The 121176-nt window shown below is 47.5% G+C and overlaps 2 protein-coding genes across 3 annotated transcripts; one reads left to right on the top strand and one right to left on the bottom strand.

Annotated features, from left to right (window-relative positions):
- Window positions 1–36793: 36793 nt before the first annotated feature.
- On the top strand, window positions 36794–94035 carry Acsbg1 (acyl-CoA synthetase bubblegum family member 1). Its single transcript, XM_032911556.1, is given in 16 exon segments — window positions 36794–37042; window positions 54220–54320; window positions 67437–67657; window positions 68083–68171; window positions 68415–68535; window positions 72941–73021; window positions 73110–73259; window positions 74607–74684; window positions 74686–74746; window positions 74749–74783; window positions 79149–79330; window positions 81421–81651; window positions 83298–83515; window positions 88490–88629; window positions 89043–89289; window positions 93465–94035. Coding segments are annotated over 16 exon segments (2286 nt in total). The 5' UTR covers window positions 36794–36797; the 3' UTR covers window positions 93551–94035.
- A 210-nt stretch (window positions 94036–94245) lies between these two features.
- On the bottom strand, window positions 94246–113609 carry Idh3a (isocitrate dehydrogenase (NAD(+)) 3 catalytic subunit alpha). Of its 2 annotated transcripts, none has more exons than XM_032911557.1 (11): window positions 113511–113609; window positions 108682–108744; window positions 105910–105993; window positions 103820–103934; window positions 102732–102919; window positions 101958–102091; window positions 100241–100343; window positions 100078–100142; window positions 99077–99161; window positions 97572–97724; window positions 94246–95618 (listed from the first exon to the last, which is right to left on the bottom strand). In XM_032911557.1, the coding sequence occupies exons 1-11, from the start codon at window positions 113583–113585 to the stop codon at window positions 95535–95537; spliced, it is 1149 nt and encodes a 382-aa protein (XP_032767448.1). In that variant the 5' UTR covers window positions 113586–113609; the 3' UTR covers window positions 94246–95534. The 2 variants fall into 2 exon arrangements, with proteins under 2 accessions (XP_032767448.1, XP_032767449.1); XM_032911558.1 differs by having other exon boundaries at window positions 108706–108744; window positions 113511–113586.
- Between the last annotated feature and the right edge of the window lie 7567 nt (window positions 113610–121176).

Genomic DNA, 121176 nt, shown 5'->3' with positions numbered 1-121176 from the left:
CAGGCGGTCCAATCTTCTACTTCTCTAGGCTGCTTTCAACGGCTGCCACGATTAAGACTACTGAAAAAATGTGGGCGTGGACTGGCTGCTGCAGCGCTATCAGAATACTGCAGACCCTTCTGGCCTATTTAGGCAACAGTTTATCCAGGAGAGGAAGCCACCCTGCCTAGCTCCCTGGGGTTCCCTGACGTGGGTTTTGATCGGGTGGCTAAAGCTCCTCTTTTATGTGTGCAATAGGGATACAAACGACTTAATACCCATGAGAAATTAAACCAAGCCACTAGCTTCTTTTCCGGGGAACATGGTCATTCACTTCTGGATCTTGTTCCTCCTGGTAGAGCAATCACTTTGGGGCAGATTCAGAACTGGAGGTCCCATATCTTCTCACCTACATGAACCTTTGCCCCTGGGCTTATTTCTCCAATACTGGGACATGCTCAAGTGCCCGTCGTTCTCACAGGACATCTGTAAGGATCAAAGAGGATGACAGCTAGAAAGCCTCCTGACAACCTGGCTCGCTCATGGGGATCACTTAGAAACATTTTTTTCTTTCCTTTTTTTTTCTTTTTTGTTACTGATGTTGTAAGACCTTGCAACATAGCTTTGACTGCCCTTAAATTCAGGATCCTCCTGTCCCAGGCTCCCAAATGCTGGGGTTAAAAACATGAAGCATGACACACAGCTCACCTAAAACTCCAGGCTACATCCCAGTTACGGCTGAGCTTCCAGAGAGAGAAAGTGCAGGCACCCTGTCAAGTGGGCCTAGTGTTGGCGCTAGAACTGAGGACACAGTGCAGCTTCACAGTTTTACCCAGATTCAGTTCTGGCCCAGTGGCATTGGTAGGAGAGGCATGGGTGAAAGGTGGCTTAGGTGTGGTTAGAACCTAGAAACAGAGTTCTCAGTTTATAGCTGACTGGCCTCAAACCTGTGTTCTTAACCTTCCAAATGTTGGGGTTACAGGTGTGCACTGCTGTGTGCTACCCAGCATATTATTTCTGACTGATGGGTTTTCTTTCTTTGGGCAAGGTTTCATTCTATATTCTTGACTGTCCTAGAACTCACTATGTAGCCTTCCACCTCACAGAGATGCACTTGTCTTGGACTCCCAAGTGCTATGGTTAAAGGCTTGGATTTTTTTTTTTTAATCTTTACATCTTAGCTAAACACAGATACAAAATTGCCTTTTACCAACCTCTCTACTGTTTCCTCTGAGCATTTTCCAGCCTAGATCTGTAAAGACTGTGTCTCTAAGATGACCTCCACCTCCCTTAAAATCCCTGCCTGAAAAATCCAAGGTTGCCCAAGGACTGACTGTCCTAGCCCACATCTGAGATTAGGGCCTTGGCTCCAAGTCCCCTTTAGAAGGTGGAATCTTGACTGATCACTGCCGGCGCTCTGTGCACACAGTAGCCAGTCTTGTTTACACCAACCACTCTTAAATTTTCTTACTTCCCGATGACCCTGTAGAAGTCCTTCTTGTCCCTCTCCCTGTACCCTCATCCTTTCTGTAGAAGTCTAGGTCCTTTTCCACACATAGAAGTTGAAATCTGTTCATTCAGACTCTTGGCAAAATTTATTACTGACCAAAATCTGTCCTCAACACTTCTATAAGTGCTAGCTTGGGTTTCTCTTGTTTTTGTTTGTCTTTTGAGACGTGGTGCCAAGAATGACATCGAACACTCTGACCCTTCTGCCTTCCCATCTATCTTTGACAAAGACTTTTGATGACCTGATTTTTGTTCTCTAGAATTTTACTTATGAGGATTTGAGGCTGCATGCACATCAGTTATGTGTTTGTCTACATGGTTGCCATCCCTCCCCCAAATCTGTATTGCAGATGACATTGGTTTTCCGGTCTCGATGAACAATGTTGTTTCCTTAGAGTCAATAAACATGCATAGTACTGGCTTGTAAGTGTAAAGGGAGCCTGGTGGTACTTAAATGAGTGCATCTGGGGAGTGTGGAGCCATTCCACTACTATCTTTTCCAGATGGGGAAACTTTTAAGTGACTGGTACAACCAGAAGGCACAGTATGGACCTTGTTCCCACTCCTGGGACTAGATCCTTTTTGACTGGGGCAGAATGAAAATCAAAGCAAGTGTGGTAGCAGCTTTTGCCCAGGGAATCTAGCCTGGGTTCTCCATAGAGTCTTCTCACAAGGAAGAGCCACATCTGATTGGGAAGGGGGACAGGAAGGACTTCATAGAGGAGGGTCAAAGGTCAGACACCAAGGAGCTGGAAGTACCTTGAGTGGAGGTGGGAGGAGAGGAGTTGTGTTAGACAAAGGCAAGAGAGCCTGGCGAGCTCGCAGAAAGACTGGGGATCACAGCAGATCCCTGGATACCTGGGAGAGTACATTGCTTCTCAGCTGATGGGATCTGGGAGCAAGGGTTACATTCTGGGAGGAGCAGTGACTATGGGAGCTGGGTGTGCCCCCTCACAGAGAGGGCTGAGCCGGACAGACAGGTTTGAGTGGTTGGCCCAGAGAAAGTGTGGAGTGAGGAAGAGAGGGCCAAGGAGAGACTTTGGGGAGCAGTTGCCTGGAGGAGATGAAAAGAGCAAGAACAGCCATTGGCCATTGATGAAGCAGAGACCACCGCTCCCCAAGAAAATGGAAATTCACTGAAGCCACAAAGATCAGAGCAGCAAGAAGGGACAGAGAGGAACTAGCTAGTCCCCCAGAGCCCAGCACAGCAGCACTGATACTTGGCAGGGGAAGATTTGGAGCATTTCCAATGAAATTTGTTGGCTTACAAAACAGTTGCCGTTCAAACCTTTGTTTCATTATCACATGAAACTTCTGCTTGGAGAAGTCCTGCCTCTCACTGGCTGTGTGACTCTGGGCAAGTAATTACATCCCTCCCTGAGCCGTTGCATTCTGTCTTTACAAAATGAGAGGAGCACCCAGTTCAACCAAGCAGACAATTGCCTGTAATCCCAGCTACTCAAGTGGCCTAGAATCCTGCCTGCTACTCTGTACAGAGTATGACCAAGGCCAACCTGGACAACTTAGTGCATCCCTATCTCCAAAAGTGAGGAGAGGGCTTGGGCTGTAACCTGTGCAAGCACGAGGACCGGGGTTTGATTCCTAGCCCCCACATAAAAGCTGGGCATGGTGACAGCAGCCAGAAATCTAGCACAAGGAGGCAGAGACAGGAGGATCCCTGGGCTTGCGGGCCAGATAGTGTAATTAGCAAACTTCCAGCTTCAAATGATACATTGTCTCAAAGAATCAAATGGAGAGTGATTGTGGAAGACACTTTGTTAACCTCTGGCACACAAGTCCATCACCACCAATAACAAAAAGAGGGCTGAAGGTGTGGTAAAGTTTTTGGCTAGCATTCATGGTGTCCTGGGTTCAATCCTCAGCATTAACCTTGGATGGAGGGAAACAAAGAATGGGGGAGGAACTAGAAGAGGAAAAAGGAAGAAGGGAAATGGGAAGGAGAGGAAGACTAAGGGTGGAGGAAAGGATGTGGGGAAGGATGGGAGGAGCTGTTTTTAAAGCTGTGGGAAAGTAAATGAACGGAGAATGTATAAAGGGCTCAAGTGATTGCGACATCGTTTGTGTGTACTTTCTTTGTGATGTTGCCTGAGTCCTTGTGTTGCTCGCAGACTAGCAGCGCCTGAGAATCTGGGTGAGCCAGGGGCTCCACACCATAGAAAATTTAAAGAACTCACTGAACTCACGCACTCTCATTTTGCTTAAACAGACTTATGATGTTTCTGTGGATTATAGATCCTGTCTCTGAAAGCCCACTTCCTTTTGGAAGCTGACCTTCACCCAGAGTTGATGTCATCTTTATTTGGGGATACAGAACTATGAAAGTGATGACGTGACATCCCAAGCGTTTGGGACACCTTTTGTGTCCCAGTTACAGAAGGTGTAGGACACAGTGGGAAGCTGGCACCACCTCACCCTCACAGAGGGCAAGGACACATTGGAGGTGAAGCTTTAATATGTATGTGATGAGGGTAGGGAAGGAGGACTATTCACCTGCGTTCTGGGTAGTCAAGCGGTGTCCTGGCATTGGTAGATCCTGCAGGTCTGGGGAGGAAAGTGCCAGGGAAGACTGAAGGGCCTAGGTGAGAAGACTTGGCTTCAAAGAAACAGAAAGGGACCACTGTCTCTGGAACAGAGAAGACATGGAGATATGGACCTTTGTTTTGGGGTTGTACTTTTTGGAGAAAAGAGAAGCCCCTAAAAGTTTTTAAGGGTGAAATTGTTTCATATTTAGTCTATAAAATTTACTTTGTTGTTTTTGCTTTAGAAACACGGTTTCACTATGTAGCTCTGGCTGTCCTGGAACTCACTATGCAAACCAGGTTAGTTTTAAATTCAGAGATCTGCCTACCTCTGTCTCTTCAGTCCCGGGTTAGAGGTGTGTGCTACTATGCCACTTATGGTAGGCTTAAATATTTAACTTCGGCAAACTCACCCTGTTGTCATAAGCAACATCTTTGCACTCTTGTCCTAGTTCTAGTAATGTAGGATTATAAAACATTTCTTGAGTCATTGTATCTTTTAGTTTTAACCTGGAGACATTTTCTTTTGAAGCATAGCAAGATTCTCAATTGTCAGAGCAATGCTAAAGTCAAAATGACCATGAATTGTATGCATCAGACTTTGAACACTGTGATGGAATCACATAGGATTAAATGATAGTCATTATAGAAAAATTATAAATATTTTTCTTCCATTATGTACTCATGGTCTATTTTTTTAAAATGTCTTTATTAAGGAATAATTGACACATGGTGAATTGTACATAAAGTATACCACTCAGTACATTTGGATCTCCCTCTATTGAACCATCTCCTTAATTGAGATAGTGAACATATTCATAGCTTTCAAACTATACTCCTGAGTGCATATACACTTTCAGGATGGCCTGTCTAAGCTTGCAGCAGTCAGCTGCCGAGCTGGAGCCTCACCCTGTTTGGCTCACTGCAAAATAAACTCATCAGTACCTGGGGTGTGCGGTATTGACTCTGTCAGTTCCTAGTTGTGTAAACAAGTTACTTCATTGCTTCAGTTTTGTTTTGATCTTTAGAAAGTGCCTGCCTCACAGGGTTTTAAGGAATTCTGATATGTAATAAAAAGCCCTAGGTGGTGCTTGACCATAGTCAGTCAGTGTTGGCCATTGTTATGATACAGACTCTTGCCTGGATGTAAAAATCAATGGGAGGAAGGGGTAAGAGGTAGTTGAGTGGATAAAAGTGTTTGTTGGACAAGTGTAAGCACCTGAGTTCAAATCCCCAGGATCCGTGTAAGAACCGGAGGTGTGGTGGGGAGCATTTGTAATCCTAGCCCTTAGAAAATGAGAGGCAGACAGGAGTCTTGCTGGAAACTTAAAGGCTGGTGTAGGGAACATCAAAACAGCAGAGACCCCGCTTGGAGGTGGAAGGTAAGGCAGGGACATAGTCACTCGTGCCTTTACTCCCAGCACTCGAACTCTGGAGGCAGACACAGGTGGATTTCTGAGTCCAGGGCCAGCTTGCTCCACAGAGCAGGTTTCAGGACAGCCAGGGTTTTACAGAGAAACTCTGTCTTAAAACAAAGGTGGAAGGTAAGAACCAACACACAAGGTTGTCTGCTGATCCCCACACACGTGCTATGACAAGTGCACGCCCACGTTTACCACAGGAATGTGTGTGCATACACTTAAATGTACACTCACTTACACAAAGCCAAATAGGGCAAAGAAGTGTGGAATGTTCCCTCTCCAGGGCATGGAGCTAACTCATTCACTCACTTCCACTATACTTCTAGGATGCTAGATGTGTGTGTCTAGCCCTTTCCACAGCTGTGGTCAGTCCTACACCACCAGTGCTGGTTCGTGATTGGTAGAGCGCCCAGTAAGCTGCATACTTCTGTAGACCAGGAGTGTATAATTGCCACCATCCTCCAACCCCCAGGTTCAGCCCTCACCTCATCTCTCCTCTCTCGTTCTTTCCCTCGCCAAAGCTTGGGGTGTTCCGTGGACTCTCCCAGCCATGGTCTCTATTTTAAAGCAAGCCCTTTTCAGCCTCGGCCCCTTGGTCCCTATCCCCTCTATGTTCTCTACTCCTATTTCAGCTGAGTGTCAGCTATATTACATTTCCAGGAGCCCAGTAGCACAATCACCCCAAGCATGCAAGTTCTCTGAGCCATCTGTAGTGTCTACAGTCAAGTGCTGTCCTCAGCTCAGGGGGCTGGAAGGGCAGACCACTAAGAAGCAGAGAGACACATTTGCAGTCTTGCTAGCTAGAAGGTGGGGAACATTCTGAAATGTGCATTAGGGCCAGCAAGATGGCTCAGTGAGTAAAGGAGGCCTTCGGTCAGGCTTAAGGACCCGAGTTCAGTCCCCAGGACCAACACGATGGAAGGAGAAAACTGACACCTGCCAAGTTGTCCTCTGCCTCCCTACTTACACTGTGGCGTGTACCCTTCCTACACACACAAACACAAGCATGCAGAAATGCAGCGTGTGAAAAATGTGAGTCCAAGTAACTGGCTTTGAACTGTTTAGAAACTCTAATTGGAAAAACAAAGTGCTAAGCTAGAAAGGAGTTTGAGAGTCAGAAGGTCAGGCTCAAAGAAACAGAGCTGAGCATGACGCCACCCTTCCGTAATCCCAAGAACTCGGAGGCCAAGGCTGGAAGACTGGCTTAAGTTCGAGGCATCCTGAGCTATTCAACAAGTGAAAAGCCATCGCTGTTTAACCAGACACTGTCTCAAAATAACAAAAGTGTTCTGGTTTGTCATGGTTTGCCCTGGAGTTATCTGTATTTTGATGCTAATTCTGCTGCCCCAAGGACGGCTGCCAAGTCACTTACTCAGGACTCAGGTGACTTCATCAGAACCTTCTCCTTATTTAAATTTGTAAAATAAATTGACAACTGGTGGTTGGGCAGGGGAAGGGAAGGTGGAGCAGAGGAGGAGAAGAGGGAGTCAGAGGAGGAGGAGGAAGAGGGAACTGAAGGACAGGGCATAGAGAAACCACAAGTTATAAGGGGTTTCACAGCTGGGGAATAGGATAGTGGTAGATCTGCCCAACCTAGGCGTGAGCTTGTATTGATATTAATCGAGTTGTGTTTTCTTTGACGGGCTTATTAGGGTTGGAGAGGCTACTCCAACACTGGTTTGTCTCCATTGTCAGCTTGACTGAGTTGGGGATCACTCAGGAGACATATCTGCAGAGGAGTGTGAGTGTTCCCAGAGAGGTATAAGCAAAGAGGGCAGACTCACCCTGAGTATGACACCATCCGGTGAGCTGGAATCCTGGGCTGAATAGAAGGGGAGACAACCAGTTGAGCACCTGTGTTCATCTCCCTTGTGCTTCCTGACAGTGAACTCTGAGCCGCTTGCCTTACGTTCCTGTTGACATGCTTTCCCAGCCCAGGCTGGATTTGTGACTTCAAATCATGAGCCAAAGTAAACCCTTCCCCACTGAGGGTTTATCATAGCAATGACAAAAGGAACATACATTTCCCCTCCTCATCAGCTAACATATCCCTAGAGATTGTCAGGCTCTGAACAAGAAATTGAAAAGGCTCATAACTGTATTCTAGCAGTTCATCCTCACTACCAAGTAGAGACAAATTATGAGACACTGTGTACATGCAGTTTGTAATTATGTATATATTATATATAAAATGCGATATATACATATATTACCGGAAATATGTGTGAATATAGTGTGTATAGTTTTATATATAATTATATGTACAATTTATGCCTATATATTTATTTCTTGCCAGTGAGGAATAAGGAGAGACTGGGTCAGTGAGCCTCTGCCCCACCCACAGCAGGTCTCACAGAGGAAGCTATCAGAGCTAGCTTACACTAGGCAGTGGGCAGTTGTACCATGGGTCCAGCATCACCGGAGTGGCCGTGGTCATCTAATGGGGGCGGGGGAGGGGGACTATTTTTAACTTTTAAATCTCTTAGCATTTGATGACAGCATAATAGTAAAAGACACAAAACTCAGTGACTTCTTTTGCACATACATGTGTATGCCCGCTGGGCCACCTGGGTCAGATGTACCAGACATAGAACAATCCTGTCACCCTGTAAGTTTGCTCATTGAGTTTTGTCACTCGGTTTGTCTGCTCTTGACCTCCATTTAAATGCAATATTTCTTTCTCTTTGTCAGCTTTTGCTCACCATACACTTCTGATATTGTCCCCCCCCCCCATTGATATTAGGGATCAAACCTAGGGCTTCCTGTCTGCAGGGAAAGCACTCTACCTCTGAGCAATGGTCTCACTACAGTGCCCAGGCTGGTCTTCACGATTTAATCCTCCAGCCTCAGTCGCTGGAGTAGCTGAGATTACAGGCCTGAGTTTCCAGGTCCTCACTCTGGCAGTGAACTTAACGGTTCAGGGGCCGGGTACTTATTTAACTGTTATGGTGGCCGTGGCAGAGGCAGCGTGTACAGCAGCTGCAGCAGCAGTGGGGTGTTTTCCCTACCAACAGCCTAGCAAGCTGTTTGTCCATCCGCTGAGTGCCCTCTGGGAGTTGGGGTTGGAGAAACATTAGTTGCTTCATAAAAGCCCGAGAAACTCAGAGTCCTTTGGATTTTCGAAAAGTAGTGTGCCCAGGGTCTCCTGAGTCCTCTCTGAGCTGCCCTGCCCCAACTCCATCAGACTTATCAGCTGTCTCTGTGAAAAGATGCTTTTCCTATCCGGGACGCACCCACCCACAACCCGGCTGCTCAGGGTGTGAGGCCCAGAGCTGAGCTTGGCCCCCAGCTCAGCAAGGCTTCCCGGGCACCTGTCTAATGCTGACTGAAGGCCGGTCCCCAGAGCACTCGCTCCGGCCCTTCCCAGTTCTCAGAGCAGTCCTTTCCTCTATGATTCTTCCCCAAGTCCCTGCCTCCCCCACAGTGGCGCTGGACTCCTGAAACAAAGTGTCTGTGACCGGAAAGGAGGCATCTGCTCTCTGGAGGTCCTCCCACCTCAGAATAGGCAGTAGATGATGTCTTTGTTTAGTTTGGACTAAGATCAAAGTGTCCCTTACCCCTGGCGCAGCAGGGAAGCCACATAGCTCAGAGCCCTCACCGTGAAGATGGTTGGGCAGTTTTCCAGGTAAACAGCTCACCTGCCAGAAAGGTGGCCGCAGACTCGATCTCTGAGTTATTGATGAGAAGACGGAAGCTTGTCCAAGTACACACAGCTAAGATGGTACCCTGCCAGGCTTCTAACCCAGACAAAATGGTCCTTGTACCCACCATGTTCTTTCCAGTTCACCACACACCTGTCTCCATCACCAAGGGCCAGGAATGGAGCCAAATTGTCTTGTGACTCAGGGAAACAGTAAAACAGCCCCAGCTCCAACAGAGTCTCCCTTCTTCCTCTCCCATCCCCGCTTTCTTGCTTTCATCAAGTTAGCTGTCACTCCAGCATTTCACTGAACTTCTGCAAAAATCCCACAATCCATATGCAGCATAAATGGTTCTGGGTTTATTTCTTCTTAAAAAATATTTCCCAATCTGTAGGCTGCCGATTTGTCCTTTTGACTGCCCTTTGCCTTACAGAAGCTTTTCAGTTTCATGGGGTCCCATTTGTCAATTCTTGATCTTAGAGTCTAGCCGTTGGAGTTCTGTTTACAAAATGTCCCCCACCTCCATGAGTTCAAGGCTCTTTCCCGTTTTCACTTCTATTAAATTCAGTGTATCTGGTTTTATGTTGAGGTCCTTGATCCACTTGGACTTGAGCTTTGTTCAAGGTGACAACTATGAATCTATTTTTATTTTTCTACATTTAAACTGCCACTTAGACCAGCACCATTTATTGAAGATACTTTCTTTTTTCCATTGTATATATTTGGCTTTTGTGTCAAAGATCACGGTGTGGTTTTATTTCTGGGTCTTCAATTCTATTCCATTGATCAACCTATCTGTCTCTGTACCAATGCCATGCCGTTTTTTTATCACGATTGCTCTGTGTAGTATAGCTTGAGGTCAGGGATGGTGATTCCCCTAGAAATTCTTTTATTGTTAAGAATTGGTTTTGCGGGGGTTGGGGATTTAGCTCAGTGGTAGAGCGCTTGCCTAGGAAGCGCAAGGCCCTGGGTTCGGTCCCCAGCTCCGAAAAAAAGAACAAAAAAAAAAAAAAAAAAAGAATTGGTTTTGCTATCCTGGGTATTTTGTTTTTTCCATATGAAATTGAGAATTGCTCTTATCATGCCTTTGAAGAATTGTGTTGGAATTTTGATGGGGATTGCTTTTGGTAGGATGGCATTTTTACTATGTTAATTCTACCAATCCATGAGCATAAGAGATCTCTCCATTTTCTTAGGTCTTTTTTGATTTCTTTCTTGAGAGACTTGATGTTCTTGTCAAGAACTTTTACTTGTTTGGTTAGCATTACCTCAAGATATTTTATACGATTTGTGACTATTGTGAAGGGTGTTGTTTCCCTATTTTCTTTCTCAGCCCGTTTATCATTTGTATAAAGGAAGGCTACTGATTTATCTGAGTTAATTTTATATCCAGCCACTTTGCTGAAGTTGTTTATCTGCTGTAGGAGTTCTCTGGTAGAATTTTTGGGGTTGCTTATGTGTAATATCATATCATCTGCAAATAGTGATACCTTGTCCTCTTCTTTGCCAATTTGTATTTCCTTGATCTCCTTTTGTTGTCTTATTAGAGGGCTAATATCCAAAATATAAAAAAACAACCTCAAGAAGCTAACCTCCAAAAAACCAAACAACCCAATCAAAAAATGGGGTGTAGAACTAAACAGAGAATTCACAACAGAGAAGTCTGGAATGTCCAAGAAGCAGTTAAAGAAATGTTCAAAGTCCTTAGTAATCAGGGAAATGCAAATCAAAACAACCTTGAGATTCCACCTTACGCCAATCAGAATGGCTAAGATCAAAAACTCAGGTAACAGCAGATGTTGGTGAAGATGTGGAGAAAGAGGAACACTCTTCCATTGCTGGTAGGATTGCAAACTGGTACAACCACTCTGGAAATCAATCTGGAGGTTCCTCAGAAAACTGGAAATAGATCTATCTGAAGACCCAGCTATACCACTCTTGGGAATATACCCAAAAGATTCCCATCATGCCTCAGAGGCACATGCTCCACTATGTTCATACAGCTTCATCTGTGATAGCCAAAAGCTGGAAACAACCCAGATGTCCCATGACAGAAGAATGGATACAGAAAATGTGGTTCATTTACACAATGGAATACTATTCAGCTATTAAGAATGAGGACATCCTGAGTTTTGCAGGCAAATAGATGGAACTAGAAAATATCATCCTGAGTGAGGTAACTCAGACCCAAAAGGACATGCATGGTATATACTCACTAATAAGTGGATATTAGCCAAAAAGGTACACAATTCCCAGGATACAATCCACAGAACTCAAGGTTAGCAAGCCAAAGGGCCCAAGAGAGGACGCCTCAGTCCCACTTGGGAGGGAGAAGAAAGCAATCATGGGGGGGGGCAGAGGAAGGGAGGGAGGGAAAAGGGGGAACATGGTTAGGTATTTGGGGTGGGGGAACTAGAAGTGAAACCCCAAAGGCCAGCAAAATGAATGGAAACAGGCAACCTCAGAAGGTGGGAGGTGTGGTGACCTCTAGAATATACCAGAGACCTGGAAGGTAAGAGAACCTCGGGACTCAAAGGGAAGGACTTTAGATGAAATGCCCTACAGTGGAGAGAGGGAATTTGTAGAACCCATCTCCAGTAGAAAGACAGGGCATCGAGTAGAGGGATGGGGTTGCCATCCGATAGTCAAAGATTCTGACCCAGAATTGTTCTGTCTAAAAGAACTTCAGGGACAAAAATGGGGAAGAAACTGAGAGAAAGGCAGTCCAGTGACCACTTCAACTTGGGATCCATCTTAAGGGGTGGGGGTGAGAGTGGGGAAGTTGTTATCCTCTTGGAGACAGGGGGGAGGAGGAATGAGATGAGGAACTGTCAGACGGCAGACCATGAGGGGGATAAAGACTGAACTGTTAAAAAAAAAAAGATTAAAGATAATAAAAAAATTTATTACGTGTGTGTGTGTGTGTGTGTGTGTGCGCGCGCGCGCTTGTACAGGTACCACAGTTGATACCACTCATGGAAGTCAGAGGGTAACTTTTGGGAGTTGGGCTTTTCCTTCTACCACGTGGGTTCCAGGGATCATACTTAGATTGTCAGGCTTGGTGGTAGACACCTTAACCCACAGAGCCATCTCACCAGCCTCTTATTCTGTTTTGGGCTAAATATGAGTGACCATGACCTGGATTACCCTGAATAGCATATCGCACTGTGGGAAAGGTCATGTGAACTTCCATAGCAGCAGACAAAGGACAGATCAATCACCTACCTTGTTGGCAGGGTAGGGGCCGGGGGGCTGAGGACAGGTACAGAAGGTGAGCAAATCTCTTAGCTCTAGGGTAGGTCAGGGCCTGCAGTCGGCTAAGCTTGTGATACGCTTTGGGATATTTACCAGTAGCTATATTAGGTTAAGGTAATAGCAGTCAAACAGCTCAAAGATACTTTTGGTTCTTGATCTACAATGTTTCATTCCTCTGTAACCATGATGTCCCAGTCGGCCAAGGTTCAGCAGCTTGAAGAGTCTTTAATACAGATGAAGGTCTCGTTTTTGTGTTACCTTCCCCACTGGGGATCAAACTCAGGGCTTTGTGCGTTCAGTTCTACCGTGAACTACACCCCCAGGCCCACGGGTATAGCTTTACAGAGCTCTCATTCTCAATATGCCCACCCTTGCAAGTTTTGGATGGAGAAAACTTGGCCCTAAAGAGGAACCAGGGCCTGCCCTGTGTCACCCAGCATCTTAGCTCAGGCAGATTAACATAACAGACCTGGGGATCCTAGTTCTTAGCAGAGCTCTTTCTAAGCACGTGTAAACCCCAGGTTCAGTCTCTACCCACCCCTCCCCCACTGCAAGATGAGAAAACGTTAAGTAATTTCTCAGTGGATGGAGTGCACTGTACGGGAAGAGAATACGCAGATTGTAAACACACAGTGCGGCAAGCTGTCACACAGTGGCTGTTCTATTTAATCCCACACTGCCAGTGCCACAGATCCCCGTGCCGCCTCCTGATCATCCCACTTCCCACTCACCCCACTGGTGTTTGGGATCCCGACTCTCTTCTGTATATGTGACATTGGGGATTTTTATTTTATCTTGTATGTATAAGTGTTTTGTCTGCCTGTAAGTCTGTGCACCACATGCATGCCCAGTGCTCATGGAAGCCAGAAAAGGGCATCAGATTCCCTGGGACTGGAGTTATAGATGGCTATGAGCTGTCATATAGGTGATGGGAATTGAGCCTGGTTCCTCGGGAGGAGCAGCTAATGCCCTTAACCACTGATCCATCCCTCCAGCCTCACAATGGGGATTTGAACCCAGAGCTTCTTGCTTGCTAGGTAAGCACTTTACTGCTGAGCTATAACCCCAGCTCTTGCTTCTTGATTTGTATGCATAGCTTTGTCTTGCTTCTTTGTGAGCATCATAAGCACACACTGCACATAGCCATCCATTCTATTCTTCATGGGCAACAGGGCTCTTTCTAGTTTAGGGTTATTATAGTGTTGCCGTGAGCATGGTATATGGCGTATGTCTTTTCCTGGATGCCTGCCCCAGGACTGGAGTTGCTGGGTGTTTTGGGGGTGACATTTCAATGCTCCTCTTGCTTTCTTCCTGTATACTTCCCCTCAGCAGTGAGGACTCCTTCCTGCTTGGTGCCTTGAGAAATCCTCAGAGCCCCCTTCCCCTTGGTGTTCAGGAGACCCTCAGGCTGCCTTGCTAAAAAAGTGTAGGGGTATCCAGGGTACATATTTGCCACAGTAACTGGCTGCCAGCAGTCTCTGGTTCATCTGTAAAGTGCTCTCTCTCTCTCTCTCTCTCTCTCTCTCTCTCTCTCTCTCTCTCTCTCTCCCGTGTGTGTGTGTGTGTGTGTGTGTGTGTGTGTGTGTGTGTGTGAGAGAGAGAGAGAGAGAGAGAGAGAGAGAGAGAGAGAGGAGGCCCTGTAGCTGCCAGGAGGGCTCAGGCTCTGTTCCAGCTTCTAGTCACCGCTAGCCCCTGGATTACACCCACTTCCAGTCCTGAGTGGCAGTTGGAATGCCCAGAGTTCCACTGTGTCCCCACCCAGAGGAGGGAATGCATCTTTTCTTGTTGCTATCTCCCTGGGCCTAGCCTGATATAGAAGGTACTTGGTAAGTATTTATAGAATGAACCCAATGGGAGAATGCTCCTTGAACTCCCAGTGACATCAGTTTCTTGTGGCTGTTGTAACAAATGATGCCTGCTGATTGCCACACAGTTCTAGATGTCAGAAACCTGCTGGTGAGATGGTGCACGGAGTAAAGGTGCCTGGTGCCAAACCTGATGGCCCGATTTCAATCCCTAAGACCCACTTGGTAGAAGGAGAAAACTGATCAGAGTTGTCCTCTGATTTCCCTATGGATTCTGTGGCAAGTTCCCCCCAAACACACACACACACACACACACACACACACACACACACACACACACACACACACACACAGAGTGGTGGGAAGTAAATACATAGATATGAAACTGAGTCTCACTAGGTCCAAATCAAGGTGTTCATAGCCTGCACCCTTCTGGAGGCTCTAGGACCTGTGTCTTTATCTTTTGCAGCTTCTAGAAGTCTTCTGCATCAGTGTCCCTTGACTCATGGCTGCTCCTCTATATGCAGAACTGGCCAAGTCACATCTTCAAGTCTCTCTTAAACCCCAAGTCTGCCATGATGCCACCTCTCACTCTGACCCTCCTGTCTCTAAGGTCACTGTGATTAAAATCCTTAACTAATACTACATGCAAAGTCTACTCTGACAAACAGACCAACGTATTCATGCACCATGGGACATCTTTACAGACTTCGATTCTATCTACCACAACATGGCTGACTGAACGTCTTCAAATCTATTGGGATCTGTTGAGGTGTGAGCTTTTGCTCTGTGTTGTAATGATAAGTACTGGCCCCTAAGGCCTGGTTGTTCCCAGGAATGAAAGATTCCACACATACAATGTGGTCTTGCTCCTTGATTCAAAACTATTAGTTAAGTAAAGATGCCGAGAGCCAATAGCTGGGCAGAAGAGACATAGGCTGGTTTGGGGTTCCGGTATTTGGGGGGACTAAGAGGAGGGCGAGGAGAGGTGGAGAGGAGGAAGCCGCCGTGGGTTAGGTGCACAAAAGCATGGCCTTGAGGGTTGGCCAGTTGGAGTTAAGAGCAGCCCAGAGGAAACACAGTCAGTAATACCAGGGTTATCGAAGGGAAAGTAGACTCGAACAGCATGGAGGGGAGGCAGCTGCCCAGCTCTTGTGCTGAGAAAGGCTTACTACAAAAGGCTGCATGTGTCTTTTATCTGGCAATTGGATAATCAAAGGTGGGGTAAAAGCCCCTGACTGAGATGAAATATTTCCACAACAGGGATCTCTGTCCTCTGTTAATTAGTCTCAGGCAACATGGTCTCCAGCTGGTGGCTTTGGGGAAGGACTAGAAAGTTGTGGCTTAGTTGGAAGAGACACATCTTTCAGGGCAAGTTTAAGGTTTCGAAAGCCTCCCACCTCTGCTTCCTGTCAGCTGCTGTACTGGTGCATGGCTGTCTGCTTCCTACTGGCATGCTTCCTGCCGCAGTGCTGGTGGACTCCTATCTCTTGGGAACTGGAGGCACAAGCCCTTCTTTTATAAGTTGGCCATGGCATTTTATCACAGTGATATAAAGTAACTAGGACATCTCTGAGTCTGCACCTTGCTCTTGTCAGGCCGCACCCATGCCGCCTCCCCGCAGCTTCTTGGCCTCCCTTGCACGTTTATACCTTGTTTTCAGGATGTCCATGTCCCCACGGTCAGTCCTTCCTTCAAAGTTTCACTGAGAAGCCACCTGCACCAGGAAGCTACTTCTGCTCCCCACACGAGAGTGGCTGCTTCCCCTTTGTCGCACACGAGATTGGTGGCTCTGAAAGGTGGCACTGGTTGGCTGTCTGAGTCTGTCCTGTGCAGTTTATGTAAACAAACTTAGACAAACCGACGCCTCTGTTGTACTCACTTCCTCTACAAAGCAGTAATAATAGTGACTTGAAAAATTTGTTTAAGGCTGAGTGTGTGTGTGTGTGTGTGTGTGTGTGTGTGTGTGTGTGTGTGTGTGTGTGGCAAAAGAATGTGCATAAAGTTCTGTAGGATAGGACTGGAGGGCTGATTCACTGGTTAAGAATGCTGGGGTTGGGGATTTGGCTCAGTGGTAGAGCGCTTGCCTAGCAAGCGCAAGGCCCTGGGTTCGGACCCCAGCTCCGAAAAAAAAAGAATAGAAAAAAAAAAAAAAAAAAAAAAAAAAAAAAAAAAAAAAAGAATGCTTACTGCTTTTGCAAGGACCTGGGTTAAATTCTGAACACAGCAGCTTTCAACCGTCCATAACCCCAATTCCAAGGAATTCCATGCCTTCTCAGTCCTGCAGACATGGACTCAGTGCACAGGGATAAATGGGTGGAAAACATACATAACACATAAAATAAAAATAAATATTTTAAAATGTTGTAGCACAGAGCCTTATGTACTGTAAAAACTGGATTTTAAAACAGTTCTGTCTGGGGCTGGGAATATAGGTCAGTGTTAGACTGTCTGCTGAGCATTCCATAGGCCCTTGGTTTACACACAGACACCCCCCCACACACACACACACAGACACACACACACACACACACAATCAGCTCCATTGTTGCTGTGTAAGAAGCTTCTGCTTTGTGTCTTGCAATTTGGTCCCAGAACTCTGACTATGGCCAGAGGAAGAATGAAGAAAGGACAGACACACAGACGTGCATACAGGGATGAGGTGGCGGTGTGCTCACTGTGATGGAGGGCTCCTACCATGGCCCTGCAACCCTGAACCTTTCATATTTCTTAGGTAGAAGGGAGAGAGGCTAGCTGGTTTCTGTAGGTGAGTATGCTCACACTATAAATGTCTGGGCAGAGGAGGAAGCTGCAGTGAGTGGCCTTGGCACACACTGGTCACTCCCACACACTCAGGCCTGGGAGGAAAGGTTTGCCATCCCTCTGGGGTCTGGTCCATATGGGAAAAGGCTTTGTCAACTTCCCCTGGGTCTGCAGCCTTGGTCTTTGTCGTAACTGTGCCCATGTGAACCATACACATTCACCAAGAACTCCACTGACTTGGGGTTTCCTTTACTGCCTACAACTCCTCCTTTATTTCTTGGATGTTCAGGCGGATCTCATGCTTAGTCTAGGAGCAGTCCCCTGCTCCCCACTGAAATAAGAAGGAGGAGCAAAACAGCTGCTCTGCCTGAGGAAAACAAAAGGACTTTCTAACAGGTTAAAGGGATTAACGCCCGGAAGCTTATGGAATGTCATTTTTTGCATTAGCAGCTGAAGCAGTTGGATCAGAAACCTTTCACATTTCTAGGATGTGCTGTCATGATTGGGCCTCTGACCCTCTGGAACCATAAACCCAATGAAACGCTTCATTTCCTAAGTGGCCTTGGTCATGTTGTTTTGTCACAGTAATGGAAAAATAACTGAGACATTTGGGTACATTTTTCTTTCTTAAAACAGGAAAGCTGGCCAGTGTTGGGGGAGGGGTGCAAGCGCTCATGGAGGGCACCTGCTCACCACTAATGGCAACCCCATTGTGTTACTGGGTGCAGCACAGGGGAGGAGTTAACTACTTTCAGTAGGTCTCTGTAGGTGAGCAGTCTCTGTAAAGATCTGGGAGGATGAGGAAGCTATGCTTCTCTCAGGGAAAGAAAGATCAGCAAAGACTCGAGACCTACAAGTGTTGCACAGCTAGCTGTACCAGCAAGCCAAGCTCTGTCTGTCACTCTGTGGAGTCCTATTTATACCCTCCAAGCATCATGTGTCCTCCGTGTGCCTTGCTTCAGCGTGGGTCTTGTCTCAGTCTCATTGTGTACATTCAATCAGCCCAAGTCCATGGAGTTGGCAATAAACTACAGTGTGCACCACCAAAAGGTTTTTGGTGCATTTCTTTCTATGGAGTCCGACAAATGCAGCTCAACTAAGCAATGTGAGGCAGACCAACACATCCATGTTGTTAGCAAAGAATCCTTCATCACATGTCCTTTCACGCGCTTGCTTTAGCAGAACCCTCTGTCCTGTGTCTGCTTCAGTGAAACATTCCTTCACGAGTCTGCCTTACCCTTTCACATCTGTGTCCACTTTAACGAAACGTCCCTTCACGTGTTTGCCCCAGCAAAACACCATCCAACCAAATGACATTCCAAAGAACCCTTAAGTTTCCACTTCGGACTTCACGCACTCAGATCTTCTGATTTCCACGGTCTCCCCAGCTGATATATAACTTATTGCAAGTGGGAGCTGTCACTCATTCCTGGGCTGAGGAGGAAGAGGAGGAGGAGGAGGAGGGGGAGGAGGAGGAGGACGACCGACCACTCGTTTTTTATGGGTGAATGGGGGGAGATAGGCATGGTCACATCTGAGTATACTTCCTGTAGCCAGCAACAAGACCTGTCTCCTTTGACCCAGGTCAAACTGTAGCAGAAATGTCAGTTTGGCTGACAGCAGTAAAATGTAGTGTCTCAGGAGATATATGAGCAGCCCAGTGGAGGCAGGGGCTTTGAGAAAGGCTTCCTGGAGGAGCTACACATGAGAAGTTGCAGGAGGGAGGCAGCGGGCACCTGCCCTGTCAACTGGGGCCCACTCTTCAAAGCTGGCAGTTCCTAGGTTCTTCCCACCTTCTTTCTGATCTTCACACCACCCCCTCCCACACCCTCACGTGAGCTTTCTCTATAAATGATGCTAGCGTCACTCCTAGATGATGGGAAGGCCCCTTGGGAGGAGGTGGCTTGCCTGTATCCCAGGGGTCCTCGGAATAGACTGATCAAGGCTGGTTCCATCGCTGCCCAGCCAAGGCAGGTGCTCTGTCCTCGTAGAGAGGGGGCAGAGTCTGTCTGAATTTTGCCTTGGCAAATCCCAATAGAGAAAGCATCTGCATAAAGATCATATTCTACACGGGGGAAATGAGACTGACTTTTAGACTCCTGGGTGATAGTAGAGGAAAGAACCATTCATTCATCCGTGACCCTGTATTTAAGTGCCACTGGGCTCCTTGAGGTTCCATGGCTGGCTTATTGTCAGAGCCACAAATGCTTATCCACGGCTGCCTGCAGAGTTGTGAGCACCCCTCCACCCAACACAGAAGCCTAGATCCCCTGTGATCTGGGGGGATCGAAGCCTAGATCGTAGGTCAGCTTCCTACCTTCTGGTTTTAGATCTGTATCTGGCTTACGTGGAACTGCAGCAGGAGCCGATCCCCCCCTGAGCATTTCCTCTGGTGTGGTGACTGTATTAAAAGGCTTCCTGGCAGGATTGTCAAAGGCACACATGAACCCTTGCATACGAGTGTCTACCGTGGGTCTGACTGAGCACATCGGCCCCAGTGTGATTCCTTTCCTCCTCTGGCTCCTTTGGGAATACCAAGAGCCAGCAACCAGTCATGTGCACAGTGGGGGTTGTGTGTTAACTGTTCACTTTCTCCCAATGTGAGGTAGCATCCTGGGGCCCTGACACACACCCCCACTCTGCCTCCTCTTCCTTCTCACAGAAGTTTGTCATTAAGAGACAGGAGATTTGAGTGAGGACGTATATTCTCCATGCTTGGGTGTCTAGGCCCTCAGTGAGTAACATTGCTCTGCCAGCCTTGTCCCTGGTCCCTGGCTGTCAGGCTACTTGCTAAGACTCTTGAGTCTTGCTGTGTAACCCTTCTCTAGTTCTTAGCCACACCCACCAGCCCTGGCAGAGACTAGAGAGGTCCCAGACTTAGGCCTTCCTCAGGCTCAGGACAGTCCCCTAATTTCAGACACAATTAGTCTAGTGAGGAACAGCCTATAGGTGCCCCAGGAGCCCCAGGACTGATTGCTTATGTCTGGAAAGTCCTCCCACCCTCCATGTTTCTCTTAGTGACCTCCTCCATCCCAGTTGTCTAAAGCTATCTCGAGCCACAGAGGACTACAAACAAATACTAACTCTACTTTTTATTTTTATGTATGATCCTGCAAAAGTAGACATATACCACATGTGTGTGTGAGCCTTTGAAGGCTAGGAGACGCTCAGATCCCCTCGAACTGGAGTTGTGAAAGACCCCCGGAGCGGGGAGACCCTCACTCAAGTCTCGGGATGACGTGACCCCCCTCAACAACTCACGTAAGACCATCCTTGCTGTAATCACACGAGGTTTATTAATAGGACCCAGTGCACTGGGGTCGAGACTCGTATCTCATGCAGGGGTAGAGGAGTTTGACCCTGAGTAGCTGGGAGAAGGGGTATTTAAAGGAAGAAACCACAACCTAAGGGGTAGGGATGGCATCGTTGGAAAATGTCAAGAATACCAGTGAAAAATCACAAGGGGAAACTCCTTGTTTCTCAAGATTGTTCTCAAGATTTTAATATAACTTTATGATCAGCTAGTTCCTGGGAGAAAGTTGCTGAACCAACTGGTATAATTATCAGTTCTGTGGTCAGTCAAGTTCCTGGAACAGAGTCACTCGACTGGCTGACCTACATTCTTGGCTCTACTGTTTGCTAGGGGGTCTGAATTTTTCCTGGTCCTTCAGTTGCAGGTAGTTGTAAGCTGCCAAGTGGGTGCTGGGAACTTCACACAGGTCTTTTGCAGGAGTAGTAAACACTCTTTTTAAAAATATATGTATATATTACATGCATACATGCATGCATACACAGGCTGGAGAGATGGCTCAGTGGTTAAGAACAGTGGCTCTTCCAGTGGACCTGGTTCAGTTCCCAGGATCCACAGCTCATAATTAATGTAACCCTGGTGCTAGGGGATCTAACACAGACATACACACAGTCAAAATACCAATGCACATTAAAAAAGGGATCATTAAAAACTATATATATATACACACACACATACACATATATATTGATGTGTGTTCTGCCTGTATGTATGTCTGCATATAACTCCAGTCCTGGTGCAGAAAAGACCAGATCCTCTGAAACTGGAATTGTAGACAGTTCTGAGCCACCATGGGAACCAAACCTAGGTCCTCTGCAAGAGCAGTCATCTTTCCAACATCAATTTTATTAATTTATTAATTTATTTATATTTTGAAAAAAGTTCTGTCTAGGTTGCCCAGGCTGACCTAGAACTCCCGGGCTCAATCTTGCCTCCCATCTTGCCCCCAGGAGAGACTAGGTTATACTTCACTCACTTTTATGGAAAAATAGCAGTCCATTCTCAGTGTTTCCTGTGTATTTAACATGTGTGTGACCCCATGAGTTCTGACTCCTTTTTCACAGTTGGCTTAGGTCCCCTAGAAGATATTACTGAGGCGAAGGTCCTGGCTGAAGCCTGGGGGAGCAGGTACAGTGCCCAGTGATGCAGAAAGGGAGGGGGAAGACAGCAGGCAGGTGGCAATGACCCACATTTAGAGCTCCCCAGCATCGCCCGAGAAAACATAGATAGCTCTCTGGCATGTAAGACATCTGGACAGGTCCTGGCTCTGTACCTTGGTCCATTCTCTTGAGAGAGGGGCGACGCAGAGAATATGAACAAATATGGATGTACTGTGTCTCCTCCCCATTCCCTGTGCTGAAGTGCATAGCAGGTTATGGGGAGAAAAGCAGACCAAATGAAGGGTAGACATCTGGCAGATAAAATCTCACCCGCCCTGTATAATTGTTTGCACTGTCTGGAATCTGTGGGCCATGTTGTTCTTTCTGCCTAAGCTGGTTTCCGATAGGATTTCTGCACCTCAGAATCATGAGTTCCTATTTTACAAAAACAAAGTGACCAGGAAAGTCTGTGACTTGGCCCAGGTCATGAAGCAAAACCAGTCATCCATGCTCCTGTGTACAGCGTGAATGGCCTTCCGTCCGGGCCCTTCCTGGTGAGGAAACCAGGTGACCCCTCTACTGAAATCGGGTGGGCATCTGTTCTTGCTTCCTTCCTCTCTGCTCTGATTTCTTCCTCCAGTGCGGAGCTCGGTGGTCCAGCTCTGCCCTAGCAGCTGGAATCCACACTTTGGCATCTGCTCTGGGCACAGCTCTGTCCAGATGGAGGCGCTCTCCCCGACTCCTCCCTAGGACCTTTGGCCTCCGCAAACTCCAGGTTTGCTGGAGGACACTGGCTTTCTGACCTAGGATTCACTCCACTCAGTTCATGTCGACCGAGCCCAGAGAACACGAAAGCAGCCCAAGGATGCGGCTCTGGAGTACAGCTGAGACTCTGTACTTCGGCGTCCACGCAGGCAGCGCAGGCCGGTATTGCTGGTGAGATGGCTGGCGCACAAAACGTCTGTAGCCAGCAGAGGTCAGCAGAGACCCAAAATGGCCATGCTCCTTCCGCGTGGTGAAGTAAAGCAGTTTTCAGGCCAACGGACTGAAGTGAAGTATTTAAAATTGAAAAAAGAAAAAAAAGAAGGAAAAAAAAAAGTGGGGAACGGGAAGAATGGAATTTGGGCCACACAGGGAGCGTGAGTGGGTTATCTCCGTGTAAACTGGCGCGAACCGATGACCCTTCCTATCCAAGACCTAGAGACACCTTTTAAAAAGCAAAGGCAAAAGGCTAAGAACACCTCAGTTGGTAGAGTGCTTCAGGGTTCCAGGGTATGGTTTCCCCGTACCGCGTAAACGCGAGTGGATGGGGAGTGGCACAGGTTTATAATCCTAATACGGGACAGAAGCAGGAAGATCTATAGAGTTCACGGTCACCCTTAGGTACAGAGCCTCGGCTTATTTGCTTAAAAAAATCCAAAGAGCTAGCCACCTTCTAAGACACTTGTCCCAGAGACTTAGGTCGTTATGCTAAGCTCCCTCCCCACTTTCCTCTAGTACTTACTAATTTAACAAGCTTCACGCCCCCACATCCCACCCCTTTCCAGTATTTAACTCCACCTCTGAACAGCATTCCTGCATAATGAGAACTTACTTGAGCATCCTCCTCCTCACCCCCCCACATCTCCTCCTCCTCTTCCCCTCAACCATCCCTTTAATTTGTCATTGTTGAAATTTGTAACACACTTTCATTAAAAAAAGGAAGTTTTCCCACAGCAAGGAATAGGGCGTAGAAAGAAGGGAAGAGTCAGAGATAAGCACACACAGCAGCTGTGGTCACCTGCTGACAAGAACAAGCCAGTCCACAGCCTGATAAGTATGGGGAGGGACGGCTGCTAGGGTGTGGGAGTCACTTTTCTTTGGTAATTGGTCACTGATAGAGTGTCCTTACACCCTCAGTTGATGTCCCCACACCAACCATCTGCATGTGGACATCACTAATTGGAACTCCCTGGGTCATTTAAAATGTGTGTGTGTGTGTGTGTGTGTGTGTGTGTGTGTGTGTGTGTGTGTGTGTGTGTGTGAGTGTGTGTGAGTGTGTGTGTGTGTGTGTGTGTATGTGTGTGTAGAGATGCATACATGTATGAAATTATGAAAGAATAAATAGAAAAAAATTTTTAAAAATCTTTCCTCCAACTTTTCCAAAGCACTCTGTAATAAACTAGAGAGGTAGGTAAGCATTTGAAAATGTGTTTCACATTAGTTCCAATATATTAGAAGATATACGTATATATGGGCATATAGTTATAAGTCCCTCAGTTTGTGATTCCACAGGTAAACTTTCTTAGGATAAAGCTAAAACTCATTTTTAAGTTTTAAAGGTGAGTCGAGGTGAATAAAGATATTAAATTATGGGGAGATGGATTGGACTAAAGGTATCTCCCACCTATGTAAATGCCGGGTGTCCATGACCATAAGCCTGTGAGCCCCGCCCACCTGCCCGCTAGAACAGAAGATGAGGGGTTCCAGGAGTGAGCTGACTAGCAAGACTAGCCAGGTGGGTGAGCTTTGGGTCCTGAGAGATACTGCCACACCCAAATTTAACACCTAGCTTCCACACACATCCACATTCAACAGCACTCGTGTGCCCACACATAGGAGCTTGCGCACACACGTGCATCCACGCCATAAAAACATACAGACACAAGAACATTTGTGGGGATGTACAGTGGCAGAGGTAAAATGGAGACAGTAGCTGAGCCCAGTGCTGGACACCCTGGGCTACAGCACATGACTTTGCCACTCACAGGGCACGGGTCCTTCATTTGACAAACGTCGCTGCAGTACCTGTGTGTAGCAGGCACTCTTCCACACTGCTGTACCCCATCTCTCTTATCTACTGAGGTTAAACCTAGGCCTGTGTTAGGGTTTCCACAGTGATAAAACACTATGACCAAAAGCAGGGGAAAGGATTTATTTGGCTTGCATACCATGAATCACAGTCTATTAGAGGAAACCAAGGCCGGAGTTCAACCTGACACTCCCATGAAAGAGTGCTGCTTATTGGTTTACTCCCCTGGCTTGCTCAGTCTGCTTCCTTATAGAACCTAGAAGCACCATACAAGATCCAGGACAACCACTCCCGGGGTGGATTCCCTCCAGTGACTGGGCCCTCCCATACTAGTTATCAACAAGAAAATGTGACACAGCCACGCCCATAGGACAATCTAGTGGGGGGTATTTTCTCAACTGGAGAGTCCCTTTTCCAAAGATCTCTAGCTTGTATCAAGTTGACACGAAACTAGCCAGGGCAGGCCCCAAGAAGATGGCTTAGGCCAACCTTATAGATACCACATGCATCAGCGCCCATGATTAAATCTAATTCATGAATTAGTCACAGTAAAAGATTAGTAACAAATTAAAAAAGAGTAGAATTCCTATAGTAGTATACCATAAAGTTACACAAATACAGTCTAGCTCCCTCACACCGGCTTCCAGGAAGTGTTTCCAGGAAGGTTCTGCAAGGTTTCCAGGAAGATCTGAGGCGTACAGTGCCCATGTCATGAAGTGAGGTGAGTTACACAGATGGATGGGTTACATTCTGTCTCTACTGCCTTCCCCCATCAATCCCGGAGAAGCCGTTCAGAGCAGTGTGATGGGATCCCATCACATCTCTCTCTCTTCTGCCCCAGATGTGACTGATCCCTACATCCAGCCCAATTGTCAGCTTAGTTTAGTCATCTCAGTATCAAATCAGCTCCATGTGCTACAGTGCTATGTTCAAGTCACCCTCAGAACAGAGCACAATTTTTATTCTAGAATCTTCCATTTCGTCTAGTTGGGCTGTGCATGGCTGTAACTGAAACCACAGAAAGGGAAGTCAAGGATAAGGCACACTTACTGAAGCTGGAGCAAGAACCACAGAAACCCTTGCATCCAAGGAGCTAATGGGCACGTGACGAAAGGCCCGGTATGCCCCGATGCTGTTGGCCAGGGTGAAGGAGGAAAGTGAACAGAATAGGAGCTGCCGGTGGCTCCGGTTTCAGACTGATGTCTGGGAAGGCCAAACTTGGAACTGATGCTGACACAGGGATTAGAGGAAGTGAATGGGTGACTTGTTTAGCATAGAGGGGAGCTGTTCCGGGCAGAGGAGGGTGGAAAGGCCGGAGGAAGGAGTGTGCCTGTAGCTTTTGCACAGCAGCAAGGGGCCAGTGTGACTGTGGCCAGAGAGCTGAGCTATAGAAGCCAAGGTCAGAGAATAGAAGTCTGTGGCCCAGGTAAGAACTTCAGCTTTAATTGTGAGGCTGGAAGCTTCTGGAAGCTTCTAGAAGCTTCTGGCAAAGGAACAGTGCACTGTCGGATCTGAGTTCTAATAGGGCCTTCTGGCCTTCCTGCCACACAGGAGTCATGACTCCAGCCTGTGGGGACCCAGCACCCTTGGCAGAGGGCAGGCAGGGGCCCCACTGTCAACACACTCTCCAGTCCTCTGCCATCTCCAGTCTTCCTCCCTGAAATCTACTCTCTCCCTCCTACCGCCTCCCCCATCTCCCAAGCCACCTCACCCGAGAGAGGAACAAATACATGCTCATTTTCACCAAGGGGTATTTAGTGCATTGGCCATTACTTTCTAGATGTCACAGTTTCTGCCTCAGTTTGAACTGTTAGAGAAGTTAAGGTCAGAGTGTGACCCTGGCAGCTCTAGCAGGGTAGCGTCAGCTAGAGATGTCCTCAATAGGGCAACTCAAGAGACAAGTTAGGGGCCAGTAAGATGGCTCAGTGGGTAAAGGCAATTTCTGTCAAGATAACCTAAGTTCTATCCCTGGTGGAAGGAGAGAGCCAACTCCCACAAATTGTACACACACACACACACACACACACACACACACACACACACACACACACGCACCTTTTGATGTATAAAAAGCAGTACTCACATTAGGAAGATGGCTTAATCAGTAAAGTTCTCACCATCTAAGCATAAAGACCCTGTTCTGATCCTTGGCACACAAGGAGCCAGGTGCGGGGGTGCATGATCCCGGCACCAGATAGAGCAGAGATAGGCAGACTCCTGGAGTTCATTCATCAGCCAATCTAGCTAAATTGGTGAGCTCAGGTTCAATAAGAGACCCTGTCTCAAAAAATAAGGTGGAGAGCAAGGGGACAGAGAAAGATACCAGATGTTAGCCTCCGGCCTCCACGCACACCTGTACAAACACACACACACACACACACATACATGTACATATATGCATATCATATACACACCCACATACATCCATGCACAAATACAACTATCAAGAGCAAATACTTCTATGGAATAGGAATAAAAAAAACATTATAAAGTTGTACAAAATACAACCAACAAAAAAATATTTTTTAAAAACTGGTTTGATTCGGTCCCCAGCTCCAAAAAAAAAAAAGGTTTGAAGATTAAATGCTTGTTTCCAGATGTGCCTCTTTGGTGACCAATGTGCCCTTCAATTACTAGGAGGCATGGCTTGGAGCGTACAGTATTAGGGTGTGTTTAATTATCGTTGCTGAAAGGAAATAGCCACGATACAATTAGAAGCAATGAACACACACCGAACCAGGAAAGGTTAGCATCGTTAAAGTTTAGAGGACACCCGAGGAAGTCCACTTCCAAACTCAGCAGCATAGATGCCACCCACGTTACTCAACAGTCAGTCAGCACTGTGCAGAACAACACAAACAGGTTTTAATTCCCAACTCGGTTTCTCCTACTAAACAAAATGGAGACTTTGTGGCTCGGTAGGATAATTGGGCTACACCACTGACAAAAATAGACAGTTCTGACCTGACAAATTTAGGGAACAGTGCAAGGGACCAGAAACACACCCACTTTCTGACATGAGAGTGCATCTCATACAATAACAAAATACGTACTCACTTGGGGCAAATGAACACACGTCAGGCTTTTAAACAGCAGGATTGCCCCAAATGGCAGATTAAAAAAAAAAAAAAATCTGAATGACACTAATTAAAATGAGAAGTGCCAAAAAAAAAGTTTTACTATTTTATATGTAACGTATATTGTATTTAAAAAGTATTTTCTGGTTATTTTGTGTACACTAAGCTTGCATTAACTGTAGATTTTTGCATATGTATAGTTCAGACATATAGTTCTATATATTTATAGCCACAGATATGTTGCACTAAGTGTGCTAACACCATTTTAAAACAGATGCTGCAGTGCTAGGTGCCGTGGCCCACGCCTTGAATCCCAGCACTCGAAGAAGCAGACAGATGTCTGTGAGTTCAAGACCAGTGTGGTCTATGTAGTGCGTACCAACCAGGACAGGCAGAGATGTATAGCGAGACCCTGTATCAAACAAGCAAATAGAAACTGCAAGATAATTTTTAAAGATTTATCTTGCTTTTATCTGTAAGTTTGTAAGTGTGCATCCCTGTGTGTATGTGCACATGCACATGGTGCTCGAGGAGGCCAGAGGAGGGCATAGGATCCCTGGAGCTAGAGTTACAGGTGGTTATGGACTCTTCAGTATGAATGAGTTCTGGGAATTTTACTCAGGTCCATTGCAAGAAGAGCGACGGTTCATAACAGCTAGGCCTTCCTTCTAACACCAAGACGATTTTTTTTTAAGTAATCAAAAGCCTGACAAGACCACCAGAAAACACAAACCTTAAACACACACACACACACACACACACACACACACACACACACACACACACACACACAGCTCATCTTTCAAATTAATTCCATTTTGTAGATATTCTGGGAACAAGATAATACCTTAGGGCTGGACATGCCTCCGGGAGTGAAGGCTGCTGCCCCACAGACCTGGGGTCTGGGTTTGATCCCCAGAACTCACATTACGGTGGATTGGAAGAAGCAGCTCCACATGTGCGATCCCCTTGCAATAACAGTAAATTCTTAAAAATCAAAACGCTTTCTTTTAGGGAGCTTTGTTTCTTCGGACCATTGGTTCTCAACCTGTGGGTTGTGGCCCCTTTGGGAGTCGCATATCAGATGTCCTGCACATCAGATGTTTACCTTAGGACTCACAACAGTTCCAAAATTACAGTTACGAAGTAGCAAGAAAAATAATTTCATAGTAGGTCGTCACAACATGAGGTTCTGCATTAAAGGGTCGCAGCTTTAGAAGTTGGAGAACCATCGTCTTAGGCACAAGAACTGGGTTCTAGTTGAACATTGCTACCTTTGCAGGAGACACAGACATTGCTTGAAATAGGTCACACTGCAGGGTTTTACATTTTTGGGGGATGGTAGGGGAAGATATTAATTTCCCTGTTGTATGTCTCTCTGCCTTAATCTAAATTTGTGGTCAAAATAGGCCCAATAAGGATAGACAGACCCAATAGAATCCATTACGTGATATTTTTGTTTCCAAACGTTGGAACACTACAGATACAGACTGCCTCCCATTGTTTCCAGGTCTCCTACAGGGACAAGAAGTCCACAGCTATTTCTTAAACAGCCAGTCATAACCACCTCCTATATGTTTCAAAAGTCAACCACCTGAAGTATCCCCTTTCTCTGCCAGCAAATAACCCTCCGCTCTATCCTCTTACGAAATAGATAATGGGCGATTGAGAAAGAAAGCATCACCTTTCAAATGCAATCTACAGGCCGGCAAGATGGCTCAGCAGGAACGCGCGCGCGCCTGCTGCCAAGCCTGACAACCTGAGTCAGAAGCCGAGGATATGTTGCGTGCCGATTCCTGAAAGCTGTCCTCTGACTTCCGCTCCGCTCACATCATGTGCCCTACTTACTGTTGCGGTGACCAAAGCTACTTGTAGAAGAGAACGTTTAGTTGCGGGCTTGCTTACCGTGTCAAAGGTTAGTCCACGATCACCTTGACCTTGGAGTGTGGCTCCAGGCAGCAGGCTGGCAGAGATGGCTTTGGAGAGCTTACATCTTATCTCATTTTATCTACAAGATGGAGCAAGACTAGAATAGGCTCTTTTTAATGGAAAAGATTTTTTTTTCCATCTGATATATTTTGATGATGGTTTCCCCTTCCCCGGAGCCTCTCTGCTTTTCCACCCACCCAAAGCCACCCCCTTTCTTTCTCTTTCTCATTAGCAAATAAACAGGAATCTAAAAAAAAAAAAAAATCAAGGAAAAATTAAAACAAAAGAAGTCAAAAATAAAAATAAGCAAAGCAGAATAGGACAAAACAGAGAGGCGGGGAGAGACAAAGAAAGCGCACAAGAAAAACAGGCTCTGACACACACACATTTGTACACACAGAAAACTCATAAAAAAACAAAACTGGAAACCATAATATATAAGCAAACAATCTGTAAAATTAAAAGAAAATGCTGGACAAAGCTCTGTGAGAAATAAACAGCCCTCCAAAAACACCGCTGAGACCTGCGTAGGCGCTGAGCATGCTGCCCACGCGGTTTCTGTGAGTTCTTGCGCGCATCGGTCCTGCTGTATCGGCATCCGTTTCCCCTGACGCTTACAGTCCTTCCTGAGTTCTCTGAGCGCCAAGGGGAAGATTTTGACTGAGACCTCCGGCCTCGAACTGAGAGTTCCAAGGTCTCTCACTCTCTGCACGCGGTCTATTTGTGGGTCTTTGTATAAGTTCCCATCTACTGCAGGAGGAAGCATCTATGATGATGGCTGAGCCGGGCACAGACATTTGAGTAGAGCAGAAAGTCGTTAGCACTCATTTTACTCCCAGCATTCCTTTAGCAGAACACCAGTGTTTGTTTCCCGCTAGGTTCCTGGCCTGTTGAGTGTCAGGTTCATGGCCACCAGGGCAGCGTTGAGCGCGGGTTCCATCTCATGGAGCGGACCTTCCCTTCGATCATACAGTGGTTGGTTATCCCCTCAGCTTTCGTGCCACTCCCATACCAGATTCTACCTGTGGTTCACAGGGTCAGTAGCTGGGTTGGTGTTTGCCTGGTAGTAAGCACAGCACCTTCGAGTATCACAAATACTAGTCAGAGGAGTAAAGGCTTTGGACAAGCCTCAGCTCGATTTCTCTGAGTGCGCTGTCTTTAACAATAGGGTCTTTACCTTCGGTCTGTAGAGGGCAACCAATAGCCTGGGTTATTTAGGGGTTTCCATGGGGCCCCTTTGGTTCACAACTCAGTTAAATGGAACCCATTTTTAGATTAGGAAGTTCCATTTAGTGGTGAAAGATATCTTGATGGGACTTTGTCTCTCCCTTTATTTGATGATTACATTTAAGATTTCTGGCATGGGCTTTTGGGATTTAAAGCCCACCCCAGTAAAACACCTTCTCCAACAAGGTCTCACCATGGGCTGGAGAGATGGTTCGGAGGCTAAGAGCACTGACTGCTCTTCCAGAGGTCCTGAGTTCAATTCCCAGCAACCACATGGTGGCTCACAGTCATCTGTAATGGGATCCGATGCCCTCTTCCGGTGTGTCTGAAGACAGTGTACTCATATATAATAAATAAATAAAACCAGACATGGGCACCATTCTCATTCAAGCCACCACACCATGTACTCACATAAAGACACTTACAAACTTCATTCTGGGCATCTATGATAGGATTATTGGTGGGGTCCCGCATCTGCTCCACCACAGGGCTTAGGCCACTGGGGAGGCACCGGGTGGGTGTCGGGCTGTGAGAAGCAGCGGGACACCGCTTAGAGGGTGGGGAAGTGCAGTCTGAGGCACAGGACACAGCCAGAGCTGGCTCGGGGATCCCCGGACCTGTAAGGAGGCTGGTGCCCTCAGTTCTCAGACTCTTGGACATCCAGGCATCGCTGGGATGCTGTGGAAGAGCTGAGAATGGAGTGGGGACCCAGCCGCCACTAGGAACGCAGGGAAACCCTCAACCGGAGATTAGATGGCGGCTCTGTGAGCGAAGGGCTTCTTTAAAGCTCCACACTGCAGATCCTGATGAAAAGAGGCAATCCGTGGTTTCAAGACCTATTGTCACGGCAGAAAGTGGATGAGCAAAACCGTACCCCACTTCTCAGAAGACATTTCTTTAAAAGAGACTATGCTTGGGCTGGAGAGATGGCTCATCTGTTCGGAGCACAGGCCGCTCTTGCAGAGGACCAGGTTCAGCTCCCAGCACCCACGGGGCAGTACACAACCATCTGTAACTCCAGTTCCAGGATATCTGATGCCCTCTTGTGGACTCTGCAGACACTGCATTCAGGACAGTCACATGCAGACACTCACGCACATAAAATAAAAATAAAAATCATATTTTAAAAGAGAGATAGATGAAAGGCAGACACTAGGGCTAAAGCGGAAGAGGGTTTTAGGCTGTTATCTACCCAGCATGCCCTTTAAAAGGACAACTGACAAATTTAAGCCAAACCGAGGATTTTTAAACTAAAATAAGATAAAAATCTTGGTAAAATTCTTTATCGAGGTTTTTTTGTTTTTTGTTTTTTTGTCATTTATATTTATTTTATTTTATGTGTGATGGGACCTCAGAGCACCTTTCTCATGGATGCCTTCCCAGTCATCCAATTCATTCTTTATCTACAATGTCATGAGAGATTGTGGGACCGTGAAAGGCAGCCTGGTCCCTGGTTGAGCTAAGGTTAGAAACCCCAGTGACCATGAAGGGACGGTAACTGCTTTGCCTGTTCCCAGGTACCAGGCCCTGTCACTAGCTGCAGCCCTCTATAGATTTATGGCCATTGGTCACATAAGGGCAATGCCTTCAGCCTTTCCACAGGTAGAGGGCAAGACCACAGGTCATGTAGGCTCAAGACAGAGCTCCATTATAATGAGGTACCTAAAGGCCTGGAGGCTTAGCCAATGAACTTCCCTTCCCAGACACTTCTCTCTGCAAAAGGGATTTAGTCTCAGGCCTCCTCTGAGAAGTGGGGTACAGTTTTACTCATCCACTTTCCACCATGACAATAAACTCCTTAAAACCACAGACTGTCTCTTTTCATGGACTGTCTCTTTTCATCGAGATCTGCCTTGGGAGATCCGCCTTGAGGAGCCACAGAGAAGGCCTTGCCTACAGAGTTACCGTCTAATCTCCCATAGAAGGCCTCCCTACACTCCCAGCCATGGCTGCCAAGTTAAGCTCAAGCCTCAAGCCGTCAAACCAAGGACTCTCCTCACAGAGCTCCCCTCTTCCCCCTTGGCCCAGGCTAGATCCAGCCTCTGGGCCCCCACTCTATTCTCAGATCTTCTGCGGCTCCCAGCAGTGCCTGGGTGTCTGAAAGCAAGAACCAGACGGCCTCAGCTTCCTTGCAGGCCTGGGGACCTCCAAACCAGTTCCAGTTGTCCAGGGGACCTCAGACTGTGCTTCCCCAACTCCAGAGTGCTGTCCCTGGGTTTCCCTACAGCCTGACACCCACCCGGAGACAGAGTGGGGTAAGCATGGTCAAAACTTCCTGCGTCCTGCCTTCCTGAGTGGCTGAGCCCTGTGGTGGAGCAGACTCGGGACCCCAAAACCCTACAAGAGATGGAACATTTTGTCCAAGATCATGCAACTCCTAAATAGAAGAACCAGGAGCTGCATTCAGGTTTGAGTGATGTCAAACCTTCAGAGTACCCATGGCTTGCCACTGTCAGATGAAGACCTGTGAATCTCTGTGGTTGGGGACTTCTCTCCTACTCAGGGCCAGGGAGGAGCTGCTCAGTAAGAGATGGATGTCTACAAGGCCAAGGACTTGGCTGCTGCCAGAAGTGTAGCCATAGTGAGGGAGGGAGAGACATCAAAATTCCAAATTCAGAGCCAAAGAAGTGACCAAGTGGGCAAGCGTGTTTGCTGTACAAGCTTGAGGTCCTGAGTTCAAATCCCCAGTACACGTGAAAGGCCTATAAGAGGAGTATGGCTGGACAGACAGCCTAGCTGAGTCGGTGAGTACAAGGACTCAGGGGACTACAGCAGAATGAAAGAGAAGACACCGGGCACTCTCCTGGCTCTCTCAAACTCCCACACTCCCACACACAGCCACAAGCACACAGTTAATCCTCATAACACACACAGGGAACACATTCTAACCACCTTCTGCTCTCCCACCACCTCCCTGAACTGACCTAACTTACCCACAGGCCAGGAAACCCGAGGGTGGAGGCTTCCATGGTTATCCTTCTTCCTTTTGGGCAGCAGCCAAGAAAGTGGACAGAGGGACTCTGGCAGATGGAATAACAATGGTAGCTGCATTTGTTTTGCAAGAGGAAACTATATTGCAATTTTCAAACTCAGCTAGCGCAGCCTCTCCCACTCTCTGGTGTTTTAGTCGCTGTGTCCCAGTACTGATTTTCTGTTGAGACATGTATCTTTTGTCCCCAGGTGACTTAAGAGTCAGTTCTCATCGGCCTCTGTTGCCAGCCCACCAAACCTCTCCTCACAGGGACTGACACGTAGGCTACCTCCTGTGATGGAAGGCTGACTGGACCTTGTTCCCTCTGATGTTCCTCTACACCCTTTGCTGGGCACCGTAGGGCTTTATCGCTTTCCTGGGTACCACCACCCTTAGGTCTCAGTGACCTCAACAATGACTTCTTTTCCAGACCCAGCCAGCTCTCTTGCCACTGCCCACCCCACACCAGGTCACTCATTTCTTCCTTTCCCCAGCTTTCATCGTGAACAAGGCTTCTGAACTTAAAAGCCCACAATTCCTTGTTGTTTCCTCCTTCTGATTCAGTTCCCCCATGGTAGAGGCACACTGAGATCCCTTACAGTGACATTTGTCATCCCCTCAGCACAGCTGATCAGTCCCCTGTCAAAGCTCTCCCCATTGCTTCCACGTGCACAGTTGGAGCTGGCAGTGACTTTGGCCAGCCTCCAGGCCATTACTTCATAATCTAAAGAGTTCAAACTGAGGCTCAGGGAGACTCCGGGATCAGTACAAACTTAAAGGGAATCTTTTTATTCCCCCAGAGATGAGGACCGAACCCAGGACCTTAGTGCTCTACCACCGAGCTAACTCCCCAACCCCTAAAAGGAATCTTGAAGAAGACTCAGGCCTCCTGTGCAGTCCCTCTCTATACTGGGGAGGCAGTTTGGGGGTGAATGTGGCTCATGCCCTGAATTGCTTGAGGACAGTTCAGTGTTTCCTAGTCACCTGCCTTCCTCATTTAAGAGCATCACCTGTGACCGGCATACTCACTGATCCTCTTGGGAGCATCTCTTACAGTGACAGCAACGTAGAAATCACAGAAAGCTGCACCAGGTTAACATATGAGAAAAGGTGGTTGGCAAGGAAGTCTGGAGCCTTCCCCACCTGGGCTTCATCTAACAAACAGAACATGTTTGTTACTACTAAATGTTATGTCTATGATGTACAAACATGAAAAGGGGGTTGCTATGGAAATGTCTTATAAAGATTGTTCCTTCTAGCTCAATGTTGTTGGGCCCTCTCTCAGCTCTCTAGCCCACTGTCACTCCTGGGACAGTTTGCCCTTTTTACATAAATGGCATCTGTGCCTATTTCTAGTCACTGGTGCCATCTTTTGCCTTGGGACACGAGAACTTGGGATCCGGTACCCTGTAGAGGGCAACATGTCCATAGAGGCTTATAGGCCGCAAGAGAATCGAGAGCTGTTAAACATGCAGGCTTTTCTCCTCAACAGAAGGCTGTGCGTGGTTGGTCCATCCAGAATGCTGGGAATGGATGCATTAATAACATTGTAACCTTTATTTTCTGTAGAGCCAAGCCTCGCCCAAATAATCCATTCTTATGAAAGAGGCCCCATGTACTTAGCATGAGTTTCCGATTGTATTACAAACCATTCTCCCCAGACTCTTATCCTGAGCAATGTTTCCCAGGCAATAGAATTTATTCTTGTGGAAGAGGTCACTGGTACTTTGTAAAAGACACGTACTTTACAAAGGAGTTTAGATGTAGCAATGCCTCAAGCTTTGTCGTGATAATTGTCATGGGGAAACTTTTCCTCAAAGTTGTACTGTGTTTAAATGTACCCAAAATAATCTGGGTCAGACTCCGGGAGGTTGAACCAGCCCAGCTAACTAAGTCGTGTTGAACTAGGTTTTCTTTTTACTGCTTGTGGTTCATTTCTCGGCTGGCAGTAAAGCTTCCAGGGACTCCACAGAGCCCTATGAATTCAGACCCATAGCCGTTTTTCTTTTTCCTTCTCTTGGTCTGTGTTTTAGATGCCAGGCGAAAGCCTAAACATGCTTTCTTTATCACTCACTGTTTCTCTGACCCTCATACCTAACTTAAACTTGACTTTCCATCTCCCTTCTCCTCTGGCAGATGTGTGTGTGTGTGTGTGTGTGTGTGTGTGTGTGTGTATGTATATATGTGTGTGTATATATATGTATATATATACATATATATATATATGCTTTCTTCTATGTCTATTTCTAAATTCTTTTATTAACAAGACCACAGACCCTAAAAGGGAACCTTGATTTTTCCCAAAAACAATAGGAACCCTGCCAAAATTGTCACTGAGTTAGATTTTTGTCTCCCCCAAATTAATGTCCACCCAGAGCATCAGAGGGTGGCCTTATTTGGAAATGGGCTTTATGCAGATGTAATCAGCTAAGACAAACTCATACCGGATTGCGATGGACCTGAGTCCGATGCTTGATGTTCTTATAAGGAAACAGAGATATAGACAGAGGGAACCAGCCATGGGAAAGTAGAGGGGATACAGACACTGCATATCAAAGCCAGGGAAGACAAGCAGAGGCACTGACCTGCGGAAACTGGGGCAGAGGCCAGCAGTCTTCCAGTGAGCCTTGGAGGGAACACCATCCTTTCACACCTGGATCTCAGGCCCTGGCCTCCAGAACTATGAGAGAATGCATTTTTGTTCCTCTAAACGATCTGGATTATAGTTTTGTTATTATTATTATTTTTTTAATTACAGAAGTCACAGGAACCAACATATTGTTCTCTTTAGAGGAGCTGTCTGGTATTCAGAGAAAAGTGCCTACTCTGTGCATTTCCGGCCTCTCTAGTCATGGCTGCCTGCCAACTAGCCTTTCCTCCTTAAACTAAAGGGGCAAATCCTAGCTTGTGTCTAGGTGTCCCCAAATGGCCCCATTTTGGGGTTCTATCCCATTCCTGTTTTAGTGCAGATGCTTCTACGAGCTATACAGTAGAGGTCCTTATTGGAAATTCCGCTTTCTTGTCCTCCCAATACCGAGCTCTTTGTGGGCAGGGGCTGTGGGCTCTCCTGTAGTGTCCAGTACAGGATCTACACCTAGGGACGGGGTCGGAGGGTGGGGGTGGGGGCACACCTTCCCGGCTTGCGTTCATCTGTTCACCTTGAGGATGCACAAGCTGAAACTGGGCGTCGAGACCAGCAGCTCTCTCAGGCTCAGGGTCTGGATTAGTGTTGGGAACCCCCTTTGCTCCAAAGTGTTCCTTTAAAGACAGTAAGGAGTTTTTCTGGGGGCCTAGAAGTCCTAAGCCCATTGGCCAGGCCTTCTGGGAGAACTGGGGGCCAATTTGCATAAAAATGAAGGTTGGCTTCATTGAAATTCTCCTCATCTTGAGTGCAGCGAAACCAGGAAGAAAAGGAAAGTTTTAGTCCTGAGCAACTTCACTGCCTAGGAACATTCTGAGCTTCTGAAAATAGAGAGGAAATGGGGCCCTCCGGGTCACTCCAGGCACCGCCCACCTCAGACCCACGCCCGCCCCCACTGTCTACTCAAGGCCAGCCTCTCACAGTGGGAGACCGCACTGTCTTCAGTGAATGCTCACAGCAGATGCCACGCAGTTCCGAAGCAGGATACTGCTGTTTGTCCAGGGACTCCAATATGCCTGACAGCAGAGACGATCAGCAGCAGGGTGCCAGCATGGGGCCCTCCCCAGACAACTCACAAACCAGGTGGGTTCGGTGCTCCGGTCTCAGCACGTGGAGCTTGGGACCTGGGGCAAGCTGCTCCGGTCTTTCTGAGCCTTGAAGGCTTCTTCACCTGATCTCTGTGAAGGAAACGGAGTGGGGCAGAGACATTTATCCTTTGGAGTGTGATTTAGTGCGTCTGTTCTTCTGTTGGCCGTTAGAGATTCAATTAAGGTACAAGTCCCACCGGTATGAAGAAAGACATTTTCAGTTAACAAGCATATTCCTTTGTCTGCGCAGAGTTGGAGGGGACCAACAAGGCACAAGGGGGAATAGGGGGGAGTCAATGACTGATAAGTTTAAGGGAGTGCCCATGGTCCCAGTTCCAGCCTGCTATGACCTTGGAAAGGCTCGGGCCCTCTCTGTCAGTACATGGGCAGTGACTGAATTTATCTAAAACCTCTGATATGGAGGAGTTGCAGTTGTGTCCTATAAGGAAACAAGAACACAGAATAGTGGAAGACGGAGCTCAGGGACAGCAGTGTGCTAAGCAGCTGGGTTGTATACAGGGGAGTTCAAGGACAAGGACCGAGGTCTGAAAATGTGCAGAACCTGCAAAATTTGAGCTATAAGAACATGGCCACCGTTCTCATGTGGCCTATGTGAAAAGAGGTGTGACAGATGGGAAGACACGTTAATGTACCCTCTTTAGACCTCTGGACAAACTTGTCAGGCCGGAGTGGGCTACTGTTTACCCAGAAACAGGATCCCTTCCCCCTGTAGGGATGGCAAGTGTAGGGGGACAACTGTGGCCCTGAACGTTTCTATGCTGTTGGCCCTGTCTACTCTGGGTGGCATCACTCATGAGCTCAGTGAGCAGAGGCTAGCCCGCCATCAGAGGTGATGCCCCCCAGAAGAGAAGTTTGGCCCTCGAAAATGAAGAACAAAGTCTGCTGGTTTTCAAAGTCCCTTGTTCTACTAAGTGAGGGCAGGTGAGTTTGTCCCAAGGACTTAATGGGGCACGCATGCTCATATGTCTCTCATCCGTCCCATCTCTTTCTGCATAGGGTCAGTAGCCCCAGCGTTTGCAGAAGTCCATGTATCAGGTTATGTTGACAGGGACACTTGGCCATGAGGGAAGAATTTTGAACACCTGAGCTCACAGGCCCTAGGTCTACCTCGATGATAACACGGATGGAGGTGGTCAAACCTAGGGGCTAGCTTCAGAGTGAAGAACTCTGTCATGGGAAGGAGCCCTACAGGACGGGGTGGGGGATGGGGGAGTGGGGGTGGCGGGCATGCAGGACAGACAAGGACTGGAAGCCAGGGTTGGAGTGTTAGCTCCATCACTTGCTTTCTGAGCAACTTTGAGTAAGTTGTTGAGCTTCTCTAAGTTTCAGTGTGTTTCTCTGTGCAATTGAAGGTGACCTTGACCTCCGTTGACCTTGATCATATATGAAGATGGTTCCAGGGATCCTGGGTCACACACACCACAGACACAGTGACCCCAGAACAAACCTCAGGGCATCTTGGCAGCAGATTGCCAAGATCATGGCTTGGGCTCTGGTCGGGCTCTGCTCCTGACTCAAGGCAGGACATACCCTCTCTGAGCCTCAGTTTCCCCATCTGTCCAACAGGGGAGGTGAATATGCCCTGGCAACCTTACAGTGTAGCCGCTAGAAGAGACCATTGATCTCTAATAGGAGTCACTGAAGCTGCCACATCTGTGGCCAGACAGGAGCTGCTTCTGGGTAGGGTTGATGGTGCCAAAAACCTCCTATAAACTGAGGAGAGACCCTTGCTCCTTCTTTCCTCTCTCAGCTGCAGAGGGTTTGGCTGGAGTCAGAGGAACAGGCATTGGACAGCTGAGGGGTGCCTAGAACTGGTATGCCTCTTGAGACTCAGGCTGTAGACCATGCCATCCACCAGAGGCTTTACTGAGCATGCCCTGGGCGATTAGATCTTGGCCATTATCAAGTCCCAGGTTTGGGAGAAACACTCCAATGGATGAAAGTCCTCAGAGGAACTCAAGAAGGAGACAGTTTTGAAAGACTACGGGTCCCAGGAAGTAGCAGGAGCAGCTATTAGACTAGCAGACTGGGGCCAGGCTAACTCATGAGTCTAGAGAGTCTGATGTGCCCTACTTGTGATGGACAGGCCTAGGGCAGCCAGCCAGAGAGGAACGGAAGTAGATAGGTACATCCCTTCATCCTTAGAAGATTCGAGAGCCACTCACAGTAGGTGGTGGTATGTGGGAAGTAAGGAACAGATATGGTGGTCACAGGGGACTGGACATGAGGTAGCTGGAAGAGGTGAGGCAGAAGATTGGTCTATAGAATTTCTGCCTTCAAACTGGGCCCCCACCCTTGCACATGTAAAATATCTGCTACACTCTTAGCTCTGCCTGAGAAGAGCCGGTGTGGACAGGACCGCCCTGACAGGCTGTCGTGGAAGACAGTCCAGGAGGCTGCAGCACGCTAGGCAAGAAAGGCTGTTCTCTCAGACAAAGCTTGCCAAGAATGGCAGGGAGAGATCATTCCATCGTAGGGACATGCTAACCTTAGAGGAACAGTCAGCATGGAATGCTGCCACGAGGTGCAAGTGTCCTCGGCATTGGGAACACTCAGGACCTTCCAGTTCTTCCCGACCCCCATTAGCCTACACTGCAAAATGCAGAAATGTGGCTTCTCTCTCTTTTCTTCATGCTTTGATATCTCTGTTGTTTTCCTGCTTTATAACACACTTATTCAAAATTATTAATTGTTGATCATTTAGGAATCCCACTAAACGCTAGACTACAAAGCAAGTCTCTGCCTTAAGGAGTTTGCGTACAGGCCAAGAAGACAGACATTAATAAACAATTATGCAATTAGTCATTAAACGTACAGTTTAATGATACCAAAAAGTAATTTTAAAATGTGGAGAAAAATGCTGATGTGCGTGTGGGTGGGTGGGGGGGTAGGTATTAGTTTGGCTTTCATGAAGACATGGGTTTTGTTCCCAGTGTCAAAGGGCTGGGGTCAGGGGCACTGGTGAGACTGCTCGGCCAGAAAAGTTGCTTGCCACCAAGCCTAACAATTTAAGTTCAATCCCCAGAACCTAAACGGTAGAAAAAGAACCAATCACTGCAGGTCGGCCCCTGACCTCCACATGCACATTCCCCAAACACACAGATAACTTTTGTTAATGTAGTAAAGAAAGGAAAGAAATACTCAGAGCCAGGGAATTACACACCCTACATGGTAAAGATGTCAACCCTTACATAATGTTTATTCTATCGAAATAAAAATGGTCTTTAATGTTGGCGATTAAAAAAATTGAGGTAATAGAGATCCAACTTAGTCTTGGGGATTAAGGAAGACTTGAAAGCCTGAGACCTGAAAGATAAGCGGAATTTCATTAGGCACCAGTGTTCTGAGGAAGAGTGGGAAGGACCTTGGCATTGAAGGCCAGTGGGGACGTGGCAGAGGTAGACCTCTAACAGCCATAGGAAGTCGAGGTATTGGTGTCAAGATATCCCAAAGGGCGGTATCTGCCAGGGAAGTCCCAGACGTATGAAAGCAATCTGGACATCTTCAAACTCTTCTGGCCAACTCTGGATCCTTGTAGGTTCCCTGGGTTGTTAGCCAAGCTGGCTCAAAGTCAGGCGCTGGGATCAACGCTACTCACTGTGCCCCCAGGCTGGCCCTTCTGAGTTCTTTAAGGCACCCCTGTGGTGCAGAAAGAGTGGAAGAGCTGGACAGTGAGAAGGAGGTCTACGGCACACTCTTTTGGGTACCCTGCTGGGATTACCTGCGCAAGACTGGACCCAACAGCATTCAGTCATAGGTGAGGGAGGGGCTCACGGGGCCGGGCTCCTCCTCCAAGTGCTATTGGCAGCTGATGGCTGCTGTGGGATCGGAAGTCATTGTCTTTAGAGGTACAGCCACTGGTGAGCTGTCCATGCTGCAGTGGATGCCCCACCATTCCAGTTTATACAGCCCTGCTCTCTCTCTCTCTCTCTCTCTCTCTCTCTCTCTCTCTCTCTCTCTCTCTCTCTCTCACACGCACGCACACACACACACCCCCACTGGAGAGATGGCTCAGTGGTTAAGAACACATACTGCTCTTGCAGAGATTTCCCATACCCTGTGTAATTCCACCTCCAGGGATATCCTACACTCTAGCCACCCCAACACATACATAATTAATAATAATGAACAAGAGAGCAGGAGGGCATTTGTTGAGAAAAGAGACTTGGGGCAAGGGAAGGGGATATGATAGGGAAGGTGTGAGTGTGACCAGAATGTATGTATGTATGTATGTATATATATATATATATATATATATATATATATATATGATTGCCAAGGGATACGTTAATAATTAAATTAATTAGTTCAAAGAAAAAATAATCTCCCGGACCGCTGGCTATGGCTCCTGACAGAGGCATGTGTGGAGAACACTTAGGAGCAGAGTGCCAGGAAACTATAAAGGTTATGATCACAGGAGAGACGTCAGGGCCTGAAGAGCTGAATGGGCGGGTGGGTGGGGCTTTATGAATGGAGGCAAATGTTTCACACGGTGAAGCGTACTGACTCCCAGGCACATAGCATGCAGTCAGCAACCCAAGTGGGATATAGAACACGCTCGCCATTCCAGGGAAGCTCTTCATGCCTGCCCACCTCTCTGCCTGTTCTCGAACGTTCTGTGTGTGAGCCAGCCAGAACGGGCCCTCCGTGCCTGGCTCTTGCTGCACCTTAGGCCTGAGCTGTCATTTGTGTCATTAAGTATTTCAGCCGCACAGTCTTTATTCTTCGTGTGTGCCCCGATGTGCTTATTCTTTATTCTGTCAAGGGTCATTTGAGTTTCCTGCTTTACTTAGTGTGTGTCACGCCGCCGCCGCAGCCCTCCTGCACCACTGCCACCTTTTTCAGAACAAGTGAGATGGTACTTGGGGTCCGCTTGGTAATACAAGATCATCTTCCTGTCCTGAGGTCCTTAATCACGTCCATAAAAACCCATCCTCTCCAAAATGTCCCATTTACAAGTTACCTGAGATGAGCATGTGGATAACCCGAGAGACATAATCCGATCCTGGCCTTGACTGGAGACCTTAGTTCTTTGCCAATGGTCCACTCTATGAGTTACTCCAGTGTCCTCACAGCATGGTGGCTGCTCACCAGGGCTACCAGAGAGTCATTGAGAATCATCCACACGTCTGGAGGCCATGCTGGGAAGACTCTGTGCTGAGAAGTGACCTTCTGGGACTTCTCAGCAAATGTCTTTCTATGGTCCTTCTCCGCATCATGTTACCATCATGCCTTCCAGGTAGGAAGGCCTCTGACAGTGGGTCAGGGATTCCCGGTCACATGTTTGGAGAGAGTCAGGTAGACACCATTTCTTTTTCTGACCTAGCCTTGGAAGCTAGGCACTTCCCTGCCTGCTTGTTGGAAGCTAAGGCATTAGGCTACCCCTTACTAAGGGGTGTGGGTGGGATTAATTAGACTTCACTTACGGATGGAAACAGTGTTTGAAATTTACAAGGTGGCCAGGCATGGTGGCACATGCCTGTCATCCCCGTCCTCAGGAGGCTGAGGCATGAGGGTTGACAGCTCAAGTCAGGATGGGACACCCAATCTCAAAAAAGAATTCTCAGACATGCTTTCCGATCTGTTTTGGCAGGTTTTGTGACAAATCCTCCTATCCTCCATTTGTAGGAAAATGTCATTCTTTTACCTTCCTTTTAAAGGTGGAGAGGATTCTGACTTTAATCCAAATATTCGCTCTAGCCATACTGACATCCCTATGGTTTCCTATGGCCAGTGGCCAGTCACTTCTGCTCTGTTCCTTTTCTGTAATGTGTCCTTTCTCCCTGTCCTCCATTCCTTTTAAAGTACTGCTCCCTTGCTGTTTGTTTGTTTGAGTTTGGTTTTGTTACAAGGAGTTTGACCATGTAAACTATACACTTTAACCAAGTGAATTTTATAGGGCAGCCTGGGTGGCACAGAGAGAGACTGTCTCAAAACCGTCCCATGCACAGAAAGGGAAGGAGGTGATAATAAATGTCATGGCACCAGCGAATGGTAAAGCATTGACACTAAGTGAAAGGGGAAATGGCAACCGGCCAGATATCAGCTCATCTCACTAGAGCTGAAGCGTCCATCCCATACCCAGCTCAACAATCCTCCTCTGAGAAGCAGGAAGCTTCCAGAGAAGCTGGTGTGTAAGCAGTTGCGGCAGCAAGGGTTCCAGTGCGCCCACAGCTTTGCCAACACACCTGTCCTTTTGTTACGGACACCCTGGCAGGTGTGAGCTGTTATTTCGTGTGGCTTTGAATCGGGTGTCCCAATGGCTGAAGATGTTGAGTAACCTTTAAAGACTTTGTTGACGTTTACACCTTCTTCAGAGAGAAGACTTTTCAATTCTCCTTTGGTTATCTATTGTTTGTTGTGTTCTATTATCCAGTAGCAAAGGCTTTGCTTTGCTTTGGTTTGGTCTCTTTCTGTAGCCCTGTCTGTCTGGAGACCAGGCCAGCCTTGAACACACACAAATCCACCTGCCTCTGCCTACCAAGTGCTGGGATTAAAGGTGTGCGTCACCACTAACCTTGGCAAGGGTTCTTTACACGTTCTAAAGACATATCTTTACCACATATCTGATTTGGAAACTATGTCCTCTTGTTTTCCTGGGTTAACATTTTCAGGTTCTTGACAGTGTCCTTTGAAGCTCAGATCATTTTAATTTCGGTTACATCTGATTTATCTGCTTTTTCTTTTGTTGCTTATATTTTTGGTGGCAAGTATAAGAAATCTTTGCTTAATTCACAGTCCTCGGATTTACTTCTTTCAGTGTTTTGATAGCTTTAGCTTTTGCATTAAATACTTGAATTCACATTGAACAATTAGATCAAATAATTTGTATCAGTTTGTTCCATCTTGAGTTATTTTTCTGTGGTTGGCTGGAGGAGAGCCTTGGCTTCTTTCTTTCTCAGCTGCCTGGGCTTGTTAGGAAGGCCCTTAATTATCTGATAGGTTGGCTTCTCATCTTAGTGAAAACTGGTTCACTGGGAACTCGCAATAATCTTAATTTCTGAGTTTCACTCACCTGTACTTGTCATGTGTCTACCCTGTGCTACCTTGTACACCACAGTTTTGATTGCAGAGGGTGTTCAAAATGTTTTGGAATCAGGAAATGTAAATCCTCCAACTTTGTTCTATTCTGGGTCTTGAATTTTCTTTTTTAAAACCACCATCATTATCATCATCATTATTGATTATTTTATGTGTGTATTTGTGTGCGTGTGTGTGTGTGTCTGTTTCTCTCTGTCTCTGTGTCTCTCTGTCTCTGTGTCTCTCTGTCTCTGTCTCTCTGTGTTTATCCCAGCTGGCCTCTCAGTGCTGGACTGCAGGTCCATGCCATCGCGAAGGCTACAACAATGCTTTCTCACTCCTAAGGCATCTATTTAGTTCGTCAAGTTCTCTCAGGAATGTTTTGTCCCACTAAATTTAAAGTTTCTTTCCTCTCTAGTCCTTGGATTGAACACTTTCTATTATTTGTCTTCGAGTTCTCTGACACTGTTCTTCGATTTGAATCTGAGGCCATCTGGTGAACCCTTCCCTTACCTCAGAGATTGTACTCGCCTTACATCTGCTGTTTTGTGGAGATTTCCTCCCTGGGGGCTGGGGAGAAGGCTCAGTCAGTGGGGAGCTTTGCTGTGCACGTTAGATGACCTACATTGAGCTCTCCAGTACCCATGCAAATCTGTGCGGATGTGGAGTTCTCCTGACATCCTAGCATTCAGGAGGTAGAAAGAGGGAATCCTGGGACAAGCTGGCTAACTAGATTCACCCAGTTGGTTAGCCCTGGGTTCAAGTGAGAGACCCTGGCTCAATAACTAAGATAGAGTATGATGGGGAAAGATGCCCAGTGTCAATCTCTGACTTCCACATGCATCCACACAGGCATACACCAACACACACTCAAGCACACATATACCCAGACAGACACACACATACACATATATATACTACACACACACATACCACATACACACACATGGGGAAGGGGATGGAGAGAGGGACAGAAGAAGAGGATGGTACCTATTTTTCCCCCTTTAGTTCTCTAGTCTTTTTTTTTTCTTTTTTTCGGAGCTGGGGACCGAACCCAGGGCCTTGCGCTTGCTAGGCAAATGCTCTACCACTGAGCTGAATCCCCAACCCCTAGTTCTCTAGTCTTAATAAGTGCTATAAAACTCTGGTAGTGTCTTCTTTTCCATGTCTGAAAGAGAGGAAAGAAACTTTAAATTCAGTAGGACGGAGTATCCCTGAGAGACCTTGAAGAACTAAATAGATGCCTTAGGAGTGAGAAAGCATTGCTGCAGCCTTCAGGATTGCATGGACCTGCAGTCCAGCACTCAGGCTTCGGCAGGATGGAGAGGCCAGTCTGGGATACATTGTGAGACCCTGGCTCCAAAACAATCAGGGTTTGTTTCTATTTCTGTTACTGCCTTTCCCCCTTGATTGTGCATATTTTCTGATATATGGTTATTTTTGGCAGGATGGCCGATGTCATGAATGGTGAGTTGAAAGGACTATGACTGTTAATTTGAAGGATTTGCAAACACGTTAGACTAGTGCCTTAGCCATCATACATGCTTTCCCAGTCAGTTGTTCCTAGGAAATTCCACAATGCTAAGACATACGGAGTGGAGTTGGGGTCTTCACAGAGCCGTTACAGGGTCAGGGATGACCCAGCATGTACAAGTGAATCGTTCAATTTCATTCATTCAATTCCCAACACCAGAAAACAAAATAAAATACAAAAACAAAACAAAAATCCCACCATGAACTCTGGAGTCTGCTCACCTGGGTGCCAGGTGTCCCTGTCACTAGCTATGTGGCCTTCAGCAATTTATCTCAATATATTTCCATTACCTCATAAAATGGGGGTCACGGTCAGTTAAGACAGCCAAATGAATCAGTCCCATAATGTAACTGGAACACTATCTGGTATATACCAGTACCTCAGAAATGCTAGACTTGGGGTCCCCTCTGTTGCCCAAAGGCACTCCAACCACTCACAGCAGAGCCCCTTGCCTGCCAAGTGAGAAGTGCAGACTATGGCTGTAGGTCACTTCTTTGCTGTCCTTTGACTGGTGTGTACCCCAGAGCAGGGACCAACCCTGAGACCCAGCATCAGCACACGGCTGGTGCACGGATGGAAGGTTTCCCTGCACAGGGAGGTTCATCTCGACCTGGAGGAACACACTTTCCTCCTCTCATGCCCCTGGGAGACAAGCCAAGAACCATCTTTCATCAGAGCTGGGTTCTAACCCTCCATGTGCCTCTCTATAGATGGGGTAGCTGAGGCCCTGATAAGAAAAGAGCATAGAGTCACACACATGGCCTCCCCTATGGTTATCAAACTCACCATTGTACCTATGATGGATGCCACGTGCAGCTAAGCCTGAAACCCTACATGTGATGCCTTCCATCCATCTGATAGAACCGAAAATTCCTGCAAGTTGTTCTTTGATTTCCACACGTGTGGACACACACACACACACACACACACACACACACACACACACACACACGAAGGAAGGAAGGAAGGAAGGAAGGAAGGAAGGAAGGAAGGAAGGAAGGAGACAATTTTGGAGTTAAAAAGGAAGCTTCATTAGGACTTTGGAAGTGGAGTTCTGACATTTCTTATTATTCATAACATCCGTCACAACACTGGCTATCCTGATATGAAGTCAGGAATCAGTGCAAATCATGAGAGTGCTGACATTCGATACTGGTCCTTTTGTCCCCACCCTGTCCCACTCCAATCACCCGAGTGGTCCAACACGAGCAGGGTGTCTGACTGGCTACGGACTTGAATGCTGGAGCCCACCTTCCTGAGTCGTATCTGAGTGTGCTTCTTCATCTACAAAATGTTGACGGCCACAGTATTTCATTGTCGGTTGTGAGGATGGATGTCTCCACACAGATGTAAAATATGGAGAGATTGCACAATACATAAAGATTTGCACAGTACGTAATAAGTACAGGAAGGTTACCAGCACATACTGTTCTTATCCCCTCATACTTCCCTGCCCTCTCAGGCTTGGGATCCCGGCAACAGGCAAACTTGTAGCCTTATGTCTTATTCTAGCCCAGGCCCTAAGTTGTCAATCACAGCCAAGAAACTGGGAGGTCTTCTATCTGTGACATCTCAAAATATGGAGTACCAGAGGAGAATCAGTCACATGGTTCTGAGGTCACATGGTCAAGGCAACGTCTGGGCCAGAATCCAAAGATTAATGTCCAGGGAACTCTTCCCTGGGCATGACCAATTTGCTTTCTGATTCCTTTGAGAGTTTGTAGTAGGACTTGATGATTGGCATCTTTGTTTCCTTACACAGACAATGGGGATTTGGCTTAACGAGGTTGAACACTCAGTCTAGAACAGCCAGCTGGGCTATAAGTGAACTGGCTAGATGGCTGCCCCACCCATGGAGATGAGAGCCAAGGCTTAGGGAGGATGAATGTTAGAGGGTGAGGCCTCTCAGTAAACAACATAATCCTGCTAGGATCTAGTCAGTCAAGATCCCCAGGATCCCTGATGTGTTCCTTCTGGTGGCTCTGGACATGTGTTAGTTCACGTATGCCTCACCCTAACCCTTTTCCAGAGACTACACATGCCTGGCCTATCTCCACTTTGGCCCAGCTATTCATGAGCTGAGAACTGGATGGTCCACAGCCTGGTCTGTCGTTACCCTTGCTAGCTTCCCCTGCCCCACCCCTCATGCCTCACATGAAGTAATAATCATAGCTTCAACCCTACTCAACGTTCCTTCTTTGCCCTCTCCAGGGCTGTCTCCATAACACCTCCCTCCCAGGAGCCTTGGACACACACAGGGCTCGTCAGCCATTAATTATCTCTGAGCCACATCCAGTCTGCTCACCTCTGCCCACATGCTCACAGAAGGCATCGAATCAATTCTCAGGGTAGGAGGGAGGACCCCCTAGAAGCTGTCAATCACTGAGAAAGGGAGAGAGGTTATTTCCAACTCTGAGAATAAGGACTGAGCTAAAATTTGCGGAAGAGTCCTTTAATGCTAACTGCCTTGGGCTAACCAGCCAGTTCCAAGAAGAGCTATGACAACAGAAGACCCTTTCAGGGTGCTTCTTGGTACAAGTAGGGCTTGGAGAAGAAGGAACCTGCTGGAGGAGGCTACATATTCCCAGGCTCCCCGAACCTCATCAATTTGGAAACCATATCCAGCCATCCAAGGGGGCGGAAGGCTGAGGCTGCCTTTGCCTTCAGGTATAGACATTGTCACTAGTAGCCCATAGTGCGACACAGTGCTGATCCCAACCATTATGCCACTCAGCCAGCATGGGGGCAGTCAGAGGTGGTGGGCATGGGGGCACGACACAGGGCACAGACTCCATCCGTAACACCCAGGCGGGAGGAGAGTCTGACGGCTTTTAGTGAGATTGGGCTGTCCGTAGGGCCTGGACTCCTGAGGTCCCACAGATTCCAGAAATAGGAAGAGAGTTTCTGAGTGCAGAAGCCTGTGGGTGGAATGAGAAGTGGGCTTCTAGGAGGGTCTCAAAGTGGCCCCTCACCAGGTTTCAGGGTGAAGTGCGAAATCTATGGGTGTCACAAGACGGAGAGCAGACGGGGGCGGGGGAGGCACTTAGGAAAGAATCTGTTAAGGGGTTAAAACTGGGTGGTTTTAAAAATGGGGTGCTGGTAGTTTTCTGCCATCCAAGTTGGCAGAGGGCCTTCCCACAATCTTCTGCCCCCATTAGTGTCCCCGTGCCCTGCTTTTGTGGGTAAAATTAGGGTTTAAAGTTTCCCCTTGTGCTGGCTGGGGTTCCTCGGGGCTGTCGTCTCAGCCGGGGAGTATTTTGGGTTTGGAATTTAGCTCCTCGCGGATAAGTAAAGATGAAGATATGGTTGAATTTCTCAAGGGGGAGAAGGAACAGAGAAATTTAAGGAGAAACGGAAAGCGGAGGTGTGCAGGGGCTCTCCCGGCAGCAGGACCCTTGTTTCACAAGGCACTAAAGGGGTCACTGCAGCTGCAAACCTGCCAGCTGTTTGGGGCAGCGAGGGGGCACTGGGAAGCTGAGGGTGAGGCCCATGGATGAAGGTAGTGTGGGTAGAATGGATGAGTCCGTGATGCAAGTGCCGGATAAACCTGTGTCCTGGCTCTGTCGTCAGAGCCAGCTTAAACATGCTAGCACCGCCTCTTGCTGGCTGTGTCAACAACAGAGCAAATCTGGAGCTCTCAAGGCCTCCGTTCACTCATCTGGAAAATGGGACTATTAATAACATTACATTACAAGGTTGAACAGAGGATAAAGGAAACCAGCCCAGCCCATGTGACAAAGGAACACCTCCGCAAAAGAAAAAAAATTGAACAAACAAGTCAATCTTCTGGTTCAACCCAAGAGGCCCCTGGACAGGCTCCGAGATGTATGGCCCAGCAGCAGAAGCAATTTCTCCAAGGCTCTGTCAGGGAGCACAGCCAAAAAGCTGTCTCTCATACTGCACTAACAGGTCCCTGTCCTGTTTTCTGTTCCACTTATGTAAGAGACACATAGGTGGGCAGCTGGGTCCTGTGCCATGTAGGTCAGAGGTATCTGGGGCCACACCTTGCCAGGAGCCCCAAGGCAGGCTGGGGCGGGTCCCTATTCACGCCCAACCTTTGTGGCTCATCACCCAGAACCTAGGCCACCGCGACAGTCAGTTCTCAGATTCACCATGCCTTAGCTGCAGGAGCAGGGGGTACACAGCCCTGAGCCCGCTGCCACAGGAAGAGGAAGGTGAGCGGGGAGTTTGGAGTAGAGCCTGCTAGGCAAGTCCTCTACTGTGAGTCTTCTGTGGGGGTCTGTGGGGTGGGAGTGAGGACTGGAGAGAGATCTCAGAAGCCTCATCTTTGAGACAAGGCAGTCCATATAGACCAAAATGAAGCTGGGATATGAGGGCCAATGTACAAGGGAATAGTATTGCAAAGTGTGGACTCAGCCTTCTTTGGGGAGCCCCAGCGTGTGCCACTAGGGTCTGGAGAAATCTCTTTGGGATTTTTTAGGATGCAGGGTGGCACTGAGGTAACACCTCCATTAACAACATTCTCAGGATTTCTAGAAGCTCTTTTTCCCTTTGCCTCAGAGGAGAGAAAGATGAACACTTCAAGTACCAGAGGGGTACTTGAACCTGACCTTGGAGAACAGTGGTCAGAAGTCTTTGCAGAGCAGGAGTCCCGGAAATCTGATTGATTTGCTCTTACAGGTGAGCAATGGGCTCTAGGGAACGTTGAGCCCAGAGCTTCAAGGCAGCCACCTCCTGTGAGCTTGGATTGTCCCCAGATTGAAGGAGCATGTGGGTTTAGGAGGCAGTAAATTGCAGTCAGGTACCCAGCCCCAGGAGTGGTGAGGCTTGCCTCAAAGGAGAGCAACTACCCCTCGCCCTGCTAGGCCTGGCAGTGACTCACCATGTGTCTCTGTTGCAGGGCGGTCTGGTCGAGTTGGGCCTCTCTGGGGCTGCGGTGGCTTTCCCCAGGGGACGCTGTGACACACCCTTTGAGGTTCTCCCTCTCTCCCGGGTGAGCTTGAGGGGTGCAGCCACCCCACAGGGACCATGCCAGAGGTGCTTCTTCTCAGGTCTGCCAGCTCCATCCTGAGGACCGTGTAAGGAACCAGGGTCCCACCATCCTCCTGCCTCTAGCCCCACTGCCATCTCCCATGGGGTAGTACTTAGCACAGTACTGGAGTCCCAGACCTCGGGTTAAGTCTTTTCCTCCTACTCACTCACCCTCTCCCACCTCACTGTCCAGGCTTCTCACTTCCCAAGAGATCCATGACAATCCACCAGGAAAAATGATGACAGATGACTTTGCACTGGGCACTTTTCCTACCTCATCTTCTCATGGTAGCACAGGGTATGGGTTACAAAGCAGCTCAGAGGCACAGGGTGATTTGAGCATAGCATACAGTTTGAAAAGTTAGTTGAACTCTGTGGACAGACTCCGTGCTTGGCTATTTCAAGAAAACATTTATTGAGTATCTGTTGCATCACTGCTGAGGACTAACTGGGAAGAATGGGTAATAAGAATAAGAAATGGATCTAAACACTTGTGAGGGATTCATACAGAAAGCAAGGGTTCTCCTTTACCTATGTGTCACACACAATGAGGATGTGGTGATCCAATCAACGTTTACTGGGCTGCCACAGTCATGACTCATGGCCAGAGAACAGAGGTAAATTGGGAATGACCCTACTTTCCAGGAACTTCTTGTGTTTGAGCTTCAAAGACCAATATAGAGGGTGCTAGGGGAATTGAGGAGGGCTTCCAGGAGGAAGAGTTATGGAAGTTAGGGAGGCTTGCATCCATATGGTTCCCACTAGTCCGCTGCAGCAAGCCTGGATGCCTACATAAGGTAGAATGACCGTTTAGATGAAGGCAGTGAGCAGGCCTGCCACAGCCCTCTGCCCTGTATGCATCATATCAAGTTGCTCAAACATACCTTGGTGTTCTCATTCCCTGTACACCTAGGGAGGTGGCAAAGAACCCTGAATCTGATTTTCTGTGAAAAATGAACACTGTGTTTGTGGGAGAAGAGTGTTGGATGGGTGAAAGCAGTCAGCCTCCTGCCATCTTGGAATTCTTCCTCTCTGGAATTCAAAACACAGACACAAGTCAGCTTAGGTGTTTCACTGACCATTGTTATTTTATTACTTGAGGAGACTTCCTCCTCCTGGAAACCTATCAGCTTCCAGAGCACTGATTCCAAAGGAGTTTAACCTTCCTGAATAACAGGCGTAATGATGGGCTCCTTACTTCATTACTGTAGCGTCTGTCATCTCACCTGCTGGGCTCATCGCTGACCACCTGTCCTTCTGGAAAGAGCAGAGAGTCAGAAAGAAAGCCCCTATTTTTCCTTTAGTGATGGGGATTGAACATGGGGCCTCACACATGCTAGGTGCATGCTCTGCCACTCCAGGACTCCAAAATGTTTTTGGAGAGTAGGGTTTTGAGAAAATTATGAGCCACTCCATTTGGGGAATCTCTCTTCTGGTTTAACCTATAGTGCGAGCACACTTGACTCTCTTGTTTCCTATTCTTCTATAAAGGTGATGCCTTGCTAGACATCAACACACTCAGACAAACAACAAAATCCGCGCTTCCTCCAGCAATGACAAAGAAGCAAAGCTGTGTGAGGCTGGGGATTCATGGGAATGGCTCTTGCTATACTGTAGCTGAACCCACTTCTGCCACTAGCTAGAACCCTGAGTGAGAAGGAAGGACAGTAAATACATTCTAATTCAGGTGGTTGTCCCTTGAAGGGCCTTAGCTTTCAAGACCTTTGCAAGGAGAGATCAGCAATTTAGCTGGAAATTTGTCTGGAAAAATTTCCTGTTTGACTTTTTTTCTTAACCCAGGTACCCCAAATTCTTTAAGCCCAGGACATGAGGGTTGAATATGACCCTCATGGGTCCATTCAACTATATGGGCCAACTGCAAGGGTAAGTGAGGTGTCCCCTTCCACCAAGTCCTGGAGGAAGGACAGGGTCCACCTGAAGGGAGGAGAATAGACTTGCTGATTCTCCTGCAATGGGTGCCAGGCCTCAGGAAAGGCCTTTTCTGGGCGTTCCCTCACTCTATAACCAGGGCTCTGCTCTCATCAGTAGCATAGCCCCCTGGCTTCCCTCAGGTGGCTGTCTTCATTTCCTCTGTTTAGCTTTGTGAAAGCCAGAACCAGTTTGTCCGAATTTAATTAGGAGAGGAACTGCACCTGTACCTTTAATGGTGGCCACTTAAAAGCAGACCTGTTGAGAAGAGGCTCTTAAGATGCTGGGAGATTACAAGTGACTGTGGGGGCTCTCCAGTCTGTGCTTTCAAAGATGGATCATCACTGTGCACAGGGTTTGGCCCTGTTATCCAGGTCCCATCTTTGGAGGATACAGCTCTCCTTGGGAGCTCATAGGCTTGTTTGATAACATTACAGTCTGTGTCCTCAAGTGGGACAGCTTCTACCCAGAGAACCACTGTGCTATAAGTGATACTCCCAAGTCAATAAATCCAGAAGGCTAAGAAACCTCAGCTTTCTCATCCTTTCTGTCCTCCCTGGAGCAGGTGTGCACAAGAAGGAGCCAATTCAGTCCTCCACTTCTGTGCCAGGTCGTCATAGCGACAGGAGGGATGCTCCAGCCCTGTGGTCCAGGCCTTACTCACAGTGTGCACATAGAAAGGACCAACTTAGTCCTCTCCTTCTTCCCCTCCACATCCCTCTCTCTTTATAACTCCATTTTGCTTTAAAACATGTCTCAGGTTCTTAAGCAGACTGCTACCAGGTGGGCCTGGGTGTGTTCGAAAACTTAGTTTGAACCTGAAGTACCAGCAAGGAGTAAGACTGAATGTACTAAGCAGGTAATTGGCCTGGCTTCCTGGGAAGTGGGTAGGGATGGGGCTAACCCCACCCCGACAAGTAAATGGGACTCCCTGGAGCCATAGTCATACCCTCAGGATATTTATGACCAGCTCTACAGGTTACCCACTACACACTTCAGTAGGCTTTGTTTACAAAGCTATGATGATGTGTCCCTGGTGTTGTATGATCTTGCAGCCCTGTGTAGTTCTGAGAGTGTGTATTGAAATCTGTCATGTGCCCAGGCAGGCGAGGTATAGCCAGCTAAATCCTGGGGAGGGGTCATGCTGAGGGGCTGAGGGATGATGAAGCTGATGCGATGACAGAAATCCAGGAGCTGGCTCTATTCCAAGCCACTCAGCCTGGGAGACCAGAAGGAACTAGGACAGGCAGAGGAGCCCCAGGCCTCCCTGACCATGTCCTCTCCACAGGCAATCAGGCAGCATTGAAGACAGATAGCATGGAGGAAGGACTTTTAGGATCCCAAGAGTTCTAGGAATGTCCTCTGCTCTACTCCGAGCCTTTTGGCAAGTTCTGGGACTGATAGGTGTGAAAAAATGATGGGATGGAGTCTTCTCCCATCCTTAAAGCCCATGCTATCTTAGAATGGAGGCTCAGAGTCTCTCAAAACCAGAGCCCAACCCTTTTCTTGTCTGGACACTGACTCAGAGAGAAGCATAAACTTGTACAGACACACAGCAAATGAGAGAAGAGCGGGACTTGAGTTCTTCTCCTACAGAGGGCAAGGGGCAGGGCACTAGAGGAAGAGAGATAGAACACAGGATATTCTAACCAATGTTACTCATCTCCCCCCACCAGCTCCTTAATCGATGGGCGGACACTCTCCAAAGAGTCTCCAAGTCATGGTCTCGAGCTCTCAGCTCCAGAAAAGGCAAGAGCTGCCTCTTTGGATGCTTCAGGTAAGCTTGCATGAATGGAGTATTTCTGGAGGGAGTTGTGGGGGCTGCTGGGAGCTGCTGAGCAGAACTCTGGAGAAGAGGACATGGAATCGTGCTATGTCCACCTTCCAGGGACTCCGTCTAGCTCTCCTCTCATGGCTGACATTAGGGTCAGGCATGATGGAAGATCAAGGCTGATTCTTTCCTTCAGTAAGGTTGTAAGGGGACTAACAATGGATAACCCTAGCAGGTAGGGCCTGAATGCTTGGGCTTTGGAAAGACAGAAAGGGGCCCAGGCAGATAAACAACACCTTGGGAGTTTGGACCTAGTTAACTGGGGCATGGGGCAGGCGAATGGGTGCAAGCTAACGCAGTTTGTTTTGGAAGCTGGATCATCATGTGCTCTCTCAAGTGACCTTCCCCTTAGATAAGTGTGCCTCAAGGAAGGCAGTTATCGTTTACCCTGAACATTTATCTGGACGAGAGTGTTATTACCACAGCATTTGTTCACTTTTTATCAAGTCCAGAGCAACGTTGTAACAAAAGCAGCATTTCAAAGTTAAAATAAATAAATAAATAAACAGCGAGCACCCAACTTGGAGGCTCCCGGCTTCCCACTGTCTGTGCTGTCTTGAGACCTAATGTCCCTGCCCCGAGTCTCTCTTCAGGGGTAAGCATTGGGTTGGTGGTCTATCCAGCATAGATTTTTGCCAGCCGTAGGTTCCTCTTGGAGTAGAAAGACACCACAGTGGCCATCCCTCTAAGCAGGAGCTGATTGGAATTGAAGACAAGTTGCTCTCAAGTGTCTATATTTGAAGTGGTGGTCTATTTTGTTGTATGGTCTTCCATTAGAGCATGCCTATGTTTTCCTCGCGATTAAAGTGTCTACAAGTCGGTAGCAATGTTTAAAACGGGACAAGGCAGGGAAGATGGAGCTGTTTCTAAATCTATGAACTACAGAGTAATGTTAGATCTGGGAACCAGAGAAAGACTAGGAGGCCATGGCCTTCCTCTCAAATCCTCTTTCCTTGGACTTTGCTGAGTGGACTTTGCTGGGATCCCAGAGTGGCTAAAAGTAGGGCCAAGGTTTCTCTGCTGTGTCACAAGTTATTGTCATAGGCTAGAGGGAAGTCACTAGGCCCACTTTCAGTAGGGAAACTGAGGCATAATAGCTCATCCCTGTAGTCTCAACGCTTAGGAGGCTGAGGCAGGAAAATTACATATCTAATGCCAGCCACGGATCGATAGCAAGTTCCCACATAGCTGTGTGTCTAAATAAGTATAAAGGATAATATTAAAAGACAATCAAAGCAGTATAATGCAGAGAGTCCCTGGACCAGGACTCCAGGTACTTCAGTCATTCCCAGGTTCCTTCACCGAGTGGGCTTACACTGTTGTTTGACAAGCTGCCTCTGGTGGCCTTGGCAAGAGCCTGACTTGAAGGCTGAGAGGGTCTTATAGGGCTGCTGCTTCCTTTACCACATCCCCCGTCGGAGGTAAAGAAGAAGGAGCCAGACCATCCCTTGGTTTCAGGGAATTGGTTTGCTAGGTTTCAGGGAATTGGTTTGCTAGGTTCCAGAGGAGGCCAAAAGCAGAGCCAGTTGCTCCAGGGAGCCCAGGCAACTCACTGACCTGCTTTCTTCCCTCCAGTGCCCCCCTTCCTGCATGAACCTAGCTTGCTTGTGCAGAAGTTTAATTGCTTCCTGAAGCACTTGAAGGACAAGTGCCAGAACCATTTGCTTGGGCCAAGGAAGCCCTAGGGCTCAGAGGTCCTGGAGGTGGGTGGTAGCATTGGCATTCTTGCAGTTGAAAGAGAAGGAAGAGAGCTGGGGGGGGAGCTTAGAAGGGCATCTGGCTCCCCTGGAGGTACAAGTGATGCTAGCTTGTGGGCCTCAGTTGCTCAATTATAATCACGTCATCCTTAGCCTTGTAGCTGCAGGCACAGGAAAAAGCAGGTCTGAACAAGCTGGGTATGGAATCCCAGTGAATGTCCTGTCTCCAGCACCATCTGAGCATCTGGGCACAGGCAGGATAAGGAGAGGTTATAGGAAGGGACAAAGCTACCGAGACTAGTTTAGCAGGACTGTGGGAATCTGTCAGGGACAGGCCAGCCCTGTCTGACTGGCTGTGTCTATACTCTCTACCTCGTGTTCTAGGCTTTGGGGATGTTGAACTAGATGAGTTTCATCCCTGCCCTCTATGGACTCCCGGCCTCTCTACAGATAGACTCTGAGGGTCAACGTGGATGGAAGAGGGCTGGGGTTAGATGTGGTGGACCTTTGGCTATCCTCAGACTCTCTTGCTCCATTAGACTGTTGGCAGGTGAGAGAGAGAGAGAGAGAGAGAGAGAGAGAGAGAGAGAGAGAGAGAGAGAGAGAGAGAGAGAGAGAGAGAGAGAGAGAGAGAGAGAGAATGAGAATGAATCATGCACACACACAGGTAATGGTCCTCTTATCCTCTTGGCTGTCAGTAGGTACCCAGAACAGAGGATGAATGGGCTCCTCCTCTAGGCCCTACTCATGCAAGCCATGTCCTTAGGGTAGGGAGGATGTCGGTGGAACAGAGCTCCAGATGCATCTGGATTGAGTGTCTATCTTCGGCTAGCGCTAGAGTTAGAACTAGCATCCTTTGTCTCACTAGGTGAGGAGGCTCATGGGAGTTGGGGGTGTGGCAGACTGGGCTATGGGGGCCATTGAAGGAAGGACAGGGGAGAGATCACAGGTTGGGTGGGCGGGGGGTTGTAATGGTATAGTGCTTGCAGAAGACTAAAAGCCGGTAGGCATCAGGACATTCCAAAGGCCTGGGAGGGGCATCTGTGGGATTCAGACAGATAGAAAACCTGTCCAGCAGCACACGCTTACGGCTGCCTCTAATTGAACCATTCCTGTAACCAGGCCCCTGTTGAAGCACTTTTTCATTTTCTTCTTCTGAGCAGCAGAGGGAAAGGTGCCTTAATCGCTTCCCGTTGAGAAAAGGAACCTCACAGACAGGCTTAGTGATTCTCACATTTTCTTCTCTCTGTTTCTCTTTGTCTGTTTCTATCTTTCTGTGCGTCTGTCTGTCTGTCTTGCATCTCACTTTGTAGCCCAGCAGTCCTTGAATGTGCTGTCTTCCAGCCTCAGTCTCCTGAGTGCTGGGATGAAAGATTTGTCCGTCTGCACAATCAGAAGCGATTTTCTCTGAGGCAAACACCTTACTAGAGGCAGAGCAGCTAAGGGTCCATTCTGCCTCTTCAGGTCCTAGATAGACCCCATTGAATACCAGGAATCAGGCCAGCCCCAACCTCCTCACCACTTAGCTGCTACGGAGCTTCTGGATTCTTGCCTGCTGGAGTCAGGGTTCAGCACGGCTCCCTCTGAGGCTTCTTGGTCTCCTTGAGTTCCCAAGAGATTTGAGGGTCCTACATTCCAGTCCTCAGACTGGACTCTCGGGCAGCCGTGGTGCCAAGCCAGATGCTGGAATCTGACCTCCACACAAAGGCAGCCTTGTGTCAGGGCCTGAGACACATTTTTTTTTCTAGCCCTTTCTAGGTTGAACAGGAACCCCAGCTGGAGAAGGGAGGAGACTCAGGGAGAGCAGCTGCCAGGGTCACAGCAGATAGAGGTGCCTGAGGCAGCTTTCCATGCCACCCCTCCCCCTAGGAAGTTGCCAGTCATAGGGGGGTGGGATTGGACAAGCTGAGGATTGGAAGTGGAGGCACTCAGCCCAATTTGGTCCCTAGGCCGTGGAAGACCTCTGAGACCCAAGAATTTTAAACTATTTTCCTAGTCCCTTACTTTTATTTCAGGGGCACATGTCGGGGCCCAGGCTGGAGAACCAAAGTGGAGAGACAGAAGGTGACCGGCTTCTAGCCTGAAGCTGGGGAGTGGGAAGGGGCACAGCTGCCACTTAACCCTCTTCAGGAACAGGACTGGGGGGAAGTGGGAAGGGGTCCCTGGGGTCTGGAGAAATGGTATAGGCACCATGGAGCCAGGAGGTAGTCCACCTCTGTCAACCAAAGGCACATCTGAAGGGTCCTTGGAGAGACTTTTCCAGGGATCAAAGGACTTGGCTTCTCCCAGACATTCTTCAGATGCTGCTTCATGTCCTGACCCTCTGCCCTCTCCAGAGGACTTTCCTTTTAGGGTAGGTAGGAGAATTCCAAACTTCATTCCTCTGTAGCAGGTAGTCTCAGCCTGGGGTCTCCTATGCATCTTTCTTTTTTTTTTTTTTTTTTGTTCTTTTTTTCAGAGCTGGGGACCGAACCCAGGGCCTTGCGCTTCCTAGGCAAGCGCTCTACCACTGAGCTAAATCCCCAACCCCTGCATCTTTCAAATTGGCTACAAACCCTAGAGTAATAACTGAGAGGGGCTCTTAGCTGTTACCTGTTCTTTGTCATCATTCAGACAGGACACCAAAGCTCAGGGATGGCAGATGTCTGCCTAGGGTCACTCTGCCCTTGACCCATGACTGGGAAGCCTAGCAGGGGGCTGCCAGCTTCAGGGTTCTCCTACCAAGCCCAGAGACACAAAATCATTGAACTTAAAGCAGAATAGTCTAGGCCACACACCAAGGTCTGGACAGGCCACTGTGACCTTCGTACCTGTCCTTATCCTTCATGTCCTGACACCAGTGTGACCTCTGCACCTTCTGTATCTATCCCCCAATGAGGTCATCATGGGCTTTCTGAGTGAGAAGATCTGTGGGCTGCTTCTCCACAGATCATTGGGGAGGGGGTGTGGGTGGCAAGCCACACTGTGAGGCAGCTCCGAGAGCATTCATGTGGCCTTGGAGGAGAGAGCTCTGTCACTGGTCTGAGAGCCAGGTGTCACCTATCCCCACAAATGCACTTGGCTTCTGACAGACTTCAGAAAACACTCCTCAGCCCTGTTCTCCACCCCTCACCTTTTACCCCACAGTTTAGAAGTCTTTGTTCCAAAACTCCAGAGCACATCACACCTCCCTGCCTGCCCAGTACCCTTTAGCACAATGGGTGGATTGATAAACGCCCTGCCAAGGTCATGCCAAGATGAGAGGCAACATGAAAAGAATTAGACGAAAGGGGAAGACAGTGTTTGTGTGTGTGGGGTGGGGATGGGGATGCAGGACAAGCCCGCCCCACATGCCCAGCAGCCTGGCTCTGGGGTAGGCAGTATCCAGCTAGTACTGGACCGTGGCTTCTAGCACAGGCCTTTTGCTAGCTTGGTTTCATTTGCATGGCAGATTGAACCACATTAGTTGCTGTCCAGACTCTTCTCCAATGGGGATCCTGGCTACCTTGCTGGGTGATGGAAATGTCAACGGGCTTCTAGCTGTAAATCATGGCTGTTACTCCAGCATTAACCTTAAGCAAAGCAAAGAGCCAATGGTTGTTGTACTCCTGTTGAAATTTGAGGAGTTTTGGCAGTCCCACCAGGTTCCCTAAGTTTTCCCAGTCCCTAGCAGATCACCCCAGACAGGAAGTAGCTCTGAGCAGCCTATGATAGCCCATGGACTCAGACCTACCCGCCCTCTATTCACTGACTACCTAGCTACTGGACACAAGACAAATACAGGACTCCTAGAATGGAGTTCCTCTTCTTTACTTCCTCTGTTGATCTGTACCTTACTTTTTAGAGACAAGCTCTCCTGTGCACAGTGCACATAGATTGAGTAGACTGCTTGTCACTAAGCTTAGGAAAGCCACTTGACTCCCTCCCCCCATCCCTCCCCCAGTGCCAAGGTTATAAATACCTCCCACCATGCCTGGCTCTTTGTCTGTGTGCTGGGCATTTGAACTCAGGTCCTTATGCTTAGATGACATCTCTCCGCCCCTTTTTGCTTCTTCCTTTTTTTTTTTTTTTTTTTTTTTTGAGCTGAGGACCAAACCCAGGGCCTTGTGCTTGCTAGGCAAGCACTCTACCACTGAGCTAAGTCCCCCAACTCCCCCCCCCCTGCTTTGCTTCTTTTATAGTTTGATTCTATATAACTATGAGCATTTTCTTGTATCATTAAGTATTTTGATATCTTAATGACTGCTGCGGAATGCCTGGTTCCCATGATGCATCTCACCAGTCCCTATTGGACCATGGGTTGTTTCTAGCAGTACGGGAGGAAGCCCATCTCCATAGGCTTGCTGTATTTGTCTCATTGTTTCACTTGCGCAGCCTCTGAACAGTACCATTACTGACTCCAGAACTCCTCACTCCTGTGAGGCAGCACAGTCCCCTGCCTTTGGTAACATTATTAGTTTATGTCCTACATTGTATCCTTCTGAACAATGGAATCTGGCAGTCTTTGCTCGGCTCTGCTCTTGCTGCTTTGGGCTCTTTTTTGCTAAGGGAATCAGGAGTGAGGGGTGGCAAGATGGCTTCGGAAGATGAAATGCTATTTATCCTGAAGACAAGGGAAGAAAAAAAACGTATAAAGAGGTTAGAAGGAAAGGAGGAGGAATGGACTTGTGTGGTCTCCAGCTTGGGTGAAGAGCTTCAAGCTCTCCTCTGCCCTGCTGCTTCAGGCTGCCCCTGGTTTCTTCCCATTTCACCCTGTAAAGTGGCTTCTATTACCTCAGCGTCTGTGCCTGATCTCACCTTGCACGTCTCTGTCTCAGTCTGTCTTTCCTGTTCTCAGTCAGTCAGGGAGAGAGGGAAAGAGCTGAAGAGCTCAGATTGTGTCACTTATCACCTACATGGAATAGTCTGACTGAACTGCTCGCCTGCACAGTGATAGGTGGCCAAGCGTGAAATTCTCTTCTCACTCAAGTGGCCAAGGGAGCAGGACTACTGTCCAAGGCCCAGCACCTGTGGGCAGGAATCCTTCTGACTTCTCTGGCCCACATTTACCATACCAATAGCTAAAACCCAGGCTCAGACCTTTTTGTTGTTGTTGTTGTGTTTAAAGATTTATTTATTTATGTATATGAGTACACTGTAGCTGTATTCAGACACTAGAAGAGGGCATCAGATCCCATTGCAGATGGCTGCGAGCCACCATGTGGTTGCTGAGAATTGAACTCAGGACCTCTGGAAGAACAGCCAGTGTTCTTAACCTCTGAGCCATCTCTCCAGCCCCAGGCTCAGATCTTTTAACTTGTTGTCTAGACACGTCCCTTGACTGTAGAGTTGGATGTGGCGGAGGGCACAGTGTCAACACAGGCTTGGGAGCAGGAAATAACCCAGATCTCTGTTTCCCATTCCTTCAGTTCCAAAGTCTAAGGACAGGCTTTCAGGCTGGTGCCAGAAGCCCAGGGGTAGAGACATGTGGTAGACTCAAGTCAGGGGGACATTGACCAACATAAATCCCACCAGGCCCCAAATATAGGGGCTTGGTTTGGTATATTCTACTTGGGGGTCTTTGGGACTTCTCCCAGCCTCCATTTGGAAAGCACCATGCCCTGCCATCAAACCTTCCTCGGGGCCTGGGTGAAGTGCAAAGACAAAGTCTTAGATCTCTTTGCCACACAGTCACTCCACCCAGCCCTCTACTAGGAGGAGGAAGAGGCTAACACGTTCTTCTATACACACCTAAAGGCCCCTACTCTGTACCAGGCTGCTGACTCTCAGGACTCGGAGGAGAAGCCACCTGTATTGGCAAGCAGGAGAGGCAGTTGTTGGGGATTAGTTCTAATGCTTCATCTTAATTTAGTTCCCAAAAGTCATGCTTCCAAGTGCTGAGTGTCCCTGCCCACCCATTGGCTGTAGGGCAATTCTTTATTGAATAGGAGGGAAGCAGACGTGGGACTTTTACATGGTGTGGGTAAGTGACAGAGGGGGAAGAGGGACAGACAGAATCGCCGTGACAGGACAGGCAGAGATCAGAATTAAGAATCCAGGAAAAAGGCCCCAGGGGCCACTCCCCTGCTTGGGTCTTGGGAACCAAAGACAAAAAATAGATTTAGAAAATGTTAACTCAGGAGTACCAGAGGGGAGTGTATGCTAGCTGCGGGGAAGTTTAGAAGTGCCCAGCCATTGAGCCAGTTAGGCATATTAAAAATTAAGCTGACATGTGTGTGCCTTTCATTCGTGAATGCAGAGAGCTCTAATGGGTGGCTAAAAGCGTCCAGTCAAGAGCTCAGTGAGGATTAAGAGTTCACCACTACAGGAAGCTGCAGCTATGACTTATTACCCAGTTAGCTTGGGCATGGAGGTCTTCAGCCAGGGGGTAGCATATGGGCCTTTAAGTGACATTGAATATGTCCTTGTAGCAGAGTGAGAGGGCTTCCAACTAGAGTCACAGCATGTACAAAGGTACAGAGGAAGGAGGCAGGAAGGGTTGGAAACATCTCAGGAGATAAGGAGCCGCTGGAGCTGTGAGGGGGTGTGAGGGAGAGCCTGTCAGAGAACAAGGGAGCAGCCAGAACACTGTGTCCAATGCGCCTCAAGAAAAATATTTAAGCAGATCTGATTTGGGTTTAGAAAGATACTTTGGAAGCCTGAGGAATGTGGGGCAGATTATCAGCTAGAAGTCCAAGGTTACAAAGATAGAATTTGGGCAAGAGTCACTATCTCTCCCCAGAGGAGATATGGGAACCAGGTTTATGGTGAAGCCCACTATAGGAACAGCTCACCAGATGTAGACAGCGTGAGTGTCGGGCAGTGTGGCTCTGAACTCCAGTTCTGTCAACCAGCCCCACTGCCACTCAGCCTCCATGAGACCTACAGCTTTAGCTAGGTGACAGACAGTCGTGGGAATGCAAGACAGCAACCAACTCAGGTGACAATGGTGGCCTCTCCTGGGACAAGGATGACTAGGCCTCGAGAGGGGAGGGTCTCTGGCCTGTTCCACGAGACAGCTGGACTAAGAGGCAGCTGAGTTGCAGCCCAACCAACCTCCCCTCTTCCTGTTTACTTTCATTCTTCTCAAGCAGTGGGTGAGCTGAGCAACAAAAGCAAAAGCACAGGCTCTAGGAGTTAAAGCAGAAACAAGGCAGAAAAAAATAGATGAACTCTATCCAAAAGCATATATATATTCATATATTTAGACTTCTGATAACTCTTGATCTCCATTTGTCCTAGTTACTTTTATATCTAAATAAGACACTATAACCAAAGCAACTTATGAAAGACAGTATTTAATTTGGAGCTCATGGTCCTGTAGGGTTAGAGTCCATGAGCATCATGACAGCATGAAGCAGGCATGGTGCTGAAGCAGCAGCTGAGAGCTCATGTCTCAATCCACAAGCATGAGGAAGAGAGAGAGCTGACTGGGAACGGATGAGGCCTTTTCGAAACCTCCAAACAACCCTAGTGACACGCCTCCTCCAACAAGGCCACACCTCCTAATCCTTCCCACACAGTTCCACCCACTGGGGACTCCTGGGCTTGAGGGGACCATTCTCACTCAATCCACCACAGCATTCCTATTGGGCACCAGGTCCCACCGCCGAGTAGCAACGCCCTCTTTTGTTCAGCATACCCCTCCATTTCCTCAGCGGCAGTCCCTGATTCCTGTTACCTGTCTAAAGAGACTTGGGGACACAGTTATTGTCCTTGCACTATAGATCTCCCTATTAAATATTTTTAATTGACAAATTTAAAACCGTGTACTTATGATGGGCTGTTTTAAAACACGTATATAGTGTGCAATGGCTAAATTGAGACTGTTAACATACGCACTACATCACAGACTACATTTTCTTTTTGTGTGTGTGCTGAGAGCACAGAGTCTCCTCAGCCATTTTCAAATGGACATGTTGTTAGTTTCTGTCCTCCCTCGAACTTTGTAGCTTTCCTCAGACTAGGGACATATACTGCTCAGGGCCTCCATCAAAGGCAAAGAAGCTGAGGGTCCAAGTGGAAGATCCAGGTCTCAAAGAAAGCAGGAGGGTTTCCTTCTTTGTGGAGATGACGATTGTGCTGCAGGGTCCATGGCGAGACCCTGGGCACTTGTTCATTTATTATTTATGCAGTATTGATCGTGATGCCGACGCATGAGACATAGCAGCTTCATGGGCATTTTGAGTCTTCCCTCCTTGGTTATTTCTCAAATGGCATGGCCTTTCCGTCTCCCGCCTGCTTCCTTTGGAATAAGCACAACAGCACTGCCGATCCGTGTCTGTGGTTCAGCGTAGGCTACCGCGCAGGGTGTTATCTACCCCCGGCAACACACAAAACCAAACACAACGCAACTGTGACAACAGCCAGATTAGAAACCAAGTCCCTTCTGCTTTGTTTGGGTAAGGAGGCCACCCACTTTTCCAGCTCAGGCTTCTGACCCACTCCATATTTCTTACAAGAAGTACTCCATTTGGTTATCAAAGCAAGAGATTAATTATAACTGCTTAGTCGTAAGCCTCTTGGTCTGGAGTGGAGATGCAGTACAGCAGCAGACACTTGCCCTGGCACGCACACATTCCTGGTTTCGCTCTCCAGTCCGTGTAGAAAGAGAAGAAAGAAAAGTCTTGGCCTGAGGAGATTTTAGTGATAGATCACAAGACTGAAGCTTACCTCTGCCCATCTTGGCAGCTAGCAGAACAGGTGCAGTGGGCGGTTGGGTTCTGGAAGAGACCACAAAAGAAGAACACTTTTTCCACACTTGGTCCCTGCTCTGTTTGGAAGGTCAAACTACTCCTCCTCCTCCTCCTCCTCCTCCTCCTCCTCCTCCTCCTCCTCCTCCTCCTCCTTCCTCTTCTTCTTCCTCCTCCTCCTCCCTCTTCTTCCTCTTCTTCCTCCTCCTTCTCCTCTTCCTCTTCTCCCCCTCCTTTTTGCCTGAGACAGAATCTCATGTAGCCCAAGCTGCCTTCAAACTTGCTATGTGGCTCAGGATGGCCTTGAACTTTTTTTTTTAAAGCTTTCTTTCTTCCTTTCTTTCTTTCCTTCTTTTTTCTTTCTTTCTTTCTTTTTTTCTTTCTTTTATGTATATGAGTACACTGTCACTGTCTTCAGACTCACCAGAAGAGGGCATTGAATCCCATTACAGATGGTTGTGAGCCACCATGTGGTTGCCGGGATTTGAACTCAGGACCTCTGGAAGAGCAGTCAGTGCTCTTAGCCTCCGAGCCATCTCTCCAGCCCCTAAATTTGCTCATTTATTATGCATATGTAGGTTGGATATGTGAAGGTACCATGTTATACAGTTGAAGGGCTACTTACAAGAGCCAATTCTTTGCTTTCCTTGTGTAGGCCGTAGGGATTGAACTCAGATCAGTAGGCAAGTGCATTTATCTACCGTTCATCTTGCCAGGCACAGTCCAATGCAACTTACACAGCTGTGTGGTCATCGTTGTTTACTTTTAGAGCATTTCATCAACCCCCAAAGATTCCTTGTGTTCTTCTTATGGATGTTCCCGTTCCTACAGTGGGCAGTCAATCAGTCTTTTTCTGGATACTTCTTATAGCTGAATTCCCGAGATACATGGCCTTTTACATCTGACTTCTTTCACTGAACATGGATTGAGCTGTCTCCATGTTCAAGTCAGAATCAGTACTTCGCTCCTTCTTAACGTGAGTGGATTGGATCCCAGTGTCCGGCCCACTCACATCGAGACATCGAGCCTTTAGTCACCTGTCTGTGGATGTCTGAGCTCTTTCCTGTCTCCGGCTGATAGTATTGCTATAAACATCCACATACAGGTGTTTATGGGGATGCCTGGTTTTGTCTGTCTTGTGTGGATACCTAGGTGCCACAATGCCAGGCCCTGTACTGACTCTGTCAGAAACTGCTAAGCTGTCTCCCAGTAGGGCTGTACCACTGCTTTCCCTCCCACCAGCACTGCCGGAGTCTCCAACTTCTCTGTCCTCACTCACCCCTCCTACCTTCCGTGATTACAGTACATCCAAGAGGAAGATAACTTATTAGGGTCACGTCAGGGAGTGACAGGGTTTGGAACTCACGTTACCCTGACTCTGCAGTCCCTCCTCCTTCAGATTTCTAGTTAGTGAATGGAGTCCATGCCCCCTCGTGTTTCCTTTTGACTGGGCCTGGACCTGTTCTTCTGCCTCAGAGCCAGGAGCTTTTCCTCTTTCTATCAACTTCAGAACTCTATTTTCTGTCTAAGAATGTATCTAAGAAGGGCACCTGGTCTGTTCGTCTAATTCATATAGGAGCAGAGGCAAGAGACCCTGTTGAAGCCAGCTTTGGGGCAAGCAGTGTGAAGAAGTTGGCTTCCCGGGGGTTGGGGGGAGATGGGCAGCAGTGAAGGGTGGAGGCAGCAGTGAGGCCGCAGGGGTCCTGGACAGCTCATTCTCTACTAACTTGTGCTCACTTGAAAGGCAGAGGCAGGAAGATGGTAAATTTGAGGTTAGCCTTTAAGACCCTGAAAACAAACAAAAACAAATAAGCCAAAAAGGTCTATAAGAGCAAACTTCCTCTCCAAACAGGAAAGTGGAGGAGAGTGTGCATTTATTGAGTATCTGAGTCTCCTTCATATACACATTTCTTCCGATCCCCATACTCAATGACAAACGCTGCACCTTCCCTCTGAGGAAGCAAATTTGGGCTGTAGTATTTGCCTCAACCCACATGCGAAGTAGTTCAGCCAAGAGGAAGATGCCTCCTGGCTGTTTCTGCCCACCACACACGGTATCCCAAACTGGGATAAAACATCAGGAAAGTGTGAGTTCAAAGCCTGACTCGGCCTCATCCTGGCTGTGTGACATGGAGAGAGTGAGTGGGGCTGTCTGGGCCCTGGCTGCTCCTCTGTGACATAAGCCTGTCTCAGTCCACACCCCGAAGATGGAAAGGGAAGGCCGTGGCATAGTTGGACATCTAGACTTTGGCTGTCAGTCCTCTGCACTCAGGCTCTGCTGACTAGGGATGGTGCTTTTCAGTCCCCTCAAAGCCTTGGCTTTCTGTCCAACTGGATCTGTCCCCACCTGCTGGCAGGAGCCTGAGAAGCTCTGAACCCAGAGACAATTTTATTCTTGTGAGCCGGTGCATGCGAGCTTTGCTTCTGCCGACGACCCCTGTCCTTGGCAAGCAAGCTCCAACTGGATAAAAGCAGAACCGGGGCTGTTTCTGTTTCCTTCTTCCCTTTCCTGCTGCATCCCGCAGCTTTGCTCATCTTCCAAGGCCAAGTAGCCCTCCAGCCCGCGCCAGGCCTGGTTTGCCTGCCGGCTTTCAAGATTCATCCTGAAGGTGGCAGCAGCAGCAGGCATAGAAGCCGCACCCAGGTCAGACCTGGATTCCCTGAAGGCAACCCAGGTAGGCTTGACTAGATTGTGCTCGTCTTTCCCCGTGCAGAGGAAGCACTATGGACCACTCGGGCCGATGGGAGAGTGCGCCTGCGCCTGGAACCCTTCTGTACGCAGCTTCCCTACACCGTGCACCAGATGTTCTATGAGGCCCTGGATAAGTACGGGAACCTCAGTGCTCTGGGCTTCAAGCGCAAGGACAAGTGGGAGCGCATCTCTTACTACCAGTACTACCTGATTGCGCGCAAGGTAGCCAAAGGCTTCCTGAAGGTAGGAGCCGTCACTGTACATCCTCCCCACCCACCACCTGCTTTCTAGCTAGCGCTCCCAGAGCTCTCTTCCCCACCCGGCAAGGTCCCTAGAAACCACCATTGTAGAGCCCGACGCCACCAGATGGGCTAACACAATATTCTGGACCCTGCCCTAAGAAGTTTACATTTATGGATCTTTTATCACAGGCCACCTTCAAGCAGGGCTGGGAAACCTAGTAGTTTGGGCTCCCTAGAAAACCATAGAAAGGGTCAATAGAGCTTCCGGAAACTGATTCCCCAGGAGGTACTCTAGCTGGTGGAGTCTGAGATGGACCTGGAGGGGCCTCTGCAGTCCACTGGAGAGCAGGACAGAGGTGGGGGTAGGAGGGAGGCCCCTTCTGCCCTTCTGTGTAGCTGACCTGCCTGTCTGCCTTTGGCTTGGAGCTCGGCCTGGAGCGTGCTCACAGCGTGGCGATCCTCGGCTTCAACTCTCCAGAATGGTTTTTCTCTGCGGTGGGCACAGTGTTTGCAGGGTGAGTGGCTAGGCGTGGGTTGAAAGTACAAAGAGAGTCTCTATCTCCTTAGAGAGCCCTCTGCCTCTCCCCAACATCTCATATCTCCCCTAGGGCCTTTCTGTGCCTGCTTTTCCCCATCCCTGCTTGCTGGGATGACTAAGGGCCCCCTCTACCTTAAGTCCTCTGGAGTTCCCTGGGGATGGAGGCTCTGGGGGAGGGGCTGGTCCCCCTGCCCCTGATATGATTTTCTTGGACATATAGGGGCATCGTCACCGGCATTTACACCACCAGCTCCCCAGAGGCCTGCCAGTACATTGCCCATGACTGCCGAGCCAATGTCATCGTGGTTGACACACAGAAGCAGCTGGAAAAGATCCTGAAGGTTTGGTGGGAAGGAGCGGTGGGCGTGTGGTTAGAGGTTGGACATCTACTCTAGTGTAGGAAGATACTTTACCTCCCAGCCAGCATTCTTATTTCCTCTAGGCCATATGAACATGCAACATGCATGTACGCACACACACACACACACACACACACACACACACACACACACACGGTGAGGGGGACAGGACAGGGACAGGGGAGGCAGTTAGGTGGGTAACAGCACCTTTCACTCATACTTCTGGCCAGCCCCCTGTCTACCACAGCTTTTCCTCTGGACAGGGTCTTACCTAAAGGGAGAGATGTGGACACTGGGCCCCTCTGTGGCTCACTTTACTTGCGGGAAATGTGCCTTGGGCCATAGCCACTCATCTGCTCCTGAGGGTCAGGTGCTCAACCTTCCAGAACTAGGGAACCTGGGTCTCCAAAGAGGCCATAGTAGATGCCTCCCTTCATCTCTGCTGGAGAAGTCTCTTAAGCCAAGAAGAGGCAAGCTGAAGCTTGTAGTTCTCGCTTGGTTGTAGAAATCCTCCCTATAGTGGGCCCAGGCCGTGGGTGAGATATCCGGCACGAGCTCCTAAAGGAGAATCCGCTCACGACAAACGTAGCTCCCTCAGGCGAGGCTGTGAGCACTGACTGAGAATCACGAGCTCACAGAGAGACCTCCAGGAAGTCTCCAGAGCCCAGGCCTGCTGAGGTCACACTCGTGCTCTTCCCTGAGAGGGGCCAGGGAGAAATGCAGAGCTGGGAGCCATGAAAGCTGTGGGAGAGGAGCTGAGGGGAACCCCCAACAAGGTCCGAGCAGAGACCTAAATCATCAACTCAAAAGAGAATTTCTCAAGCAACAGCATTAGCCTGTGACTACACGAGCCCTCCTGAACGTGTCAGTGTAACTGGATACGGTACCCATCCTTGCATCTTTGCACTTGGCTACCCTGTACTAGATCCAGACTCTGCAGGGGTTTGGTCTAGCCTAAGACATGTGATCATAGGCCTTTATAACAGTTTAGAGTGATTTTGGGAACTCCATTTCCCCTCCTTTCTACTTTACTGTGAAGGGTTTCTCCAGTGGCCCCTTGATGAGTGAGGGATTGTCCAGCCTCTTTGCAGGGGCCTTTTTGGAGCCCTGCTTTCAGTATATCATCACTCCGAGCATCTCTACTTGTTCAGCCTGGATAAATGTATAGGATTGGGAGTGGACAGACAGGTTTAGAATGTGTGCCCCAACCAGTACTCTGAAACAAGGAAGGCTGAGCTCTCTTCACACATTGTTCTTTTCCCCTTGTCCAAACTCTTGGTCTGAGGGACAACTGATCAACCTTCTAGAACCATGGGAACTGAGTTTCCAGAGGCCATGGAAGGTGACTTCCCTTGCCTCTCTGGAGTACTCATCAAGGATATGTATATGTATATGTATATGTATATGTATATGTATATGTATATGTATATGTATATGTATATGTATATATTCCTGGCATTCCCAAAGCACCCTGAGACTTTTTATGACCTAGAAGTCCTCAGATAACCTGGTGGCCTCAGGAGCACTGAGGTCATTAGGTCATTTTCTAAGCCTCGTTACTCATTACAGCCTAACCCAGAACAGAGCTAGGCTTCCCAAGGCCCACTTAGGCCTGGAGCCCCAATGATTCAGGAGCCAATCTAGCGTAGGATTGCTCTCAGGAGCTCTCCTCATCCCCCTCTCCCAACCTATTGCTGTCATCCTTGTTCAGCTCATGTGTAGGTAGCCATGTTGACAGAACTTCATGAGTGGAGCTTCTGACACTCCTAAGAGATACAATCTCACAAGGATCAGCCTGATTCCCTGGCTCTTAAATCCTCCCAGCACAAAGGGAGTTAATCCTCTCCAGGGATGTGCACACAAATCATCCCATAGTGAATAGTCAGCCCTGAAAATATAATATACAAGTAACATTATTTAGACTGAGCAGACGGTATTTATGTATTTTGGAGTGCGTGCATGTGGTGTGTGTGTGTGTGTGTGTGTGTGTGTGTGTAAAACAATAATTAATGAAAAAAGAGGCCACGAATTTGAAAGAGAACTAGGAAGTGTCTATGAGAGTGTTCGAAGAGGGGAAAGGAAACAGGTAAATGATGTAATTATAATCTCAAGAGAGGGGGTGGTGTTTTAAAAGAACCAATCTAGCTTGGCCAGGGAGATTGCTCCATGAGTAAAGTGCCTTCCAGGTGTGCATGAGAACCTGAGTTTGGATCAGCAACACACATGTGAAAAGCCAGGCACAGCAGCCAGTGCCTGTCACCATGGGTGCAAAAGAAGGAAGAAAACAGATCCTTGGAGCCCACTGGCTAAGCTCACTGAGAGACCTCAGACAGAAAGGTTGAGAGCGGTTGCAGAAAGACATCTGCTGTCAGCCTGTGGCATGGCACACTCGTGCATGGGCACTCGCATGTGCAGAGGGCAGGGGAGAATGGTTAGGTCCCAACCCCCAAAATGGCAGTGCCACTCACAATATCCTAACCAGCAGTCCGGGCTCAGCTGGGGCTAGACGGAGAAGGACAGGCAGATAGATGTCTACACTCAGCATTCCTCGGGGACCTGTGAAACCATTCTCCACCTGCCAGGAAGAGCCTTATCTCCCCTACCTCTGGCAAATGGGACATGTAGCTCCCTATTAGCACACACATGTGGCACATTAGCTCCAAGCTAATCTCCAGGTTCTTTCCTCCTTATTAACATTAGCGTTACCTGTAATGCATGTGACATCCACTTGGCTCCTCCAGCCTGCATGCTTCCCCTTCCCTCTACCCACACTTCCAGGCTACTTCAGACTTCTCCCTCCTTCCACTGTTCCGCTCTTCTCTTTGAATCTGGCAAGGGCACACCTGCCCCTTTGCTGCTCTCTGCCCCTCCCACAGGTAGCCATGGTAGCTATGATTCCCTGAAATGCCTCTGGTTACCCTCTCTACCTGACAGCCATGAGGCAGCTACATATTTACAACAAACCTCCATCCCACCCATCGAATGGCCTAGCTCAGTGGGTTCGCTGAGCCCTCACAAGAAGGAAGGCCAGTTTGACAGGCCCTGTAGCCAGTGGTGTACCTTCTCCATGTTTATATCTGGATCCTGGGAGGGAGGAGGCTGGGCAGCTTTAAAACCGCCTACAAGATCCTAAATCATATAACGGAAGAAGATGAGGTCCGCCTCTAGGACCTCTGGAAAATGCATGCCTTAGGTTTAAAACAAAATCTGTATTATTAAAATTCTCAAAGAAATGAAAACAGAGACGGCTGTGTTTTGTAGTGCAGTGGCGTGATGCGGTGGGAAGGGGTGCCTTAGCAGGCCATGCGGAAGCATCCTCTCTGAGGTACCAGCCATATGACGGATCTAGTATAAAGTGAAATGTGTTTGGGGGCATGAGAAGGGGGATGAGAAGGAGTGTGGGAAAGAAAGGGGATAGAGAGGGACAGAAAGAGAGAGGAGAAGAAAGAAGGGAAGAGGCTGCCAGGAACACATGGAGAGACATGTTGGGGGGCTGAATTGAGGGATGGGAAGAGAGAGGCCAGAGTGAGTAAGACCAGAGGGGCTGGGGGAGGGGGGCAAACAGTCCTTTTATAGCAAGTCAGGCTCCTACTTGGCTAGGTAGCTGCTGGGCGGAGCCTAGCAGAATGCTGACAGACAGTCCCTGCATCATTAAGTTTTATAATTATCGTGATCCTCCTGCCTCAGCCTCCGCATGCTGAAGTCACAGGCACCTGCCTCCACTCTTGGCTGTGGTATTCACTCCTTTCAGATTGCTCTCAAGTACTGAAGAATCATCTTTTCTCTTTTCCATATGAATGATTCTGTTAAATAATTACAATATTCACATGATCCCAATGTCAAGATTATACGTTATACTTGAATTTTCCCTTCCCTTTTTTCCTATGTGTGTTCCCTCTCTCTGCCTATAGAGAATCAGTGTAATTAGTTTTAACCTTCCCAAGTTCCTTGGTTCCTTGTGGCAAACATAAGCAAATGCCTCGCGTGTGTGTGTGTGTGTGTGTGTGTGTGTGTTCACACCCATATGCATTATTCACATGTGCTCATACTGTATTCCTTTCTCGGGTGAAGATATCATGCTTTCTCACTTAGTAAATTTCCTCGGAGCCATTCTATACTGGAATTTAGAGCTCCCTTTGTACCTCTGTCTCTTTGTCATCTGCGCTAACCTAGTATTCTGTTGTGTGACTTGTTCAGTCGGGCCCTAGATCCCCACTGTTGCTGCACCCAGCTTCCCATCATGGGGAACCTTGGACAGAGATGTCCCACTAGAGTTGAGGGTCAGAAATAGGAGAATTTTGTCACAAACTAACACAGGTAGATGAGGTTCTTTCCAAGATGCGACCGTTTTCTTGCTAAAACCCAGTTTGTATTCTCATTGATGCAGATCTGGAAAGACTTGCCACATCTAAAGGCAGTGGTGATATACCAAGAACCCCCTCCCAAGAAGATGGCCAATGTGTACACGGTAGGAATAGCGGGCCCTGGGTGATGAGTGGGGTCTGTCTGTGCTACCCAGCTGTCCCAGACTGACTTCCCGCCCTACCTTGCCACAGATGGAGGAACTCATAGAACTGGGGCAAGAAGTGCCTGAGGAGGCCCTAGATGCCATCATCGATACCCAGCAGCCCAACCAGTGCTGTGTGCTCGTCTATACATCAGGCACCACAGGAAACCCCAAGGGTGTGATGCTGAGTCAAGACAATGTAGGACAGACGCCCAGATGGATGGGTGGGATGGGGGGACTCTGGGCTGTGGTCCTGTAGACAGACACCCAGATGGATGGGGGGATGGGGGGACTCTGGGCTGTGGTCCTGTAGACAGACACCCAGATGGATGGGGGATGGGGGACTCTGGGCTGTGGTCCTGTAGACAGACACCCAGATGGATGGGGGATGGGGACTCTGGGCTGTGGTCCTGTAGACAGACACCCAGATGGATGGGGGGATGGGGGACTCTGGGCTGTGGTCCTGTAGACAGACACCCAGATGGATGGGGGGGATGGGGGACTCTGGGCTGTGGTCCTGTAGACAGACACCCAGATGGATGAGGGGATGGGGGGACTCTGGGCTGTGGTCCTGTAGACAGACACCCAGATGGAGGGGGGGATGGGGGGACTCTGGGCTGTGGTCCTGTAGACAGACACCCAGATGGATGGGGGGATGGGGGGACTCTGGGCTGTGGTCCTGTAGACAGACACCCAGATGGATGAGGGGATGGGGGGACTCTGGGCTGTGGGCCTGAAGACAGACACCCAGACGAGTGGGGGGAAGGGGGGGCTTTGGGCTGTCGGCCTGTAGACAGACACCCAGATGGATGGGGGATGGGGGACTCTGGGCTGTGGTCCTGTAGACAGACACCCAGATGGATGGGGGGATGGGGGACTCTGGGCTGTGGTCCTGTAGACAGACACCCAGATGGATGGGGGATGGGGGACTCTGGGCTGTGGTCCTGTAGACAGACACCCAGATGGATGGGGGATGGGGGACTCTGGGCTGTGGTCCTGTAGACAGACACCCAGATGGATGGGGGGATGGGGGGACTCTGGGCTGTGGTCCTGTAGACAGACACCCAGATGGATGGGGGGATGGGGGGACTCTGGGCTGTGGTCCTGTAGACAGACACCCAGATGGATGGGGGGATGGGGGGACTCTGGGCTGTGGTCCTGTAGACAGACACCCAGATGGATGGGGGGATGGGGGGTCTCTGGGCTGTGGTCCTGTAGACAGACACCCAGATGGATGGTGGGATGGGAGGACTCTGGGCCTCAATGACCTCTTGGGGAAGCCTCCCTGGCTGCTCAGCTTAAGGAGCTAGATTAGTTGAAACATCCACCCCCTTGTGGTGTAGACAGAGCCCTGCACAGGGAAAAGGGAAGGGAGCAGCGGGGAGGCCTGTCCCTGGAGGTCTTCAGAGTCTGTGGAAATGCCGTGGAGGGTACCTACCTACTCTGAGAACCTGTAAAGAGGTAGCTCAAGTCCCTAAAGAGACCTTACTTTACGTACTTCAAGGACAGGGTATAGACCTGTTGGGGCCATTTTCCTTCCCCTCAGATCACATGGACAGCGCGGTATGGCAGTCAGGCTGGGGACATCCAGCCAGCGGAAGTACAGCAGGAGGTAGTGGTCAGCCTACTTGCCTCTCAGCCACATTGCTGCCCAGATCTATGACCTGTGGACGGGCATCCAGTGGGGGCCCAGGTCTGCTTTGCAGATCCAGATGCCCTTAAGGTCAGTCTGTCTCCTGACTTCCCTGTGTGTGTGTGTGTGTGTGTGTGTGTGTGTGTGTGTGTGTGTGTGTGTGTGTGTGTGTGTCCAACCTGTGAGCAAGGGTACACCCAGGTGTGTGCTTGCATCTATGGGCCTCGTGTGCATCCATAGGTTGCTGGCTCCCAGTGTGCACAGCCCTCGGAATTCTTTCAGCAGTTATTTGCACAGCCTGACTTAGATGACCAAAGAAGTAGTCCCCACACCCCAATCTCATAAAATATACCTACTCTTTGTATCTTTATTTTAACCATGAGGAAAAGTTCCAGAAACCCCCTAGCTGTCATCCCTGACATGGTGTCATGGTGCAAAGAGTATTACATGTTTATTCCTAAAACAAACTCTGCTGGGGGAAGGAGAAGGCAGAATGTACTTGTTTGGCTGTTGTTATTGTCGGCATGTGAGCGTGAGTGCATGAGTGCATGTGTGTGTGTGTGTGTGTGTGTGTGTGTGTGTGTGTGTGTGTGCGTGTGCGTGTGTGTTATGTGCTCATGTACTCACCTGTGTGTAAGCCATGTGAAGGCTACACATCTACATAGGCTGCTTTCTTTAATAATTCTACATCTTTAAATAAAGTATCTTTTTTAGTGCATCTTTTTTTTTCCCCAGAGCTGGGGACCGAACCCAGGGCCTTGCGCTTGCTAGGCAAGTGCCCTACCGCTGAGCTAAATCCCCAACCCCTCTACATCTTTAAATTTAAAAAATTAAAGATTAAAAAAATATTTAATTTATGTTTGTGTGACATAAATAGAGACCAGAAGAGGGCACAAGATCCCTGGGCCTGGAGTGGCTGGTGTTGGTGGTGGGAACCGAACTCTGGTTTTCTGGAAGGACAGCAAGCACCCTTAACAGCTGGGGCACCTCTCCAACTTCATCTGTCTTACATTTTGAGACAGGCTCCCCACTCTCTGTAATAAATCGAGGAAATTAGTTTTAATAATTTTAGATTCAACCTTTCAGCCCAGAATTTTAACCTGCAACTGAAACTGATGTAGTTTAAAAATATTTATTTTATGTGTATGGATTTCTGCCTGGTACGCTCAGAGGGCTCAGGCGAGGTCACTGGATCCGCTACGACTGGAGTCTCGGCTGGGACTTGTGAGTCACCATGTGGCTGCTGAGGACTGAACCTGGCTCCTTAGCAAGAACAAGAAGCTCTATAAACCCAGAGCCACCTCTCCAGACCCTACAATTAACGTCTTTAAATGAGAGCTTTTTACATTTACTTTTTGTTTTTTTTTATTTACTTTCTTATTTTTTGAGGCAGGGTCTCATTATGTAACTCTGACTGCTCTGGAACTCATTGCATAGACCAGGCTGGCCTCAAACTCACAGAGATCCACCTGCCTCTACGTCCTAAAGACATGGGCCACTACATCTAGCTTATTTCTTAATTTTTCAGACTATAATATAATTATAACATTTCTCCCTTCCTTTTCCTCCCGCCAAACCCTTCCTACTCTCCTTCAAATTCATGTCCTCTTTTTTATATATATATATATATATATATATATATATATATATATATATATATATATATAAAACAAATTGTTATCGAATGCATATAACTTAGTATACATGAATAGGAATACATATATATTCCTAAATATAACCCACTCAGTCAGTGTACTGTTACTTGTATGTATGTTTTCAGGGCTGAGCATTTGATCATGGCAAACAATCAGCGTGCTCTTCCTTGGAGAAGGCCACTTCTCCCACTGCTGGGTTTCCTCAGTTGCTTGTCGTGCTTTGTGTAGGGCTGTGGCTTTGGAGTCTTTTCCTTGTACACTTTGCTATGTCTGTTGGTCTCCTCCTGTTCAGCTCACGTATGTATGGACAGTCACGTTGGTAAGACATTATTGATGTAGCTTCTGACATATCTGGGAGACACAACTTCACAGACAGCTCCCTGATTCTCTGGCTCTGACCTTCTTCCCACCCCCTCTTCCAAAAGTTCCCTAAGCCTTGGGTGTGGAAGCGTTTTGTAGATGTATCCGTGGGATTGGGCTCCGCAGCTCAGCATTTCGATTGGCTGGGTTTCTGTACTGATCTGTCTATCCGCAAAGAGGTTTCCCTGGCCAGGGTGGGGGTAGGGGGGGTGCTACACCTATCTGTAGATATAAGGACAAGTTTCTAGATTGTTGTTAGGGGTTATGCTTTAGAACATTAGGGGTCATAGCTTCTCCTTTAATAGGTATCGCTACTCATACTGAGTAGTTAGGTAGGTTTCCAGTACCAGGCAATGCTTTACCCCCTGCAGATGGCTTTTGGTTATCAGAGGATACAAGATGCTACTGAACCTTAGGGTTCTGATGCCATGCTGGCCGCTGATATGGCTCATAGGCACCAAAGCTGGGCAAGACTGTTGCTTGCTCTCCTCCTTTGAAAGCTTCCATGATGCCTTTTGATACCACGAAAGCTGGTCCTAGGGGAGGGGGCGGTCAGCTCAGTTCTAGCTCGGGGGTTTATGAGCCCTCTTTCTGACATGTGTGGTGTCTTCAGCAATGGGGATTTACTTTCTATATCGGGGTGGGGGTCAGCCAAGGGCAGCAGCAATAGGCTGTGTTTGGGGAGTCTATTAGATAGCCCTGGCTAACAGCGCAAAAGATGAAGGTTTCGTTAGATGGTCATTGGCTCTTAGAGAGAGCACTGTCAATGCAGATGCAGAAAGCTCCCTAAATTCCGGGGTTTTCCTTTTTAAATGAATAGTGAATAGCATGACTCCTCGTGGCTTTCCACGTGTCATTATTATTATTATTATTATTTTTTTTTTTTGGTTCTTTTTTTCAGAGCTGGGGACCGAACCCAGGGCCTTGCGCTTCCTAGGCAAGCGCTGTACCACTGAGCTAAATCCCCAACCCCATATTTTATTCATCTTCTGTGTGTACGTCCCTTCCTTTTCCCTAACGGCCACCCCCTCCCATTTTCCCATCAGCTAACTTGTGCCTTGCTATTTTCCTCTCTGTGCTCTCTGTCCTGGCAATGGCCCCACTTTACTCCCCTGTCTTCTGTAGTAACTGCAGGCTGTGTGCTCACCTCTGAAGACTTGGAGCCAGGAATCTCTAATGGGAGAAAGCATGTGACATTTGCCTTTCTGGGACTCAGTTACCTCACTCAGTATGATCTTCTCTAGTTCCATCCATTTTCCTTCCAGGATCATGAGTTCATTTTTCTCGACAACTGAATGACAGTATAGCTGTACCATATCTCTTTTCATTATCTGAGTGTAGGACAGTTATATGAGGCAAGGCCCCCTACTGAGCCCAGAGTTCCCCATTTTGAGTAGAGTTTTAGTTATTGAGTCCCTGGGATCCACTCTCCAACATGGAGTTTTAGGCGCATGTGCAGTGACCATCTGTTTAGATGGCTGCTGAATTAGGGTCTCACACTTCCCTGACAGCCATCTCCCAACCCCCTTTGTGTTATTTTAAAATAATTTTTAAAATTACGTTTATTTGTTTGGTTTTTTTTGAGACGTGTGTGTGTGTGTGTGTGTGTGTGTGTGTGTGTGTGTGTGTGTGTGTGTAGAGAGAGAGAGAGAGAGAGAGAGAGAGAGAGAGAGAGAGAGAGAGAGAGAGAGATCGGTGATCTGGCTGTCCTAGCTGGCCTTGAACTCATAGATATTCACCTGCCTCTGCCTCCCAGGTACTGGGATTAAAGGCTTGAACCACTGCTTCCTTAATTAATTTTTATTCGTATGGAGTACAGCAGGGGTCTCATGTGTTTATAGTGTACAGTGTGAAGGTCAGAGGACAACTTTCAGGAGTCAAGTGTATCCTTTCACCGTGTGGACTCTGAGAATGAACCGGTGGTGTCAGGCTTGGCCACAGTCCCCTTTTACCCTCTGAATTATCTTGCTGGCCCTCGTCTTCATTTGTTTTTGTGTTTGTCTTATATGTCTATTTGTTTATCTTGAGATGGACTCTCATTAGATACCTCAGGCCAGCTTTGAACTTGCTATGTGCCCAGTCTGGGCCTCAAATTCACCATCCTCCTGCCTCTGCCTCTTAAGTGCTGGAGTTACAAACATGCGCCACTGTACCTGGCAAAAGGAGGTTATCGTGTTTGAGTTAGACAGGTGCAGAGAAGTCTGAGGGATCAAGATGCTTCTCGAGTCTCAGGCCACAGTGGTTGGCAAAGGGCACAAGAGCTCTGTTAGCAGATGTGGGGATGCAGCTGTTGGTCCACAGCCACCGACATGCGCACAGACTAGATACAAGTACGAATACCCATGTCCACAGGAGCGTCTGTGTGTAGCATTAGCATTTATACTGAGAGGCTGTGTCTGCAGGCCTGGTACCACCTCTGCTTCTCTCTGGCCATGAGCAGGGGACCCTGGTGAACACACTGCGGGAGGTGGAGCCCACATCCCACATGGGAGTGCCCCGAGTATGGGAGAAGATCATGGAACGGATCCAGGAGGTGGCCGCTCAGTCTGGCTTCATCCGCCGCAAGATGCTGCTGTGGGCCATGTCTGTCACCTTGGAGCAGAACCTCACCTGCCCTAGCAAGTAAGTTGTGGGCAGGAGGCCTGGGGAGGCATGGGGCTGGTTCATACACAATAACAAGCAAGAGTCTGATAGGTATCCTGGTATCCTCTTCAGTTTGAGGAGACCTTGTACAGTAGCCTATCTACAACTGTGCTTGTGCTATGATACCCATTGCAGACATAGCGGGGACAGTTGGCATTTAGGGGCTTTGGCTAGGAGTTGGCTGGCTTGCTTCTTCTGAGGAATTCATCCTCTTAAGGATAAATAGTTCTTGCCCTCAGCTACTTGCCCTTGGTAGTGGCCTTAGAAGGGTTATCTTAGTTAGGATCTCTATTGCTTCGAAGAGACACCATGACCACAGCCACTCTTATGAAGGAAAATATTTAAGTGGGGCTGGCTTACAGTTTTAGAGGTTTAGTCCATTATCATCATGGTGGGAAACATGGCAGTGCCCAGGCAGACATGGTGCTGGAGGAGGTGAGAGTTCTATGTCTGGATCTGCAGGCACTGGAAAGAGACTGCTACACTAGGCCTAGCTTGAGTGTATGAAACGTCAAAGCCTGCCTCCACAGTGACACATTTTCTCCAACAAGGCCATACTGCCTAATACTGTCACCCTCTATGGACCAAGCATTCAAACACATGAGTCAACAGGGGCCTGCCTGTCTGTCTGTCTTTCTTTCTTTCTTTCTTTCTTTCTTTCTTTCTTTCTTTCTTTCTTTCTTTCTTTCCTTCCTTCTTTCCTCCCTCCTTCCTTCCTTCCTTCCTTCCTTTCTTTCTTTCTTTCTTTCTTTCTTTCTCTCTTTCTTTCTTTCTTTGGATATTTTTTATTTACATTTCAAATGTTATTCCCTTTCCCATTTTTCCATCCATAAGCCCCTGTCACATCCCCCTCCCCTTCTTCTACAAGGGTGTTCCCCATTCCCATCCACTCCCCCCCTTCTAACCTCCCTGCCTTGACATTCCCCTACACTGGGGGGTTCCAGTCTTGACAGGACCAAGGGCTTCTCCTCCCATTGGTGCCCAACAAGGCCATCCTCTGCTACATATACAGCTGGAGCCATGGGGCTGTCCATGTGTAGTCTTTGGATGGTGGTTTAGTCACTGGGAGCTCTGGTTGGTTGGCATTGTTGTTCTTATGGGGTCTCAAGCCCCTTCGGCTCCTTCAATCCTTTCCCTAACTCCTCCAACGGGGGCCATTCTAACTCAAACCATCGCAAGGGGCTTCAGTGATACAGGCTTAGCTACTCCAGTTTTCCCAGCAGCCCATCTGACGACTCAGCTCTCTCTCAAATCACTGTGGGTTGCCTATTATTATTACTTTTTGGTCTTTGAGACATCCTTAATATGTAGCCCAGGCTACTTCAAAGTTCAGGATTCTCCTTCCCAGCCTTCCAAGGGTTGGAATTATGGTTATAGACTATCACATCTGGCTCCTGATTCCTTTCCAAGCTCCCACACAGTGCTGTGCAGATATCCACAGTAGAGATCTGGCTTTGGTTCAACATAAAAACGCTTTTCAAGTTGAGGATCCAGCTTGCAGTTAGAGCACTTACCTATAAGCACAAAGCTCTTAGCTCAGAGCTTTTGACTTCAAAGAGGGGAGGGATGGAGGTGGGGGGTTCCTTCATAGTAGTGCCAACTCTGTGAGAGGTGTGGACACGTCTGTTCACCACAGCGTCATTAACACACATGAAAAGGGACCATGAAGCCAGACCTGGGAGTGCAGGTCTGTAATCCCAGCACTCAGGAGGCTGAGGCCGGAGGATCAGGAGTTAAGGTCTGCTTCTGCCATGGAGCAAGTTCAAGGCCCAAGTAAATCCATGAGACTGTCTCAAAATAAATAAATAAAAAGGGGTCTGGCGAGATGGCTCGGCCCGTTGGCTTCATGACTCATGACATGTCTATGTGCAATCAGGAACATTCATGCCTACATTTTCACAAATTCCTGTTGCATACGAGGCCAATATCCAAAATATTTGCAAAGGGTTCCGTATTAACAACAGTTAATCAAAACAGGTAACTTCAGTGGCCATGCTGGGTGTGTACTCACACGAGTGTGTGTTTGTTCTTCCTCCTGTGGACCATTCTTCTCCCTAACCCTCTCACAGCGACCTGAAGCCCTTCACGAGCAGACTGGCGGATTACCTAGTATTAGCCAGGGTCCGTCAGGCTCTGGGCTTTGCCAAGTGTCAGAAAAACTTCTATGGAGCAGCTCCCATGACGGCAGAGACACAACGCTTCTTTCTGGGCCTCAACATCCGCCTGTACGCAGGCTATGGCCTCAGCGAGAGCACTGGCCCTCACTTCATGTCCAGCCCCTACAACTATCGGCTTTACAGGTAAGGTCTGAAGTTGGGACACAGCGAGGGCTCAGATGTCCTTGATGGCACCCTTGTGCTTGGAGAACTGTTCCTCTTGCTCTCCCCTTCACGTTGGATCTCTGGCCTCAAGTGTCAACTGTGCCATTTTGGGCCCTTTGCTTGCCCTGATGCATCTAGAGGGGCAGTCTTTGCCATGATGGCATGCAGTCTGTGGCTGAAGACCCTTTAGATGCCCAGGCATCACTCCCTCTTAAAGGAACTTCCTTCACGTAGAAAGCCAGGAGTGAGGCAGAGGCAGGGGGTCCACTATGAGTTCAAGGCCAGCTTGATCTACTACATAATAAGTTTCATGTAAGGCAGAATACATAGTGAGAAACTGTCGTTGTCGTCATCATCATCATCATCATCATCATCATCATCATCATCATCATCATCATCATCATTATTATTCTCTCATATATTACAACCCAACTGCAGTTTCTCTCCCTCTCTCCCCTTCCCCCAGTCTTTCTCTTTCACATCCCCTTTCCCCAAGACCCACCCCCACCTTCCCTCAGAGAAGAGCAGGCCTCCCAGGCACATCAACCAAATACAACATAATAAACTACAATAAAACCAGGCATCTACCATGACATCAGGCTGAATGAGGCACCCAATAGGAGGAAAGGGTCCCATAAGTAGGCAAAAAGGTCAGGGACAGCCCCATCCCAGTGTTTGGATTCCCACTTGAACACCAAGCTGAAACAGTTTGTTTTTGTTGTCGATTTTTTGTGTGTTTGTTTTCAAGACAGGGTTTCTCTGTGTGGCCCTGGCTGTCCTGGAACTCACTCTGTAGACCAGGCTGGGCTCAAACTCAGAAACTGCCTGCCTCTGCCTCCCGAGGGCTGGGATTGAAGGTGTGAGCCACCGCTGCTCAGCTATGAGAACCTGAGTGCCATGTGCCATGGCACATGCCTAATCCATGTGCTGGGAATATGGAGAGAGGGAGAGCTCTAGAGCTCACTAGCTAGCTACTCCTACCAAATTGGTGAGCCCCAATTTCAGTCAGAGATCCTGTCACACAAAAATAAATCAGGAATGATAGAAGACACCCAACATCGACCTCTGACCTATGAGTGTGCACACACACACATTCATACACACACACAAAAGCATGCACACACATGAGCACACACAAACACACACACAGAGGCATGTACACAAATACACACTTAAGCATGCACATACACACATGAGCACCAAACACACAAGCACACTTGCATACACTTGTGTGCATATGAGTGAATATGTACACATGTATACTTTACACACCAAAACAAATAACAATGGCAACAATAACAGTAGTCATAACAAAATAATAATAGCAGTGCCAAATTCTGAGAAAGAGGGGCTGGAGGGATTCCTACACGGCCAAGAGCACGCACCGCTCTTGTAGAGTATCTAGTTCCATTTCTAGCACCCATTTCCGGTGGTCCTTAAGTACATGTATTTCTAGATCCAGGGGGTCCAGTGCCCTCCTTTGGATGCCACGGGTATCTTTTTAAGTCTTATAAAGCAGTTGAGAAGGGCCCTAAGCACCAATGAAGACTGAGTTTGGAGACCCTGGAGCCCTCCAGCAGGAGCTGACTCAGGACTTTCCCTGGCCTTCTGTCTTTTATCACCAGCTCCGGCAGGGTGGTACCCGGCTGCCGGGTGAAGCTGGTGAATCAGGATGCAGATGGCATTGGTGAGATCTGTCTGTGGGGCCGCACCATCTTCATGGGTTATCTGAACATGGAGGACAAAACACATGAGGCCATTGATTCCGAAGGCTGGCTACACACAGGTGACATGGGCCGTCTGGATGATGACGGCTTCCTCTACATCACCGGGCGCCTCAAAGGTTAGCACCCCTGTCCTGGGGCACATGGGAATTGGAGGAGCAGTCACTGAGTGCGACCCGTCTCTGTCAGTATCAGCTCTGGACAAGTCCTGTCACAAATAAACAGGGATGCTTAGAAAACTAGTTCAGGGTCAACTAGATAATAAATGGGGACCTGGGATTCATTTCCCCAGAAGAAACAGACAGGACTCCAGGAGACCTGAAGGCATAAGTATTATGTATAGAAACAGACACTATAGAGAGTAGAGCAGAGTGGATACAAAATTTAAAATAAAACATGAAACTTCAAAGTCATTTTCTTCAGGGAAAGGGAAGTTTAGGGACTCCTCTATGGAAGGATGTTTGGGTAGTACCCACAGCCCCCAGTGGCAGTTCCATTTCCTTTCTGGAACTTACACAAGCAGGTAGCTCAACCTAGTTCCTAATGAAGGAGGTTCTGGTCCTTCGGAAATGCAGAAGGTCCCCCTGATAGGGCGGTAAAACTCTGGTTCCAGAGCGGCTGGCTGCTGCTATGGGAACCATGCTCGCTTCCACCACCTAGTGTTCACTTTTATAATGACAAATGAGAAAACCTGAGTTCCAGCCCTGGGAGGAAAGGCCCTGTTTTTAGGTCAGCGGTTCTCAACTTGGGGGTCAGGACCACCCTCTCACAGGGGGTCCCATATCCAATATCCTGCATATGAGGTACTTACATTGTGATTTATTACCTAATCACATCTGTGTACCTTATGTAACAGAACTGTATCTGTGAAATAGCAATGGAAGTCATTTGTGGTTGGGAGTCACCACAACATGTCTTAAAAGGGTCACAGCGTTAGGAAGGCACTGTTTTAGATGGTACAGGGAAAGGTTAGGCTCCAGATACCCTCTTCTCCAAAAACACAGCAGTGCTGCCCACCAAAAAGAGGTCCTTTCTCACCGCCCTACGGGGCTACCTTTCGCAGCGCCTCTATGAGGTCAACATTGAGACTGTTCTGTCCCAGGGCACCAGTGTCCCCTTGAGTGGCTTTAGACTGGGCTGATGTCTGGTCCTGTGGATTCTGCAGCCTGCTCTTCCTCTCCATGGTGACCTTGGACATTGCTTTCGTTTGAATTTTAGACTCACCGTGTCGGTGTGGGCAATGGGTTGGCTTACGTGATGGCTTTCCTCTCGCTGAGTCTGTAGCTTTTAGCTTTGTGAGGTTGCACCTCCTTCAGAGTCGAGCCTGCCAGTTCCTAAGAACGCTGCCTCTCCCCCGCTGCCTCTCCCCCGCTGTTTACGTAGCCTTTGACTTTTCTCTCCGAGGTGTGTTCTAGTTTTCGGTGTAGGGTTTTTGCGTGCATTCACTTTAGGAATTTTATTTATGTGCTATGTGGTAAATAATGGCATTTCCATTTTTACTGTTTGTTCCTGAGATATAGAGTGTAATTACTTGCTTTTTATATACTGGTCTTGGGTCAAATGACCTTTTTGTTGTCCTAGGGATTAAATCTAGGTCTCTGAGCCAGGTAGGCAAGCCCTCCCTCTACCATGCCGACATACAGCCCAGACCCTTACTGTTTGCTTGAGGACAGGGTCATGCTCTGTGGCCCAGGCTGACCTCGAATGTTTAACCCCCATGCCTTACTTAGGCTTGCCAAGTAGCTGGGGTTACCCATCAGGCCCTGCGTCAATGCTCTTAATGAGCTCAGAGTGGTTGCTTTCGGTCTTGTGTTTGTTTTGTTGTCTTTGTTTGTTTGCTCATTTATTAAACAGGGTTTTGCTAGGTAGCCCAAGCTGCCCTAGAAGTCACAGCAATCCTTCTGCCTCAGCCCCCTGAGTGCCAGGATCACAGGTTTTGTGCCACACGCATGGCTGCTATGGGGTTTTTGAAGTTCTGTGGAAGGAAAGCAGGCCGTTGCCCACAGAAGGCAAGGACTCTTACCACTGAGCCGCCTCTCCAACTCCAGCGAGTTCTAGCATGTGTGCGCTTTTGAATTTCCTACGAACAAAATTATGTCATCTGTATATGACATTATCATGACTACGCCTTCTCACTCAGGTTAGAACGTGTTCTTTGACAGTGTCGGACAGGAATGGTAATAGTTGGGCTGGGTTTGACCCCAACCACAAAAAGAAAAAAAAAACAGTCTGTGGTGGAGCCAATTCTTGTTTTGTTTCCTGATCTCAGAGCAGTATCTTCAACATTTAAAAAACCAACAAAACTAAAACATCAACAACTGGGGTTTTTGTTTTGTTTTTCTCTGTGTAGCCCTGGCTGTCCTGGAACTCACTTTATAGATCCAGCTGGCCTCAAACTCACAGAGACCCTCGTGCCCTGGCTTACTGACTTCATGTGCCCACCACTGCCTGTAGCATTCTGTTTGCCCGTGCACACCAGTGCATGAAAGCCATGCGAGTGTGGCGGTCTGAGGACAGCTCGGAGGAGTTTTACTTTCCACCTTCTTGTTTTGGCTTCACTGCATACTCTAGGCTAACTACCCCCAGCTCCTGGATAATGCTTATCTCTGCTGTCCATCCTACTGTAGGATCGTTGGGATTACACATGGGACTTCCCCCCCAGGCTGGGGAATTGAACTTGGGTCATCAGGCTTGCTCAGTGAGGACTTTCCCTTTCCCCTGCTATGCCTATGTCCTCCATTTTAATTGCTAAGTATGGTTGATATAGATTTGTTATAGACATGCTTTATTAGATTTAGGAAGCTTCACTCTGCATTAGTTTTCCAAGGCTTTAAACACTTATTGAAGGAGTTGGTGGGGCTGACAGAGAAAGGCAGGAGTGAGGGTGAGGCCTGCACGTGGGAGTTATGAGCCTGGAGCTGCCTCTTCATGTTCCCAGAGTTTCTGGGTTTTTCTCTGCCCTCCGCTGTTCCAGACAAACCCTGATCATTTGAACTCTTGTGTGGTTCCTCTCTGGCCAGCTCATTCCCACACTAACTCCCTTCCCCTCCATTGCTGGGATACTGTAAAACGCTGCCCCGGTGCTTCCCACGCACAGGGGGGCCTTGCTGTGGCTATCCTGAGCCCTTTTCACTCTGGTTCACCCTCAGCCGCCAAAGGCTATGTGTGTCTACTCCATCCCAGGCACTGCCTGTCAACCCTCTCTGCAAACTTCTCATCTGGGGCTGCAGTTTCCTGTCTCCTGTAACCCCCACTGCTCCTGTCAGCCCCCGTCCCGTGAACTCCTCACAACTGAGCACTGCCTTGCCCTGTTCTGGGCCTGATGTCAGGTTGGAGCTGGGCACAGAATGTGGCTAGTGACCTTTTTGAATTAAATAACATAGGAAGACAGGAGACACTCTCACAGGCAGGGCAAAGTTCAAATTTAATGAATTTATTTTATATAATTTTATTGTATTCCTTTTTCTCCTAAAAGGTAAATGGGTTTGTTCATGGTTTGGCCGGAGCTAGGGGGAAAGGGAAATGCTTTTGAGATCCTCTCTGCGTCGTCTGCAGCACAACGATACAGTTTATGGAAAAGCAGGATATGTGGGTCTATAAGGAAAGGAAATCGGTCAATCTTGTCCTGGGAGGCGGCTCTTCCTCTGAATGGAAAGGAGAGAGAGAGAAGAGAGAGAGAGAAGAAGGGGGAGGAGGGGGAGGAGGAGGAAGAGGAAGAGGAGGAGGAGGAGGAGGAGGAGGAGGAGGAGGAGAAGAAGAAGAAGAAGAAGAAGAAGAAGAAGAAGAAGAAGAAGAAGAAGAAGAAGAAGAAGAAGAAGAAGAAGAAGAGAAGGAAGGAGGAAGGGAGAGGGAGGGAGGGACGGAGGGAGGGAGGGAGGGAGGGAGGGAAGGATAGAAAGGATGCCTGATTCTGGGTACAGTAGAGGAGAAAGTTTACTGTAGACATGAGGGAGAGTGGAGCCGGAGGCAGAGTCCAGAGTGGACAAACCCAGACTGAGTGAGCTTTGCCACGTGAGGAGAGGTGAAGGGAAGAGGGAGGGGAGAGAGATGAGCCAGGTACAGCAGCCCGGTGGCCCAAAGGTACAAAGAAACCAAGTAACCAAAATGGTGGGATTGTACAGGAAAGAGCAAGCCCAGCCCCTGGGCTGGAAAGTACAGGGTAGGGGCAGGGTGTGCCAGCCAGGAGGGCCCTGAACAGGTGACTGAGGGATGCAGGGAGAACCTGCCCAGGTCTACTTTGATGTGTTAAATAGACACCTTGGCTGCTTGTCCGAGTTTGGAACCTGACATTAGGGTTTCCGGTTGCTCTCACACCCAGCATGGAATTCACTGGAAAAGTTGTAGTGTTTTGTTTTATTGAGTTTATCTAGCTCAGGAATCTATCATCACTCAGAACAGAAGCCTGTATGTAACCCTGAAGCCTTGGCCCTCCCACGGAGCCAGGCTAAACAGAACAGGTGACCTGGGTAAAGAGATGTAAGAGAGAGCAGCTCAGAAGGAAGCAGTCAGAATGGGCTGGGGGCTTCGGAAGAACAAGTGGGTGTGGCCATGTGGAGAGAAGAGGCCCATAGGGGATGGAACAAGCAAGGAGGGGCCCCATAGCAGGGGAGGGAGGGTGTTAAGTGCTGGGGCCCAGAACCAAACTATGTAAACCTTATATTTATTAATTAGCACCATGTGGCACTGGGCGAGTTACTAAACCTCAGTTCCCTCTCTGCAAACCATGATGCTGATGCGAGAAGCCTCCCTTGGAGGCTGATGGTGAGAACTATAGAAACAGCTGTGTGTAAAGTCACCCAGTCACCCGGGTGTGGTGACCACCTTCAAAGTAACAGGCGGCTAAAACAGGGAGGAGAGATGCTGCCTGAACTGGGGCAGAGTGAGAAGCTACCCAGCACCGCGGTAGGAGCAGGGAGGGCTCAGATAATGGGTCTAGGAACAGGAGATGTAGTGAGTTGTCCTAGGGCTTCCAGAGGGCCAGGACCCGCTGCTTCGCTCCTAAGAGGTCATTTCCGGTACTGTTTACCGCTCAGGTCCCTCTCCAACTGTGGTCTAGGAGTGCGGTTCAGTCAGGGCCTATCTTGCCTCCTCAGAATTAATCATCACTGCGGGCGGGGAGAATGTGCCCCCGGTGCCCATCGAGGAGGCTGTGAAGATGGAGTTGCCGATCATCAGCAGCGCCATGCTGATTGGGGACCAGAGGAAGTTCCTGTCCATGCTGCTAACACTGAAGGTGTGTCATGGGCTCTGGCCCTGGAGCTGAAGCAGGAGGGTGGTCTGTGGTGCAGCCCCAGGTGCATCTGGTATTCACAGTTTTATCCTGGCACCATTCAGCCAGTGCCAGGTACTGGGTGGGTAGAAATTCCTCTGCCACACTGGGCTGCTGGGACGATCCCTTCCACTTACCTCTACATTCCAGCTTGCAAAGGTCTGGCTGCCCACGCACATGCTCAGGCCCCAGCGTCACAACCAGGCAGGGGGATGTCTCCTGTTGAACAGGAGCTAGGGTCACCAGCTAAGGTCTTACTCAGTCCACCGCTCCTTCCACTGCTTCCCGAGACTCAACCACCTCTGAAGCATCACTCTGAAACCCGGTCCACAGAATTCCCTCGGGGAGGGGTGGATCCTCATCCGTCCTCTTTTCAGTGCACACTGAACCCAGAAACGTCTGAGCCAACCGACAATCTGACGGAGCAAGCTGTGGAGTTCTGCCAGAGGGTGGGCAGCAAGGCCAGCACCGTATCCGAGATTGTGAGGCAGAGGGACGAGGCTGTGTATCAGGCCATCCACGAAGGGATCCAGAGGGTGAACGCGAACGCGGCAGCCCGGCCCTACCACATCCAGAAGTGGGCCATTCTCGAACGTGACTTCTCCATTTCAGGTGGAGAACTGGGTAAGTGTTGTGTGGAGTTAGCCCGGGAGCTTCGACCAAGGAGCCGGTCCCTCCTGGCTTAGCTCCGGATTGGATGTGGCCAGGACTTACCTGGCTTGTCTGGGAGCTGCTCCGCTCTGGCCCGCTCCAGGCCTCTCTTGTCCCACCCAGCTTAGCCCAGGATTGATCGCAACCATCTCCCAACCCAGCTTCTCTCTCTACCCACCTTTGCTCCGCGGATAAAAACACGCAGAGAGCGTTATTACTTTAGAATTTGCCTGCTAGTACAATTGCTGGGCTCAAATGCTTCCTGCCTGGAAAGGCATGCCCTCATCAATTAATTTTCCCTCCACATCCTTGGCCACCCACACGTAGAAGAGGCCTCACATGATTGCAGCTCCCCTTTTCCTCTAAGGCATGACAGAAAAAGCCCTTCTTTTTCCCTGCTTCTGCCTTTTCCTCCTGGGACCTGGAAGTCCCACCTGTACCTTCCATCCAAAAACTGACTCCAGGCCTTCTTTATTGACAAAATCAAGAACCAATTAGAGAACCAGACCTTAGTATCAGCACCACCCCCACACACACAGGTAAGTTCTTCTTTTCACCGTCCCTGGGGCTGTATAGGAGGGCCAAAGCCCGCGGCAGGGACAGGCAGGAGCCCATTAGGAAGTAGCCACGCTAGCAGAAGGTGTCAGATAGGGTTTTGAACAGCGTCTGTGCTGGGTGCACGAGCCTTGGATTCTAACCTGAAAAACAACCACGCCAACCCCCTTGGATTAGAAACACTGAGAGGAAGAGGTGCATCTGTCCTGAACAAATGTAGGCGTCTTTTCCCACCTCAGCCTTTAAATAGCAGCGAGGAACTCCTCACAAAATATTTACAGTGTCTGGTTTCAAACTCATCTAGAGACGACTTAGAAGCATATAGGAAGGCATGTGCTGGTCTTTTCACATGCATAGAATATTCAACTTTGGTGTTGAGGGAGGGAGCCCCTGAAACTTGTGAACACAGGGATGAGTGTGTTATACATGTGCCAAAACGTATCAAAGTGAACAAGAAGTGTTTATCTGCCTTGACGGTGAGACTCTAGTCTCTGCTGAGGTACAGTGCACCCAGCAGGTACGCATCACAACTGGCGTTGTGGCTGTTAAAAGGACAGCGCTGTCTGGACCACAGTCCAAGCCCAGAAAAGGCCTGTTGTGCAGCCCCTCCTGGTCAGAGGAGTCTCCTAGCTGTGGCATCTTGGGGTGCTCATGGCACAGGACACTGAACACGGCTCCTTGGTGAGACGCTCTCAAATCCGCTCACACTGAAAGGAGTCACACTGTCTGCAGCACTGCTCTGCTGTCTCAGAGATGCTGAGAATATATTAACAGGGTTTCTCCACCAATGAAATAAGCCAATTCAAGCCAAAGTAAAAGTATAAAACAGGTTCTGGGGAGGGGTAGCTCTTGGGTGGGTTCACCTGTCCCGAGGAACAGGGCCAGGGAAATTGCCAGGCAGACTGGAGGGAGAGGGAGTCGTGCATGTAGGGAAAGAGAAATGCAGGGAGGAAGGGAGTGTTAGAGACAAGGTGAGGGGGAGGAAGAGGGGAAGAAAGAGGCAGAGAGGAGAGAAAGAGAGAGAGAAGAGAGAGAGAGAGAGAGAGAGAGAGAGAGAGAGAGAGAGAGAGAGAGCGCACAGAGCAAAACGTCTGGATTCTATAAGGAAGAGCCTCTGGGGAGGGAAAGCCCAGCCCCTGGGTTTGTGGTTATGAGAGTAGAGGGCAGCTGGGTATGCCAGCCACACCCTATAACAGGTAGGGACTGAGGGTTTGGGAGGGAACCTGGAGGTCAGGTCCACTTTGGTAAGTTAAATAAGCACATCAGTGACTTGTCCTGGGTCTGAAACCCAAATGTATAACCAGATTTGTTCAAGTTAAATGCAAAGGCAGTCAAATGAAGGATGTCTTCTCTAGGCAGTTTATAAAGACCATGACCTTAATGTCTCTAGTTAGGGGCTGAGTTATGTACAGAAACATCTTAAGTTACCCAGGACCTCAAGTTGAAGCCCTTTCGCCCTTGTATTAAAGGGAGAAACAAAGGCTAAGAAAAGTGATTTGAGGAAAATATTTTAGACATTATGATGTTGTCAGGAACTTCAAGCATCCCAACATATCAAAGCAAAGCCCACCATTGTGAGCTGCCCCTAAAACCTGAGAAGCTTTGTGTAGGAGCTATTTCTGCGAGACAGCTACTCCCAAGTGGAGAAACTTAAATGTGGAGCCTGTTATGCCAGCACTCAAGAGGTGAAAGAAGGAAGATCAGGAGCTTAAGGCTAGCCTCTGCTACATAGTGAGTTTGGGGCCAGCCTAGGCTACACAAGACCTCATCCCAAATAAATAAATTAACAAACAATAAAACAATAAGCATTATATTTACTTTGGTGGACCAAGAATCAGGCAGTTTATCTGAGTGGCTAGAATGGGAGTTTCTCACGATGCTAGTCAGAGCAGGCCAGCTGACAGGCACCTATTTGCACACTCATGTAATTGGTCACTTGAACTGGCTGGGCAGGGCCAGAGGCTTCAGTTCCCACAGGCTGCTTGCATATGCTAGCATGGCAGCTGGCCTACGGTTTAAGGAATGGTCTGAGAGTGCTCAAGGAACAGAAACTACATTAGGTTGCTACAGTCACTTGCAGTTGATACTATGTATCCACAGGCCCCACACCTGTGGATCTAATCAACATCAGATCAAAAACTTTAAAAATCCTTAGGATTGTGTAGAACCTTCCCTTCTCCCTTTCTCCTCAATCCTGGGATTGACTCAAGGGCCTCCAGAACACCAGGCAAGAGCTCTATCACTGAGCAGTCTCTCTGGTTCTCTTTAAAATCTGAGACAAGATCTTAGTACATTCCCCAGGTTGGCCTTGAACCCAGTGTAACTCAGACAGGCCCTGAACTTGTGATCCTCCTGTCTCAGCTCTCTGAGGAGCTGGGATTACAGGCCACAAAGACCTGACTGTGATTTTTTTTCATTATTACCAAACACTAGTTTATTTACGTAGCATTTATACTGTATCTGGTATTCTGAGCAGTATAGAGATGGCTTAGAGAATATGGATTTTCATGGCCTTTGCGCAAATACCACAGTTTTACAAAAGAATTTGGGCATTTTTTAAGCTTAGGTATCTGTGGTGGTTTAAATAGGTTTGGCCTCCATAGACTCATGTGTTTGAACTTATGGCCCGTGGGGCGTGGCACTATTAGAAGGTGTGGCCTTGTTGGAGGAAGTTGGTGAACTGTGGGGGTGGGCTTTGAGGTCTCCTATGCACAAGCTCCACCCAGTGTGGAAGACAGTCGCCTTCTGCTGCCTTAGGAGCGGGATGTAGAACCCTCAGCTCCTTCTCCAGAACCCTACCTGCCTGCACGCCGCCATGCTTCTCACATTGATGATAATGGACTGAACCTCTGAAACTGTAAGCCAGTCCCGATTAAATGTTTTCCTTTGTAAGAGTTGCCTTGGTCATGGTGTCTCTTTACAGCAATAAAACCCTAGGACAGTATCTCAAGAGGTTTCTAGACCCGTACCCCTGTATTCTGAGAGATAGGGTATGTTCATTCAAGGGGGAATCAGTTAAGGATAATAACGGGGACAGGTCAAGGCTGTATGTCATTCTGTAGTGGAAAGAAACAAGTCTCTTCTGCTCCTGGGAGTGACACCCCATCATGTCCTCTGTAACGTGACTACAGACTAACGCTACTTTACTGTGACACGGTGGTCACAGGGGAGAGAGCATGAAGGTATATAATGCTAAAAGGACTATTGTCTTAGAGACTGTACAGTGTGTCCTGCTTCTCTGGCTTAGTTCCTGACTTCTGGATCTCATATGACATCTATCTTAGTTACTTTTCTATTTTTGTGATAAAACACCATGACCAAGCCAACTTATAAAAGAAAATGTTCAGTGGGCTTATAGTTCCAGAAAGTTATGAGTCCACAGTAGCAGAGACAGCTGAGATAACCAGAAAATGGAAGAAATCTTTTGGCTACCACCCCCAAGGCTGTATAGTCTAATCCTTCCCAGACAGTTCCACCAAACCGGGAAACCGTTATTCAAACACGTGACTCTTCAAGAGTCATTCTCTTCCAACCAATACCTCCTCAAGGAACCAAACCTAGGCCACACTCATTTCTTCCATTTTTTCTTTTAGGACCCACCATGAAGTTGAAACGGCTCACGGTTCTGGAGAAGTACAAAGATATCATTGATTCCTTTTATCAAGAGCAAAAACAGTAGTCAGGAGCCATGCTTGTGGCTTCTGCTGAAGACCAGCCTGGCAAGCATCTTCCACAGGAACCTGACAAACTGCTTTTACCCTTAGTTCAGGGCACAGCACTGACATCTCCAACGCCTTCACCTGCAAATTGATTCTAACCACTGCTCCTATTCAGGTGTCCAATGAGACCCTTCTTCCCAGAGAAGGACTGCTCACTTTGGCCTCGGGTCCAGGCAGATTTACAAGGTTCTAGTTCATAGGTCTCCTAGGGCTGGCTGTTGGAGAGGGAAAGGGATTGGCAGTCCCATTACTAATGTGTGCTGCAGAGACAGCAGTCACAGCTCGCCTATTGGCCTGACTTTAATTCTGGCTTCTTGGAAACTAGTATCACTCTGCCACCTCACACACGAGAGAGAAGCTTGATGCTTAATAATCTGCCGCCGCCGCTGTGACTGTATTTAGTGTGTAATTTTCAGTATTAAACCTTTTAACAGATCTGCAACAAGTACCTGATGTCTTTTGTCAATGACAGGTGGGACAGAACATGAACGGTTAACTCAGAGCCTTAGTAGCATTAGTACATCATGAGTGGCCTGCAAAGGTGCAGGATGGCGTCCGGTAGAAGCAGCCACTTTACTACCACCTATTATGAGCTAAGCCAAAATGCCCTAAGGTACCCGACCAGGAAACAGGCAGCGAACGCCAACACCTCAGTCAGTTCTTAAGTTCTTTATTACTGTGGACCCAAAGCCACTGGTAACCAGAACAATCCAGTAAGACAGGGAAAGCGGCGGTTGTAAAGTAAAATACAGAGATGATTGTGAGTCCAAATAAAAGCTTTAAAAAATGACCCAGACATGGGTATCTGTTGTTAAGAAATCCCCTTGTGGCCAGGGTACATTATGCAAAGCCATGGGTTTGCAAACTAGTACAAGGGCTAAGGGAAACAGCTTGCCTTTGGTATGGGCCGAAGGGTATTTTCATGCTGTGGTGCAGAGGCTGTGGGAAGGGACAGGGGCGGGGTAGGGAGGGGCAGAAACTGATGGTCAGAAGCTGGCTACACAGGCCCCAGCTTGGCCTGATTTGTGTCAGTTTGGATTGAGTAGCCCCACCTCTGCAATTAAGTCTTTAACGGGTACTACTGAGGCACAGGGCAGTGACGCTTGCTTTAGGAAGTGAAGGGGCAGCCAGGCCTTTCCAGGGTCACCTGCAGCCCTGGCTGGAGTGTGGTCATGTGGGAGGGAATCTGCAGTGGCTGGCTCCTCTGACTGACAACTGCTGATGATTAGTGTAGTGAAGAGGAGTGATCTCCCTGTCTGAGAGCTCTTCCCCCCAAAATAGTAAATCTCAAGTAACAAAATAATCAAATACACAGAACATCTGGGGCTTTGACAAGGATTATCTATATATTAACAAAATTACTTCCCTTGTTATGGGTTTCTTGGAGCTTACATTTTTATTAGTAGTAATTCATGTATAGGACAAATATCTTTACTTCCATATTTTTAAGAAATATATCATTTTTGCTGTGAACTTTCCCAGTAAATTTCTTTTGTGCCCACTATTTTTAGAATAACATTATCTTGTGCGATTGTTGAAACCCTGTTTTACTCCCAGTTGTTTTGCATAAACCAAAAATCCAGGGCTTTTGTTAAAAAGTTAAATATCTTCTCTTAATTCTGTATCAGAATATTTACAGTTGAGGAAAAATTATTTTGCCTGAGGTGTAAAATGGGTTAACAATGATAAATGATACAGTTCACTTATAGTTTACAAAACAGGTTTACCAGACAGACAATAAATACAAGCACTTGGGAAAATCCTTTGCACAAAGGCCTAGGGCCATCATGTGCATCCATTGCAAGGGTTTTGTTAGGAAAAGGCCAGATTTGAAAATGTGCTCTGTCAGGAAGCAAGCAAACCAATGGTGGGCGCTCTCAAGGAGGATTACAGGACATCCCTCTGGAGTGACGGACGGACTGCAGCAAATCCCCAGCAGAAGTGCTAATCTAAGTCTTTTACTCTACGACAGATTTCTTCTGTGAAGTCAGAGCACTTTGAGTTGCCTCCCAGATCTTTTGTTAAGCTCTGAGAACAGAAAGAGAAATAAACATCCATCAGCACCAGAATTAAAGCAAGGACATTGGAAGCACTCAGTGAAGTAGGAACTAAGCAAGATACTAACCAGTCTACTGAATTCAGAGAGGTTCACACATACCATCTACCTACCCTATGAGGCCTAGGGAGCCCCATGAGGTGTGTACCTTGAGGTGTGGCAGGCATAATGGTACACTGCTATAACCCCCACACTAAGGGGCTGAGGCAGGAAAGAGTCTTGCACACTTGAAGCCAGCCTGGTCTACATGGTGAATTCCAAGCCATCCAGGGGTAGATGGCAAGACCCTGCCTGTGCCTGTCTTAAAATAAGATAAGGCAGTAAAGGGGCAAGGCTCTTACTTAAATAAGAGACACCTGAAAGAGTTCAGGGCAGAGGAAATATAGAAATGTACTGGTCATGCCCAGGGCTTTCTTTGGGAGGAGAGAGAGAGGGGGAGAGGGAGAGAGGGAGGGAGGGAGGGATGGAGGGAGAGGGAGGGAGGGAGGGAGGAGGAGGGAGAGAGAGAGAGAGAGAGAGAGAGAGAGAGAGAGAGAGAGAGAGAGAGGAGGCAGTAAGGGAGGCAGAGAGAGAGAGAGAGAGAGAGAGAGAGAGAGAGAGAGAGAGAGAGTGAGTAGTGCAGTAAGGGTGGCAGAGGCAGAGAACCAGGTTATCTGGGAGGAAGGAGGCCAGGAAGTGGAGGGCTGGATGCTTAAGGGCTTTGAAATGTGTAACAAGTACTTATGAGTGGGCTGAGGGACTTTGTTATGTAACTACAGGAGCATGTCAGTGGAGCCCTATCCTTCCCGAGCTCCTGAGGAAGGAATCCTTCTACCGTGCATCTTGGGCTCACTGCTGCCTGGATACACAGAGCCCTAAGAAACCTCTCTCAAGGATAAGGCTCCTTAGAAGCAGGAAGGTTTTCTAGCATTTCCCCTTTGCTCAACCTACTGACCAAGAAAATACTGGCTGGCTACGGAGAGTTAAATGGAAGCAAATCTAAACATAAAGTCTGTGGGGAAATTTTAAAGCTAAAAAAAGATGGTAAGGCATATTAGGTCTATTCTGGTATTTGCAGGCAAGCAGCATGAAAACATTTACACAGCTAACTCCTAACTCCACTTTAGGAGGCTAAGTCTCCAGTACGACCAATCTGTTTTCTAACAACTCATGTTTTCTTTTCTGCAAACAGACATCAGCACGCTAAATTCCCTCTTGTGGTTACATCCTGCAGAATTAAGAGAGACCCTGTGTAAGTCAAGCATTCCCAAACACAGGTTTGGTATAAGCAAGAGTCCCTGCCCTCTAAAGTGATGTCAGGCTGTTAAAAACATGTTTTCATTTCTTGTATTTGGCCATAAGAAGTAATCCTAAGCTGCGACTTTCAGAAAGGACCAGTTTCGAGGCACGATGTTAAGAACGCTTGAGCAGACTGTAGAGCTAACAGCAGTCCAGCTCTGTGGGCCTATGCCTGCCTCTGGCTCTCACTCTTTCTGCTGTGTTCTGATGCCCATTAGTGCCCTTAATTCTTTCAGAGGAAGTATGTGGACTGTCCCCTCTAAAATGCATACATGCACATAAATAAGCCAATCGAGATCCATCAGGGAGTGTACAGTAAGAATCTGTTTCAGGGTCTGGGAGGTAGAGGAAGGCAGATCCCTGTGAGTCTACAGAGCAAGCTTTTTTTTTTCTTTCGGAGCTGGGGACCGAACCCAGGGCCTTGTGCTTGCTAGGCAAGTGCTCTACCACTGAGCTAAATCCCCAACCCCTCTACAGAGCAAGTTATAGGACAACCTAAGCCTACACAAAGAAACCCTGTCTCAAAAACCAACCAAACAAAGCAAAGCAAAAACCCCTGCTCAACATCAACCCTTCCTGGGCTCTCTTCTCTTTCCACAGAAGGAAAACATTTCAACCAGCTTGCAGTTGTCTAGATTTACAGATACCTTCCCATCCTTAATTGTAGCAAAACACGCAGCCTCGATTTTTGCTGCGTGGTCAAAGAGGCCCATGTGACGCAGCATCATCACAGCACTGAGCAGCAGGGCCGTGGGGTTGGCCATGTCCTTGCCTGCAATGTCTGGGGCTGTCCCGTGAACCTGTGACGGCATCAGAAGACGGAGTGAGCAGAAGGGAGAGAGGGTGAGGAAACCCTGGTCATATGCCCAGCATGTAGCGAGTTCTGGGCTCAGTCCCCAACACCAACACAAATGAAAAGGCCAAGCAGCCGTCTGGAAGAGCCGAGGTCTCCACCTGCCTTCTGCCAACGAGAAGTTATTTATTGAAAGCTGCTATGTGCAAGCACTGACAAAGATCTTAGAAATGACACAAACTATGAAGAAATGGAAGCTAACTTTTAAGGGCAAAACTGTGGGCCCAGATTACGGAGAGGCCCCGGTGAAGAAACCACACTGGCTGCACAAGTCTGAGTCTCCAAAGCCCATGTAAGAGCTGGACAAAGCAGAAGCTGCTGTGTTCTCAGTGCCTCAGGGAGGCCAGGGGTGGAGACAGTGGGTCCTGGGGAGCATGTGGGCCAGGAAGCCTGGTGTTTGCAGCAGAAAAAACAGAGACCACGTCTCAAGGTGGGAATAAAAAAGCAACACTCTGATCTCCACATATATAAGCACGACACACACATATCCCTAGTGTGTGTCTGTCTGTCTCTCCCTCTCTTACACCCCCACATTCCCCCCCACACATACCATATAAGTTCATTATACACATAAACAAAATTGTGGGTCACTAATATTCTTTAGTAAATTTGGTAAAACATTTTAAAGTGAAGGAAGACACATAAAAAATATCTGGCCAGACATGAGGCCAGAGGATCTCCAGTGAGATCTATATATCTTTAGACTTTATCTATAAAGTCACGGTGACACATGACTTCAATGCTAGCACTGAGGGAAGCAGAGGTCGACAGATCTCTGAATTTGAGGCCAGCCTAGTCTACATAGCAAATTCTAGGCCAGGCTTAGAATTTTGAGGTCAGATCACAAAAATTAAAACAGACACAATAAAAAATAAAGTCTAATTTTCTAGGCAATGTGCAAAGCTGCAGAGTTAAACCTAACAATGAGGCTGAGCGCTGCTCTGGCTGCAAAAGCACAGGTATGGGCGGAGTGCAAAGGCGAGATCTGGGCGGGGCACTCCATGAAGCCACAGGCCCCACATAGCACCATATATACTGACTGAGGAGACAGGGAAGACAGTGCGAACGGTGATCAAGGGTAGAACCAGGTGGATGATCAACTTTAGCAATCAGCCTCCTAGAGAGACAGGGGACTGACGGGAAGGGGTGGCCTGAGATGGGACACCTAAAAACCTGAAAGCCAAGAGTGACGGCACACGCCTAGAATTCCAAGGCCAGAGGTGGAGGAAGAAGGATCATGCGCTTGATGCCAACGTGGGCTAAACAAGGAGACATCCTGTGCAGGGTCAGTGTCCTTACCGATTCAAAGATGGCAACACCGTTGGCTCCAATATTGCCACTTGGAGTCACACCAAGACCTCCAATCAGTCCTGCACACAGATCACTGAGGACAGAAAAGGGCATTTTGAAAAAGAGAGCAATTCACCCAGCACTTAGATTTTCGTGTTTAGATGTTACACCCCACTAGAGGGAAGCAGAGTTCCTTGGAGAAGTGGCTCATTCCAGGCGTCAGGGTCAGAAATGGAGATGACCTGGAGCACTTTACTGTGCCAGTTAGGCAAGGGTCAATGGGCAGGCCAAGTCCCAGGGACACAGGAGCCATGGACAGGAGGCACCGAGCTCAGTGCAGACAACCTGAGCCAGTGAAGGTCTCACCAACGAATAAAGCAGAAACCCAGGAGTACACAGAGGATACTGACAACAGACTACACAAGCTGAGACTCTGCCTCAAAAATTAAAACAAATACAATTAAAAACAAAACAAACAAACAAAAAACCAAGCCCAGAAGCTTTGTATAAAGCTCCACAGTTAAGGCCTATGTCAGACTATGAGAAGGAATAGCTTTCACCTCTCAACAGAACACCACAGGGATATGTAGAAGGAAGGATGGACGGGCTTAGAAAGTCAATATTTCCCAACATCTCATGGGGGTAGAAGGAAGGAATGAAGGAGAAAGAGGTGGCAAAATGCCAGCAGTTGAGGCCTGAAGTACTGAGTACATGGGCTTCCTAGTACCATTACTGTAAGGTTTCGTCAGTCTGAGATTGTGTCAGTAGTGACTGGGCCTGGGGGTGGAGCCCAAACTAGCTTAGCACAAGCCTCAGCACAAAGGGGTGGGAGGAAGGGAGGGGAACATTATGGAATGACCACCAGTCTAGCTAGCCCTGGATGTGGCTCAGCTTTTGTGGCAGACACAAGAGCTTAAAACATGCTACTGAAAACATAGAGCCATGATTCACTTTAGAATGTGTATGAATAAACTGTAGGCCGAAACTAAAAAGGGCACAGTGAGACTTACCTAAGGATGTCTCCATATAAATTTGGCATGACGAGAACATCGAACTGGGACGGGTCTTGTACCATCTACGAGGAAGGACAGTAGGCACTCAGCAATCAGTCTGCCTACCACGGATACACGGGATGCGCATGGAAACAACCAGTAGGCACTGACACATACTTACATTCAAACATACAGTGTCAAGGTACATCTCATTAAACTTAATGTCTTTACAGTTCTCCGCAACTTCCCTGCATTTTTGCAGAAAGAGCCCATCTGACATCCTCCTGTATTTAATAAACAGATGATGTGTTAAAAATGAAGCAGAGTCAAATCGAAGAAAATTAAGTTTAAGAAAGTTCTAAGGGACTGGAAGATGGCTTACTGAAGTGCTTAAAGCCAGGTTCAGAGCCCCAGCACCCACAGAAAAGCTGTAATACCAGTGCTGGGATACAGACAAAAGGACCTCTGGACCCACTGGACCCACTGGACCATCGCTGGAGCCGAGCAGTGAGCTCCAGGCCAGTGAGAGACCCTGTCTCACAAAAGGTAGCCATTGTTCCTAAGGATGACACCTAGAGTTGTCCGTCCACTGGACACATGCACACATACTTGTACACACACATAGTTGTTTAAGAAAGAAAAGCCTGGCGTGGCAGCAGGGCAGCACAGCAGCACACGCCTCTAACCCTAGCACCAGGAGGCAGAAGTAGGTGGATGTCTATAGTTCTAAGTCAGACAGGGCTACAGAGTGAAACCCCATCTCAAAACCAAAACAAAACAAAACCAACACGGGGTTGGGGATTTAGCTCAGGGGTAGGGCGCTTGCCTAGGAAGCGCAAGGCCCTGGGTTCGAACCCCAGCCCCAAAAAAAAAAAAAGAACCAAAAAAAAAAAAAAAAAAAACAAAACCAACAAACAAGGTTCAGTTCCAGAATCCAGAACATCTGGTTTCAATTACAATAGAATTATTTCTTGGACAGCTAATAAATTGGAAATTGAAAATGTTTCATGTAATTATAGATGTACAAAAGTGTAAGCTATGCCAGGTGTTATTGGCACATGCCTTTAATCTCAGCACCAGGAGGCAGAAGAAGGCAGATCTGAGGCAGAAGCCAGCCTGGTCTACAGAGTGAATTTCAGGACAGCCAGGGGTATACAGAGAAACCCTGTCTAGAAAAAAAAAAAACAACAAAAAACAAAAAAGAAGCATAGAGACATGAGATAGTTTTTTTGCAATAGAGAAGACTAGATTTTTGAAGCATTATCCACCAAGAACTAAGAAATACTTATTTTTTTTTTCTTTTGAGACAGAGCCTCAAGCAGCTCAGGTGGCCCTGCACTTGCTATGGAGCTAAGGCTGGCCTTAAACACCAAGTGCTGGAGTGTAGGCACATGTGGACCATGCACAGGCTCACAGGAAAACTGCTTTAGGAGGGTAACTGCTAGTTAAATTGTTTACTACTATAGAGGTCTTCCTTAGGTTAGGAAAGCTGTGTCTTTGTCCAGTCGAGGAGCCTTTAATAGACTGAGCGTGAGAACCTGAAATGTCAGAGAAACACTCCTGACAGCATCTGTTCTATTTTAAGCCCCAGAGTACACAGCACTTGAGAAAACACCCCTGCTCTCCCACTTGGAAATATGAACTGTGTGGCCTCAGCTAGCCTGACCGACTTCCTCTAGCTTCCTTCTGACAGCTCGGCCCCCTTAGCTCCCAGGACCTGAACTCCTGGCTCTTCATTTGTCCCTAGCATCTCCCCAGTAGGTTCCAAAGGAGAACATGCCAGTCTGGTTGGTACACAGTTCTTTTCCACATTCTGGGACTCAGAGAACAAACTGGAAACTAAGTCCTGGGAGCTCCATCCCCACACCAAAGCAAGTCCTGGGCCTCTTGGGACTCACATGATGTTGGCCTTGTGCACAGCCGTGACATTGCTCCTGTGGTTGTTCCGCGCGTACTCAAAGGCAAACTCGGCAATGCGTTTGCTTGCTCCTTCAGTGATGAGCTTGATGCTCTGCACAACCCCATCGACGATCTGAAAGAGAGCACGCCATGCTTCACGGGAGGGACATGGCAACCCTTTGGTACCAGCAAGTTTCAGAGCACAGAGCGCACTACTGTGGCAGCCTGCAGTCAGTGAGACAGGCGTAGCAAGCCCTGCTATACAGTGACCGACAAGAGACGGGCACCAGGCAAGGACACACAAACTGTAGAAGGCAAATTCCCAAGTTTATACCAGGCCTATACCCCAACAATAACAGGCCAGGTTCTTCCTCCCGTTTATTTGCGTAGTCAGCCAGAGATCCACAGCACCAAAACAAACACCCAGCAACTCCTCACAGAGGGGACACCGACCTGTCTTTGGGAGGTATTTTAATTGAGAATTGGAACAAGTGCCTAAAATGCACAGAAGGGAATCTCATAGGGAATAAAAACATCTCTGAAGCAGGTGGGAAAGCACAGGTCTTTAATCCCAGTACCAGGGAAGCAGAGCAGGCAGATCCTATGAATTTGGGACCAGCCTGTTCTACATAGTGAGTTCCAGAACACTCATGGCTTAGAGACTCCATTTCAAAACAAGAAAAACAAAAAAGCACCTTCTAAAACTACAAAACCTCTCCCAAACAAACAAACAAACAAACAAACCAAAACAAAAATCTCTGAGATGAACATACCACATGCTCAATTCCACTGTATTCTCCTTCCGTGTTCTCTCGGATGGTGACAATATTTACATCTGTGTAAGGGGTTTTGTAACCTTCAATTGAGATACATGGCCGGACATTGGCATAAAGATCAAATGTCTTACGAAGCAACAGATTCATAGATGGATGGCCAGCTGCTATTGGGGTCTTCAGTGGGCCTGTAAAAAAGACAGGGAACCTACTAACCAACGTGGCTCCTGTAATCTGTGGTCTGCCTTCAGACCCAAGGGGAGGAACACATCCTAGGGAACTTTCTGGACTGTGAACTGTAGTTCCTGTCTTGAGAACTTCTGAGGACCCAGCACCCGAGAGGGACATTTACAAACAGGGGTAGCCTAAGCTCACCAGCCAGTGGCTTCCTAAAGATGAGATTAAAACATGGATCTGAGCATGGTTTTAAAACCTGCACCAAATGCTAACTATTCCAAATCATGGCCTTAGGCATATATTAAAATAACAAAAGCATTAAAAATCGGATGAGAGGTAAATGGAGCTGGAAATAACAGACAGAGTAAAGTTGGTATTAGCCAGAGAGACTTTAATGTTTTTACTAGAGTTTTCAAACAAATGTCCCAAATAAGAAACAACATTCTCAGGCCAAGAAGATAGCTCCAGAATAGAGCAAAGGAAGGAAGGAAGGAAGGAAGGAAGGAAGGAAGGAAGGAAGGAAGGAAGGAAGGAAGGAAGGAAGGAAGGAAGGAAGGAAGGAGGCAGGCAGGCAGGCAGGCAGGCAGGCAGGCAGGCAGGCAGGCAGGCAGGCAGGCAGGCAGGCAGGCAAGCAGGCAGGCAAGCAGGCAGGCAAGCAAGCCAGCTTCTAGAGATGAATGCCTATAATTACAGCACTCAGAAGGCTGAGGCATGAAGAATCTCAAGTTAAAAGAAAGAAATACTGTGAAACTATCTCAAAAACATAAACATTTACTAAATAAATCAAGTACCTTAAAACAATGGATACTTCATGAAAGGAGGTCCTCACTTTTGATAGACTGTATTTGGCTGGATGCATGTATTCTCAAAATATGGCGCCTAGAATCAACCATAGCTCCTCCCCACTGTACCTTTCAAGCCCATCTTGTTCTTATCCATGGACTCTTTGGCTTCTGGAGGGATCATCCACTTTCCTCCTGGTCCTTGAATCGCTGTGACGTTCCGCTCCTCCCACTGAATAGGTGCCTAGAAGCCACACATCAGCACAGTGAACTGGACGGACTTCAAATTACTGACAGTGAGACCACAGTGAAAGTTCATCAAGACTGGATACAACTAGTGTCCATACACAGTAAGAATGTGTCCTTCAAGATCCTGACATGCTGAAGTGATGCTCACTAAGGCGCCCAAAGGGAATGTGCACTACCCTGGCCCAGTCGTCACACCCAGCAGCCACCTGCTCATTTATTTTCTTCACAAGGACTCTTAGGGTGGCTATAATTAGATTAGCATAAGAAGTGGAGAGATAAGGTTCACAGAAATGATTCATAGCACTGATACATGGAGGAGCCTCGTTAAGAGTCTACTGATATGGACAAGTCAGCAAATCAATAAAGAAAAAGCAAATGATTGCCTGGTGCTAGGAATTGGGGGATTAGGGGTGGGCAAGGGGAAAAGAACCTAGAATGACTGCTATGGGTTATGGGCTATCTTTTTTGGTGATAAAATTGTTCTGAATTAAGACTATGTCGATGGCTCACAACTCTGAATATACTAAAATCATTGGACTAGATGTTCGTTCCTCTTCAGATCCCTTTTTTGTGTCACAGTGAATATGTAGAGGTTAGGGGTCATCTTTGCTGTTGGTTCTCATCGTCCACCTTGTTAGAGACAGGGTCTCTTGCTGTCTGCTGCTGTGTATACCAGGCTAACTGGTCTGCAGACTTCCGGAGGCTCTCCTACCTCTGCCTCCCCTCTGGCAATAGGAGCACTGGGATTACAGACACCATCCAGCTGGGTGATGGGACCTGAACTCAGGTCCTCATACTTGCACAGCAAGCAAGCACTTTATCCCCTGAGCCATCTCTCCAGCCCTAGATCATACAATTCTAATGAGTGATTTGAACAGCATGGGAATTATATCTTGGTAAAGCTGTCTAGAGAACAAGACACCAGTTCCTTCCCTCCCCCTCCACCCTGCAGATGAGAGCTGACATTTGGTACCCAGCACACTGCACAGAACTAGACAGAGAGCAGAGGAAATGACGCAGACCTTGCTTGCAATTCTTTCTTTCAAGATCACCTGTAGAAATTCTGAAGCACTGCTCCAGAAGTCACAATGAGGCAGGTGAGTGAGCACGAGGGCTGAAAGCACCACGAGTACTGGAGTGCAATTTTGATTATGGAATAAATAACACACACCAGTGTGGGAGTTCGACCATCCACTCTGGCAGTGACAGACAGCAGTGGCTCTCAAAAGGCTGGCACAAGAACACTACAAACTCAAGGCCAGCCTGAGCTGCACATTAAATTCTAGACTGAGACCAGCCCAGGTTTCGGAGCAAGACTGTCTCAAAAGTAAACAGGGCCTGGGGAGATGGTTAGGGGTTAGATCTGTTGCTCTTAAAGAGGACCCACAGTTTAATCTCCTCCACCTCCTGGAAGCTCACAATCATCTGCAACTTCACTTGTAGGGGACCTGACGCCTGCTTCTGGCTTCCAAAGGCACCTGCCATGCAGGCAAAACACACATGCAAAAAAATAAAACTTAAAAAGAAGTAAGCAGATAAAACAACTATCTTGGGCTTTGGACAGTCTCACCAGGCTGGTCTGGAATTTACTGTGTAGCCAAAGCTGGCCTTGAACTCACAGAGATTTGCCTGTCTCTGCTTGCCAAGTGCTGGGATAAAGGTCTGGACAGCCACACGCAGCTTCGAAATAATTTCCTTTATTCACTTATTTCTGTGCACACAGAGTGTGTGCAGGTGTGGGTGCCACAGTGTTTGTGGAGGTCAGAGACAGAGGGAAAACGTCTCCTCCTTGCACCACGTGGGAGCTGGTAACCAATCTCAGGTCATTAGGCTGGGCTGCAAGGGCCTATACCCACGGAGTCAATTTACCAGCCCTTGGCTTTTTATTTTTAAGTAGAAAACTGTGGAGATTAATAATAACACTGACAGATCATAAAGTCTCTGTAGAATATCCTAAAAATAACACTTACTTTGGCGGCATCAAAAATCTTCATAACTGAGGCTGAAATTTCTGGGCCAATTCCATCTCCAGGAATTAGAGTTACTGTCTGAACCTGAATATGAGAAATCGTCAAAGAAAACAGTAAGAACTGGTTTTTATTTATTTTTATTTTTTTTAAAAGAGTATTGCTTACAGAGAAACCCACTTTCCCAGGGTATATCCAAAAGACCCAAATGTTTTAAAGAAAGCAAACCTCCCACTGTGATCATGACAGAGGCAGAAACCAAGTCCATGATACCCCATGACTCTACTCTCAACTGAGTTTGGAAATTTAAATAGTAACACAAATGATGTTCCTCAATAAAACAGAAATAAACCACCAAGTACACTTCCTGATTTGCATTTCTTTTCAGACAAATGTCAACAACTAGCTGACTCAAATCTGTAAATTCCAAGACAACAGACACTTCAGCTCTTCACGAAAGCTCTTCATGAAAGCCCCAGCCTTCCGGTCTGTGGAATCTTAGGGAGGTTCTTAGGAAACAGTCAGGCTCATAAAACTCCAACATGTTTCCTGAACTTTAGAGGTCTGTTTGACCCTCCAAGAAAAATCAGACTTCATTTTTGAGGGCTTCCAGGTCCCACAGTTCCTCTATGAACCTGTCTTTGTCCTGAGATCTAAGTGAGTACGGGTGTCAACAGCAGCCAACGACGAGGTCAGTCAGACCCACGAGGGCCAGTGGACAGTGAATGCGTCTACGGTACCACACCAATTACTTGTTCCAAATGCTCTGAACAACAGTGAGTGAGCATTTCAAACGCAGGAAATAAAACATGCCACAAGAAAAGATGAGAGGATCTGAAAACTCATTCAGACCCCTCTTCACTGGGAACTGCATTTTACCTACCATATAGTTTCAGTGCTTCAACTAGGTTTTAAAAACTTTATTAATTGAAAGGGAAGAGTAAGATAAGTACAATTAAAGTACACTGTACACATGTATGAAATTCTCAAAGTTAATAAAAAATATTTTTAAATCATAAATTAATTTGTTTTAATCATTAATTCAACTTTCCCTGGTCCTCTGCCTTATAATGACACCTGGACGGGTTGACTAACTGTTTCTCAAGTTTTATATATTGGCTAAATCAATCTTTTTTTAAAACAAAATACACCTTCTTTATTTCTTTCAAAATGACCTCATTGACCAGGCTAATATAGATTTTAAGAATCGGTAGCCTAAAGGTTAAATACCAGCAGAGAGCCATGACTGTCTCACCAACTTCCAGAATGTGCTAGGTTTTTCTTTTTCTTCTATTCACTCTGGTGCTAAGGATGAACTTGGGGTCATGGGCATGCTAGGCACGTAAACAGTTACATCCCTAGTCCTTCTTACTTTGTATTTTAAGACACTCTGAAGCCCAGCAGGCCCTGTATTTTTTATCCTCCTGCTTCAGCCTCCGGAGTAGCTGAGATAACAGACTGGCACCACCAGGTCCAGCTCCAGAATGGGTTTGAAATATTGGCATGGCTAGTCTTGAGCGTGAAGTGCAAGCCTTATTCTGCATTTTTAAAAACTGTATTAGTTCTCTAAGAATTCCATACAGTGTGCTGTGATCACGTTCACCTCCTTGCAAGTCTTTCCAGACACACCTCCTCCTTCCCTACCCACCTAACTTTGTGTCCTTTTTTTTTCTTTTTACTCAAGACCAATTTGTAATGCTCAAATATTTTTGAACATGTGGATTTCCAGTGGAGCACCGTCATTTGACCAGGATTCTACTCTAATTAGAGAAAACAGACTTTCCCTCTCCCAACAGCTAATACTTGCCAATCACTCTGCAGCTAGAGGTGGGTTTTTGTTCTCAACACCCCCCTTCCATGCTGGGATTTAGTCTGGTTTGGGCTTGCCTGGGTCTTGTGCAGACATTCAACTGCTCTGAGTTCGTATCTGCATTCTGGCATAAGCAGGGTCACAGGCTCCTTCTTCCTGTTCTCCCACAGCTAATGTCATCTGGGAAGCTACTTTTCTTCTCCAGAACAGAGAGCAAATAGGAGGAGGAATATACTATAGTCTCTTCAATTCCTCATGACATAAAATATCATGTGGGAGTATAGGAATGAGGGAATTATAAAAAACAAATCAGATGCTATAAAAAAGGGGAAAAATAATAAATAGGAAGTCACTGACACACAGTCTTGGAATGCTCCAAAAATGTGACATCAGCTTCTCAAGCATAGGATTCTAGAGCCAGGAGGTCCAAAAGCAGCAGGTTAAAGAGCACTAGGTGATGATCCACTACATGGGGTCTACAGACTACACAAGGAGAGTGTAAGACTGCAGGGCCCACAGAAGCACATGGTGTTCAGAGCTGGTAACCAATCTCCTGTTTCTAGGGAAGAAAACAAAAATGCAGGGCAGGTTTTTGAAGCTTCTCAACAATTTTCTCTCAACTTGCACTTGTTTTTGAAAAAATAAAACCCCTAAGGGTCTTAAGACACCAGTGATATTATAAAATCAAGTAACAGGCTCTGGGTAACTTCTATTTTTATCATGGTTCCTTGAAGATATTAATGGGAGAAGCTTACATAGCCAAATGTAACAGACTCCTCGTAAGTAGGAAAATGACAAAGAGATCTGTGTATTTGTCTGCCAATATTTTTAGTATACATTAGACGTGTGGCCAATTCCCTTTAGTTTTAAATAAACAAAGATGGAATGCTAAGTAATAAATGTATTTGAGCATCTTTCTTGAGAAACTTCTAAAAGGAAAAAATAAAAGACATAATTATACTCACACCACCAGCAAAACCTCTTGTCACCTGTTTTGTGTTGTGGAAGGCACCCAGCAGCCGAGAGACCTACATTAATATCAACAGAGAAATGTTACACACAGAACTCACAGCTGAATACTTGAGTCATTTCTGATATTTTTGATTGGGGTGGGGGGAGATGGAAAAACTGGATTTGTTTGTTTGTTTGTTTGTTTTGTTTTGTTTTGAACTTGGAGAGTTTCCAGGAATATTATCTCAAATATTATTAGCTCAATGGGGCTGACCTGCTCAGACTTGAAACCCCTAGACTGAAATTCTGTACTTTTTCTTTCTTTGGGGGTTTGTGTAGGCATATGTGGTAATAAGTGTGTATATGCACATGTGTGCATGTCTGTGAAAATCAGAGGTGCACACTGGATATCTACCTCTTCTCTTAGTTTTTGACAGAGGAGCTCACCAATTTAAGAAGACTTGGCTAGTGAGCTCCAAGGATCCTCCTGTCTCAGCCTCGTTAATGCTGGAATCACAGGCACGTGCTGCCACCCAGTTTTTTGGTTTATTTGTTTTTATGTAGGTACAGGAAATGTGAATTCAGGTCATCATGCTTGCAGGATTAGCACTTTACAGACTGCGCCAGTTCCCCAATCTCAGCACTAAAGATTTTGAAAGCTTTTTGGTATTTTTGAAATTGAGTTTATAAATGTAAATTGTCAAAAGACTTAGAAGATGAAATGAAACTATGCTTTTTTATTCAAACCTTTTGTTAATACTCTTGACTACCAGAGGATGCCACATGCTTTAAGAAAAATTTCACTAGATTTAAAGCGGCACAGCCCTTAAGAAACACAGGGTATGACTCCTCCTGAACTAATTCTGTAGATAGAAGGGAAAGACCAGGGAACTGTCTAAGAGCAAAGTGACCAATCAGCAAATTACTGAGTTCTTTCTAAAATTAATATATATGCCATCTCTCCAGTAACCAATCAGCAAAACAGGAATAATCTTTCCTGGCCTAATAGAAGAACTGTGATCCCAGTCACTCAGTAAACCAAGGCAGGAGGTTCCAAGTTCAAGGCCTGTCTGGGCTGTGCGGAATCCTCAAGACCAGCAACAACAACTTAATGAGACCATATCTCAAAAAATAAGGAAGGTTGGGGACATAGCTCAGAGGCAGACCACCTGCCTAGCATGTACTGACAAAAGTGGGGGGCAGGGATAGGGGTAACTCAGGACTTCTGAGTCAGTCATATGTCAATTCTTTTGGGAATATTAATATAGTTTATACTAAACTGAAGATAGTTTATTAGCAGTAGTGATGTCAATGTCTCAAGTTCCTGTGTATCCCTGGCTATCTTAGAAGTCACTCTGTAGACCAGGCTGGCCTTGAATTCATAGAGATCCGCCTGCCTCTACCTCCTGAATGCTGGGATTAAAGACAAGCAGCAACACCTCCTGGCTCACAAAATATTTTATTTAGTTCTTCTGGTAGCACAGCAATAGAGTTATTACTTTTACTTATGTTATTTGTATTTTATTAATTTTTTGAGAATACAAAATGATATAAAAAAAGGAAAATAAGTCACCCAATAAACCCAACAATCCTACCACTCAAAGACATCAACATTAATATTTATTCCCGATAGCCACTAGCATATGTACATGTTTTAAAGGGCATTTCCAACTTTAGCTAAGTGTCATGATGTATACCTAGCACTTGGTAAATTTCTTTGAGTTTGGGGTTAGCCTGGTCTACATAGTGAGTGCTAGGCTACACAGTGAGACCCTGACTCAAAGAAAAAGCTATTACAGATGTAATAGCTCAGTCCTTCAGAAATGATACAAAGTCTTATTACAATAAAATAAAAACAAATAATTGGGTACACAGACCAAAGCACTCAAATTTGGTTAAAAAAAAAATTAATGTAACTTTTCATGTTAGACGCAAGAGCAAGGAGACATGTGCTTTTTCTTTTTCCCAGCCCTATGCTTGTAAGCACAGGTAGTTGTGAGGCTAAAGAAGGAGGACTGAAGAGGCCAGCCAGGCAGTGGTAGTGCACATCTTTAATCTCAGCCAGCACGTGGAAGGCACATCCCATGTGCCCTGGAAGATCTGGAAGAGTATTCTATGCAGAGTCTATGCTTTTTGTTTTGGGGTAACAAAAAGACCCAAAGGGAATGAATGGAAACGAGCACAGAGCATATGGAACCTATAACCCAATGCACAGCTTCTCAGGTTCCAGGGAGGCCAGTGTACTGAACAGAGGAGAGCCAGGTGTGGTAGCACGGCAGGGAATTCTCTGAGTTCTAGGCCAGCCAAGGCTATGGATCGAAACCATCTCAAAAAAATAGAAAACAAACCAACAAAATTCAAGCCTGCTGCACTGGCCTACAGAGTGAGTTTAAGGTCAACCTGGGTAATTTACTGAGATAGATCTTAAAATTAAAAATGGAGGGAAAGAAAGGGGCTGAGGATATAGCTCAGTAGTACAGTACCCCTTGCCACCAGGGTCAAGGCCCAGTACCACAACAATAAGTAAACTATGATTTATCTGCTACTGTATCTACAGTGCCTGGTACTGCCTTCTTAGAGTTGATAAATCCCTTAAAAAACAAGCCATTCTCAATCCTACGTGTAGCTGAGTTCCCCCTCTACTTCCATTCCTGTAATGACTGTCGTCTAAGAGCCAGTGTTTCCCACAGTTCCATGGGAACTGTGATCTTGGACTGAAGTAATGCACTGACAAAGTCCATTCAAAGAGAAGTTCCCAGCACACACAGTCTGTTACTTTGTAATACACTTGTAAAACCCAAGGAGATTAGTTTCCAGGAAAAAGGACCTAGCTTAGCTTCATGTCCTTGATTCCAGGCTCTGGATCACCTTAACCTTGTGACTCCTTACTTCCTTTTTACCTTCATATTCCAACCAAAACCCGGAGATACTGTGCAGGAAGTAAACCAAGGCTTATCATAGTCTTTGGAACCTGGAAAACCTCTAAGACCTTCACTTTCTCTGTGGGGAACATCTATGATCTGCAATTGACCTTTTTTTTTTTTTTTAAGAAACAAATAAAACTTTAATGGGCACTGGGTGTGGTGGCTCACAACTCTTAATTCCAGAACTAGGGAGATGGTGGAAGTAGGAAGATCAGGAGTTCAAGGTCAGCCTTGCATACAGCCTCAGCTAGACTAGTTGAGACACAGTCTCCAACAAAACAAAGCCTTGAAAGGAAGCCTGGTTCTTCATGACCCCAGTTAGCCTCACGAGCCCCTTCTGAGGCCCTAATCCCTTGAGAGACTGAACCACTCTACCAAAGGTCACACAGGCAATCAAATCCCAGGGGAACATCTTCTTACCCTACCGCCAATAGTTTCTGAACTCTTGTAGATTTTTTTCTTACAGGGCTAAAGGAAAAACCAATTTCCCAGCACACTCTTGACCAGGTATCTTTATTTAGTCCCTCCCCTGAAGGCTAGCTGTACCTAACAACATGGATCAGGTAGTGTGTACGAGCCCTGACACTGAAGTACTGACTTGTTGCTACACCTTTAAAACCAATGTGACCTAACAGCATCTCAGGCAAAGGGGGGTCTGAAAGCAGTGACAAAAAAGACTCTAGGCACTGGACAAAAAAGCCTAGTTACTGATGTCCAAGAACCACTGTCTGCTTGACAACTGCCAAGACAGCTGTATCAAGAGCTTGGAGAACTCCGGGTTTTCATGTCCGACATGGGCTAGGTGCTTTCATGCACAAATAACTGGGACACAGTACAGGTATCTTACAGGTGGGCTCACAGACAATAAATAATTTGCATAGGGCACACAACTGGTGAATGGCTTTGTCAGAATTTAAAACTAAGACCCCCTTAATTGAATTATTAGTAAACAATAGTGTATCCCCAAACCTCTCTTTAAACTTAAAGGAAGGGGGGAGGATACCAAATTTTATTTAAAAATTTGCATTGCTTATAGCAGACTTCTAGGGAACTACCCACAATGGCGTCAGATAACCTAGGGCCTGGTCAGTACTATAACCGTAATTAGCTAAAGTGACCTTGGCCACTGGGTAGACAGAAGGGAACTTAAAATCAGGATGCTCGGGTTTCTCTCAAAGATGACAATAATCTCCTGTAAGACCTTGAGCAAGTTTGTCTTCGGGGACGGGTCAGCTCCACCAGGAAACGAAAAAGATTGCATATGTAACCTGAGGCGCCTTCCAACTCTAGTACCTGAACAGGGAGAACTAGAGAGCCTCAGAACGCAGGGTTCCCAACAGCAGAAGGTGAAAGGACGATGCTGAGGTCTTCCTGAATGTTCAGAGTGTAATTCCAAGGAGCATGATGCCCGTGTCCTCTGAAGGAGGAATACCTACCAGGGCATCAGGCATCACTAGGAAGAGTTCCGAAAAGGAGAAAAATCTGGCTAGCCGAACGGCCCGGGATTCCCTCACCTCGAAAAACCTCTCGCGCCTAGCCTTTATCCGGTCAAAGGCTGAGAGATCAGGGAGGGGCGACCTGGGCGTGCTGCCCCGAGACTTGCAGGTGACAGGGCCGTAGGGCCTAGGCAGCCTCTCTGTGACCCTCAGGGGCTCCGGGCGAGGCCTGTGCTCCTATCCTGGAGGAGACCTGGGGGGGACACCGGGAGCAGTACGGGCCGCCTTGACCTTGACGCCGTCCCCGCCCGGCGCGGCTGTCCCAGCTCAGGGCTAGCCACACTCGGCGGGCCGGCCACATTCCGCGAAACCCTCCCCGCGGGCCATGAGCCACCTCCGGGTGCTCGCCTCCGCCATCCATGAAGCGAGATCATAGCCTACTCTCCCCGCTCGTCCGCGAGCTTGCTGCCCTGTAGCGCTCACCTTGGACACCCACGCGGACCCGGCCATCGTGTCCACTTCCCTCACCGCGGCGACAGCGGCAACACCAGGGCGCATGCGCGTAGCCGGCGCCCCAAGCCCGCCCCGCACGGCCCCGCCCCGGGACTCCGCGTGGCCCCGCCCCTAGCTCGGGTCTTTGCTTCGCTCAACGCCGGCTCCGGACCCCGCTGCACAGCTGCCGCTAGCTGACCAATCATCGCCTTAATCTTTTGATGACGTGACAGCGGGTCCAGCTGCGATCCGGAAGCCACCTCTCCCCTCCCCTTCCCCGCTTCATTCATTGAGTAGCTGTTTGGATGAAGTATTTTGTTTCCAACCTATTAGGGGCCCATCAGCCTTCTTTATTTGGGGGGATAATGTGCCCCTGAAAACTTTTTAATCCCACTGAGACAAATATTTTACTTATTCCAAACATCGGTTTGTTTTGTTTCTTAAAGACCGTATCATGGAGTTTCAAACTGACTGTAGCTGAGGCTGGGTTTGAACCCTCCACAGCTGGGGTTTCCTCATTTCTTGCCTCTTGTTCCCAAGTGCAGGGACTGTAGGCATGCATTACCACGCCTAACTTGATATTTACTTTTTTTGGTTTTTCGAGACAGGGTTTCTCTGCATAGCCTCGACTATCCTGGAACTCACTCTGTAGACCAGGCTGGCCTCAAACCCACAGAGATCTGCCTGCCTCTGCATCCGGAGAGCTGAGATTAAAGGCGTGTTCCACAATCATCTGGCCCATTTTTAATTTTTAATAGCTTAACTGAAGTACAATTTAAATATAAAATACTCTCAATGTTGCTCAGAGGTTAAAAGCATGTATTAGACTTACAGAGGACCCAAATTCAGTTCCCAGCACCCACATGATGGTGCACCACCATCTGAGCTCCAGGTATAGGATCCAGTAACTTCCCTCACCGGCACCAGATACCAATACAATATACACACCTACATGCAGACAAAACATTCATATACATAAAATAAACACATCTTTTAAGAAGTACTTGATGTAAATGTACAATCTGAAGTTTTTAGTAAATGGAAATGTTTGCATAAAGTAAATTCAGAAAACACAGCTCTTGGACTGGGGAGATGGCCCAGTGGGTTAGGCGCTTGTTTCAAAAGCATGAGGACCTGAATTCAATACCCAGAATCCATGTAGAGTCAGGAAAGAGTGAGTATCTATAACCCCAGCAATGAAAATCCAGAGCTAGGTGGGTCCTGCTGCATTTGCCAGCCAGTCTAGCTGAAATGATGAGTCCCAAGTTTAGTGGGAGAGTCTGTCTCAAAAACTAAGGTAAGAATACCTGGCCTGAAGCCATGTAATGCTCTCTCTCACATGTGTGTGCGTGTGTGTGCGTGTGTGTGCGTGTGTGTGTGTGTGTGTGTGTGTGTGTTTTCACCTTGAAAAAGAATAAGAGGGTTTATTCTGGCCAAATATAAGTAACTAAGGCCAGCAAACACAGGTTTAGATTACCCCAATTTCCATGTTTCAACATGGTAAAAACCATGAGTTAAAAGGAATGTTAAAATGTTAAGGTTCGAATGTTGAGGACAGGAATACTGAGAAATCGGAGTTTGCAAACTGGAAGTGGTGGTGCAGGCCTTTAATCCCAGCTCTCAGGAGGCAAGGCAGTTGGATCTGCCTTAGAGACCAACCTGGCATACAAAGCTAGTTTCAGGACAGCCAGAGCTACACAAAGAAATTTTGTAACAGGATATTTGATCACACTGGTGAACTCTGAGACTCTGTTGTTTACTGGGAACACCTTTTTCTAGCTGTGGTATGGCTCAACCTTAGCACACACTTTTTTTTTTCTTTTTTTTCCAGAGCTGGGGACCGAACCCAGGGCCTTGCGCTTGCTAGGCAAGCACTCTACCACTGAGCTAAATCCCCAACCCAGCACACACTTTAAATCCCTCCAGTGGGAATACAGAAATGATTTAGTGCACATCTTTAATCCCCAAAAAAATGAATGAGGGTAAAGTTAGTTTGTAGAAGGAAGCGCCCATGTTTGAACGGGATGTCTATTGAGTGGCAGACAAAGTGCTGAATCAGAGAAAGATTTGACAGATAGGATCTGCCCAACTCCCAGGAGAGGAGAGAGGAAAGGGAAGCTATAGGAGAGAGCCTTGCAGAAGAGAGAGGAGAGAGTTTTACCCAGAGAGTTTTACAGAGACGGGTTGAAAAGAGAAAAAGCTAGACACTAGTAAAAATAGAATGCAGCAGAGAATGAGAAGGAGCCGGAAGATTAGAACAAATTGCTAGAGTTAGTTTGAAGTCAAGCAGAGTGATTCAGGAGAGACAGAGAGAAAAGCCAGAATTGAATCAGCAGAAGAGTTTTGAGGGAGAACAGCTGAGTTGACCAGCCAGCCAGAGATCAGAAAGAACTAGAAAGGGCGATCTTATTTAGCAGTAAGTCTCAGAGGCTGAAAACATTCTAGGCCTAGATTAGAGTCTATGAAGGATAGAAGCTTCCAGGACTAGGCCTGGGTTAGCAGACGGAGTCAGTAAAGCCTTAGAGACGACAATTACATCAAGCAAATAAAAGTTACTTTTACAAAACCCTGTCTAGAAAAACAAAACAGAACCCACCACCACATCCTAGGCCATGAGAAGTGAAGCTCACCAGAGAAGAGAAGAGTCGGTCTCAGTCTTAGGAGGCACCCACTGGCACCCACAAAGCAGTCCCAGGGGCAAAGGACTAAACTGAGGAAGAACAGCTTCTGGAAAATGAAGAGATGTTTCAGCAGTTAAGAGCTCAAGAGCACTGTTGTCTTCCAGACTATTGTTTGCTCTCAGCACCCGATGCTGGAGGCTCAGAACCACCTGTAACTCTGTAACTCTAGGTTCAGGGAGTTACACTCTCCTCTGACCTCCTTAGGCACCCACAGACATGTAGCATATGCACACAAAGACACAAACACATCAATAAAAATAAAACTTTTTTTTCTTTTTTACAGGAAAAGCTTGTAAGAGAGCATCTCCAGGAAGGATACCCCCGTCTGCCCCATAGACTTATGTAACTAGGAGGTGGTGAAGGAAAAATCACGGGTATACCTTAACTTGCTAGCCATGCCCGCTGACAATCAGAATGCTCTTCTGTGATTAAATACCCTTGGGTCAGCAGTCCTGTTTTTCTATTATATCAGAAATTTAAGGGCTGGTGAGATGGCTCAGTGGTAAAGAACATGGGCTATTCTATCTGAGGTCCTGAGTTCAATTCCCAGCAGCCACACAGTGATGCATGACTGTCTATAAAAGGATTTGATGACCTCTTCTGGTATGTAGGTGTACATGCAGACAACAGCATTCCTACATTAGAAAAAGAAGAAGAAGAAGAAAGAAATTTAAGGCACAGGACATTTGCCCACACATGTATATTAAAACGGGGGTTTGCATCCTTAAGAGATGACGTGACAGCATTAGAATGCCATTTACTTTGTGGGTTTGACACCCCTTTCCTTCTGCTGACATCATGGAAAGAAATATGCAAAAAGGAAGTTCCTGTTCGTGATTTGAGATGGAAAAACTGTCATCTTATCTCATGAATATAGCATTCACTCCATAAGTATTCATAGTAGCTTCTTTTTAAAAATTCTTTCTCATAGTAACTTCTTTAAAGTCCACAATGCACATGAAGCTCCTTGCCCCAGGGAAGCCATTCCATCTCTTTGGGGAGTTTGCTTTATCTATTGAGCTGTGGTCCCAACTTGGGACAATCCATCCATTTCACTCTCCAGGGACTGCAATACTTGGCTTCACTGACTAAACTGCTGTGTCATTAAGTAAACTGTTAATCAAACTGTCTGTGTCTCTTAACTGAATTCATTCCTTCAAGAAGACAAGAATTGAGACACACACACACACACACACACACACACACACACACACACACACACACCATCCACCATAGCAACAGTTTCATGAAATCTTTTACAGTAGCAAAACAAGAAAAATCGCCACCTTTCAAATATATTGAGAACATTGGGTAGGCAGGTTATAGCAAAGACAGGAAATCCCTGTCCATAGGCCTCTGATGTTATTGGGTGACATTTTTAGTCTTTGGGCTAGGGCAAGTTAGAAGCAAGAGCCTTCTAAAAGGATTTACTTAGTAGTCCCAAGGATGTTGGGTCACACAAAGGGATGGACAACAGATGCCTATTTAGGGGATAAGATAGCCAAAATAATTTGGGTCTGGACCTCCAACATTCAGTCAATCGGCCTGTGAACTAATGTCATGTCTGTGTGGCTTTTTTCCCCTGGGAACTTAAGTTCACAATAACCATCACCACAATGCAGTTTGTGTAGTTTAGTTTGTTGTTCTTTCGTTACTCAAGACAGAGTTTCTCTGTGTAGCTCTTGCTGTCCTAGAACTTACTCTGTAGAGCAGGCTAGACCAGGATAGTCTTGAATTCACAGAGATCCACCTGCTGCTGCCTCCCAAGTGCTGGGACAAAAGGGTATGCACGGCAAATGCCCAGTTTATGATCCGATTTTGTTTTACTTTAAGATCTACTTATTTCTGGTGTGAGTATTCTATCTGCATGTATACCTATGCCAGAAGAGGGCACCAGATATTGAGCTCCCATGTGGTTGCTGGGATTTGAACTCAGGACCTCTGGAAGAGCAGCCAGTACTCTTAACTACTGAGACATCTCCCCAGCCCCCACAATTCATTCTTAACATACAGATTTGTTCCTTAGGCCCATTTACAGCCAATTCCCGCTCTTGATCTCCATCCCTGGAAACTGTTGATCATCTCTTTTTTTTCTCTCCATGTATGTATGTATGTATGTATGTATGTATGTATTTCTGTAACAGGTGGTAGGGCAAAGCACATCGGTACCACAGCCCACATGTGGAGGTCAGAGGACATCTGACGGGAGTCAGTTCTTTCTTTCCACCACGTGGGTTCTGAGCGTCAAACTCAGGTTATTAGGCTTGGTAACAAGTGCCATTACCCTGAGCCGTCTGTCTATCCTGCCCTGGTCTATCCTTCATCTTCACATCTGCACACACTTTTGGTATTTTTATATTTTTAGTTCTGGCAAAAGCTACTAATGAGCTATATCACCAGCCCTCTTGGTTTTTACCTTTTTTTATTTGAGACAGAGTCTCGCTAAGTTACCCATCCTGCCCTTAACCTCACTCTATACTCTAAGCAGGCCTTCAACTATTTATTTTTTAAAGACAGTTTCTTTTTTCTGTATAGCCCTGGCTGTCCTGGAACTCACTGTCTAGACCAGGCTGTCTTCAGACTCGGAGATCTGCCTGCTTCTGCCTCCCGAGTGCTGGGATTAAAGGCCTGCACCACCATTGCCCAGCATGAACTTTCTATCCTCCTGCTTCAGCCTTCAGAGAAACTAGGATTATAGGCTGGAGCCACTAGACCTAGCTTCTGCAAACACAGTTCAGTGTCAAGGGTTTGTCAGGCCGCTACCTTCTAGGTGGGTTCATGTTGTAGGTACATCTTGGTGAGCGTGCAAACTGGTGATCAGAGGTGCCCAGTACTGGAGCTTATGTATCTAGTGGGAAAGGCAGTCATCCGTCAAATTGGAAACAAATGTGTAATTAAAGTGTAAGTGACAAGAAGCAAAAGTGTGGCAGGTAATGAAGGCAGTGACAGTCTCAGACCACACAGAGACAGCTCTCCAGGGTAATGAAGGCTATGACAGTCTCAGAGATAGACCACACAGAGACAGCTCTCCAGGGTAATGAAGGCTATTACAGTCTCAGAGATAGACCACATAGAGACAGCTCTCCAGGTTTTCCAGGACCTTGTCTCTCTTAGGGCAAAAACTGAGAAGAGGTAGAGTGAGGAATTAGGAGATAGTTTCATGACACTCAAGAGGAAGATATCTGGTTTCTCAGAGTCACCTTTCCAGGATTTTCTCGGTGGCATAAAATTTATCTTCCACCTGGAGGACATACAAGCTTACACGGGTTACTTTTAGCAAAGGTGACTATACCAGTGCCGGTCTCTTTGCTATAGTAAAACACGCTGACACAAGCAAACTAAGGAAGGAAGGTTGGTTTTGGCTCAGGGTCCAGGGTGAGGGAAGTCACGAGGGCTGGAGCTCAAGGAAGCTTGGCACATAGTGTCTACCAGGAAGCAGGTGGAGACAGATGCTGGTGCTCTGCCCTTTCTCCTTAGTCAGTCCAGCAGTTAGGATAGGCTTTTCCACATCCATTAATCTGACCTATTTAACCCCTCACAAGCATAGCCAGAGGCTTGTCTCCTAGGTAACCAATTCTAGATCCTATCATCCATTATAGTGACTTGCAAAGATTGATTAATCCCAGTTAGACAGTGGCACATGGTGTCTGCAGATGGTTTATTTTTCTTTGAACACAAAGCCCGGTTTGATGTTTATTGACTCATGCCTAGATAGTATACAGTTTAAACAACCTTGGGGGTTGTTTGGCTGATTGACTTCTAACATTCTTCCTTGATGATATTTCTAAGTCTCTTTGTCTTCTTTCTGATCATCCTGGTCTGTCCTGGTTTCAATAGGATCTTGGTAAGATCAGGTAACTCAGACCTAATACTAAGCCCAGATAGGCTTCTTCAAGGAGATAAAACCCACAGTCATTTCCCCAGGGCTCCTAGCTGGAAGCCAGAGTAATTTATACCAGGTCTCCTAAAAGCCCCTCTAGAAAGAGTTCTATCTCCATAGAAGCCATCCACAACTCCCCAGAAGGGTGATGAATGTAAGCGGAGAAGGAATAGCAGCAACTGTCCTAAGATAAAGTGAACTTCAGCTGAATCTATGACCTTGTCAAAGGGGCAGGATCTCATTAACTCTATCCTGTGCCCTTCCCTGCACAACCTCCTCCCCACAGCAGACCCATCCTGAAGTGTTCTCTCACCGCTGCTCTCATATCTGACTGGCTTGTGCCCACATGGTTCCCTTCTAGTACTTTCTTCCAGCATTATCTACTATCTGTGCTCGTGTGTGTGTGTGTGTGTGTGTGTGTACATGTACATGTAAAGGTCAGAAAGTATCCTCAGGTACCATTTCTCACATACTGTTGTTCTGTTGCTATAATGAAACCCCAGAAACCCCAAAGCCTACCCCAAACAACACACCTCCTCTAACAGAGACATATCTTCCAATCCTGTCTAAATAGGTCACTGCCCAGTCCTGCTTGGCCATGTAAGGAATTCCATTCTGGAGCAAAGCCAGCAGTGTGTGGGCCTCTACAAGTGATGATCAATGCTGTGGGCATAAAGCTTGTTTGTATAATAGTGTACATATTTTCACATTCCTCCTTTGAGGAATATCCTCTCTGACAAGGTTAATGACTTCATGATAATCAGAGACAGCCTGAGTCTGATAGTTGAGGGTATATCAAATGTCTCAGCAAAATGGTGGAATGCTGCGACCTTCAAGACAGCTCTTAAGACTGTGGGAAAGAACTTTGAAAACATGAGTTCAAAAATATATAATTTCTCGGGATTGGGGATTTACCTCAGTGGTAAAGTGCTTGCCTAGCAAGCACAAGGCCCTGGGTTCGGTCCCCAGCTCCGAAAAAAAAGAAAAAAAAGAAAGAAAAAAAAAGAAAGAAAGAAAGAAAGAAAGAAATTGTTAGGGCTGGAGAGATGGCTCAGCGGTTAAGAGCACCCGACTGCTCTTCCAGAGGTCATGAGTT

Source organism: Rattus rattus, chromosome 8 (genome assembly GCF_011064425.1).
Source record: "Rattus rattus isolate New Zealand chromosome 8, Rrattus_CSIRO_v1, whole genome shotgun sequence".
Taxonomy (NCBI): Eukaryota; Metazoa; Chordata; class Mammalia; order Rodentia; family Muridae; genus Rattus; species Rattus rattus.
This window is presented reverse-complemented; position numbering and strand designations above follow the sequence as displayed.

Coding starts and splice junctions, on each gene's coding strand:
- Idh3a (XM_032911557.1), bottom strand. CDS start 113,585: ATGCGCCCTGGTGTTGCCGCTGTCGCCGCGGTGAGGGAAGTGGACACG. Junction 99,162..100,077: donor TTATATGGAGACATCCTTAG/GTAAGTCTCACT, acceptor TTCTGTCCTCAG/TGATCTGTGTGCAGGACTGA. Junction 95,619..97,571: donor CTACAATTAAGGATGGGAAG/GTATCTGTAAAT, acceptor TTCTGTTCTCAG/AGCTTAACAAAAGATCTGGG.